We start from the raw sequence: 106280 nt of genomic DNA, 5'->3' as shown, positions 1-106280 counted from the left end.
TATGCGTGTTCTATCCATTTATAATGGGGAGTGCATTGAAGAGTTATTTGACCTCATTCCACCCTCCTTTTTATACAACCGCACTGCACACCACCGCAAGCAATTTCACCCTAAACACCTGGGTGTCTGGTGCACTTCGACCGCCCGTTGAGCACGTCCAAACTGTGGAACCAACTCTCTTCGGCAGTGTTCCCATTAGATTACAACATGGGGTTATTCAAGGCGCGGACCAACAAATTCCTGAAAGGCCGACAACGCATTGGTGGTTCCACTGGTGCTGCAAATGTTCATGGGCGGCGGTAATCACTTAACATCAAGGTGAGCCACCTGCTCGTTTGCTCGCTATGTTTATTTAAAAAAAAACAAGACCTTGTGTCGGTCAACAACTTGACGACTATTTTAGTACGAGAGTCATGATATAAATTAGCAGTAATACGGTTTGAATAATGTGTTCCGATAATCGGCAGTTTGTATTCCGTATGTCGGTGCTGGGCGCGGAGAGACCCGCCGCCCGCCTTCCCGCCCGCCCAGGAAAAACTGTTTATACCCGGGTAAAAATTACGAAACTTAAATCATAATAAATGAAGACTAGTTTATTCCTGCGACTTCGTCCTAGTCTATACAAATTTCAAACCCCTATATTTTAACCCCTTTAGGAGTCGAATTTTCAAAAATCCTTTCTTCGTATAGAAGTCTACTGTGCGTCGATAGTCAGTCAGTCAGCTAACCAGCTTTTTCTTTTACCAGATAATTCATAACCAATTCATTACAATAATTTCTTGTACTTAATATTCTTTTATAATATAATTCCGAAAGAATTTTAATGAAGGTAGCTTGCGTTCCGGAAATTGTTATAGGCTATTTTTTATCCCGGAAAATCAAAGAGTTTCCACGGGATTTTTAAAAAACCTGAATCCACGCAGGCGAAGTCGCGGACATCATCTAGTCTACTAAATATATAAAATGAAAAGGTGACTGACTGACTGACTGATCTATCAACGCACAACTCAAACTACTGGACTGATCGGGCTGAAAGTTGGCATGCAGATAGTTATTATGATGTAGACATCCAGTAAGAAAGGATTTTCTTTGATTTTAGAAAATTCAACCCCTAAGGGGGTAAAATAGGGGTTTGAAATTTGTGTAGTCCACGCGGACAAAGTTGCGGGAACAATCCATAGTTACTAGTACTAGGCCTGCCTGTTCCGTTCAACCGATTTTGACGAAATTTGGTACAGGGATAGTTTGTATCCCGGGGAAGGACATAGGCTACTTTTTATCCCAGAAAATTAGAGAATTCCCACGGGATTTTCAAAAACCTAAATCCACGCGGACGAAGTCACGGGCATCATCTAGTCTAGTATAATTATAAAAAATTTAAGCCCCAAGCGGACCGAGGCTGCCCGGTGGTCACCCGTGGTTCGAAAATAAAAAACCGGCCAAGTGCGAGTCAGGCTCGCGCAATGAGGGTTCCGTACTACAGTCGTATTTTTTCGACATTTTGCACGATAATTCAAAAACTATGACGCATAAAAATAAATAAAAATCTGTTTTAGAATGTACAGGTGAAGACCTTTCATATGATACCCCACTTGATATAGTCACTCACTTCGAAAGTTGAAAATACTAATTATTAGTTCATGACCACAATTTTTTTTTGTGTGATCTAACCTTAAATTCGCGGTTTTCAGATTTTTCCCCATATGTCAGCTATAAGATCTATCTACCTGCCAAATTTCATGATTCTAGGTCAACGGGAAGTACCCTGTAGGTTTCTTGACAGACAGACAGACAAACAGACAACAAAGTGATCCTATAAGGGTTCCGTTTTTCCTTTTGTTGTACGGAACCCTAATAAAAGCGTTTACATAAGCCGTTACAGTCGTAAATCAGCCGTAATGCGGCTGAAACACCCGAGGGCGGTAAGCGACACTTTGTATTCACGCGCCGCGCGGCTTAGCGCTTTCCGAAAATGGCGGGAAACGACGGAAAATGCCGCTTATATGGTGATAAAGGATTATAGGTATTGAGAATATTATGGGACGGTTAATATTGTATGATAATATAAAAATTACTCCTTAAATTAAAATTAAATTTAAATTATTTACTTGTTGATATCTTACGGCGACTTATTCGGCGACTTATTCGGTCGCGTGGATTTCAGTTTTTTAAGTACCGGTGAAACTCTTTGATTTTCCGGAATAAAAGTTTTATTATTATTTTTTTTTTTTTTATAATTATATTTATTTTATTTTAGTTTATTTGACTTCATATTTTTATGGGACTCCACAATGGCACCTCATTGGCACCGACCCCAAAAAATATTATTATGGAACTATATTAACTCTTGTATACATAATATATTCGGTAATAAATTAAATTATTTTTCAATTTTTAGTGTTTGTGTAACGAAGTCGGTTTTTATTTTTTTTGTAAAAATTTTTTATTTCACAATTTTTAATGGCCCCATGGAATTATGCTATGACTGGTTAAAAATCTACTGTTTACTAAGCTATTACACTGATCGCGAGCAATTAACTCTTATCCGTTGAGGAGTTCCAGTATCTATCTTCGAAGATGTTCATCAGATCTTCACCAAATTGAAATGGGACCAACTTTGAAGTATACCCTTTCAAACAAAAAAAGAATTTTCAAAATCGGTCCAGGCGTTTTCGAGTAATCGGGGAACATACATTAAAAAAAAAAATTAAAAAAAAAAAAAAAGATTCCAACGAATTGAGAACCTCCTCCTTTTTTTGAAGTCGGTTAAAAACCGAGACTGTTGTTTGCAATTTGCAGCCCAAATAGACCGTAGTCTGTGCTAGGGCTCACAAAGATAGATATCCTATACCTATATCGAAGTGGATGATGTCTGATATTAAGTATATTGTTATAATACACAGAGAATCATAATAACATCTTAACTAAATTTTAAACTTTAATATCACAAAGGTAATATAAAGGGCATTGATACATCTCTTTCAAGTATTGTTTATTAACATCACTCCTCAGTTCAAATCCAAATCTTGCTGACAGGCCGCGTGTCGGGCGTCGGTCGGGCGCCGGTCGGGCGTCGGTCGGGCGTCGGTCGGGCGTCGTTCGGGCGTCGGTCGGGGCGGGCACAAAGGTGGAATATAAATTGTTTTAGCGCAGGCGATTGCGTCGGACAGACAACACGCAGACAATGTAATATCGGCCGCGTGCCGCAGGCAGGTGATGCGTGCCAGCTACGTGCCACTTGGAGCTGCCTACCTGGAAACGTCTCCATTCTCAAAGAACTCAAAATAAATCAAAGGCTTTCGTCACTAGTACAAACTAGTTGAAGGACAAACCAACAAACCAAACAAATACACTTTCGCACTTATAAATTGGACGCACGAACAAATGAAGCGGGATTAAAATATTATGTAAGTAAGTACCTATATTACTTCTGTAATAATTTCCAAACTTCGTAAGGTTTTTCGCCGTGATTTTTCTCAAACTACTTTAAGTACGATACCAGATAAGTGTGAAACATGAAACCTAGAAATAAAGTGAGACCTGGAGAGTGACATAGGCTACTTTTATCCTGGACAATCAAAGACTTCCCACGGTATTTTTAGAACCCTAAATCGGATCAAGTTGCGAGCATTAGCTAGCAGATAAAATAAATAAAAACCAGCCAAGTGCGAGTCAGGCTCGCACACCGAGGGTTTCGTACTACAGTCGTATTTTTTCGTAATGGAATTGATGCATAAAAATAAATAAAAATCTGTTTAAGAAGGCACAGGTAAAGCCCTTTCATATGATACCCCACCTAATCTAGATTATAATATGCCATATTTTGTACAGTCATTTTATTATTGTATTGTTCTATGCCGATCTGACTTTCCTAAGCGCTTGTAATGAGTCTAAATCGAAATAAATAAATACATACAAACAAACAAACAAATATAGTTATCTTATTTCGAAAAAACAGACAGACAGACAACAAAGTGATCCTATAAGGGTTCCGTTATTCTTTTTGAGGTACGGAACTCTAAAAATTGTTTCAGTTAGTACCAAGTGGAACAACACACAATATAACTCGGCAAAGGTGCATTTAATAGTAACTTGATTGATGTTTATTAGAGGGGGGCATTTAATTTAACCCAACGCACCAACTTTACAATAGCACTGCCGAAATCACCAACTCTCTCTATCGTTAAAGCAATAAGGACTATTTTACTTTACTTTCAAATAACCTACGGGTAAAAGCATGGTTGTATAGTTTAAACTGTATATTACTAATGTCAGTAGATATGTCGGTTCGGATGTTGACGTGAGAATTCCTTATGCAATGAGCCGATATCGATGTAATTGCATCTGCGTTACAAATATATTGCGAATTTCATTAGTTACCTTTGTACCGATTATAAAACACTTTTAGATTCAGGGGGGGAAAATTTCCGAATTCTTTTAAAAAAATATTTCTCTCTTATAGGTACCTTTTTCGAGTTCCTCGTTGAAGGAATGTGGTTCATAAAAGTAAATAATGTCTCAGAAAACATAATAGTACCTAGTGTAGGTATCTATTCAAAGTGCGGTGCGATGCGGTGCAGTGTGTTGCGCTGCGTTGTGGTGCGGTATGGTGCGGTACGCTGCGCTGCGGTGCGGTGTGGTGCGGTACGCTGTGGTTCGGTGCGATGCGATGCGATGCGATGCGATGCGGTGCGGTGCGGTGCGGTGTAGTGTGGTGTGGTGCGGTGCGCTGAAGTGCGGTTCGGTGCGGTGCAGTGCGGTGCATTGTGCTGCGCTGCGCTGCAGTACGCGAAGTGTGAGTCGGACTCGCACATGAAGGGTTCCGTAAGTAACCTAAAAGAAATAACACTTTTATTTATTTTTTAATTTTCACGCTGGTTATTTTGAAATTTTTATTATTCGTTATTATAGTTGTAGTAGAAATACACATTCTGTGAAAATTTCAACTCTTCACCTATTACAACGGTTCACGGGACACAGCCTGCTGACAGACAGACGAATGGTCGGATGGACAGGATAATAGGGTCCCGTTGGCACCGTTCGGATACGGAACCCTAAAAATATCTTCGTTATTATTATTATGTTCACTTCTTGAAATTGACTTTCTGCGAGTGTTATTCTTCGCATCAAACTTCATTATTTCAATTAGGTAGGTACCTCTAGGATCACAAAAACTTCTTAAGTAATTACTGGTGCTGCTTTTCAGTTTTTTTTTTGCCTTGATGATCCTAATCCTAATCCTAATCCTAATATACTTATTATAAATGTGAAAGTGTGGATGTTTGGATGTTTGTTACTCAATCACGCAAAAACGGCAGAACGGATTTGGATGAAATTTGGAATGGAGATAGATTATACCCTGGATTAACACATAGGCTACTTTTTATCCCGGAAAATCAAAGAGCTCCCGCGGGATTTTAAAAAACCTAAATCCACGCGGACGAAGTCGTGGGCATCAGCTAGTAAAAAAATAACTTTAATCTGTACCTACCGTACCATACTAATATAATAATGCGAAACTGTGTCTGTCTGTTTGCTAGCTTTTCACGGCCCATCCGTTCAACCGATTTTAATGAAATTCGGTACAGAGATAGCTTGCATCCCAGGGAAGGACATATAATACTTTTATCCCGGAAAATCAGAGAGTTCCCACGGGATTTTTAAAAACTTAAGTCCACGCGGATGAAATCGCGGGCATTATCTAGTATTAAATAAGTCAAACTAATAGCAAATAACGGTAAGCCCCCCGTGGCAGTAATTGCAACACAAAGACAGACGGACAACTCAATTTGATGTTAGTGCAAACAGTGACGCGCGCTGTGTGGGTGCAGCGACGCCGGGCGACGCCGCCTGCGGATGGGTGGGCGAAGGTACAGTCCGTTCGAAAGGATAGGGTGCGATGTATTCGAATATGCGCTCGTTCGTTTTAAAATTCTTTTTTTTTAAATTTAGATAAAAGTTAGCCGTTGACTGCAATCTCACCTGGTGGTAAGTGATTTACTTTCGACGCGTCGAACCTATTGGTAGTGGTAAATTCTTTTGATTTTTTAGGGTTCCGTACCTCAAAAGGAAAAACGGAACCCTTATAGGATCACTTTGTTGTCTGTCTGTCTGTCTGTCTGTCAAGAAACCTACAGGGTACTTCCCGTTGACCTAGAATCATGAAATTTGGCAGGTAGGTAGATCTTATAGCTGACATTTGGGGAAAAATCTGAAAACCGTGAATTTAGGGTTAGATCACACAAAAAAAATGTGGTCATGAACTAATAATTAGTATTTTCATTTTTCTAAGTGAGTGACCATATCAAGTGGGGTATCATATGAAAGGTCTTCACCTGTATATTCTAAAACAGATTTTTATTTATTTTTATACGTGGTTTTGAATTATCGTGCAAAATGTCGAAAAAATACGACTGTAGTACGGAACCCTCATTGCGCGAGCCTGACTCGCACTTGGCGGGTTTTTTTGACTTACTTGAACAAAAATATATTCTATTCTATTTGATTCTATTTCACGCCACCAATGTGTGACCTATCTACAGCATGGGGTTGAAACGGTATTCAAAACATTACATCAAAAGCAAACAATTACCTAGGTATTCAGTACGCGGCAGAAAGTGATGTACATCGGCTTTTAGAATGACATTTCGGCTTTGTAGAGCGTTGTCTCTGTCACCCATACCTATACAGACAGAGACAATGCTCTACAAATCTGCTATCTCCTTCTAAATTTCGGGTTACATTATTTTCTGCCGCGCACTGTAAGTAGTCTTGATCTTGATTAGATTGATCTTTTGAGAGATGATGGTAAGTGATTGTATTCATCACAAGAACACAAGGGCTCATTTAAATTTGGTTTTACAGCTAAAGTTGCTTATAGAATAGGTACCAAAAAATTTGTCTTTATAAAATGCGAAGCGTGCACCGTTTGTAAGCGTGCGTGGTGTACGCACACGCCTTAGGGCCGGTGCACACCCGCTGTGTTAATGAGCTTGCGAACAGAACAGCAAACAGATATTAGAGGATTACCCGCCACGCGCCGCCGCCCGCCCCTGCCGCCCGCCCTCCGCCGCCCGCCCTCCGCCGCCCGCCGCGACCTAACACGACACACGTGCGCGAGGTGCAGCTATAATAATATAGTGCAATGGGAACATTCTATAATTGATTTTCTTATCCTAGAAGAAAGAAAGAAAGAAAGAAAACTAGTTTATTCATCTTATGCCTAAGGTAGGTACAAACAAACTTAAAATTAATGGTTAGTAGGTAGTAGTTAGTAGATAATAAGAAGTATTTAATAATTAATTTAATCTAAAATTAGTTCTTGCACCCACTTGGCACAAGATGAAATGGCCCCAGCTCAGCATTAATGCTGCAGGTTTTAAGAATAAAACCTGAGCGCTGGTATTCTGCTGGGACCAACAAGAGTGACGTGCACGAGCTTAACAGTTCGCTCACCAACTAGCTAAGGTGAATATCTAGGCAAGAGTGAATAGTCATCTTCTAGGCAAGACCTCATCATTGCTCTGTTTCTCAGGTAGGTACGTCAAGCGCCAGCCTGTCTCACAATAAAAAACCGGCCAAGTACGAGTCAAGCTCGCGCAACGAGGGTTCCGTACTACAGTCGTATTTTTTCGACATTTTGCACGATAATTCAAAAACTATGATAACTACATAAAAATAAATAAAAACCTGTTTTAGAATGCACAGATGAACCCCTTTCAAACGATACCCGAATACGAACCCGATTCGAACCGATCCGATACGAACGGTACGATTGTCTGGTGGGAGGCTTCGGCCGTGGCTAGTTACCACCCTACCGGCAAAGCCGTGCCGCCAAGCGATTTAGCGTTCCGGTACGATGCCGTGTAGAAACCAAAGGGGTATGGGTTTAATAAAAACTGCCATACCCCTTCCAGGTTAGCCCGCTATCATCTTAGACTGCATCATCACTTACCACCAGGTCGGATTGCAGTCAAGGGCTAACTTGTATCTGAATAAAAAAAAAAAACCCCACTTGATATCTTACTTCGAAAATTGAAAATACTAATTTTTAGTTCATGACCACAATTTAATTTTTTTTGTGTCATGTAACCACAAATTCACGGTTTTCAGATTGTTCCTCTAATGTCTGCTATAAGACCTACCTACCTGCCAAATTTCATGATTTTAGGTCTACGGGACCCTGTAGGTTTCTTGACAGACCGACAGACAGACAGACAACAAAGTGATCCTATAAGGGTTCCGTTTTTCCTTTTCAAGTACGGAACCCTAAAAAGCCCACATCATACAGGAACGACTCACATAGGCTTTCACGCAAACGCACAGAACTCCGAAAAGTTAGAGGTGCGTGCCCGGGATCGAACCCCCGACCTCCCATTAGAAGGCGGATGTCCTAACCACTAGGCTATCACGACTTTTTATCTTTTATCAACTTACCGTGATATCAGTAGCCTTATTATAAATGCGTAAGTGTGTTTGTTGGTTGGTTTGTTGGATTGTTGGTTGCTCCTTCAATCACGTCGCAACGGTGCAACGGATTGACGTGATTTTTTGCATGGGTATAGATAAAGACCTGGAGAGTGACACAGGTTACTTTTTATCCCGGTAAATCAAAGAGTTCCCACAGGATTTCTAAAAACCTAATTCCACGCGAACGAAGTCACGGGTATCAGCTAGTTACTTAGTAATTCACTATGCAAGTGCTTGCATCGTGAGGAACCAGCGATCAGTGACAGACGCACAGACGCACAGACACACTGCACAGAGCACTTCGTCAGCAAGCCTCGGTGCGAGCAGGTAAGTAACAAGTACTGTATCGATTGTCCGTAATGAAAGGTCCCGGAGCGCTCACTGCCAGATACGCTGCTTGCAGCTGCCCCAGCGATAATATAAGTACAACTACAGCGCGACAAGGCTATCTTGGCGCGTGGCGAAAATCAGAACTAACGTTGCCGTCAAGTGTCCCCTTTGTTCTTCTTTTTAATCGACTTCAAAAAAAGGAGGAGGTTCTCAATTCGTCGGAATCTTTTTTTTTATTTTTTTATTTTTTTATTTTTTATTTTTTATGTATGTTCCCCGATTACTCGAAGACGCCTGAACCGATTTTGAAAATTCTTTTTTTGTTTGAAAGGGTATACTTCAAAGTTGGTCCCATTTAAATTTGGTGAAGATCTGATGAACATCTTCGAAGATAGATAGATACTGGAACTCCTCAACGGATAAGAGTAAATTGCTCGCGATCAGTGTAATAGCTTAGTAAACAGTAGATTTTTAACCAGGCATAGCATAATTCCATGGGGCCACTAAAAATTGTGAAATAAAAATTTTTTACAAAAAAAATAAAAACCGACTTCGATACAAAAACACTAAAAATTGAAAAATTATTTAATTTATTACCGAATATATTATGTAACCAATATTGCTATTTTCAACTTTCAAAGTAAGATTACTATACCAAGTGGGGTGTCATATGAAAGGGCTTTACTTGTACATTCCAAAACAGATTTTTATTTATTTTTAGGCATAACAGTTTTTGATTTATCGTGCAAAATGTCTGTTTTGGAATGTACAAGTAAAGCCCTTTCATATGAAATGAAATGATTTGAAATCATTTCATTTCATTTCAAATCATTTCATTTCAATTCTAGGCATAACAGTTTTTGATTTATCGTGCAAAATATCGATAAAATACGATTGTAATACGGAACCCTCAGTGCGCGAGTCTGACGGTTTTTTTATAATCACTAAAATCGTAATAGTATAAAAGTCAAAAATTTGGTGAAAAACAAAGTGTAAATGCATCCTCCTTGTCCCTGCGCCTCCAACACAGACCTCCCACGCTCCATTGTCCGTCGCTGCGAGGACTGAAAGATAAAAGATACAGATAAAAGAAAAGAAAAGAAAAGAGTAGTAAGTAACCGGAAGCGGCCGGCGCGCCGCACGGTAGCGCAGCGAGGCCGCAATTAGCGGACACACGCGAGATCGGCTGTGAACTGTACCTCGCGTACAGGCGGCTCCGAATTCGTACTCCCATCTCTACCCATATTACAAAACTAGTGCTTTCCCGTGCTTTCGTGATTCCTTTCGTCAAAGGTTGCCTGGAAGAGATCGCTTTAGCGATAAGGCCGCCTTTGCATGCTACATCTATTAGAATAAGATCCTGTATAGTGTTTTTTCAATGTTTACTTTGTGTTGTGTGCAATAAAGTGTCAATAAATAAAAATAAATAAAACTAGCTTATGCCCACGACTTCGGCCGCATGGACTACACAAATTTCAAACCCCTATTTCATCCCCTTAGGGGTTGAGGTTTCAAAAATCCTTTCTTAGCGGATGCCTACGTCTTAATAGCTATCTGCATGCCAAATTTCAGCTCTATCCGTCCAGTAGTTTGAGCTGAATGACTGACTTACTGACTGAACTATCAACATAGATCAGTCAGTCAGTCATTCAGTCAGTCAGTCAGTCACCTTTTCCTTTTATTTATTTAGATTATATCAATGATAACATAACAGGAGCACCCTGTATGGGTATGAGCCGTGTGCGCACGCTCGGCGGGTGTTTTCACACGTCTGGCGCGGTTGGGAACTTTCCTATGTGTATCACGACAACACCCCCTTTTGTACACGTCGGGAACATACAACGGAAAATTTCGAAATGTAGGACATACAGTTATAGTCCGTACAAAATGACTCCTCACACGCCATTTTAAATCTATGAGTCAACTGCCATGTCAAAAGAACGGTTCGCCTTTAAAATAAGGACTAAATCGTACTTTTGACATGAAAATTGACACACAAAGTTAAAATAGCGGGTAAGGAGTTAAATTTTACGGGTCACCTCTCAGAATGTGAAGGGTTTAACTTTAGGCAATAGTCCACCACGCTGGCCAAATGAGAATTGCACACAATTTTGAGAACATTTTTTTTTATTCATTATAGGCGCACGCTTGACCACGATCACACTTGATGGGAAGTGAAGTGATGATGTGGCCTAAGATCTGACGCATTTTCCTAGAAGGTGCCTATTCAGTCTTGGAAAACATTATGGAAAACTCTGTCATGCAGATTTCCTTACGATATTTTTTTACCGTTAAAGCAAGTGATATTTAATTGCTCAAAACGCACATAACTCCGAGCAGTTAGAGGTGCGTGACCGGGATCGAACCCCCGACCTCTCGAATAAAAAACTACTATAAAAAAACTATAATGCATAAAAATAAATAAAAATCTGTTTTAGAATGTACAGGTAAAGACCTTTCATATGATACCCACTTGGTGTATAAAACTTAAGTACATTACATACCTACTTTAAAAGATATGTCTTACTTTAAAAGTTAACAATACTAATATTGGTTCATGAACACATTTTATGTGACGTACCTAACCACAAATTCACGGTATTCGGATTTATTCCTTTACTTGTGATATAAGACCTACCTATACTTACCTACTTACCAAATTTCATGATTCTAGGGCAACGGGAAGCACCCTATAGGTTTTCTAGACAGATACGACGGACAGACGGACAGACTGACAGACAGACAACAAAGTGTTCTTTTTTCCTTTTGAAGTACGGAGCCCTAAAAAAATTAATAAAATCTTGGAAAGGCTAATGTCCAGCAGTGGACGCATACAGGCTGATGGAATGGAACGGAAAAATAATCTCCCAATAAACGGGTAGTCATACAATCAGATTTCCAAATAATACACGTATTTAAGCTGTTATACGATACGGGTACGTATGGGCTATGGGCAGTGGCGTGCAAGTTATAGAGGCATAAATGCACTGCTTACCCCAGTTGTAATAGCTCAATGCATATTTTACATGACCTGCTAGTAAACAGGTTCCTACCTAACTAGTGCCTACCCTGGCTTCAAACCCTGTGCACGCCACTGGCTATGGGTATGTTCGGCGGGTGCCGACGGAGCACCATAAGTCGCGAGGGTGTGACCCCATGTGACCCCCGCCTCGCAAATCCGCCGCGTGATTTAATATTAATGATGTTTTAACCTTAGTGATTTATACCACGTGGTGCAAGAACACGGCACAAGAGATCGCAGTGTTCATCTAGCAACAAATGTTGGGATATATTCTTAGTTCAATGTGGCTCTACGACTTGAGAAGTTGGTATCTTTAAAATAGAAGCATTAAATGGATGATTCCTTGTATATCTACTAGCCTTGTAGGCTACGCGAATTCGCGCACCATTGGCATAAGAGGCGAAGCAGCTTGGAGCGTACAGATGCCAGGCCGGCACCACGGAGGAGCAGCATCGGGGATCTCAGCTGTGCTAGTGACGTCTAGCGTCCAAGGGAGAGAGTGAGCATAAGGGACAAGGAAGAGACAAAATAATTTGTAAGGGAGTCAAGCCCCGGGAAAACGCCAAGAGCAAGTACCGAACGGGCGCCCTCCCGCGATTTGGCCCATATAACCGAGAGGTTGGTGGGGCCCTGGGAGGTGGAGGGGGCCTTGTAGGCTCTGTATACTTGTTACTTATACCTACCTACATTATTATTACTAATTATTTGCCATAACATAACTAGACAGGTACACAATCATTAAAATCGTCTTGACTAAGCGACTCTCGTGGTCCCACACTATAAATGGCTCGAACAGCCCTCTTCTGCAGCACAAAAATAGAATTTATATCAGCAGCATTACCCCATAATAATATATTTATTGGAGTATGACATAATGCTGTGAAAGTAACTAAAATACACTAATCTCTCCGTTTCTGTCTGTCAACTAGCGAATCTTTTTAACCGCATATGCAGCAGAACTAAGTCTGTTCAACTTCAACGGTGTATTTGTCCAACTAGAAGCCTCCATCAGCTCTCCAGCAACACTCAGCGAAGTCCTCGCTGATCTGAGCAGCCTGCTTGGATGTTAGAGCGAGTGCGGCAGGCTGGAGTGACCCGGCAGGGGTCTAAGTGTGGAAAAGAAAGCCAGGAAGGAAGAAGAAAGAATAAAACACTTTCAATGTGTCTAGTACCCGCTGTCGCTCATGGCGTGGTCCCGGCGGGTCCCGACAGGCCCCAGTTTTGTTTATTGCTAATAAGGCGTCGTAAGCCATCCCGCGATATTGTGTACCTATCTTGCGGGACTGCCGCGCAATTTTATGTGGATACGTTTAATTTTACTAGCTGTTAGCTTGAGCCCCGCTTTTTATCAAACTAGGGATACTAGAAAAATAAAAGCTTGTAATTTTCATTTTATTTCCTTCACCTGATGGAAAGTAATTAATACATACATGGTGTAACGAGAACGCTGGCAAAAACGAAGACAGTTGATAGTACTGATACCACAAAAAACACGAAATAATATATAAAAAATCCTATAGTTTTTTAAAAGTTTACGATATATTGCAAATAAAACATCTGTATGACGCTAGAGATCAACGAACGTTGCGTAAGTAGGCCACTCGGAGTCAATATGTCGTAGGTGGGGCATTGACCCGAGTTTTGCACGCCATATCATGATTGTGGGTTTGAAAAATGCTAAATCACTAAAACTACAAAATGAGGCAAACGGTCATTGGTAGGTACCTATTGGATTGTGCTTAGGTAATAAGTATAACAAATATGTTAAGTTTTTGCTAGCGTTCTGGTAGCAGCCTGTATAACCTAAAATGAGAAGCGCTTGTCTAGGTTCTAGAAGACACGAATGAACATTTCTATAGAGATATTATATTGGAAATTTTGCATTACACAAAGATAGAAACAGCCTAAAATACCTGTCACGATCATAGACTTATATAGGTACCTATTACTTCGTAAGGACAAGGCCATTGAACAAGCAAAATGGCCCGACTCATTGGTCCTAAAATGTTTATTTAGCACCAATGCAACCTCAGTGACGCTGGTAAGACGTGGCGCTGATTTATTTGGTTCCAAAACCGCTTGTTCGCTTGGGCATATCTTGTCATTTATATCGATGATTCACGAACCTATAAGAAAGATAGTAACAGCCTGAAATACCTGTCAAGATGGTCAAAATAGTTCAATCTTAACCACGCCTAGATATTTTGGAAAGCTGCACAAACCAGCACACAGCCTCCGACCACCAAGCCCAACACGTGTCGAAACTAAGTATTTAGTTAAGAAATCCAATGTATTCCACTATTTACACAAGAAATAGCATCTGTTTGTAATTTCAAACAATTCGTGCGCGGAGCTCTTAACACCCGCGTCACGCGGCGAGCGGAGCGGGGCGGAGCGGGGCGGAGCGGAGGTGCGAAGAGGACGCTCAAATAAAAAGCGCAAACACAGAATACAGAACATTGGAACCGGAGCAACGCCTGTGCCTCTAGACTAGCGATGGGCAAGATTGCTAATTTAAATTATTTTCATTTGATGAAATTATTTTTTTCTTCACAGTGATTTCACATGCGATTTTTCACGGAAAGTGATTTTTCAATTTTTGCACACACCATTGTTCTCTACATCAAAACCACGAACATTATGATCAAGATCAATAGCGCCGATATTTCCTAGATTGGTTTTCACGGAAGGTGAAATTTGTTTTTCGTGAAACGTTACGCTAATAAAACTGTAGATGTTTTTCTCTTTCTAACAAGCAGGGATTCTCCTGGGAACTCCTGGATCCTTTGATCAACGGAATCGAAGAGAGAGGCGTATATTGCCAGGCGTTCGCCGACGATGTCGTTCTGGTGTTCTCCGGACACTCAGTCCCAAAAATAGAAGAGCAGGCTGATCGGGTCCTGGACTATGTGTATGAGTGGGGAGTGCAAAACAAATTAAAATTTGCACCGCACAAAACCAGCGCAATGGTCATAACTAAGAAATTAAAATATGACACCCCACGCATACACATGGCGGGTGCAATGATTGGCCTGGAAGAACAAATAAAAATCCTAGGGCTGATCATAGACAGAAAGTTGACATTTAACAGCCATGTTAAATATATTTGCACAAAAGTGCTAAATATTTACAAGCCTCTGTCTAGATCAGCCAAAATAAACTGGGGACTGAGATCGGAGATCATCAGGACGATCTACGTCTCGGTAATAGAGCCCATAGTGCTCTATGCAGCAAGCGTCTGGGCTACAGCCGCGCAGAAGCTGACCATTCAGAAGCACCTCAATGCCGTGCAAAGAGGGTTCGCTCAAAAAATCATAAAATCATATAGAACAGTGTCACTTCCCGCGGCTCTAGCCCTGGCCAGGCTACTTCCTCTAGATCTAAGGGTGCAAGAAGCAGCAAGACTGTATAGAGCAAAGAGAGGAAAACAACAAGATGTGTTAGGAGACAGATTGGTAGAGACAAAGAAGTGTTTTTTGGATGCTCTCCACCCTGCGCAAGAGATAGGCATTAACTACGCTAAACTAGAGGACATATCGGATCCCTCTGTTGGGAAGAGCGACCGGGAAGGGCTGCAAATATTCACGGATGGTAGCAAGATCGGCGGCAAGGTCGGCGCAGCTCTGGTGTACTGGAGAGATGGTATAGAAACCGGAAAAAAGAAATTCCTCTTGGAATCGTACTGCTCAGTATACCAGGCCGAAATGTATGCGCTGTACCGAGCCACCGATGTTGCTATAAAATGTAAAGATAAGCAGATAAACATTTACAGTGACTCAAAATCATCTTTGGAAACTATTCAAAATTTAAAATCTTATCACCCATTGGCATTCGAAATTAGACAAAATTTGAAAAAATTAAAAGATAAACAAAAAATAATCAGACTCTTCTGGATTAGGGCTCACGTCGGGGTCGAGGGCAATGAAAGAGCCGACCAGTTAGCTAAAGAAGCAGCAATAACTAAAAAGACAGCCCCCGACTACGACGCGTGCCCTATATCCTTTGTCAAAAGACATATCAGATACGAAACCGTGAAAATTTGGCAACATAGATATGAAATAACTGAAAAGGCTGCAGTCACCAAGTCGTTCTTCCCAACAGTGGAAGGAGCTAATGCCATCTTGCGCAGGTTAACACTAACACCAGCTCTTGTTCAAGTGTTCAGTGGGCATGGCGGGTTTTCGGAGTACCTGCACAGGTTCAAGTGCAAGGAGGGTCCTGGCTGTGTCTGCGATGAGACTGTCGATGAGTCGATTTTACATCTACTCATCGACTGTCCGCAGCACAGCAGAATACGTGAGGACCTACACCAGCAAATACAAATAGAACTGTGCAGGGGCTCTATCCCCGCCATACTGGAGAGCAATGCAAGCCGGAAAATATTCTTAGAATTTTGCTTGAAAATTGCGAGAATAGTCATTGAAAGGAACAGAACCAGATAATAAAGGTCCAATGTTGTTTTATATTATAAGAATACATAAACTAACATGGACAGAAATTGCATGGTTCTGTTCCTTTCACCTTGCATAAAGTGACACTTCTGTCAACAAATAAAATTAAATAAATAAATTAAATAAGTAACAAATTAGCGTAATTCAAAATTTATAGTCTAAAAAAGTCTCTGACATCTTGTCAGGGGAGCGGTGACACTTGTCATAGCGACAAGTAAAAAAAAAAAAAAAAAAAAAAAAAAAAAAAAAAAAAAAAAAAAAAAAACAAGCAGGGATGTGAGTGTCCTAGCTCGCACGCTCTTTAGGTCGATGAACGTGTGCGCACGAAATTTAAACTGTTAAGTGGGATTGAATGTTATATTTTTCAAACTGTATGATTTTACTTCATGAATATTCATAGGATAATAACCTAAATAGCAATAATTGTTACATATGAAAAGGCATTTCCCGTGATTTTTAGGGTTCCGTACCTCAAAACGAAAAAAGGATCACTTTGTTGTCTTTCTGTCTGTCTATCTGTCCGTCGTGTCTGTCAAGAAACGTATAGGGTACTTTCCGTTGACCTAGAATCATGAAATTCGGCAGGTAGGTAGGTCTTATGGCACACTTTAGGGGAAAAATCCAAAAGCCATGAATTTATGGTTACATCCTAAAAAAAAAAATTAAAATGTGTTCATGAATAAATATTAGTAAGTATTTTCAACTTTCAAAGTAGATTAATATACTTAATTAATAGATGTCTTTACCAATACACTTGGTACCACCGCTAAAATGGGTATTTGAACTGTATCGAAATTTTGGAAAATACTTGTACCTAGCTCTATTTGGCAATGTGGTAGCTGTGTGTAACAAAGAGCAAACATCGTAGAGACGTTAAAACACTGTGTTGTCACGACTATGGTGATAATTGAGCGGCGCTCATTTAGTGCGGACTGCGCTCCTCCGCCCACCAACTATACCTACTTCTCTACAGGTAGGTTATATTATAGGTATCTATCAATTTGGGAAACGAGATGGACAACATTTGCCCCAGGCTGAACTATGCCTATCATGAACTTAATGTCACGACTGCAAAACAACATGCGACTTTTTTTTTCTTAAAACAGAAGATTTTACTAATAATAAATGGGACATATACTTATTATCATTAAATTAAAACTACCTGACTATTCATAAGCACTTTTAAAAAGTTTACATGAATAAAAAAACATTCTATTCTATTCTATTCTATCATCTCTGTAGGTACATTCTGGGGTACGCCTCGATACAATTTTTGTCCATCTCTTTTCAATTGGGTTATTGGTCTACATCAAAAATAAATTATTAAATAGAGGATCTTCCAAAATACTGTAAGCGTTCCGTTTTTCCTTTTAAGGTACGAAACCCTAAAAATTAAAATATCAATTACACAGACTTACCTACATGAATAAGGTAAATGAACTGATGAAAAAAAAAGTTATTTTCAAAATTTTCTTAAATCTACTATAGTAATTTTTCATATAATTTATACGGAAGCTCTAATCTAATAATAAAAAAACGCGAACAAAGCAAATACAATAGAATGGCGGGCGGTGGGCGCCCTCATCTAGCTCTAATGAATTTTCCGTGTTCCGGCAACAGACGCAGACAGAGACAGATGACGCGCTGTCTCCCGGGAGCAAGCCGCAGAGCACGGGATAAGTACCTACCCAACTTTGCTGAACTGCGAACATTACCCACCTACCCTTATCGGAATTTACTTATGTCGCGACAAATGAATAATTAACTGATTAAAAAAGTACATACAGCAAAGTAAAAGCTTGTAATTAGAAAAAAACCGGTCAAGTGTGAATCGGAGTCGCACACGAATTGTTCCGTACCATCGTACAAGAAAAATACTTCACTGTTTTCAGATTTTTAGGGTTCCGTACCTCAAAAGGAAAAACGGAACCCTTAGGATCACTTTGTTGTCTGTCTGTCTGTCAAGAAACCTACAGGGTACTTCCCGTTGACCTAGAATCATGAAATTTGGCAGGTAGGTAGGTTTTTTAATTATCGTGCAAAATGTCGAAAAAATACGACTGTAGTACGGAACCCTCATTGCGCGAGCCTGACTCGCACTTGGCCGGTTTTTCCCTTTACTTGTGCTATTAGAATTTCATGTAGGTACCTACCTACTAGAGAAGTGGGTACCTAGTACCTACCTACCCTACAGATTTTGATCCCCTTGACCGGTCTTGACAGACACGACAGACAGACAGAAAGACAAAAAAGTGATCCTATAAGGGTTCTTTTTTCCCTCTGATGATACGCTAACAGAACCCTAAAAGCACCTGCCATATTTAATTTTATTTTCAAAAAATTCATAGTTACTTAATTTACTTCTTCAAGGTGATAGATTACCGCGATCTATTTAATAAAATGGTTATTTGATTTCTTGGAGTTCTAGAACAGTTTTTATACAAAACTGCCGTTTGAGATCGCCTAATGTTTGTAGCAAATAGCAAATGACTATGGAATATTTAAGGAATAATTACCTCTGTTCTGAAACGAAATCTGAATCACATATCTTCTGAAACGCACTTGCAGAACGTTATTTTTTTTCTTTTAAAATTTCAAAATATTTTACATACCTGCTCGAATCGTCAAAATAAATCTATAGACTATAACACGTACCATTAATTAACTTTTTGTGTCAAATTTCATGACAAAAGTACGAATTTAGTCCTTATTTTACATGGATGAATCCTTATTTTGACATGACAGTTGACCCATAGAGTTAAAATGGCGCAAGAGGAGTCATTTTGTACGGACTATACTCAACTGCATTGCAACTGGTACGAGAGAAAAACATTTTCCAAGAGAAAAATTAGATTACACTCATAACATGCAACGCCATCTAGTTTTACGACCTGACTTCACTAAAACAAGCGCCATCTAGTTAAATGACAATTCACCACGTAGTCACATCTTCAAACCATGCATTGATGTCAGTTCCGAGATATTATAATGTATGACATGGCCCTGTATGTAGTTGAATGAGATAAACCTAGATTTAAACCAAATTTATAGTGTATACCATGTCGCCTCGAACGGTAACGTGATAAACAAATGGTCAATCTCCAGCTTTACAGTTTACACTCCTACCATGCATGGATGGTTGGACAACCTGGCTTCATTAAAATAAGCGCCATCTAGTTTAATAGCAAGGCACCACGTACTCACATGTTTTTCAAACCATGCATTGATGGCAAAAGTTGCTACCATATCGACCATTTAGTTCAGAGGTACTGTATAGATGGCCCTGTAATATTCTTTTTAGATAAAATTCTGCTGTAGATACACAAATTAGGTAAAGTCTCAACTTTAGCTTTATAAAATAACGAAGGTCTGGTTCGCGGTGGCTCTTAGTCTATTATTAATTTTGTGTATAGAATTATTATTATCATCAATGAAAATAGCAAAAGTAATATTTTGAATACTAATATTTTATTAGTGTAACTGCCAACGTCCATACCACGTTGAATACACCGGTTCTCGTTCGATCACCGAAGTTAAGCATCATCGGGCGCGGTTAGTACTTGGATGGGTGACCGCCTGGGAACACCGCGTGATGTTGGCTTTTTATTATAAAGAAGATATTTATTATTTTTTAGTTAGGTTATTTTCAAAATTGAAAAATTGTGGTATATCGTCGGATTTTTTTTTAGTTTGTTTTTTAATGGCAGAGCAATCGTGCTTTTTTTAAATTCCTGACGACTTGTTTTAAAACCTGCAAGCTCCAGTTCCCATGTAATTTGCTGCGAAGAACATTAATAATTACGAAAGTGCTACCATCAGTCATGTCTGCCTTTTCCGGGTATCTTTAAAACAAGAGTGAATATGCACCTTCTAGACAAACGCGTCCCATCTTAGGCCATCACACCATCACTTCCCATCAGGTGTGATCGTGGTTAGCGTGCGCCTATAAATCCATACTAATATTATAAATGTGAAAGTGTGTCTGTCTGTCTGTCTACTAGATTTTCACGGCCCATCCGTTCAACCGATTTTGATGGAATTTGGTACAGAGATAGCTTGCATCCCGGGGAAGGATATAGGCTTCTCTTTATCCCGGAAAATGAAAGAGTTCCCCCGGGATTTTTATAAACCTAAATCCACGCGTATGAAGTCGCGGGCATCAGCTAGTGAATAATAAAATAAAATAAACCCTTGATAATGATAGGTACTACCCGGGCAGTGCCTCCGGCGCACGCACTCCGCCTCGCGTCGCGCCTCGCCCTCGCCCTCGCCCTCGCCCTCGGGCAACGAAAGCTCTCACCAGTCACCGGTGAATGAATGAGTGAATGTACCGCCTTATGTAACCTCTGTTGTACCTACGTGCTACAAGCCTGTACTCTGAGACGGATTGTAATTTACGAGATAAGTGGGTACCATGGTACCGACGCTAATTACTGACGGTTGTAACGCGCATCAAGAACAGTTTTAACCTAACCTAACCAACACAAACACCTAAATAAAACGCCAAATATGACACTTATATTCTTTTTCCATTGCCTATAGCACAACTTTTACACTCAAACCTTTTTACGGTGGCCAACGTCTGACGCTATGTTTTTTTTCTCCCTTCTCCCACCAACATTCCAAAAAGCAAAAAGGTTCTTCAACAGCGCCTTTTCCGACATGTTTCTTTTTTTTAAATAACCCATATTACATCTCTGGATTCTAACATTTTGATCTGCCAGTAATAAATTCTTTATTTCTTCTTTTACTTATAATTAGACTATTCTAGTCATCTTTTTTCTTTTTTTCATTAAAAATTGAGCAAAAGCAATGTAGCTTACAGAGCTTACAGTACCTCAAAAGGAAAAACGGAACTCTTATAGGTGTACTACGAAGTAGTACTTAGAAATTCTTTGTCACTTCGTTGTCTGTCTGTCAAGAAACCTAGGTTGATAGGACTATAGCACACGTCGTAATGGGAAAAATCCGAAAACCGCGAATTTGAGGTTACATCACCAAAAAAATATGTGTTCATGAACAAATAATTAGTATTTTCAGCTTTCAAAGTAAGATTACTATACCAAGTGGGGTATCATATGAAAGGGATTTACCTGTACATTCTAAAACCGGATTTTTATTTATTTTTATGCATAATAGTTTTTAATTTATTGTGCAAAATGACAAAAAAATACGACTGTACTACGGAACCCTCAGTGCGCGAGTCTGACTTGAAAGTACACGCGTACACCTTTAAAATAAGGACTAAAAACAGAAATCGTACTTTTGACGTGATAGTTGACACATAAAGGTAAAATAGCGCATGAGAAATGATTTTGTACGCATCATACGCTAGTTTAAGAATAAAGTTAGTAAGCCAAAAGCCTTCGTTTCCATCAGTCCGCCCTGGAAGCAGCCGCTTACTAACTTACCCAAATCTCTTATCTTAATATTATAAAACAAGCAACACTACAAACTTGGAGCAAAGATATACTTGTTTAATATATTATCTTTGCTTGGAGTAAGTAAGGTAAGCTTTACCTTCAGACGAACAAAAGTGAAAAGCGGCTAACAGCCTCTCAAGTACCAATGAACAAGAGAGTAGCATGAATTGAGTAAGTAGGTATATACTATAGTGACGCAACCACGATTGGTAGGTAGGTAGGTACTTTTAGGTTAACACTTTGCGAATGCGAATTCGTATCGTGCCGTTAACCTAAAAGTGCCAATCAACTCTCTAAACTACTCAAACTCCTATTTTACCCCCTTAGGGGTTGAATTAAAAAAAAAACCTTTCTTAGTGGATGTCGAGTACCTACACATCATAATCTCTATATATAAAAATGAATCGCTAAATGTGTTGATGATCGCAAATCTCGAGAACAGCTGAACCGATTTTGCTTTTTTTTATAATATTCCTTGAAGTACGAGGATGGTTCTTAAGGAGAGAAAATTAAAAAAGAATGGAACTATTAGGCGGTACGAAGTTCGCCGGGTCAGCCAGTAAATATCTTTTTCTTTTTTTTTTTATTCAAATACAAGTTAGCCCTTGACTGCAATCTCACCTGGTGGTAAGTGATGATGCAGTCTAAGATGATAGCGGGCTAACCTGGAAGGGGTATGGCAGTTTTTATTAAACCCATACCCCTTTGGTTTCTACGCGGCATCGTACCGGAACACTAAATCGCTTGGCGGCACGGCTTTGCCGGTAGGGTGGTAACTAGCCACGGCCGAAGCCTCCCACCAGACCAGACCAGAAATTTAGAAATTATAAAATTCCAAACCCCTGCCAGGAATCGAACCCGGGACCTCCCACTATTAAGACCACAGCGCTCACCACTGCGCCAGGGAGGTCGTCAAGATCTGCATGCCTTTCAGCCCGATACGTCGAGTAGTTTGAGATGTGCACTGACAGATCAGTCACGTTGGCTATCAAGTCCATCGTGTGGTTTACTTGCTTAGGCTGTGGAAAAGTCAAACTCATTTACGATTTTGGCAAGTAATAAAATATAGATATTTCCATGTTCAGCGGAGAAAGCGGACGCTTTCACGGGCGGACGGAATTAGGAGGCGACAACTAATACATTATGCTAATCAATGGAATGACAACACTCAGATATCGGTTACGAGTTACGTGTGTTGCGCAAGCGCCCGGCGCGGGGGGGGCGCTGAAGAAAGCTGAGCTGAAGCCGAGCCGGACGCGTGCGTTTACCTACTTCGCGAAGGACGTACCTATATAGGTACTCGCAAAAACAAATGCAATGCAATATATTTCTTTTGGGGTTCCGTACCTAAAAAGGAAGCAAGTTTTGTTTGTCTGTCTTAAGTTATTGTTATCCCGGAAAAACGAAATTCTTTCTAATTTTATAGCTCAAAAATCAAAAGAAATACAACTAAATGATCAAACAAACCGACACTTGTTCACATGGTATTAGTTAACGACCTCACAAAACCGTGGGACGCAAGTCTCACCTCCCGCGGGAAGGAAATGTAAAAAACCAAAAAACCAGGTGAAGTGCGAGTCAGACTCGCTCACGACGGGTTCCGTACGATTGTACAAGATATCGCCATTTATCCTGCATACCTATTATGTGAATTAGGAAATGTTATTTTTTCCTGAACACATTTTTATTTTTTTTATTTTGTAAGGCTGTAACCATAAATTGAAGGTTTTCGGTTTTTCAGGGTTCCGTACCTCAAAAGGAAAAACGGAACCCTTATAGAACCCTACACTTTGTTGTCTGTCTGTCTGTCTGTCGGTCTATCAAGAAACCTACAGGGTACTTCCCGTTGACCTGGTATCATGAAATTTACAAGTAGGTAGGTCTTATAGCAGACATTCGGGGAAAAATTGGAAAACCATGAATTTGTGGTTACATCACACAAAAAAAATTAAATTGTGGTCATGTACTAATAATTAGTATTTTCAATTTTCGAAGTAAGATAAGTATATCAAGTGGGGAATCATATTATGAAAGGTCTTCGCATGTGGATTCTAAAACATATTTTTATTTATTTTTATGCATCATAGTTTTTGAATTATCGTACAAAATGTCGAAAATATACGACTGTAGTACGGAACCCTCATTGCGCGAGCCTGACTCGCACTTGGCCGGTTTTTTATCCTATACTTGTACTATAAGACCTACCTACCTGCCTTTCATGATTCTAAATCAACGGGAAGTTTTCTTGATAGACACGATGGGCAACAAAGTGATCCTATAAGGGTTCCTTTTTCTTTTGAGGTACAGAACCCTAAAAATGATTAAAATAAATATCACAAAAAAAGGGATGAGGGGACCCCACAGAATATTAATAAGTTTAGTCAGTAGCGTCACTGACTGCCAGACACTCAGATTTCATCATTTCAAAAAAAAGTATCTGGCAATGCCGGACGTGATTATTAATACTACTCCGAAGAAAATATAAAACAATTGACTTTATACGTAAGATTTGACGTAAAAAAATTTACACCTTTATTACCTGTTATCTCCCAAAGCCACCATTATCCAGACAAACGTTCAGCCCAGTGTTGGGGACAATACGCAGTGAAACTTTCAGCTTTTATGAAATAACGAAGGTCTGGCACGCGCTGGCTCTCTTTCTAATAGAGTTGATAGTGGTAATAGGTACTAGGTGTTAGTATAGTAGGGACTAAACTTTTCGATTGTTTGTTTTTGTGATGCAATTGGAATGTACTCGTAGCTCGTAAACATGCATGTCCATTGCTCATGAAGTCATGAAGTCATGAAGTCATGTAGGTATATCATCATCATCATCATCAACAGACAAGAGTTCCCACAGGATTTGTAGTAACCGAAACTTACGCGGACGAAATCACGGGCATCACCTAGTGGAGATACATAAATGTATTTTAATTTTTTTTAAAGAATATTAGCCAAGTTTATTATGCTGACTAATATTCCCCATTTCCCCTCCAACTAAGCGTAAAGCTTGAGCTAGGATTAAGTACGACAATAGTGCAACGGGTGAGGTTTGAACCGGCGACCTTTCGGATTGCAGTCCGCTCCTTTAACCGTAGAGCTATCGAGGCTCACCTGTATTATATATCAGTATATACCCTGGATTAACAAATAGGCTACTTTTTATCTCCCAAAATCGAAGAGTTCCCACGGGCTTTCACGGCCTCCTTCTACACGAGCAGCCTGTGGATCGATTACACGCAAAAGCAGTATAATGCCCTGCGTGTACAATATAATGATGCATTCAGGATGCTGATGGGGCTGCCCAGATTCTGCAGCGCGTCAGGTATGTTCGCCGAAGCGCATGTAGACTGTTTTTATACTACTATGCGGGCGCGGTGCACATCCCTGTTGCGTAGAGTCCGCTCCAGCCCCAACGGCCTCCTGAAGGTATTTTCTGACAGGATCGACTGCCAGTACTTGAATCACTGTTGTATGATTCACGTGCTGGCAAATCGATCCTGTCCTAATTTAAATAGTTATAGATTTTTTACTAACAAATAGGTTTAAGTTTCGTGTAATTACTAACACTAATATTAATAATTACTAACAATTAGGTTTAAGTTTCGTGTAATTACTAACACCAATATGATCCTTGTTGGTCGAAATAAAAACATTTTATTTTTTTATTTATTTATTTATTTATAAAAATAGTTAGTGTCGGACATCAGCAAATCTGTTGATGTAAACTAGATGTACTAACGACTAATTAGTAATTACTAACAGACGCGTATTTGTGATAGATCGTCTCGGTGATAGCCGGAGCCAGTAACCACCGCCAGCCTCTCACCGTGCCACCAGCCGCCTGGTGGTCGCTGCCACCAGTCCAAGCACGGCTGCGACGACGCTCGCACGCGGCACCAACACCAAACGGCACTAAACCTGCACCAAACTGACACTAAACAGACATTTCTACATGAAGTGATGAACCATTTTTGTTAAATGGAAAATGTGATTCAGTCATATGCGCTGATTTTTTTGTATTTTCCCGGATTTTTTTGAGTGAAAATTTTTGGAGTGGATCCGTGGTGGTTCAGTGATTCGAAAGGTGAGTTTTTTGTTCTTTTAAAATATAAGTACTTTATACTTAGTTTACTTTCCAAAGTATAAAGGTAACACAAGTAGGTACAACATAACTACCTACATAATATATAAACGTAAATAAAAATTTTTTTTGGTGTTTAATTATTTTAACTTAATTTATTTTCGGACTCAATAGCGTTGTTTTTTATACGACTGCCCAAAAAAGGTGAGTTATGTTTTCATCGTGCATGTATGTGAGTTTGTTTATTATACCATAACTTCTAAATGCCTGAACAGATTTGAATGTGTGGGTTGTCGTTAGAATCCTTACATCATCGCGAGCGACACTGGCTAAGTATACCTACATTTTAAAAAAAACAATACGGCGGTTGTATAGCGCCATTTTCAAATGTATTTTTTTACTTTTTAGTCTGTTGTTTGGTTTTAATTTTTTTTTATACGACTTATTTTCCGAATTTATACACTCTATTGCAACAAATTATAGAAACCGCGTGTTTGCAAGCGGCTTTCTTCTGTTAATTAATTTAATTTACGTCGATTAAAAATGAAGAAATTTTCTAAGTAATATTTCAACTTGATTTATTATCGGAACTTATCAATTTACTTTAATTTTTCCGGTACTTATTTCTTTGCGTACCAATTATGAAGTAGGTATTTTCAGGAATTCCAGTTTTTCCTAAAGGTGTAAAAATGTGTGCTGAATAAAATGTTCATATTAATTTACTACTGTAGCATAGCATAGCGATTACGGCGTCGCGTCGGTCTTCTATTCGGAGGGTCGGGGGTTCGATCTCGGGCACGCACCTCTAACTTTTCGTACATACGTTTTGAAGGAATTAAGTACTTTAATGGTGAAGGAAAACACCGTGAGGAAACCTGAGAGTTTTCCATAATGTTCTTAAAGGTGTGTGAAGTCTGCCAATCTGCACTTGGCCTGCGTGGTGGACTATGACCAAACCCTTTTCATTCTGAGAGGAGACCCGTGCTCAGTAGTGAGATCTGACGATTGTTTGATGATGATGATGCTGAGTTTAGCTACATTTCAAAATAGAAAATCGCGAGAAAGTGTTCGGATCGCGCCGCATCGGTCGGATCGCAGGAAATTATTGCACGCATTAATGTTATGGTAATCCAATGCAGCTATTAAATGTAATGCGCTATAAAGCAAGCGTCGGAAACCGGCGTTCGATGTTGTAAAACATTGCTTTGCGACAACATCGGGAAAGCTTCTTATTGCAACTAATTGTTATTATACTTATCTACACGCATGTACGTTTTTCATAAATTAAACTTAAAAAAAAATTCCGAATCTGTATTAGGACACAAATCGCAATTATCACGCAAATGAAAATGTTACAATAAACTTAAAGCTAGCCTTATCTAATTACTATACAAATCATGCCTGCGTGGAATGGTGCCAAGAATACTGGCTGCATTTCCGCGCAGGCCAGCCAGGCTGATCCGTTGCGCAAAAAATGAACCAGTCCTTCTGTCACCAGATGAGGCTATTAATCTTTAAAAAAAAATCAAAAACAACTTCCCCTCCAAAAAATGGCCTAAAAAGTAAAATTTGTCACATTTAAAAATGGCGCCATGCATCCGCCATAATGATTTTTTTTTTCAAGAAAATATAGCCATTCTCACTCTTGGTGACGTAAGTAATGATTCTAACGATACCTCATATTACATCCAAATCTGTTTAGGAATTTAGACATTATGGCGGAATAAAGAAACTCACATATTTTTCATACATGTTTGTATATTATTATTTAGAGCTGTGTTAAATCTGTCTGTTCATCATAATTTGGTTGGACGCCGAGATAGCATCTCGGATGCGGCTGGCTAGTCACCACTTTCTTACCGGAACCAGTCCAACTACTAAATATCTTAACGCATTCTAGCCGCCCGTTTAAGTAGCCGGTATTTACTACCAACTCTTTCCTGACTTATACAGGGTTATTTTTCAATGCTCAAGCTAATATTAGCTTTTGACCTCATTGAAAAATAATCTTCAACGATTTTGCATTAAACTCGTTTTTACATTGATTCTGATTTAATTCTTTGGCAATAGCATTTGCTAGAATTTTCTACCTGGTCTCTTTGTTGTGTAATTTTTTCTTGATTTTATGATTTTTTTGTATTTTTTTTGTACCAATGGATAGCTAACGAAACGTAGATGTTTTTAAAATAATCTGCAGGATAAGTGCCATAGTAATTTTTACAGAAAATTTGCAAGTTATTCAAAAAATTAAATTTAAAAATCGAAAACTTGTACAGTTTTTGGGCTGTAATTTTAAAATGCTTGAAGATTTTTCTTGTTTTATAACTGTTTATTATTAACAAGGATATGTACTAGCAAGAAATTAAAAAAAATCTGATGAGATACATTGTTTCTTTTTTTTATTAATTTTTAAAGTGGCAAACGCCCCTTTACCAAGAAAAAAATAAAAAAATGAATAACTCGAAAACGATACACTTTCGCATAAGCACTTTAGGGGTCGTTTGATAGCTAATGTCCTGTACTATAACCCCTTAACGAGATCGTGTCCTCTTTTCCTGTAACCCTGTATTTTGAACACTTGATTATACTTACTGCATTTTTCGAGGAAGAAAATCTCTCTCCTTAATCTACGACGCCAGGGCGCAAAGCCGCCAAGTGATTTAGCGTTCCGGTACGATGCCCTGTAGAAACAGATCTGCCCCCCGATTGTGTAAGAAAAACGTATTCATCGTTATCGTAATCGGTAAAAAAAATCTGCCCTTTGATTGGTTGATTCGCTGTTTACATTTTTTCACAGCCAATCAAAGGGCAGAATTTGTTGACGATTACGATAACGATGAATACGTTTTTCTTACACAATTGGGGGCAGGGGTACCTACCGGGGTTTAATAAAACTGTCATACCCCTACCAAGATAACCCACTTCCATCTTATAGGCCGCATCATCACTTATCTTATCACCAGTCAAGGGCTAACTTGTAATGGAACTTAAAAAATGCTTAATGCATCCGTTAGAACAACGTCCGAGCGAGCGTTTCTAAACAAACCAAACCTTCTAAAATCAGTGCTGAAAAGAAATAATGGCCACTCCTAATTAAGTAAAAGTCCCGCAAATTGCTATTTCGCTGGAACCATATCTCATTAACATCGAAATGACGTCACCATCAGCTAGAAACTTGAGTCTAGTGCTGACGTCACTAAAATGGCGGCCACGCGCATTAGCAATTTGCGGGGATTATACCTAACAGTAATACCAAAGATTCGTTACATAAACGATGTTCAGGAAAGCATGTTTTATTACTTACACGGCCTGTAATGATAGTAACATAATTACATAAGTGTTTTACAATATAATATAACAGTTGTCAGATCAGTCAAGCAAGGTGTTAGTGGAGTGTGATGTGATACACTAACTTAATAACTTATCAGTAACTTAATACGATTATTATCAACATAATATGAGATGGAATAAATAACTGGATGGTGTCAAATTGTAATCACAAAAACGGATCGAAGAAGCGTTTTTGTAAAGTTGTGTAGAATTGTAAATACGCACAGTAATTTGATTAAGTATACAGGTATCAACTGACCAATATTTACCCTTTTCTTTTATATCTGTTGTCTGTCTGTCTGTTACCTTGTCAAGGCTCAGCAGTTAAACCGATTTTGATAAAATTTGGTACAGAGTTAGCTTACATCCCGGGGAAGGACATAGGCTACTTTTTATACCGGAAAACCGAAGAGTTCCATGTAGTTTACAAGAGCATCATGTAGTTTAGAATATCTTCTTAGACCGCAATATCTCTCAATATCAAGTGAAGTGAATACTGCATAGTCTACAGTAAAGAAATACATAAAATAGGCATACAATACAATAGTAGGGGTAACACAAGCCAACGACACTTGTTGAAATGTGCGCAAAAAGTGACATAAAGTGTGTACATCACATCGCAGCTCTATTGGAAAGCGCGCCAACAATGCCACTCCGCCAACTATCGCACTATTCTGTAGTGAGGTAAACATGGCTCGTGTAAACACTGGGTTTTGTGGACCTGCGTGACTTTCACTGTGGTTCAAGGGCGAGAGGCCGCCGACACGCGAGCGACACTGCGACTGTCGTGTCTTAACTAAGCCGCAGTTCACGACAGACACAGACACGTTTTAATTTTTTTTGTGATCTAACCACAAATTCACGGTTTTCAGGTTTTTCCAGATCGCTAGCAAAAACTTAGCGTTATTGTTATACTACCTAAACACAATCCAATACCAATAACCATTTGCCTTATTTTGTAGTTTTAGTGATTTAGTATTTTCCAAACCTGCAATGTATCGCGTGCAAAACTCGGGTCAATGCCCCGCCTACGACGCGGCATTGACTCCGAGTGACATACTTACGGAACGTTCGTTGATCTCTATCGTCAGTCAGATGTCTTATTTGCAGTATATCGTAAAATTTTCGAAAATACCTAATACTACTACTACCTACTACTCTAATTTTTTGTGGTATCATAATTATCACTGATCATCAGTACTTCGTCATCACCTGTCTTCGTTTTTTCCAGCGTTCTGGTTACATCCTGTATCTGCTAAAAGACCTACCTATACCTGCCAAATTTCATGATTCTAGGTCAACGAGAAGTACCCTGTAGGTTACTTGACAGACACGACAGACAGACAGACAAACAGACAACGAAGTGAGGTATGGAACCTTAAAAATATGGACGATCTTGAGTTTGTAGGTGGCCTTACTTGGCAACATCTCAATCAAGAATCGAGATGAATCTATTGTACTGCTACTCGGTGAACCTGCCGCTGACGATAAGCTAAACACGTTTGACATCACAATAGAAAGTCAATACGTTTTATAAATTTTTTGTTATATTTTTATTATTATGGATCATGTTACATAACCATAGGTATTATTTTTCAACAGAGGTACCTAATTTGGTCTGCATTTTACTAATAGTGTGCTTTAAAAGACTGTTTTCTTTGACTTGTCAAAGACTGACTGACTTGACTGTTTAATTTGACTAATCAAAACTATGTACACGTTGTTCGGTATATCATAAGTCATAACATATTGCATGCTAATAGGCAGAATTTGGCTGTACCTTTTTGTTTTGTAATATCTGCACTGTTTACCCATATTCGCAATAAAGAAATTTGAATTTGAATTTGAATTTGAATTTCTGTCTGTCTGTCTGTCTGTCCGTCAAGCAACCTACAGGGTACTTCCCGTTGACCTAGACTCATGAAATTTGGCAGGTAGGTAGGTCTTATAGCAGACATAAGGGGAAAAATCTGAAAACCATGAATTTGTGGTTATATCACAGAAAAAATTAAAATGTGGTCATGAACTTAGTATTTTCAATTTTCAAACTAAGATAACTATACCAAATAGGATATTATATTATGAAAGAGCTTTACTTGTGCATTCTAAAACAGATTTTTTATTTATTTTTTTGCATCATAGTTTTTGATTTTGCGAGTCTGTCTCGCACTTGGCCGGGTTTTTTTAATCCATACTATAATATTATAAATGCGAAAGTGTGTCTGTCTGCTAGCTTTTCACGGCTCAACCGTTCAACCGATTCTGACGAAATTTGGTACAGAGGTAGCTTGCAACCCGGAGAAGGACATAGGCTACTTTTCATCCCGGAAAATTGAAGAGTTCCCACAGGATTTGTAAAAACCTAAATCCACGCGGACGAAGTCGCGGGCATTATCTACTCTAGTCTAGTAATTGCATAAATTATGAAGCATTTTTTATGATAATTAAACATACTGTAGATAAAGGTTAAAAAAGTCATTAAAACATTTAAATTATAAAGTAATATTAATAACATTTATATATTTGTCTGTCACGACAATAGCCATGGGCAAATTACTCTTGACCTTTCCCATGGTAACGACGGAGACCATGGGGGGCGACGACCCCGCCGAGATGACTTTCTCGACGAAAGTTGTCATCGAAGCATATTGACACACAGACTTACAAATATCCGGATGTGTATTACGTAATATATTCGCATAATAATATAAACTATAGGTAATATTATAAAGAGGTAAAGTTTTTAAGTGTGTTTGTAGGATGTAATCGCAAGACCTACTGAATCGATTTTGAAAATTGTTTCACCAGTAGAAAGCTATATTCCTGAAAGACATCCATACTAATGTTATAAATGCGAAAGGGTGTCTGTCTGTCAGTCTATCTGCTAGCTTTTCACGGCCCAGCAGTTCAACCGGTTTTGATGAGTTAGCTTGCATCCCGGGGAAGGACTACTTTTTATCCCGGAAAATTAAAGAGTTCCCAAGGGATTTTTAAAATACCTAAATCCACGTGGATGAAGTCGTGGGCACCATCTAGTCTAGTAGGCTATATTTTATTTTCAAAAAAATTAGAGATCCCTACTAAAGCAATCCGTACGAAGCCACCGACCGAATTCCCAAATCTCCATAAAGATTAGCCAACTACGCGGGAGATACTATAGTGCACAAGTGTGCGCGCAAACACAGGTGCACTCTCTATTCCCTCACTCTCATAGCCCGATGGGACGGAAATCTAACACGACCGGAGAGAGGCCGGATGGCTAGTAACGTGTTTCCGAGGCACGGGGGTGACACACCGCCAATTATTTTAACTCCAGGCTGATATTGATAATTTTTTAACAAACAAAACGCAATAGGTACCTAATTATTGTTGGTCCGACACGGGCATCGAACCCAGGACCTTGTCGTCCACAGTCGAACATCTAAGCACTAGACCAACGAGTCAGCATATTTGCATAATGCTTTTAGGAACGTTTGATTGCAAATATTGTGTACTAGATGATGCCCGCGACTTCGTCCGCATGGATTTAGGTTTTTGAAAATCCTGTGGGAACTCTTCAGTTTTCCGGGATAAAAAGTAGCCTATGTCCTTCCCCGGGATGCAAACTATCTCTGTATCAAATTTCGTTAAAATCGGTTGAACGGTTGAGCCGTGAAAAGCTAGCAGACAGACAGATAGACAGACAGACACACTTTCGCATTTATAATATTAGTATGGAAGTACGGATTGTGTAAGTATGTTGATTTTGTAATAATATATGCCTATTTTATGACTATTTTATGTTCAAACATTATCTGACGCTCGGCACGAGTTTCTTTTGATAGAAAGTGTTGATTTAACTTCCTTTGCATAATTATTATATTTCAAATATTTAAAAACCTTTCATTTGAAAATAAGTCAACACGAAAAGCTTTAAATTATTTAAATAGGGACAAAATTAGATTAGGATTTATTTATTTATTTATATGCATATTAATGAAATAGTCTTATTTATTTGTTATTTATTTATTAACTTATCTTCTTTAATTTTACAATTTGGTAATGGATTTTAAAATATATATAACTAGCTTATGCTCGCGACTTCGTCCGCGTGGACTACATGAATTTCAACCCTCTATTTTACTCCCTTAGGTGTTGAATTTTCAAAAATCCCTTCTTAGCGGATGCCTAGATCATATTTGCTATCTGCATGCCAAATTGCAGCCCGATCCGTCCAGTAGTTTGAGCTGTGCGTTGATAGATCAGTCAGTCAGTCACCTTTTCCTTTTATATATTTAGATTTATTACAATACTTTCTCTTTTATATTTAACATGGTGTTTCTATTAATTTTAGATATTTAAAAACTCAAAATATTATTATGATCTCAATTTGAGTTTCTGAGTCTGAGCTTTTAGGTAGGTATTGTTTTTAATAATTTATAAGCATTTTTATTTAGTTATTTTAGTAAAATCAATTTCTTCGTAATTTAATTTTACGTACTCAAATCCAAAAGGTCTCAAGTTCTTTCTAGACCCGTTATTTGTAGAACATTGAAAGAGAAAGGGAACTACTGTTTGAATTGAAACATGCCAAAGGTACTGAAAATTACTCAAACCACGTATAAATAATTCATATTTCTATTTCATTCGTTACTACAGAATGTACACATATATGTAAATGTAATGTGAGTACATATAAACATAAATAAATAGCTATAAATAAATGTATGCTGGGATCGCGTGCGACGCGCGACGCGCTCAGCGGCTTTGTAGCGCAGCGGCCGCGCGTGCTCATTGTCGGACGAGAACACTCCGAAATAAATATACGATCGTGTCCATCGATATAAATGACAAGATATGCCCAAGCGAAAAAAATTTTTCACGGTTTTACTTGGACAGGGTTATGTAACTAACAAAATGGCACCGATGCATTGGTGCTTAGGCACCAATGCAACCTCAGTGACGTCTGAATTTCAAACTGGTCGTTCATTAGTATCTAAGAGGTGGCGCTGATTTATTTGGTATATAAACCGTGAAAAATTTTGTTCGCTTGACCATAATAATTATTATCTTGTCATTTATATCGATGAATGTCTTACTATTGTTATCAATTAAACTCAGGTTGTCATATCAGGAAGACAGCATCAAGACCGGGAGCCGCAGCAGAAACAGCTGAAAACGGCAAGCGGCGCAAGTATGCCTCTCTTATAGAGAGTCACATTTTTGTGCCGTTTGCCGTGGAGACCCTGGGGCCATGGAGTCTTAGTGCTAAAAATTTTTTACGAGACATTTCACCGCGATTAATAGCCTCATCTGGTGACAGAAGGGCTGGCTCATTTTTTGCGCAACGGATCAGCCTGGCTGTCCAGCGCGGAAATGCAGCCAGTATTCTTGGCACCATTCCACGCGGTCATGATTTATATAGTAATTAGATAAGGCTAGCTTTAAGTTTTATTAAACTCTCAAATTACTAAATGAACCCGTATATTCATTCAACTTGTTTGAGTCTAAGCAGAAAAGTGACGCTTCTTGTCCCACGCGGCACAACGGCGCGTGATCGCCCAGCCGCTATTTTTTTCGTGCCGCTGGAGGGCGCTCACGTCTCCGACCGAACCCCCGAAGTAATCAGGCGGTGTTGCCAACACTATTTGTTTCACCGAAGCCGTATGAGAGCAGTGGAGCCGCGCGAATGCCTCGCGCACGTCGGCTTTCCGCCGCCATATCTGGAGCAAAGTATTTCATCGCCTCCGATACATTTCACACTCAAATGTACCACTGCGGAGATTTTCTAACGTTCACTATAAATACGTGAATACAAAAGAAACTGTAGTGGCGTGATAGCCCAGTGGTTAACATGTCCGCCTCCTATTCGGGAGGTCGGGGGTTCGAGTACCAACTTTGACACGCAAAGAGTAGACAACAACCAAATAACTAGTCGGGCTAACGTCGACTAAACACGTGAGTGAAGCCGGGTGTGAGATATGTATAATGGAATGCATTAACACTGTTGCACCAAATTAAATAGTTTTAGTAATGTATGAATATATATAGTTTAGTATAAATATAATATAGTATATACCTAATATGATATAATATAGTATGAATGAGGTCGATGAACTTTGTCAGCCCTAGCACAGACTACGGTCTATTTGGGCTGCAAACTGCCAACACCAGTCTCGGCTTTTTATCTAGTGCTTTGGTCTAAAAGTGTGGTGTAAATTGTTCACTTTTCGTTTTGTCTAAATAAATAAAAATAAAATAAAAAATAAATAAATACAATGAACCAAAAGCTTAATTTGCTGTAATCCGCTGAAACAGGTCGAATCTGTATGATGCAACATGCAGCATGCGAAATGTACCACCCGCCCTCCCACTGCTAACCATGCAGGAAAAGCAGCCACTCGGCAAGCAATACGCACCACCACCACGCAGCACCACACAAATCCCAAAACACACTCGACGCACGTTTCGCCCCGACACCGCAGCATCCTCAGGAGATGTAGACCTTACAATGCACAATTGCAAAGTATAATGGAAATCACTTACGATAGTTTAAACGGTAAAGTAGACAACATTTGTAGTTTCATCATGATCAACCCATCATCGGCTTACTATAGTTCGCGACAGGTTGAGATGGCTATCGGGGTATAAGGCGGGGAGACACCTAGTACACCCGCACGTCACCCGCGCTTGCCCGCACGGGCGTGTGCGGGGAGTTTAGGTAAAACACGATACATTGCATTTCACTAAAAAATGTAAAGATTTGTTTTGTAATAATGCATACTCATATTTATTTAGAAATCTTTATTTTACACACTAAAATAGGTATTTGCAAAAAAAAATACAAAAGAAACTACACAAGAGGGTGCAAAGGCGGCCTTATTGGTAAAGCAATCTCTTTTGGTGATCGGATTTAATGACCAGAGCGCGGGATTGTGCACAAAAGTAAAACTAATTAGTATAGTACATTCTACAAAGATAATAAAATATACATTACACACATACACATTGTATTATATACATGCAGAAATATAATGTTATATAAATATGCACATATATGCATATTTATATAATAATAAACGCGTATGCAAAGTATTAGCTTAAATTTTTGGATGAAATAAGGTAAGCAAATCTTTTTAATTCTATTTCTAAAAAAAAAAATAATTAGAACTGTGCATTTTTTTAATAATTAATCCTTTCGAATTTTGAAAGTTTGGTCTCAAACTATTCAGAATTACACAACAATATTATAATTGAGGAGCTTATAGTGAACAAAACGGTATAATTACACGAATGAAACTATAATTGCAACGTTTTGATTGAAATCACGAACTTTGGACTCAATTTTAGCGCAGTTTTAAGCCGCTTTGCTTGAAAGTGAGTTCAATATTGTATTTAGTGATCGAAATCATGAATTTATGCTCACTTTCAGTATACGTAGTTTTAGGCCGTTTTACAGCTAAACATATTACATAGTTTTAACCTAAATCTAGAAATTTCATTAAGCCAGCGAAGCTTTCACAAAAAAATTATAAATAAGTACTAGTTCCTACTTATCCCGATCGGGTAGATATAATTATATTTAACTTTGGCCCACATACAATAGTCATAGGCAGGTAAGGTTTTGGTTGAAAGTGAATTCAGATTTGTATTTAGTGGGCCAAAAGTATTTTATTTGTGGTTATACCGTTTTCACCTCCTCAATCATTGAAAAGTAGAATGATTGTTGCTTAATACGTTGTAGACTACAGCCCTCGTAAAACGTTATATCTTTTAATTACGAGTGGATGGGAGCTATAGTGTTTAGATTCGGTACTTCTGCATATTGAATAGGCTGTGTAATGGCATCTACAAATACATTCCCATTTAATTTTACAATTTAGATTGTATCATCGACGGTGAAAAGGAAAAGGTGACTGACTGATTGACTGACTGATCTATCAACGCACAGCTCAAACTCCTGGATGGATCTTGCTGAAATTTGACATGCAGATAGCTATTATGACGTATGCATCCGCTAAGAAAGAATTTTTGAAAATTCAACCGCTAAGGGGGTGAAAAAAGGGTTTGAAATTTGTTTAAAGTCGCGAGAATAAGCTAGTTACAAAATATTTTTAAAGTTCTGTACCTCAAAAGGAAAAGAGAATCATTAAAAATCTGAAAACCGTGAATTTGTGGTTACAACACACAAAAAAATTTAAATTGTGGTCATGAAATAATAATTAGTATTTTCAATTTTCAAAGTAAGATAATTATATCAAGTGAGGTATAACATGAAAGGTCTTCACCTGTGCATTCTAAAACAGATTTTTATATATTTTTATGCATCATAGTTTTTGAATTATCGTGCAAAATCTCCATAAAATACGACGAATGTAGTACGGAACCTTCGGTGCGCGAGTCTGACTCACACTTGGGCGGTTTTTTCTCTTTGTTTTACACTTACTTTCGCTGGGAACCGGATTGGTTTTCACCCGGTATTCGGTGATAGCCTTGAGCGATGGCAAGTTACGTAATCTATGATAATGAAATATCTTTTACTGCATCGAATATTCCGGATAAAAATGTAATTTGGAAATCGAAAATGAATATATAATATATATATATATATATATATATATAAATAGGCATCATTATTTTCAAGCGTGCTCCTACTTAGACCTCATCATTGCTTTTCTTAAGAGCATGATTATTGCCAAGCGCAAGTCTATCCTGCAATATAAAAAAACCGGCCAAGTGCGCGTCAGACTCGCGCACCGAGGGTCCTGTACCTGAGGTAGAGATACTCGAGTATTTTTTTCGACATTTTGCACGATAAATCAAAAACTATTATGCATAAAAATAAATAAAAATCTACCCTAAATCGGGAAGTTCCCCATTCTTTCTTCTCATACACACTTCTCAAGAGGTTCAGGGGGTTTTCTTGACAGACACGACGGAAAGATAGATAGACAAACAGACAGACGGACGGACAGCGGAGTCTTAGTAATAGGGTCCCATTTTACCCTTTGGGTACGGAACCCTAAAAATTATGATTAAGTACCTCACGCCGTAATCAATAAAGCGTATAATGTTTCGCCATCTTTAATCGCATCCTCTTGTTCTGCATGTTCTACGAGTAAGTGTAATATGTAACACCGGACGACAATCTAACTAATGATAGGTTGTCCTTCACTGTAAAGCTGTTATTATTAAGTAGTTATAAATGTTACTTGCTTAGCTTCACTTGATGCAGAATTTTACCAGTAGTTACATAACTTGTTACAACTAAAACTATAATATTCATTATGTTTTACTGCAAATGATACAGATTATTTACAGCTATAGATTGATTACTCCTCGCTTAAACGACGCTTCAAATTGTGTCTACGCTACACCTTACCAAGTTACCACAATTCGAAAGAACCTATACCTAAAGATATAAATAATAAAATCATGATTTACGACTATGATAACAATAAATAAGTATAAATTACGCACACAAGGGCAGACCTAAAACTCCATCGTCATCATCATCATGATCAACCCATCGTCGGCTTACTACTGAGCACGGGTCCTCTCTCAGAATGAGAAGGGTTGAGGCCATAGTCCACCACGCTGCGCTGGCCCATTGTGGACCGGTAGATTTCACTCACCTTAAAAAACATTATAGAGAACTCTCAAGTCATCGTCAAAGCAAGTAATATTTAATTGCTTAAAACGCACATAACTCCGAAAAGTCAGAGGTGCATGCACGGGTTCGAACCCCGACCTCCCAAATATAGGAGGCAAACGTTTTAACCACCCGGCTATCACCACTTTTATCATTCATACTAAAACGACATTTTACTCAAAGCTATAAATTGTATTTTTTTCATTTTTTTAAACAGGTGTACATTAGTATTTACATTTATGTTCAAATGGGTTCAAATTACCTAAAATAAATGACCATTATTATTATCATAACATACCTACTAAAAGTTTTGAAATTCAGGTACAGGTAAGGAAGTGAGGGACGAAAATCAGATATATTATTTGACAGGAAACATAATCAAATATGTTATACCAATTATTGTTATTAATTACGGACATCATGAGTCACAACTAATTCCGTGATCCAGTTCCATAACATGTTATACTTACATGCCTTATATGGAGAACATAATAACATAACCTGTACACACATGTACGCATTTACTAACCTAACCTGTTATACACTAATGTATTTTAATAGCGAGATTTGCTTACAACTAAATATAATAGACCTTTGAAGTATGGGACAGATATACTTATTAAATTACATATTTATAGCAAGTGACATATTTATAATGCGGAGGGAAGAAAGCAATGTCACTAGAAGAATGTTAAATATGCATGTGAAAGGGAAAAAAAGGAGAGGCTGACCAAGGAAAAGATGGATGGATTGCGTGAAAGAGGATATGCGTGTAAAAGGGGTGCATAATACGTTGACGGATAACAGAAGTGAGTGGAAGAAAAGTGTTGTGCCAACCCCACGTAGCGTGGGATAAGGTAAGGAAGAAGAAGAAGATTTATAGCAAAAGTCATCTTATTGACTGGGCAGCGAGTATTGATACAGTGAACAATGATAATAGAGCCTCAATAGCTCAACGGTTGAAGTGCGGACTGAATTCCGAAAGGTCAGCAGTTCAAACCCCACCCGTTCTAGTATCTATTTCTACCACAAGCTTTACTTTAGTTGAAGGGAAAATGGGAATATCAGCCATGATTCTTGTTTTCATGCACGTGCTATACCCAATTATTTAGTTGTAGACATCTATATCTATATATAAAAGGAAAAGGTGACTGACTGACTGACTGACTGACTGACTGATTGACTGACTGACTGATCTATGAACGCACAGCTCAAACTACTGGACCGATCGGGCTGAAATTCGGCATGCAGATAGCTATTATGACGTAGGCATCCGCTAAGAAAGGATTTTTGAAAATTCAACTCCTAAGGGGGTGAAATAGGGGTTTGAAATTTTGTAGTTCACGCGGACGAAGTCGCGAGCATAAGCTAGTTTTGTAATAAGTATTAATTTTTCATTGGAGACTGTTTAGGCTTAAGTATTTTATATAATATTTATGTAATTGTAACTGTTTGTTTCCATAAAATACAATTAAATTTAATTAAATGAAACATGGCTTAAAAAACAACTCTACATTATTTGAACATCTATAAAAGGAATCCAAGATCAGATATTATAGTTATTTACGTCTGCAATAGTAATTAAGATACCATTAAAATTTAATGTACTTACTTAGTTAAAGCTTTATGCAAAATAGAGGTAAAAATCAAAATATAAATATTGAACAAAAGACATAGTTACATTGAAATTTCAAGCTTTTGAACATTTGAGATATTCGGCGGAATATTTTTGTATTTTCCATGAATATATTTATTTTTAATGACAATATTATAATAATTACATCCTCTATAATCTATTTATTATTTTTAATTAATATAAAATTGTATAAATACTAGTAATGGTGGAGTCTACGCGTGATTCAGTGTAAAAGACTTCAACGCGCTCCGCTCAAGTTCCGAGTTTATTTCACATTTAGTTTAGTTTGATTAACTGTTTAATTTAGTGAGTTTTTAAGTTTAAAGGTAAAACTTTTTATGACTATTAATTTTAAGATTTGTCATATAAATCACATATTTGTGGTTTTATACTTTTGTAATGTAGCTATGTGCTTGAAACTTTTTATGACAGTACGCTTAGTACGAGATTTTATGTCTCAACAACGTTGATAGTATTCGAGCGTCGAAAACGTTCCGCATTATAGTAGGTACTTAGCCTTGGATAACTGCCTTGTTTTAAAGCTCAAGTTTGTCTACACATCTACAGCCAGCGCTCCAAGCGGAAACGTTGCGAAATTAAAATCAGTGGCATTGAATTTTTGACTTCAATTCAAGGCTCGTTTGGTCCATTTTACTTTAATGTTATTTTGTTTTTGTTCGATTCTCGAATTCTAGCAACGTTTGGTGAGACGTAAAAACTTATACTAAGCGTAGGTACTGTTTTGTTTTAGTGTATATACCTACAATACTATATTATGCTTACTACAAGCGTAGGTTGGTGGTAAGCAAAATGCCTAATCTCAAAATGTACTTAGTCATTACACCTACCTACGTTCCAATTTTATTGTGACCTTCAAGTAGAATTTATTCTATATAAGGCTCTATGCAATTACGTAGGTGCGCCTCTAAAGTTGTTTTTCTTCTACTTGTAGTCATTTTGAACTGGTTTTAGGATATTTTGTGCCATAGAAATAACAACGTCGTCCTGTTACTTTAAATAGCAGTCTTGAGATGCTATTTGGATAAGGGTAAATTTTATTTAAAACCACAAATATCTTCATTACCCGATATAGTTAAAATTTGAATCGGAAAATCCGTTCTAGATTGAATAAATTTGGCTGGAAATATACTAATTTGGTAATATGTATCCGATTTTAGCATCCGAAGATAGAATTCTAGGTTTTTGAACAAACTATGTATGTAAAAATATTTATTTAATAAATAGGATAACAGGTTTGAAACCTGTTATCCTATTTGTGCATTTGCTAGCTCTGAATTTGGTATTCATATTTTACAAGCTGATGCTCGCAACTTCTTCCACGTGGTTTGTAAAAACCCCGTGGGAGCTCTTTGATTTTCCGGGATAAAAAGAAGCCTTCCCCGAGATGTAAGCTAACTATGTACCCTTCAAAATCGGTTAAGCTGCTGGGCCGTGAACAGCTAGCAGACAGACAGACACACTTTGGCATTTATAATATTAGTATGGATGGGCCGTAGGTCCTTGAAAATTTAGATAAAGTGTTAAGTAAAGAAGTGTTAAGTAAAATTAAGATAAAGTGTAAAGTGTTAAGTTAGTAGATTTGACCTTTCATAATTGAGTTTGTGATTCACTCTGCATAAGCCACTCATCACCCTGACCCATGTATTTACTTGTATGCTATTGTACGCCCATTGTTTGATAACTGCCGTGGATTTAGACCATAACCTTCCATTGGAAAGGCACGAGCCCACGTGGGAGCAAGGTGAACCGCCTCTACACTCAATATTCTATACTTTGTAGTCTGTACGTATCTATAACATGTCTAGTAATGAATAAATCACTTGATTTTGTACAACATATAGGTATATTGAGTCCTACATAAATCTTAAATTTAAATCTAAATATATACTCGTATAAAATGAAAAGCTGACTGACTGACATGAGTGACTGATCTGTCAAAGCAAAGCTCAAGCTACTGTAGAGATCAGGCTGAAATTTGGCATGCAGATAGTTATTACGACATAAATATCCGTTAAGAAAGGATTTTTGAAAATTCAACCCCTGAGAGGGTAAAATAGGGGTTTGGAATTTGTGTAGTTCATGCGGACGAAGTCGCGGGCATCAGCTAGTTTAAATAATAATTAATTAACACCGATATAAATAATAATATTATGTTGCATGTAATATTATTCTTGCAAAATAAATGACTTAGCCCATACCCTTGGACCTCGGAAGCTGAAATTTCTCCCAAAAGTCCCGTTTGTAATGTAGACAAGGTAGATAATGCCAGATTTTTCAGTAAAATCTTGCTGCAAGTGTATTTCGTAATTTTTAAAGTGGCATTTTATTTTTATTACCTGGCAATCTTCATCAAAACTAAGTTTTAAAGTACCTAATTTAAATGATGTAATACATACTTAATATAATTATTATTATAATTAGTATCTCTCGTGGAAAGTAGGAACTCGGGAAGTAAGCGGTATAGTTTGCCGCGACGCAATAATTTTGCGATATACTTAATAACATGCGGTGAAAGCCGACACTGGCGATATCCCGAGACCTATTGTAATATAGACTTAATCTAGTTACTAGACTTTACGAAAAACAAACTTCAATGCACTTATCTGATACGAGAACACATTCTGATAAAAAAACCGACCAAGTGCGAGTCAGGCTCGCGCACCGAGGGTTCAGTACTACAGTCGTATTTTTTCGACATTTTGCACGATAATTCAAAAACTATGATGCATAAAAATAAATAAAAATCTGCAACTTCCTGTCCTGTCCTTTCATATGATACCCCACTTGATACAGTTGTCTTACTTTGAAAATTGAAAATACTAATTTTTAGTTCATGCCCTACCTACTCTACAAGATGTACCTATCTGCCAAATTTCATGAGTCTAAGTCAACGGGAAGTACCCTGTAGGTTTCTTGACGTACCGACACACAGACAGACAATCAAAAAAGTGATCCTATAAGGGTTCCGTTTTTACTTTTGAGGTACGGAACCCTAAAAACAGTCCAATCATCATGATCAAGCCATCGCCAGCTCACTACAGAACACGGGTCTCCTCTCACAGTGAGAAGGGTTTTGGCCATATTCTACCACGCTGGCCATGTGCGGATTGGTAGACTTCACACACCTTTGAGAACAATATGGAAAACTCTCAGGCATGCAGGTTTCCTCACGATGTTTTAGCCGTTAAAGCATGTGATATTTAATTACTTAAAACGCACATAACTCGGAAAAGTTAGAGGTGCGTGCCCGGGATCGAACCCCCGAGCTCCGATTAGAAGGCGGACGTCCTAACCACTAGGCTATCACAGCTTATAGTTAGGTATCTCAAATGTATGTTTTGGAGCAAATGAAGGGGATTGAGGCCGCCTCGCGTCACGGATGGCGTGCGTGGAGTCAGTGCATTACTCAACCGGCTCGTATACACGCAACAGGTGTCATGTGTTGGCGCAGTGCACCGACGCCGCCACTTCCTCGCGTAACATTTCAGTGCCCCCTTTCCAATCATTAATCTAATCAAATCAAAATATGTTTTATTCAATTAAACTGTTACAAGTACTTTTGTATCGTCAAATGCATCTACCACTGGTTCGTTCATCTAAATTAGTACTTGGCCGTTTCAAATTTCAAACAACAACCGTGTAAAAGTAAAACGGTACCGTTATAGGATCACTTTGTTGTCTATTTGTCTGTCTGTCTATCAAGAAACCTACAGGGTACTTCCCGTTGGCATAGAATCCTAAGATTCGGCAGATAGGTAGGTCTTATAGCAGACATTAGGGGAAAAATCTGAAAACCGTGAATTTGTGGTTATAGCCACGGGCAAAGCCTCTCACCAAACCAGGCTAGAGTCAATTTAGAAATTATTTAAACTCCTAAATTGCCCCACCCGAGAATCGAACTCGCGACCTCCCACTTCTAAGACCACATCGCTCACCACTGCGCCATGGAGGTCATCAAATCCAATACGTTGAAGATGCCATTTTAATGGTATACAATGAACCAAAAGCTTAATTTGCTATAATCCGCTGAAACAGTTCGAATCTGTATGGTGCAACATGCAGCATGCGAAATGCACCGCCCGCCCTCCCACTGCTAAACATGCAGGAAAAAGCATCCCCAGGCAAGCAATACGCACCACCACCACGCAGCACCACACAAATCCCAAAACACACTAATTGACGCACGTTTCGCCCCGACAACCGACCGAAGCTTTTGGTTCATTGTATATCATAGACTTCCGCAAAGTAACGCCTGCTTCTATACAACAAATAAAACCGGCCAAGTGCGAATCAGACTCGCGCACTGAGGGTTCCGTAGTACAATCGTATTTTATCGACATTTATTGCACGATAAATCAAAAAGTACTTACTAGATCTCGTTCAAACCAATTTTCGGTGGAAGTTTGTAAGGTAATGTACATCATATATTTTTTTTAGTTTTATCATTCTATTATTTTAGAAGTTACAGGGGGGGGGGACGCACATTTTACAAGTTTGGAAGTGTCTCTCGCGCAAACTATTCAGTTTAGAAAAAAATGATATTAGAAACCACAATGTCAATTTTGAAGATCTATTCATAGATACCCTACACGTATGGGTTTGATAAAAAAAAATTTTTGAGTTTCATTTCCAAGTATGGGGAACCCCAAAATTTATGGGTTTTTTATTTTTGTGTAAAAATCTTAATACGGTTCACAGAATACATCTACTTACCAAGTTTCAACAGTATAGCTCTTATAGTCTCGGAAAAAAGTGGCTGTGACATACGGACGGACAGACAGACGGACAGACAGACAGATATGACGAATCTATAAGGGTTCCATTCTTTGCCATTCGGCTACGGAGCCCTAAAAATGGTGGTACGAAATCTGCGTTCTTTTGACGAAATATGCGAAATATGGCATTTCGGAGGCGATAAATAATTTTTGGCAATAAATAATTTGTCGCTTTCTCTACGTTTCGCAACGCGAGCAACCCCGCGGGATGGAGCATGGCGAGCTGCGCAGGCGCGGACACTTTCACCTCTTTCGATCTGCGCCGTAATCTACGAGGTTAATGACCTTACACCACTGACCTCAACGTAAACAGACAGTATACGTGAAACAATCGCTGCATCTCGCGTGCTGCATGTTGCACCATACAGCTTTGATCTGTTTCCAGCAGATTATCAGTACCCTTATTATAAATGCGAAAGTGTGTTTGTTTGTTGGTTTGTCTTTCAATCACGTTGCAACGGTGCAACGGATTGGCGTCATTTTTTGCATGGGTATATATAAAGACCTGGAGAGTGACATGGCTACTTTTTATCCCGGAAAATCAAAGGGTTCCCACGGGGTTTATAAAAAACCAAATTCCACGCGGACGAAGTCGCGGGCATCAGCTTGTACCGAATGAAGCTTCTGGTATCATGGATTTCCGCAAAATGACGCCTGCTTCTTTACAACAATTGATCGAAGTCACCAAATGAAATGGGACAAGCGCGAGGGAAAGAAGAAGATGGCTTTCATTTAACAATAATTAAGTGGTTTCGATATCTTGATTAAGTAATGAATTGCTGCGACTTCGCACATGCTTTAAATTCTCATTTGCGGATAGTTGGCGAACGTGAGTTTACATTACAACGAAGTCGGAGAGTGACTGGTGGCTCAGCGGCGGTTTCTAAAAGAAAACTTATTTAAAACATTTTCTACTAATTATAAGTGTTACTTACTAAGTACGTAGCGAGTATGTTTAAATAAGTGCCATGTAATACTAAATGTGTTTGAACTGAAAGAGAAAATCATCATCATGATCAACCCATCGCCGCCGCGCCGGTGCCCGTGCTGATGCATGATGATCTCCTCTCAGATTGAGAAAGTTTTAGGGCTTTAGGCCAAAGTCCGCTGTGCTGGCCCAGTGCAGAGATTAGCAGATTTCTACACTTCGAGAGTATTATGGAGAACTCTCAGGCATTCAGAATTGTGTGATATTTAATTCCTTAAAATGCACATAGCTCCGAAAAGTTAAATATAATATAGCCTCCCAAATAGGAGACCGATAGGCTGCATCGCTTTTTTTAGCAAGTCGAGCAATTAGCCTTACAGTAACTTTGTGTTATTCTTATCTAAATACCTATATAAAAGGAAAAAGGGACTGACTGACTGACTGACTGACTGATCTATTAACGCACAGCTCAAAGTGGTTAAGCATTTTTTCTTGAATGTCCCAAAACTAACGATCAAAATATAGAAATCGTTATCACTAAAGAATGCAAGCAATAGTTCTACGAAGACGCAATTTAATTTTGTAAGAGCTCACCACAAAGTCCTAGATGTCTCTACATAATATAACATATTTGACCCAGAAAAGCCAGATGTTACAAGTAAATAAACGTGAAACATATTACAATACTGAAACAATGAAACAGTTCTAACCAAAAGCACATAACCATAGTAATTGGTTACAAAATGAAACAATCAACACAACCTTGAATGCGGCACCAATTGTAACAACTCTCACGCACGCCACGTAACAGTTTTCGTAAACCGTAAGCCCAATTAGTTGTTTACGAGTTTACATGATGCTGCACGTTACACGTACGAAAAATCAAAAAAAATCCGGTCAAGTCCGAGTCAGACTCGCACACGAAGAGTTCCGTATCATCGTACAAGAATTTTTTTGACATATTATATTATATTCTTATATAAGTTGTTATAGCGGCAATATAAATACACAATCTGTGAAAATATCAACTCGATTCGACTCGAACGATTTTTAAAAATACAACCCCTAAGGGGTGAAATAGGGATTTGAAATAGGGGTTTGAAATTTGCGTAGTCCACGCGGATATAGTCGCGAGCATAAGTTAGTTATTAATAAAAACAAATCCTATAAAAGTGGAATGGAAAATTGTGCAGTTGCCCAACAGTCGTAGACAACAGATTAGGTTTCAAATCCATTATGACTAAGTTATTGTGAAAGTAACTTCCCCAGGAAACGAGAAATATCTACGGAGAAACACATTTACATATCTAGGAAATCGATTGTCGGCTAAAAATTAAAATCAACATCATTGTTCATAGTATATGTATGTTGCGGTATGTTATATTATGTTTCTGTGCACTTGTCCGTCCGTCTGTCAGAGCCTTATAACTTCTAAATTAGAGGTTGAATTTTTCAAAACCCTTTCTTAGCGGATGTCTACGTCATAATAGGTATCTGCATACCCAGCAGCCAGACGTTAGATTTTTTACACCTTTGTTACGTCCTGTTATCTCCCAAAGGCACCATGATCCTTGTCGCTGTACGTTCCTCCTTGTGTTGGGGACAATACGCAGAGAAACTTTCAGCTTTTATAAAACAACGAAGGTCTAGCACTCGCTGGCTCTCTCTATAACAAGCAGGTACCTAAGTAGTAGTTACATAAGATCTATAAATAAAGTTCAGTACAATGATCTGTCAGTTGCGTAAACCATAAACTGTGACCCGTCGTGTGACGTCGCGTCGTCGAGCTAGGTCATTGCCAGGGTCAGACTTACTTGAGTACCTACTTGACCTTACTTACTCCAAGTTCTGGATTGGACTAGATTTACCATCATCATCATGATCAACCCATCGCCGGCTCACTACTGAGCACGGGTCTCCTCTTAGAATGAGAAGGGTTTGGCCATAGTCCACCACGCTGGCCATGTGCGGATTTGCAGAATTTACACACCTTTGAGAACATTATGGAGAACTCTCAGGTATGCAGATTTCCTCACGATGTTTTCCTTCACCGTTAAAGCAAGTGATATTTTTAATTACCTACTTTAAAACGCACATAACTTCGAAAAGTTAGAAGTTTGTGCTCGGGAATGAACCGGGGACCTCCCGTATAGGAGGCGGACGTCCTAACAGACGGACGGACGGACTAGATTAATCTAGAATTATTTTTAAATGACTTTGCTATTATCTAGTGAATGTTGAATGAGAAAAATAATTTAGGCTCAAAAACTTAGGCCATAGTCCACCACGCCGGTTAATTCCCTATTGGTTTTCCTTTAAATACTAGTAGGTACTTATTTGGATTAAATAAAAAAAACATAAAAAGAGAAAGTTTCCGATACCGGGAATCGAACCCGAGCCTCCTGGGTGAGAGCCAGGTATCCTAGCCACTAGACCATATCGGAGATAACAATCGTTTCGAAATTATGAAATGTTACTTAGTAAACATTTTTTTAATATCCGGTCGGTATAAAGTTTAAATTCTTTAGAAAAACCCTATAATTTAAACAGTAATTAGTCATCATCATCATCATCATCATCATCATGATCAACCAATCACCGGCTCACTACAGAGCACGGGTCTCCTCTCAGAGTGAGAAGGGTTTTGGCCATAGTCTACCACGCTGGCCATGTGCGGATTGGTAGACTTCACACACTTTTGAGAACATTATGGAGAACTCTCAGAGAGTTCTCCAGGTTTCCTCACGATGTTTTAGTAGATGGTATTAGGTAATGAAATTAAATTATATAATACGTACATTAGTGTTATATAATTTAATTTCATGCTTTCTTGTCTCAGTGTAGCCATATTATTATATTCTGTGGTGAAGCCAAAATAATTGAATGACATGCTCAGTGAGTAAGATAACAATCATCTAATTTCGCGAGAATGAACCTTGTATAGCACTTGTAGTTCCGGATTCCGGAAGATCTTTCTGGTTTCTCGCGAATTCTCTTAGGCCGTAAATACCTACCAACCAACCTTTAGAAGTAGATAGCAGATATTTTGTAGAGCACTGTCTCTGTCGTTGAGACCGAAGCAACGTCATATAAGTATGAGTGACAGAGACAACGCTCTACGAAGCCGAAATGTCATACTAAAGGCCGATGTACATTACTTTCTACGGTATGTATCTTCTTTCTATAAAAACTTAATAACTTCATCATGATCAACCCATCGTCTGAGTATGGGTACGAGTCGCCTCTCACTAAGAAAAGGTTTAGGCCATAGTCTGCCACGCTGACCATTGCGGATTGGCAGACTTCACACACTTTTGATATCGGTATGGAGAACTCTCAGGCATGCAGGTTTCCTCACGATGTTTTCCTTCACCAGAAACGCACATAATTCCGAAAAGTTAGAGATGCATGTCCAGGATCGAACGTCGTGAATAGTAGGCCGACACGACATCACCACTAGGCTATCAGGTACCGTTTTTTTTTAAATAAATACTTAGGAAAATAAAATTGGCTATTACACACCCAATTATGGAAAAATAGGATATAATTTAAGGTTTAACAATAAAAGATTAGCGCCCCCGGGTGGGCTCGAACCACCAACCTTTCGGTTAACAGCCGAACGCGCTAGCCAATTGCGCCACGGAGGCGACGACACTTGTGCTGATAAGTGACACCGTCTTATCTTTATATGTATAACTGGTATCATTGATCAATGACAAATTTTAAATAACGGATAGTAACAGATATTTGAATTATTAATAACTTTAACATGATGACATAATAATATTTTAAGAAGGTGAGATGAGATGCTGGGTTTAATTAATTTTGCACGCCATGCTTGACAGAATGTGTGATTACTCAATTTTTAAGACCTCATGTAAATAATATACTTACCATATGTGAGCAAAATAAATAAATGATTATGATTACTTACTAGATGATGCCCGCGACTTCGTCCGCGTGGATTTAGGTTTTCAAAAATCCCGTGGGAACTCTTTGATTTCCCGGGATAAAAAGTAGCCTATGTCCTTCCCCGGGATGCAAGCTATCTCTGTACCAAGTTTCATCAAAATCGGTTGAACGGATAGGCCGTGAAAGGCTAGCAGACAGACAGACAGACAGACACACTTTCGCATTTATAATAATATAGCTGATCCCCGCGGCTTCGCCCGCGTAGATTTAGGTTTTTAAAGATCCCGTATAGCCTATGTCACTCAGGAATAATGTAGCTTTCTACTGGTGAAAGAATTTTTAAAATCGGTTCAGTAGTTCTAAAGATTACCCCCTACAAACAAACTTAACGACATTACCTCTTTATATAATACAACGGGCCGTGCAGCAGAAATCGTAATATTTTAATTTCGCCATAACTTCAAAACCAAACGTCCAATTTTAATCATTCAAAGACCAAATATTATCTCCATAAACTGTTCTTAGTGATGAAATCATTTATTTTGATAAGGATTAATAGCATGAGTAAAATAAACGCGTTTAAATGTAGTCCAAAAAAAATTCAAGATTTTTAAATAAAAAAATGGTTGCTGTGCCTCACTCGACATAGATGGGTATAGTGTGTCGCGGACTTTTTTGTAGATATTTATAAGATCTACAATTAATTAGAACATTTTATGGTTCTATCTTTTATAGTTTAGGCAGCGTACGCAAAATAAGTAACTTTTCTGGTTGATTTTTTACACCTTGTGTCCGAAAAACCCAAATATCTTACGGAACCCTATTTTTTTCCAAAATAAAATATAGCCTATGTTACTCGTGGATAATGTAGCTTTCGAATGGTGAAAGAATTTTTAAAATCGGTCCAGTAGTTTTTGAGCCTATTCAGTACAAACAAACAAACAAAGTTTTCCTCTTTATAATATTAGTGTAGATTAGTATGGATTATGATTTTGATTATCACGCTAATATTGTAGGGGCAAAAGTTTATGTGTATGTTTGTTACTGCTCCACGCAAAAACTGCTGGACGGATTTGGCTAAAATTTGGAGTGAAGATAGATTATACCCTGGATTAGCCCATAGGCTTTTTATCCCATAAAAATCCATGGTTTACGTGAGATTACCCATTACTCATAGTGGTGTTGTAACGTCCCTAAACAGGCTAAAACTAGTTGACTAACTTTAGCATACACTATGAATGGAATGTTAACAAGATTCCGAGCGGAATGACGCCACGCCGCATGGTTGTCTGCTTGTCTGTTACGTCAGCGCATATCTCCGAAACGATCACTTTCTCTTTATCACCATAAGATCGCCCCAACAAGTGGTTAGTGGAATCAAGGTAACACTTTATCAATGTGGGTAGATAGTAGATACCTACCTTTTGGTGTCTTATGGTCTAAAGTTTTTTTTTTTTTTTTTTAAAGAATATTAGCCATGTTAAATGACTAATATTCCCCTTTCCTCTCCAACTAAGCGTCAAGCTTGTGCTAGGAGTAGGTACGACAATAGTGCAACGGGCGGGGTTTGAACCGTCGACCTTTCGGTTTTCAGTCCACTCCTTAACCCGTTGAGCTATTGAGGCTCTAAAGTTGGCATCATTACCATCGCAGATATTATACAAAGTGTTATAATAATGTCCGTAATGTCTCGGCAAACTGAGGATGAGGTTAGGACCGAATGTCCTACCATAGTCGAAAAATACCAAAAAATAATAATTTGGAAATCAGTCCAGAAACCTCGAAAAAATCGGTGAACATCATACATTAAAAAAAAATTGGGCCTCGTAGCGTGATACCACAGTTCACAGGCAGTTAGATGGAAGAGGGCTAACCTGGAAGGGAGGGGGTACCGGTAAATAAAGGTGTAAACTGTACATGTACAAACGTCAAAGTAGGTAGGTATAATGTCTTTTATATTTTCTTCGGAATAGTACTAGAAATGATGATCAATCTCTGCCAGACACTATGATTCAAACTTCATAGTCGCTGATCGTTCCTCCTTGTGTTGAGGACAATACGCAGATACTTAAACTTTCAGCTTTTATAAAATAACGATGGTCTGGCATCCGCTGGCTCTCAAAGCCAATGTCTTAAAATCATATCATTATAATGGGGCCACGTCAACCGAAGGCCAGCGGAGTCGTTAGACAAAGGTCAAGCGTGAACTGTGATCGATTATAAATTAGTTGATCGTGGGAAAGGGTGGAAACACTACCTAATAACATTTACTATAAAGGTCGTGATATTTAATTATTTGGAGCGATAATAATTAATATTTGGGATATTAACAATTTGTAACGGTATAGTAAATGGGCAGGCTTGATGATCTTTCCAAAGATTCAAAGATTCTTTATTTGCAGAAACATTTTACAATGAGATGTTATTACATAAAATTGTCCAGTAGAAATGTTTCGCCTTAAATATTAGGCATGCAAAACAATTAGTTAACCTAGTAAAACAATAACTATAAGTAATTTGACGCACGTTGTCTTTGTCTATGGTAAAATTCAAAATTTAAAAATGTCTAAGTTGAAAAAATCCATCGTTTTCTTATTGAAACCCTAATAATCTAATTCATACTAATCTGTATATATATATAAAAGGTGACTGACTGACTGACTGATCTGTCAACGCAGGGATCGGGCTGAAATTTGGCATGCAGATAGCTATTATGACATAGGCATCCGCTAAGAAAGGATTAATAATTCAAAATTCAACCCCTAAAGGGGTAAAGTGGGATTTGAAATTTGTGTAGTCCACGCGGACGAAGTCGCGAGCATAAGCTAGTATAGGTACTATATTAATATCTGTCCATTGACTTATATAGTCATTTAAATATCGATGTATCTGTCACATTTGTAAAGGCTGAAAAGTCGCGATAGTTTATCAATTTAACTCCGTGATACAGGAATATGCTAAATAATTGAAATTAACGAATACCTAGCGATCGGATCTTTACTAGAGAAATCGGAATAATTAATTACTTACGTTCTACGTCTTTCTGCAATTATGATAATTTTACTAAAATAAACTGTCAAGTTGTAATATTGATCAACAAACCGGTCGAGCTAATCTCAAATTATCATAATATCGAAAATATGTACAAAGACTTTCTTTGCATTAATGCATATGTCACTCAGGAATAATGAAGCTTTCTACCGCCGAAAGAATTTTCAAAATCGGTTCAGTCGTTCCAGAGATCACCGCCTACAAACAAACTTACAAACTTTACCTCTTTATACAGTACGCGCGGCGAGAGTTTGGCTTTGACCGTTATTGCGCAGAAATCAGAAATTGGGTATCAACGGGCAATTAGTGGGGTGCGGGGCGGGTGTGTAGGCGCACGCGGTGCTCTGATTGGCGCTCCACTGCTCCAGTCGTTCCCTGCCTCTGTTTGTACAATCACGTTCACAAGTGAATTGCTATTTTCGTTAATTGTTTATTATATAAGAATCTGAATAGCACTGCTGCTAAGACTTTTTTTTAATGTTAACTTTTGTATTTAATAATTATTTTAAGTTTTCTTTTGTTTGTATGTACCAATTTTACATGTATCTTGGAATAAATAATTTTATTAAAAAACAATTATTTAGAATTTTCATCGCTGTCTCTGTAAACTTTAAAAGGAAATAAACATTTTATATAAGTAAAATAACTATCAATAGTTTTAATAAATGAAGAAGTTTATCTATTTCGTATTATTTTCTAGCATTATTACCACTGTACATGAATTTTGACCCACTCAAATATCCAACCTGGTACATAAAAAAGGAAAAGTATTGTGTGCGTGACAGTACCCATGCGCAGTAATCCCCTCCACCCGAAGGTCAAAGCCAAACTCTCGCCGCGCGATCTGTAATATTAGTATAGAAGTATAGATGTACTTACTTAATATAAATAATCCAGAAATCTTCATGCATCATGACTTTATAGTTATAATTATGTAGATATAATAATATAACACAGAAACACAGAGTCAGAAAGTCCGAAACGAAAGTAAACGTCTATTTTCAAACGACCGCTTTGAGCCGCCCCGAACCAGTTTAAACCGGTTACGACTACTTTAGTAGGACTGTCCGGTCATTCTTCCTGTCATTTCACTTGTTTTTTACTCAAACTTGCCTTACCAAATAGTAAACCCCAACACCTGTGACTGCTACAATACTTATAATCTTTATTTCAATGTCTTAGAAGCCATTTTAGCCTGGCTTTACAGCGGTAAATACCTACCTGGTATGACAAGTATAGCGCTTATGACTTCTTCGGTAGATATCGTAATTTCTCACGTAAGTATACTTATACCGAGAGTTATCAGGATGACTATATACAGGATGTAACCAGAACGCTAGCAAAAACTTAGCGTTATTGTTTTAGGTACTACCTAAACACATTCCAATAGCAATAACCTAATTTTGTAGTTTTAGTGATTAAGTATTTTTCAAACCCGCAATGTATAGCACGCAAAACTCGGGTCAATGCCCCACCTACGACGCGGCATTGACTCCGAGTGGCCTACTTACGCAACGTTCGTTGACCTCTTGCAAAATATCGTAAACTTTTACAAAATTATAGGATTTTTTAAATATTTTTTTGTGGTATCATATCAGTAATCATCAGTACTATCACCTGTCTTTCTACACCCGGTATAAAAGCATAATGTTATGTATGTCGTTACGGTTGTTACCTAGCTATTTACTATGTGGTATCCGGAGAAATTGCTAAGGCGCAGCAAATCAAAGAGTTCCCACGGGATTTTTAAAAACCTAAATCCACGCGTACGAAGTCGCGGGCATCAGCTACTTAGTTTCTGTTTTCTGTTTCCTTTCACACGTAAAGAAAACTCAAGTAAAAAGTTTCCTTTTTCACGCAAAAAGCGCGTGTTTTGTGTGTCGGTGCGTGTTGTTCGACAAACCTAAACACTTAACCTAAACACACACTACTAACTTGTATCTGAATTAAAAAAAAAACTTATAAGTAGAAACGTTAATATCTTTTACTGAAACGGGTAGACTTATCTAACCAAAATCGAATATTATTTAACAGCAATTAATCAAATAATTAGTTTAATTGTACTATAAAGTACTTAATATCCTACATGTTCACTGACTCCAAACGAGTAGAGTTAGGGTACAAACGAATTACCGCGTTGTGTCTTGTGACGCGACTGAAAGCGTAAAACACTCATATTCACATTTTTATATAAACAGTATGTACATACAATACACAGTGTCCAGTGGCTCCTTGCGACTCTTTGATATCGCATTTCACTCTTCGATTTTGTCTACCTAAATGTTCTTTCTTTCAGTCATTTTAGCAGTGAAAACAAAGACGGTGATTGGAGATTTTATTAAAATTGAATACTGTGGCTAATTCCACTGTACACAATCTCTATCTAAATGTACTGTTATCCCTTTCATAAAGTCTCCTGCATTGTACTGTAGCATAGCATTATATTAAGACCTGTCAATTTCGTTTATATATACCAATACCACAAATTATAAAATATTAAAATGCCATTATTTTTCTTTCGTTTTGAGATTTTTGAGGGCCAATGAAATAAGTAGGTAAACCTATTAAGTAAGAATATAAATCCAGAACAAAAAAAAACGCTCCTTTACAACACCACAGCAATGTGTCTGCAGCTTTACACCAAACCCGGTGACCGCGTAGCTATTGCCGCAACGAGCGGGTAACGACCGAGTGCAGGTTCGATTCCGGTCAGTGCACTAATTGCGTTGTTTTTGTTTCAGGTACACGTTATTATGTATTGAGTGTAACACGCAAACGACTGCATTACCATCGGTAATGAAAGGAACACTTGAGGTATTATACTTGAACGATACTTTTAAGGTTCTGAGTTTATTTATTCAGATACAAGTTAGCCCCTTGGCTGCAATCAGACCAGCTGGGTGATTCGCTAACTCAGTGTCTAACAATGAATGATAGCCACAGAGGTTGGTTAGTTCTACATTGCTGCTTCATGGGGTGATATTAAAATATTCTTTCGTAGAAAACCTTCAACGGATTAAAAAACCGGCCAAGTGCGAGTCAGGCTCGCGCAATGAGGGTCCCGTACTACAGTCGTATATTTTCGACATTTTGCAGGATAATTCAAAAACTTATGATACATAAAAATAAATAAAAATCTGTTTTAGAATGCACAGGTGAAGACCTTTCATATGATACCCCACTTGATATAGTTAACTTACTTAGAAAATTGAAAATACAATTATTAGTTCATGACCACAATTTAATTTTTTTTGGTGTGAATTAACCCTAAATTCACGGTTTTCAGATTTTTCCCCAAATGTCAGCTGTAAGATCTACCTACCTGCCAAATTTCATGATTTTAGGTCAACGGGAAGTACCCTGTAGGTTTCTTGACAGACAGACAGACAGACAGACAGACAGACAACAAAGTGATCCTATCAGGGTTCCGTTTTTCCTTTTGAGGTACGGAACCCTAAAAATGAGCACGGTGCCTATCATTAAGTGTTAGACACTGAGTTAGCGAATCTCCCCGCTGGTGGCAAGTGATGATGCAGCCTAAGATGGAGCGCGCTTGTCTAGAAGATGTCTATTCACAATATTCAGATATTATTGTAACCGAGCGAAGTGGGGGGTCAGCTAGTTACTGATATACGAGTGTAATGACAGACAAACAGAAACACAATACTTCCTCAGCACGCATTGTGTACGCGACACCGGCCGGCACTACGAACAGACAAAACACACGGTCACACAATGCTACATTATGTTGATCAACTTTTATTGCGTTTTAGGGTTCCTTACCTCAAAATACAAAACGGAACCCTTATAGGTAGGATCATGTGCACTTCGTTGTCTGTCTGTCTGTCTGTCTGTCTGTCTGTCTGTCTGTCTGTCTGTCAAGAAACCTATACAGTACTTTCCGTTGACTTAAATCACGAAAATTAAAATTAAAATGTGTCCATGAAAAAATAATTAGTATGTTCGACTTTCAAAGTAAGATTACTATACCAAGTATATCATATGAAAGGGATTTACCTGTGCATTCCAAAACAGATTTTGATTTTTAGGGTTCCGTACCTCAAAAGGAAAAACGGAACCCTTATAGGATCACTTTGTTGTCTGTCTGTCAAGAAACCTACAGGGTACTTCCCGTTGACCTAGAATCATGAAATTTGGCAGGAAGGTAGATCTTATAGCTGACATTTGGGGAAAAATCTGAAAACCGTGAATTTAGGGTTAGATCACACAAAAAAAATTAAATTGTGGTCATGAACTAATAATTGTATTTTCAATTTTCTAAGTAAGTTAACTATATCAAGTGGGGTATCATATGAAAGGTCTTCACCTGTGCATTCTAAAACAGATTTTTATTTATTTTTATGTATCATAGTTTTTGATTTATCGTGCAAAATGTTATTGTATGCCTACACTTTCTGATTGTTAATTGCTGTATTTGCAATACAATGATGTAGTGGTGATAATTTATTACGTAAACTTAAAACTAAAGCTACTAGGGTTCCAAACGCGCCCAGGTCTGAGAAGGGCCCACAACAAACTTGCCCATTGCTCCTTCAGCTTCGCAACCCGCTGAGCTATGTCGGTCACTGTGGTTCTCCTACGGATCTATTCATACCTACATAGGTACTTACTAGGTCACAAGCATCAAACAGATGGTCATCTTTCACAACAGTAGGATAATAATGAAACTATTTTGTCCCCCTACTCGCCGCGCCATGCACCGCTGCGCAAGTTGGTCGCCTGCGCGCATTGCGTTGAGCGGAACCCATCACGATACTGACTTGCCATGTAGGTACTTACAACATATACATATGTTGTATACAAGCAGGCGTTACTTTACACAAGTCCGTGATATACAATAGGAACCAAAATACAGTACCCGTAGTATAAGATTTTACGTCTCACCAAACGTTGCTAGAATTCGAGAATCGAAACAAAATAACATCAAAGTAAAATGGACCTAAAGAGCCTTGAATTGAAGTCAAAAATTCAATGCCACTGATTTTAATTCGCAACGTTTCCGCTTGGAGCGCTGGCTGTAGATGTGTAGACAAACTTGAGCTTTAAAACAAGGCGTTTAAGATCCAGTTTACTATAACGCGGAAGTGTTTCGACTCTCGAATTCTAGCAACGTTTGGTGAGACGTAAAATCTTATACTACGGGTACAGGCGTCGAAAGTACAGGGCACAGTTGTCATCTGTACGGTCTGTGCCCAACAAACCTCTGTGATACTAATTTATTGCGAATATTACGAGTTAGTTTTCTGTTTTAAATTTAGTATTGAAGGTGTGTAAATGTAGAAGCCATTGCTGTGCTGTGTGCTCGGCTGTAACAGTTACTACAGTGTAACAGAAACTAGAAACCGATTTGGAGGAATAGGTTTAATAAACTGCCATACCTATTCTAAGATAGTCTGCTTCCATCTTAGACTGATCACCTACCACCAGGAGAGATCGCGTTAAGGATTAACTTGTAACGGATTAAAAATAAAAACCGGTCAAGTGCGAGTCGGATTCGCAGACGGAGAGTTCAGTACCGTAACATCGTACAAGGAGTAACATTTTTTTTTTAATTTACATGGCAGCTATTTTGAAATTTTTAGTATTTGTTGTAATAGCGGCAATAGAAATACACATTCTGTGAAAATTTCAACACTTTACCTATTACGTTTAACAAGATACAGCCCGCTGACAGACGGACGGACGAAACACGGACAGCGGAGTCTTAGTAATAGGGTCCCGTCGGCACCCTTCGGGTACGGAACCCTAAAATGTGTAACCTTACACCTATAACTTGCACCACAAACAAATAGTCAGGAGAGCAAGCAAGCGTGAAAATTCATCTTATCTACAACTCGCTGCTGGCACTAGGTATACCGTTGAGGCGGAAGACTTGTGCGGAAAATTGTCTCCGCCTTGCGGAATGCGGAAGCCGGCTCTCTCCTTGCGCCGTCCCTGTCGGTTATGTAACTACAGTACACGGCAGAAACTAATGTACATCGATCTTTAGATTTGTAGAGGGTTGTCTCTGTCGTTGAGACCGATAAAACGTCATATAGGTATGAGTGACAGAGACTACGCTCTACAAAGTCGAAATGTCATTCTAAAGGCTGTGTAAGGAATTTTATAAGAATTATTACCTCCTATGTCGATGGGCGTAACTTAACCGCCTGTCATACAAGTGGACCTTAGCATAGGTAAAACCTATGCTAACCTCATTACTCATTACCCATGCGAAGCAGGGCGAGCCAGCTATTCAGATGCCAACAACATGCGTGGTTTTGCATTTCCTGCTAATTTTACCAACATTATTTTTGAGTGAATTTAGCGATATGATATGTCAAGCAGTAGGTAGGTCCGTACCTTACCTAGCATAGTGGTCTCAGACTAAGAATCAAGGAGACTTGGCATCGAAATAATAATACCTTGATAGAGCAAGCTAGGTGTATAGAAAAGCTCTGAAGAGTGAAAAGGACAAAAACACAGTTTTTTGTCTTTGTCAGTTTAGCTTTTTTTTTGTTGGGCACGTTGTAGTTTGTGCCCAAAAAACCTCAGTGATAGTTAAATTTAGTATTGAAGCTGTTTAGAAGCCATATATGGTGTAGCTGTGTAAAAGTTGTAGCGAACGCAAATTATGAAACATAACCTTTCACACGTATAAGTATGATTTTTTTTGTTGTTTTGTCCCTTTCGGGTATACGCGTCTGACAAGTCTCTTGATTTTTAGTCTGAGATAGTGGTTAAGATGCGGCATTTTCTGTCATAGAGGTCGGGGTTTTGATGAATGATCTCGACCACGCATCTCTAACTTTTGGAGTTAGATAAATCACGTCATGCATTGCCAGATACTTATGCTATCTATAGAGCGCACTTTGACTTTGCTCAGACTTAAGATTGAGTTAAAACGAGACAGATTTATGTGAGCGATATAGCTCTGTCTCGTTATAACTCTGTCTTAAGTCTAAGCTAAGTCAGAGTGCGCTCTATAGATCTCACCCTTAGTATCGTGACAACCTCAAACTGTAACAATTTATTAAACTTTCAGCTTCTATAAAATAACGAAGATCTGGCGCGCGCTGGCATTTATAGACCATTATACTAAGTCCATGAATTAGATGCGTAGGTATGATAATTGCGGCACAGAAGCTCCCAGCATCCGAGCGCACCGCAAAGCCCGGGATAATAACGGATATTTTCCATACAGCTCCATCCGCCGGGGAAAGTGTTATAATTGCGTTTTCACCTTCGCAGGAAAAGCGCAGATTGCTCTGACTTGATACTTCACTGTGACTCTGTAGGTACAGCCTATGACGCCACTTGAGACGATTGGCTCCGACTTTCTCTTTTATACAATTCATCTGTTGATTGATTGTTATAAGGCCTGCGGAGGATTGTATACGTGAATAAAGTAAAAATCAATATTTCAAAACGCATTTTTATCATACGAAAAGTCCAACTCCGTAACGCTTATGTCATTGTTTCAATTAAAATTATACAAAGTTGTTAAATTATTTATTAACTAGCTTACGCTCGCGACTTCGTTCGCGTGGACTACACAAATTTCAAACCCCTATTTCACACCCTTTAGGAGTTGAATTTTGAAAAATCCTTTCTTAGCGGACGCCTACGTTATAATAACTATCTGCACGCCGAATTTCAGCGTGATCCGTCCAGTAGTTTGAGCTGTGCGTTGATAGATCAGTCAGTCCTTCAGTCAGTCAGTCAGTCAGTCAGTCACCTTTTCCTTTTATTTATATAGAAGATTAAATTGAGCTATTTCAGAAAAGACAAAAAAAGCAACAAAAATAACAAAAAATATTTAATCATTCTATTATCTAATTCGTGTGATTCATATGTTAGGTCATGTCATCTTTCTATTCAATTTAGGTAAGTATATTGCATTATAATTAATTTTCATTAATAGTATTAATTATCTAAATATTAGAACATGTAACATACTATTTAAAACAAAACAGTAGCAAAAATAACAAGAATATAAAGGATGCACCTATTATTTAGTTTGGTGGTATTGGTTTATATTTTGGGTACCTATCTTTGGGTGTAGGCCTCCGCCATCTTGTTCCACTGTGGTCTCGTCCATGTCGGTCCTGCTCCTCCTTTTTTTTTTTTTTTTATAGATATAACGAGCAAACGAGCAGGCGGGTCACCTGATGTTAAGTGATTACCGCCGCCCATGAACATTTGCAGCACCAGAGGAGCCGCCGATGCGTTGCCGGCCTTTTAGGAATTTGTTGGTCCGCCCCTTGAATAACCCCATGTTATAATCTAGTGGGAACACCGCCGATGGGAGTTGGTTCCACAGTTTGCACGTGCGTGGAAAGAAGGATCTGGCGCAGTGCACCAGACACCCAGATGGTGAGGGTGAAATTCCTTACGGTGGCGCGCGGTGCGGTTGTAGAAAAAAGAGGGTGGAATGAGGTCAAAAAGCTCTTCAGAGCACTCCCTCTCCTCGTGTCGATGTCGTGCTGCAGGTCGCCCACGCGGCCGGGTGTGGTCGCGCGGCCACCAGTGTAGTAGGTACTATATCACTCCATCGACGGCGACCTATTATAGAAGTACCTACAAGTATTTACAAGGTGAGGTGAGTGCCTTAGATCAGGATCAAGATCCCAGATAGGTAGCTCGCAAACCATTCCGTATTCAATGTAAATAAGTGAGAGGATGTGTTTCTGTAGGCCGGAACTCGGCAGAGCAAGGTCGTCAAACAATAGTCATTATCCCAACACAATGTAGCCTCCATTGAGCAATGCGTACAGGCTACAGCAACAACGGCACTTATAACTACATCGGTATTTCACAGGACATATTTCGGAGAGTGTGCCGAAGAACTTTTCAACCTGTGGCCCTACCGCGGTTGTTTGACAGCTACAAAGTCACGATCGCAATCACCTCTGATTGGTTGACGCTCGCTCACTATTGGCTACAATGCATTGTCGCAACAAGAATTGTACAAATTCAGCCAATCAAAACAATTGAGATTGTAATAATGATTGACGCAGGTTTCCCGCAATCGAGGTGCAGGTTCACCTTTCTACTATCGTACCGCAAGGCATCGCCAAGGTCTGCACCCGTACGTACTCGAAATTCTACGGATACGTACGAAGCGATTTGCTTCCTCATTTCTGATTCAAACCGCTAAGATTGGAACACTCTTCCCGCATCAATTTTCCCGTCCAATTATAATATGGGTACCTTCAAGTCGAGAGTGAATAGACTAGATAGAGAGATAGATCTGCTAGGCAAGCGTGCTCCATCTCAGGAGTCACTTGCCACCAGGTCTGATTGCAGCCAAGCGCTAGTCTGTAAATTAAAAAAAAAAACACGAAAAGAAGTTAGTATAACGCTCTCTATGTTACGTAATCCCATACAAATGACAGAGACAAAAATCTCAGTGGGCATTAACCATTTTGAGGCACCAAAACTTTGTTTCAGGTATTAATTTTCTAAGCTGTGATAGCCTAGTGGTTAGGATGTCCTTATTGGAGGTCGGGGGTTCGATCTCGGGCACGCACCTCTAACTTTTCGGAGTTATGTGCGTTTAAAGTAATTAAACTGTCACTTGCTTTAACGGTGAAAGAAAACATCGTGAAGAAACCTGCATGCCTGAGAGTTCTCCATAATGTTCTCAAAGGTGTGTGAAGTCTGCCAATCCGCACATGGCCAGCGTGGTAGTAGACTATGGCCAAAACCCTTCTTACTCTGAGAGGAGACCCGTGCTCTGTAGTGAACCGGCGATGAGTTGATCATGATGATGATGATGATGAAGTAATTAAATATTACTTGCTTTAACGGTGAAGGAAAACATCGTAAGGAAACATGCATGTCTGAGAATTCTCCATAATGTTCTCAAAGGTGTGTGAAGTCTACCAATCCGCACAAGGCCAGCGTGGTAGACTATGGCCAAACCCTTCTCAGTTCTCACTTTGAGAGGAGACCCGTGCTCTGCAGTGAGCTGGCGATTGATTGATCATGATGATTAATTTTCCTTTAAAAAATTTAGATACCAGTCAAATGATTTCAGTAGATAGACCACATAGCAAAGTGCGCCCGAGAAAGTAATGTTTTCCCAGCACGTTTCCTTATAGGAAGTTATTCTAAACGGCCCCATTAAGTTGTCACAAATCGCTATTCCAATCAGATAATAAGGGCATTAGTTACGCGAATGTAACACGCCAGAACATTGCCACACCGAGCGTCCGCGCTTATGACGTCTTGGTACTAAGTAGGTACCTAGGTACTTACCTAAGAGCCGTATCCATCTCCTAGTCGGGAGGTCGGGGGTTCAGCCCCGGGCACGCACTTCTAACTTTCGGAGTTACGTGTTTTAAGTAATTAAACATCACTTGCTTTAACGGTAAAGGAAAACATCGTGCAGAAACCAGCATGCCTGAGAGTTATCCATAATGTTCTCAAAAATGTGTGGTCTACCAATCCGCACTTGGCCCGCGTGGTGGACTATGGTCCACAACCATTCTCATTCTGAGAGGAGACCCGTGCTCAGTAGTAGCCCGGCGATGGGTTGATCATGATGAAACACATTAAAACCTATAAGTTAAAGCTCTTTTTGTCTCTTCTATTTCAGATGGCGCTGAAGGTGCTAGTTTTAATGGCTCTCGTGGCTGTTTCCTCAGCAGAGAAAGCACAATCAAGATGGTCTCGTCAAATCAGCTCGTACACGTCAGACATAAGCGACTGGGTTCCTTTATCGGGACCCATCGAGAGAGAGGCACCCCAAATAAGGAGACAAGCAGTAGCAGAACCGAGAATACTATCAGAGCCTTTTCCGGGATTCGTGAAACCGACTGGATTCAATCAAGATGCCTTTCCATCGAGGGCATTTTACAATTCCCCGTCGAACCGCCAGCTGTACCTCCAATCGGTGCCTTCTGCCCCCCAGAACTATATCTCGGAACAAGGATTCAATCAAGGATTGAGATTCGGTTTGACACAACCAAATTTTCCGCTCAGTCAAGGCTTCGTCGCACCGCAGTTCAGTTTTGACAACATACCACAAATAAAGCCGAGACCTCAAATCCATTCGAATCATGTTAAATTTGAAAACGCTCCGCCTAAACCAAATCCGCCTATACAAAACCCAGTGAAGCCTTTTGTAAGTCAAGCGGTTAAGAATAATCACGAAACACCTAAATTCATCGATGGATATCGCGCAGAAAACAATAGTAATATGGTATTTGCAAAGAAACCACAATCTTTACAAAAAATAAAGTTTGAACTCGCCGATAAGACTAAGGAGGTGTTTGGCGCCCCCAAACCGAAAGTGGAAAGGGAAGAGGTGCAATTATTGTATATGCCTTTGGAATCGTTAAATAGAGGCCAATTCAATTTCAGAAGTCCGTTAACATCAGCGCAGCTCGTAAATACGGAGCTTTACAATCAGAGACAGAATCCTCTAATTCAAAATCTAGCAGCCGAACTACAGTCAGCGATAGCTCAACCGATGGATACATTCAATTCCCAAGAGTTCCTAACAAACTTTAATGGTCGATTCCGTGAAGTAGACCACAGTCCAAGATTCTCAACTATAACGACGCCCTTTCCTACGACAACACCGACAACAACAGCGAAACCAAAAAAGTTAAAGCCACATCAACCTCCCTTGGCGATTTTCTCAACTCATGACGCGGAAAGCAATGACCAAGTAAGAGTTGGCGACGTACTGCAATCTTTGAAAAATGTCAACACTGTAGCAGTATTAGATTCAGTTAACCCTTTAAATGCACCAAAAGTGTTTATCGGTCCTTCATCTTTGTCTCCGCCAGAAAATTATGTAAAATTTGAGCTACCATATTTGTCCAACATTGAAAATATAGACAAAAAGTTGAGACAGTTGCCGTTCTTTGTAGCGCCCCTGAGCTATAACACTCCTCAGGGCTTTGCGAAGATTCCTTTCCCATCTCCACACGTTGGATCAGTCGTTATAAACTCGCTAATAAGAGACTCTCCACCGGCAATAAAACCGTCTGTCGGCGATACTTACTCGAATCTCTACTCAAGACAACAGTACAAACAAGAACAAAAACCGGTCACTCAGAAGCCAGTCATAAGTTATTATAGTACTTCCCCTCCGACAGTAAATTCTCCTAGCTACGAACAAAATTACTATTCAATAGAACCACAGGCAGTTAGTACATTACGACCACTGAAACAAACAGAATCAAATCGTCCCATTACTCAATCGACGCCACCACCGCCGTATAGAACCGGTTCCTATTTCTTGAGCGATCTAGGAAATCAATATAACCCGTCGCAATTTGTTAACTTCCCACAAGAAACAAATTACAAAATATCAGAACCTACTAAAGTCCAAAATGTTTTTAAACCTGAAACTACTACAACTCCAAGAACAACAGTTACGACATCATCTAAGGCTTCGACATACCCGAGTCAATTACTGGAAACACACAATCCTTACTCTATTAACCAAGCATTCCATTTTAGTACGCCCTTAGATTACCAAAATTTCTTCGACGAATACAAGGAAGCATATGGAAATTCAGGACCAAAACTAACAATCTCCCCGCCTTCAATTTCAATAAGCTCTACACAGGCACCAGCAAAGCAGGAAGTAGAACCAGAACAGCCTAAAGTAGAACATAAGCCTCAGCAGGTATCACCAAATTATCTACAAAATTATACCCCAGAAATCCATCATGAATCTGAAATCCAGAATTCTAGATATCCAGTATTTAATACTAATGATTACTACACTAAAACTGCACAAAAGTCCCAAAATGATAATACCAACTCTGGCGATCCAGTTGATTCTGATGGTGGAACCAAAACTATAACAACCACTTACCCATCACCACAATATACGGATATACAAACACAATCCAACACATCTGAAAACCATTCGGCAGAAAACGCCCTTCCCGAAACTTCAGCAGATGATAATCAAGTAATAAAATCGTCCTCTGAATATAGCCAGTACGACGCTGCATATAATTCACAAGAAATACTATCGTCTACAAGTAGCACCACTACATCAACTAGGAGGCCACCTATTAGAACACGAGGCCGTCCTCGATATCCAACAGCAAAACCAGACTCTCAGGAATATTCTACGCGTGCCACAATCACAAGAAGGCCCTTAAGAGAAAGGAAACCGCTACCTACAAGATCTAGATTTGAACCGAACCAAATTACCACCGAATCATCTACGAGAAAACTGGTTGATTCTAGCGAACGCACTACCACTCCCACAAGGACGAGGACTAGAGGACGTGTACATTACAAGGTATCCGACTATGATGAAAATTATACAAAAAGAAATAAAGCAAGCAAAAAAGAACATGACTTAGCCTATCAACGAGATGTACTTCATCAAAATTACCCTGTTACATTAATGGAACGAACTAGCACCGTAGATATTGAAGCAATCACTGAACCGAACGTGCTTTCATCTAATGATCAAAAGACTGCTAACGCTGAAGATACAGAAGATGCATATAGTAATGATAAACTCTCAATAACTGCACCTGTTAACTCAGAATTAGAGGACCTACCACAACAGTACACTAACACAATACATTCGGTGACTGATGCACCGTATGCACCCAAAGTACCTAATCAAGATGAAGACTATGTCTATCAACAAAAAAGCAGTGTCACACCACAGGATACCGCACAATCTTACGACGAAGTAAAAGAAGAGCGATATGTTTTGCAGACGTCACCCCAACAGAACCAAAATCAAGACAACGTATTTTTCACTACGCAAGCATCCAGCCCTGAGACTGCAACAAATATTCCTGTCTACTCCAATAATGATGAGCATCAATCCAACAGAGAAGAAGAGATAACAGGTGCACCAGAGCAAGGTACTAAAGTTGGGAGTCAGGAATTAAGTCAAGAACAAGAAGAAAATATTGTAGAAACAACGCCATCTTATAACAGGGTGAGAGTACGTCCAGGAGTTGTAAGACAGTATCACCAGACTTCTTTGAGCGAATCGTTACGGACTGATCGAAGAAAACCTGTTCAGCCCATAACATACCGACCTGCCTTTGATAAGCGGCGAACAACAATGAGAATCGAGGAAATTCAAGCTGATTTAAAAACCAAGCAAGTCCATGTTCGACCGGGATTCCAAGATTATAAACAGCCTGTTTACAAACCAGAACCATCAACAGAATCGTCTGCACCAACTTCTACGACAGAAACTTCAGCGAAACGCGGTCAATTTAGACGTCGGCGACCTAGTTATACAACCACAGAACCAGCAATAACAAGAAGACCCTATGAAGCTAAAAATCGTTTCCGAGGACGACGGCCGACTGAGAAACCTACCGATAAACCTGAACTGCAAACCGACATATCATCGACAACTGTCAAAAATAATTTGCACAGTAGATACAGTCACAGACCACGACTTTCCGAGAGATATAATAAAAAACCAGAAACAGAAGATCAAGTATCCGAAGATCAAGATTCTAATTACTCAATCAACAGACCTAAATATGCGGCACCAGAAACTGACCACTGGTCACCTAAAATTTCAACAGATTCTTTTAAGCCATACAATCCTAACGATATTGCAGATGAGGCCAAAGCTTCTTCAGCGAGCGATAACAAATCCAAAGATGAACTCGATATAATAACAGCAAAAAATGAATACGAAGATATACTTATTTCTGTAACACCGGCATATAACAACCGCAATAATAAAAAAATGCCTGACATACCACCTACACTTGAAGCCTTGGTAGAACAAAGCAAAGTAACAAAGAGCGATTCTACTGATACCATGTCAACTTTCGAAAGCATGTTAGAAGAAGTTATGAAAAGTTTAGAAGAACAAGACGAAAACGAATATACGAGCAACGTAATGAAACACAAGGGCGGTGAAATAGGTGAAATTCCACCAGAAAGAATTATTTCATCAGGAGAAAATTACTCTCTAAAGTCGACGACCCCGCTTCAAGAAGAAGCGACAACCCCAGTACCGGATAATGCAATATCTACCACTGTAACTGAGGTAAGGTCATCATTATTATCACTAAAAATTATACAATTACACGATAAGGTTTAGAAAATCATCTTATATTATTGTAAACTGTTTAACAACATTATTATTTTTTGTCTTTAGGAGGTACCTTTACAGAAGAATCGTCGCCGTGGATTTTGGAAAAAAGTCAAGGTTCGTCCAGTCACTGAAATAATCGATGCAGCAGAATCTCAATACTATCCTCACGTAGTTAATCGTCTAGGCCAATACGTATCTAAGAACTCTTTAGAAAAGTCGGGTAAAGGTAACCCGAAGTTTGCGGTAACAACTTACAAACCGAACTACCAGTTCCTTAAAGATTTCTTTGAGACACACGAAGATGCACTCGATGCAATCACAAATATAGACATTCCTAAAATAACTACTGCTAGCAATATCGAGAGCAATACGGAAGTTTTGAAAGAAACCGTTTCAACCACGAGGACTGAATTAGCTACTACTACAGATAAAATTAGTCCAGGAGAACTGGACTTAGGTACAGGGTCACCGGATCCTACATTTGATGACACCGCTTACTATAGCGATCCAACAGAGCCAACCACTAGGGGTGTATCAGCTGTTGATAGATCTGATGGCTTTAGTTTTATGGATTATTTGTTTGGAGTAACGTCACCTGAGGAGCCAGACACTAAAAATGTTACGACATCTGAAAAAGAAATCAGAACAACGACAGAGCTTCCGAAAGACAATACTGTTCAAGTCGATACAGAGACAACCAAAATCAAAATTACGACTGAAAGTTCATACGTTCCAGAAGAAATGACAGCGGAAACTGTTAACGATAACAACGAAAGCGCTACAGAAACAATAGTAGAGCTTCAGAAGAGTGATAAGGGAAGTGTACTTTCAGATCAATCCATTGTACAACTAGAGAGTTCATCAATATCCAGTTTTATGGACCCAGCGAACGTCGTCAGCACGTCTATGTCCACCGAAGTCTCGCACGAAACTGAAATTTGTTTTAGAGGCAAATGCATTAAAACGAATAAGAATTTGTTATAAGATGAACTAAAATGGTGCTTCAAAGTGTTCAAAATCATTAGTGGTTAAAGTAATGACTGTTTGAAAGGACAATTTCTCAGTGAAGTGACGGTTGTACGGTAAAGCTGATAGCATATTACAGACTACAGTACCATTGAATAAAAGCGGCGCATGCTAATGACGTCATTTTTACCGCAGCCGATATGACGTCATTTTCATATTCAGTAGGTATACTTAAGATTTCCTTAGCTGACTTAAAAGATAATCAAATAGCAGACACTTCTGAGAAAGAGCGTAAGCGATACGAGTTGCTCGGCGTTTTAGACCTTCTGGAATTAGGTTTTTCACTCATATCATGATTTTATTGTCAGTTAGTGGTAACAAGATCCTACGGGCAGCGTACAGTGCGCCTCGCATTTCAGCGAAAAGCCACTTGTTTACCTTTTAAGTCAGTTAAGGAAGAATAGATTATACTTAGGCTCTGTCGTACAGTAGGTACAGTACGCGGCAGAAAGTAATGTACATCGACCTTTAGAAGGAGATAACGGATTTGTAGAGCATTGTCTCTGTCGTTGATACCGACAAAGCGTCATTTATAGGTATGAGTGACAGAGACAACGCTGCTCTACAAAGCCGAAATGTCATTCTAAAGGCCGATGTACATTATTATCTGCCGCGTAATGTCGTAATATGCGATCAGTATAAAGCATAACTTTTTATTTTATATTTATTGTTTTCGTCTTAGAACTATAAAATCGTGTAAATAATGGGTATTTTCAGAGCTTTTCACTTGATTTACTAAATGGTTATGTACAAGACTTAAAAGTTATAGATACATTTTGTATTTTGCAATATGGAAAACTTATCTGTACTAAACAATTTAGTTTTATGTATAGTGTATTTACTTATGCCTTATTTCATGCATTAAGGTTAATTATATGGTCCATACTCACGTCCTTATGTTTACATAGTGTGTACGGTGCTTTAGAGTTAAGGCACACTGTGATCTTATTGACTTCTGTGTGCCTTGATCCTAATTTTTTTTTAACTTCTATAGTGGTTCTTATTCTCTATTGAAGTTACAATATTATGTACCTATCTATGTAATGCAATCGAAAAGAGCTAGAATTAAGATTTAAAGTGTAGGATTTTTTATACTTTTTGTAAAATTATATCGACTGAAAAATATATTTAATCAATATGAAAGTAAGGAAATTCTCCTGTATTCATTATTAAATACTTATTTCTTTATTATATTAATAATCTTCTTTGTATATTTAAGGGCATTTCTTTAAATAAATTTAACTTCTTCTAATATCTGTAATATTGTTAAGGTTTTTTAACAATATTAAATATTGAAGATAAACCGTAAACTGTACCAAGTTGTTTGCAATATTAACAGACTATTATTATAATATTATGTAGTTAGGTAGCGGAAAATAAAATGTTTAATTAAATGACAACATTAAATTCATGAAAGGTAAGTAAGACAATATTGAATGTCAAAGAAAAATAAATTAAAGAGACTCCATAAATATAACAGAATAACAATTTTTAATTTTTTATAAATTTATTCAATAATATATTATATAGAATCAATTTTACTCTTGAATCTCTTGGATGAGTAAACCACTCTATCCACGGAAAGAAGTTAGTATAGCGCTCTCTCTGTTACGTTATCCCATACAAATGATAGAGACAAAAAACTTCGTGGGCGTTAACCATTTTGAGTGGCCAACTAATCACAAACTTGTTTTCAAAAAACGTTAGAAAAATTCGAAAATATAATTTCGTTTGTAATTGGTTGGTGACTCTAAATGGCTAACGGCCACTGAGATTTTACTCTCTGTCATTTGTATGGGATTATCTAACTTCTTTAAATAATAAATAAATCTTTTATTGTTTCACCAAAAAATTACAACCAAGAGTTAGGTTAAGCCACCTATGCCTAAAATAAGTTGTAAACTCGTGTTATAGGCATCAGGGCTCTCCCCTTACAGACTAGAATATTGAAAACAATAAATAATAAGAAAATATTATACAAAACAAACACATTTTTGACATTAAGTTACAGTGAAGTTTAATAATATATACCTACATATATATATACATACTAGATGACTTTCCGCAGATAGAGTATAATAGTTCAGAACTCTTTTCCTACCAAAAACCAGTAATAAAATAAAAGTGAAGTTAAGGCGACTGGGTATATAGATGGATCAAAAGGTTGTATTATTATCTAAATAGCTTCATGCCACCCACCCAAAGTGTTAAGCATATAATATAGTATAATATAGTATAATGTGAAGTGGATATGTGTACCATGTCTGACGTGTAACTTATAATAAAGTGTCAAATTAATAACAACTTCATATTTTTATTTACCTCCAGTTTATTTTTAAATATAATTTATCACAATAAATTGGTGCTAATTGAGTTTTTCTCATAACTTAACAACCACCCCTCTGACACTCTATACAAGTAACTGAATTGGTGACCTATTACTACTACTACCGGTACACCGGCCTGTCTGCAGACAATTCATCTAATGTGGGTAACGATCCAAGCAATTTGAGCAGAACAAGGACAACGCTATAGATAAGCAATATCAGTGCTTCTTGCTCGTGTGCCAAGGTAAGAACCAAGTGACGCCGGTGCAGCTGTGCCAAAAGACAGGCTAATACAATATTCAGTAGGGTGTAACCAGAACGCTGGCAAAAACTAAGACAGATGATAGAACTGATGATTACTGATATGATACCACAAAAAAAAAACACAAAAAAATCCTATAATTTTGTAAAACATTACGATATATTGCAAATAAAACATCTGACTGAAGTTACAAGTGATCGAAAGTTGCGTAAGTAGGCCACTCGGAGTCAATGCCGCGACGTAGGCAGGACATTGACTCGAGTTTTGCACGCTATTACATTGCGGGTCTGAAAAATACTAAATCACTAAACATACAAAATGAGGCAAATGGTTATTGGTTTAGGATTGTGTTTAGGTAGTATGACAACAACGCTAAGTTTTTGCTAGCGTTCTGGTTACACCCTGTATAAATTGTTTCTGTATAATCTAATAGGGTAAAACTACAAGCTACTTATGACAACAACAAGTACCTACCTATCTTTGAAGTTGGCTTCAAAAAAATGTTTTATTTTGATATTTTTCAGGATTAAATACAACTAACTTGAATATCTGATGAGAGAACTAGCTGATGCCCGCGACTTCGTCTGCGTGGTTTTTTTAAAATCCCTTGGGAATTTGATTTTCCGGGATAAAAAGTAGCCTATGTGTCACTCTCCAGGTCTTTATGTCTTTACCCATGCAAAAAATCACGTCAATCCGTTGCACTGTTGCGACGTGATTAAAGGACAAACCAACAAACAAAGACACTTTTACAATAAGGGTACTGATTACATTTTTACAACTATAGTTAGGTATTTAGCTGTACAGTGAACTTAAAATAACAATAGTTACATCAGCTTTTATTAACAACATGCAAGGAATCTGTTTATTCTTATATAATACAGTAAAGAAATAATAGATTACAATCATTATATTCCCAAATGATTAAACAATACTACTACTTCTGTTAAGCGCATTGTTTCATTAATATGAGAAAAAGATGTTCAGTTTGATATGAAATGTTTATGTACCAACTTCCAAGGTGTATAGATATGGCAACTTCATAGCAAAAATACTCACAGAACTATGTCAAGGTCCATATTGTTTAGTTTTGAATTAATTACATAATAGATGATGACTCCACATGGGCCAATTCAATGGATTTGCCATGTGGTTAGATCTCCCAAGGAAAAAAAACCAAGTGCGAGTCAAACTCGTGCACTGAGGGTTCTGTACTACAATCGTATTGTATCGACATTTTGCACGATAAATCAAAAACTATTATGCCTGAAAATAAATAAAAATCTGTTTTAGAATGTACAAGTAAAGCCCTTGTATATGATACCCCACTTGGTGTAGTAATCTTACTTTGAAAGTTGAAAATAGCAATATTTTAATTTATTTTTATTAACACATTTTAATTTTTTCTTGTGATGTTACCATAAATTCAGTTTTCAGATTTTTCCCTCATGTCTGTCAGGCAAAAGTTAACAAAGTTAAAGGAGAAGTTGGCAAAGAACCAAATTAGTCCTCTTTTACCTCAAACCCCTTTTTTACTGTGTTGACATCCCCCTCCTATTCAGGAGGTTGGGGGTTCAGAGTTCAGATCCAGATAAGCACCTCTAACTTTTCAGTACTATGTGCATTTTAATCATTTAAATATCACTTGCTTTAACAGATAAGTACACTTGTATGCCCTAGAGTTCAGCATAATGTCCTCAAATGTGGGTGAAGTCTGCCAATCTGCACTTTGCCAGCGTGATGGACTGAACTATTCTGATTTTTAGCATCATCCATGCTCAGTAGTGAGCCGGTGATGGGTTGATCATGGATGGATGGATAAACCGTCTTCTTCACTTTGATCCCCTGTGAATAAATCATCATTCTAGCACTTGGCAGTCATCATCGTCAACAACCCCACCATTGAGTGCCTCATTCAGTATTGCACTTTTATTCTTCTTCAGTTCACTGTTGATGAAACTTCGCCGCTCCTCTTTCTGTCTCAACAGGGAAGTTTTCTCCGCGCTCTGCCGCTCAGCGAGCCCTTTAGTGAACGTGTAAATAACTGTTGTAAAATCACTTTCAATAAAAGCTAAGTTGATGCTAGGCCCCGTCTCCACCGTACACAAATTCTCCTGTAAAACACTGATAAAGTCCATACTAACATCTTGATTGGTCGGAATAGGTACGTATATGTTCAATTTCTCGTTTTTATTAGGCTTAGCGACAACATACAGCGTGTCGATATCCCTATTGTAACAGTATTCAGTGTCGTACATGAGTTTTTGGTCCACTAAATAAATGTACAGGAAGTAAGCAAGGGATATCTTCTTATCGCATTTGCAGCCAAGGTTTTTCATGTCTTCCTTGATTTTTACTTCAACATCCATTTTAGATTAGAGTTTAATTCAATTGTAATGAATTTTCGTAAAAATGTAACAATTTGTTTTGTAAACAAATTACAAACTTCAACATTGGTCTGTGAACTTCAATGAGTAAACAATAACGCAGGGTCTTAACAGATAGAACTAATGTTGTTTAGTATAAAAAATATCCATTATTTTAGTTTGTGCAATTAGAACTAGATGGCGTTTTATCAAAAAATAAATTACGGTGCGACAAGGCTATCTTGGCGCGTGGCGAAATCGGAACTAACGGTGCCGTCAAGTGTCCCCTTTGTTCTTGTTTGAATATTCTAAGCCTTTGTTCTCCAATAGCGCCCCCTGTCAATGTCAATCAAGTGGCAAGAGAGCCTTGTCGCACTGTAGTCTGGTATTTCTACGACTTCCCATAAAGCAAATTAAGAAGAAGAAGAAGATCTCTACGACTCAAAAAGTTTTATTTACTACTAGGTGCTACTAGCCACAGGACACTATTACTCCTATGCTACTAGCTGAAGCCCGCGACTTCGCGTGGAATTAGGTTTTTAAAAACACTGAGGGAATTCTTTGATTTTCCGGGATTAAAAGTAGCCTATTTCACTCTCTAGGTCTATATCTATACCCATAGACTATATGTATAGTCTATAGTATACCCATGCAAAAAAGCACGTCAATCCGTTGCACGTTGCGACTTGATTGGAGGACAAACCAACAAACAAACACACTTTCGCATTTATAATAAGGGTACTATAGCAACCTTGACATCCATGTTTGTGCCACATTTTTGTTTACGCAGTGTTACTGCATCCGTGATCCATCCATTCAAGTGTACTGCTGGGATATTCACTTATAAATTCATGCTAAATTCAACATAACCTAATACCTATAGAGAATTCAGTACAAAAATCATGTGTAAAGAAAAAAATAAAATTTAGTTTTTTAAATAATAAATTACGGGTTTTGTTTTATTACCTCAACTTTTAGTACTGAAAGTACTTCTCTCAATGTATAAAATAATAAATAATGCGGCCGAACTAAGAATAACACTGAATTTCTGCCATATTGCGACGTGTACCTAAGCGGAATTATAATTTTTGATTCGTATTTTCTTTGAAGTCACTACCTATAAAAATAATATATGAATTAAACCTGCACACGTGTTATAGGTACCTGTTATACGTATAGCTATATAGTTGACCTTAAAAAACTAGTATCCAAGGCCGGAAAAAATTAAAAATAAATTACATACAATAGTTACTGCAATTAGAAACAGATGGCGCCACTACGAAAGATTAGCTGACGTCTCTATACCAGTATATATAATGTACTCTGTGCAATAACGTGAACTTCAACTCTACGTCCATTTGTCAATTTGACATTACATGAATTTTGATTTGACGTCTCCGCCATTTTTAAATAGGGCAAGTTTACTTCGCTTTCACTAGATTTTTGAATTACTAATTTAATGGCATATTTAACCACATGATTATGTTGCAGAATTCATATTATTTTAATGGCTACAAAATAAATTGGTATCAAAAAATATTATAACAAAGTAGCCGCGCTTGGATAGCGACATCTACCTAAAAGTAGTTGAACTATTACCTTTCGAAGTAGATATCTGATAACTCAATAGATGGCAATGTATCATTTAGCAACTAGCGTTCGTTAGCGTCTATAAAGCTGAAGAAAAAATATAATTTTGATAGTAAAATATCAAATAATTCAACCTGAAACTCTTTAGTTAATTTAAAACTCTTCTAAATAATATTTAAATCAATGTTGATGGTTTAATTTAAGTAAGACAAGCTCGCATAATAATTTCAGCACACTAATCACCAGTCAGGATGGCCGAGCGGTCTAAGGCGCCAGACTCAAGGTTCCCTTGCCTACTTGTGTAGGTCTGAGTTGTTCTGGTCCTCTCTGAGGGCGTGGGTTCGAATCCCACTTCTGACATATTCTTTTTATTTATTCATTCATTTTAGTTGTTTGGATTTTGGATATTGCTCTCAGGATTTGACAAAGTTTTTACTCTAGAAAGTTAAAAAATTAAATTATTATTTATTGATCAAACAGAGGTACATTTATACATACTTTACTTACGAGAACTAATACATACTTATACATAATAACAAAACCAATTTGTTAAGTAGGTAGTTAATAAGGAAATATTTTTTCGCGGTCTACAGTTACTAGGTATCTCCTCCGTAGTTGTAATGCGTATCATTAGCTGAAAACGAAAATTGTTCCAAAAATGTGGTTTCCCGTACCGGGAATCGAACCCGAGCCTCCTGGGTGAAAGCCAGGTATCCTAGCCACTAGACCATACGGGAGATGTTAAACTGGACGAAATATTTGCTTATAAAACATTAGGTACTACTTATAAATAATAGATGAAGTACACAATAGTCAATAAACATAATAAATCAATAGTCACATACACAATACACATGCCCGCGACTTTGTCCGCATGGATTTAGGTTTTTAAAAATCCCGTAGGAACTCTTTGATTTTCTGGAGTAAATGTAGCCTGTTTCACTGTGTTGACCTACCCATGCAAAACACGTTGTGACGTGATTGAAGGACAAACCAACAATAAACACTTTATTGGTAGTGGTTATTATTATCTGCTCTTATGTAAATAAAAGAAAAGCTCTGACTCACTGACTGACACATCAACGCCCAGCCTAAAATTTGTTATGAACGTCCGTTATTCTTCAAGTTATATCCATGAAAATAGGTACACCGGCACCGTACCGGACCCGGCTTTCGGGTAAAACTAAAGAAGCATGAGTTTCACAATTTTTGAAAATTATACCTACCCCATCCCGTAATCGATTTTAAAAAATTACAAACGAGGCCCACCCGGGGGCGCGATTTTTTTTTATTATTATAAAAAAATTCGCGCCCCCGGGTGGGCTCGAACCACCAACCTTTCGGTTAACAGCCGAACGCGCTAGCCAATTGCGCCACGGAGGCGACGACAGATCGAGCCAAATTAAGATAAGGTTTTTTTTGACATTTTTATCATTATTATAGACCACTGCTTCGCTATAATCAGAATTCAGACATGCTGACAAGACGTGCCTGTTGCGATGCCTATTCACTCTTCTATGATAGAAGGGCGTTCCATATTCTAGCGTGCAGCAAACCGCTTCGTACGTATCCGTGGAATTTCTCCTATAAGGGTGACCTTAGCAGAGCTTCTCAGCAGGTGGACCTAAAAATGAACATGAGTAAGACGAAAATCAAGTTTGTTTGTTTGTTTGTATTTATTTATTTCGATTTAGACTCATTACAAGCGCTTACGAAAGTCAGATCGGCATAGAACAATACAATAATAAAATGATTGTACAAAATATGGCATATTATAATCTAGATAATACTAGTTAAAGATGGCATAAAATTATTAAGTTACTCAAGCACCTTGTCGTATTTTGTAAAAAAATTACATAAATGCACTAGAAAAAAGAAGTCTAATGCTTATGTCCCGCCCTACCCAGAAATCGTTGGGAGCTCTGCACTCGAAATTGTAGATTATACCTATAGGACACACAATCCAGTTGGGTAGGTCCATAGAGCAGAAACAAAGAGGAGTTGGCCTAAGCAACTGTGCACTGTGATTTTCAACTAGGTCCTGACGTCATCACTGTGGGCGGGGCCTTAGTTAGTATGCTGTCTGCGTTCGTCAGGTTCACATATATTGAGACTCGTATTATCGGTGTGTTTTCGCGTTTTTAAGAACAAAAGGATGAAGTGTTGTGTTTTATCGTGTCAAAGTTATTCAGACAGACGTTCTGAATCTGATGCTATGAATGGTATCACATTTCATTTGTAAGTAATTTTATACGTAATTATTAAAATAGTTCTAGATTATTGACATCTAGTGTGAGGATAGCTGAACTATGTAGTGACATCAATATATCGATGTTAGGTCGCTAAGCGAGTAGTTTTGCTACTAACCCGCAGATGGAAAATTGAGAAGTGGGCGGCGTTCCACAACCCCTCACCCCGCAAAATGTCACTCGATATTTCATAGGGAAATCTTAATACAACATCTCCTCTTTGTTTCTGCTCTATGATCAAATCAGAAATGAGAAGATCCGTAGGAGAACTAGAGTAACCGACATAGCTCAACGGGTTGCGAAGCTGTAGTGGCAATGGGCAGGGCACATTGTTCGGATGAACTGAAGCTGAAGATATTTTTATGCGTAATAGTTTTTGATTAATCGTGCAAAATGTCAAAAAATATGATTGTAGTACGGAACTTTAGTGCGCGAGTCTGATTTGTAATTGGCCGGTTATTTTATTAATTAAAAAACTAAAGGCACGCGGACGAAAGCGTGGACATCTAGTTAAAAAATAAAATGAAAAATTTCCGCAGCCGGTAGGATTCGAACCTACGCTCCCAGAGGGAATCTGATTTCGAGTCAGACGCCTTAACCACTCGGCCACGACTGCTGTATTTCCTGTGGCGAAATAGTGCTACGTATTTTGTCTACATTGGGGTTTATGACAATATAACATACCAGAGTGAACTAGAGTAACTAGCTCGACCTGCGTTACACTGTGACTCGCATGTCATCCACTTATTGCACGTCAGGAACTCTCACACAAGTGCCGACTACAACTGTACCAACTCTACATAATTTAAATTACATCTCAATAGTTGTACCCTCTATTATACGATGCTTGAAGCCTTGAACACGTTGAATATAATAGATAGTCGGACATACATGATTCAGCTGAGCCTGCTATTCATCATGATCAACCCATCGCAATCTCACTACTGAGCACGGGTCTCCTTACAGAATGAGAAGGGTTTGGCCATAGTCCACCACGCTGGCCATGTGCAGGTGGACTGCGTACCACTCAGGTTTCCTCACGATGTTTTCCCAAGTGATATTAATTAATTTCTTAAATCACCTGAATTCACACGTGGCCGTGGTCCAAATTATAATAATAATATGTACTTAGGTATTTTTAGCTTTCTGGAACAATATTTTTACGATTTCATAGCCTATAAAAATGCAGTCCCAGAGACAGACATAAAGAAAAAAACATGCATGTTCCAGGGGACACCCGGGTTCGAACCGGGGAGCATTCGATCTGCAGTCGAATGCTCTACCACTGAGCTGTATCCCCGCCGATGCAAGGGCCAAAATTGAGAACTATAAACATATTCTATCTACCGTCAATTTATCGAATAACATACATACATACTTAGATTAATCAGAGAAAAAAAATCCGTCAAAAATCACAGTGAGCGTTGACCATTTTGAGGCACCAAGTACCAACCAATCACAAACGAAACTATGTTTTCGAATTGAATTTAAAATGTTTTTGAAAACATGTTGGCGATTGGTTGGTGTGACTCAAAAATGGTTACCGCCCGCCGAAATTTTTGTCTCTGTTATTTCCATAGGATTACGTAACAGAGAGAGCACTAAATTAACTTCTTTCCGTGGATAGAGTATACCTAGTAAAATAATTATGTACTTAAAAAACCACAGAAGCAAAAATAGGCCAACATCACGCGGTGTTCCCAGGCGGTCACCCATCCAAGTACTGACCGCGCCCGATGTTGCTTAACTTCGGTGATCGGACGAGAACCGGTGTTTTCAACATGGTATGGACGTTGGCGACAGAATAACGAAATAAATTGACCTTTTGATTACATAACATACTATAATATAACTTGGTTTTTTTCGACATTGTTATGCGATTTGTCTATGTCCTCAACAATCTACATGATATGAGTTTAATTATTATTTAACCCATAGATTTAGCGTAAATCTATGGTTAAGGTAAGCTTTGTAAGGTATGGTTAAGGTAACGGATTTTTAAAAATATTTTTATTTATTCCTGCTGTCACGTCTTATCTAGATGATAATATAACCTGCTAATATTTAAATCATAATTAAATACCTACTGAAACTTATATTTCTCGCAATTAACCGGTTTTTATTTGGTTCCCATATTCATAACTAGCTTTTGCTGCGATTTCGTCCGCGCATCATTGCCATCTCTACTTGTTTGAAAAATCGATAGGTAGACGTTGGGGTCCCAAGGCAACCTTGCACAAGAAAGCGCAGCATTGGAAGACCTCCCACTAGGTGACCTGTCACCTGACCAGACGACATTGAACGAGTCGCAAGTAGCCGCTGGATGGCGGCGGCGCAAGACCGTGGCGTGTGGAAGTCCCTACAAGAGACCTATCTCCAGTAGTGGACGTCTATCGGTTGATAACGATGATAATGATGAAGAATATTTAGGTATATTGCGTAGGTAGGTTAATTGATTTTTAATTATTATTTACTGTTCTCGTAAAAAAATGTCGGCGGATATTATGAATTATAATCGATTAAATAATAATTGTTATAAGTAGGTAATAGGTACAGTGGCCCTGAATTGAATTTATCTTGGGTTACTTTGTATGCTTTGTTGTAATCGCAGTTCGGAGGCCTGCGTCCACGGTACTGGTCAGTGCACAGTGGTCACGGTATGTACCTATGCCTAAGTACATTGCGACAAGGCCATCATGGCGCGTGGCGAAAATCGGAACTAACGTTGCCGCCAAGTGTCTTCTTTGTTCGTGTTTGAATATTCTTTCTAAGCCTTTGTTCTCTAACAGCGCCGCCCTGTTAATGTCATCCATGTGCCAAGAGAGCCTTGTCGCACTGTACCTATTGCAAGTTTGCGCTCAATTCTGATTTTAATTATGCACATATTTGTAAAATCCTTTAAGTAGGTAACGTTTATTTATCTCGAACACTATTAGTTATTTGTTGTGATTTTATTGCGTTTACTTACTTCTTGAGAATTTGATTATTCACTTTATTAGGTTGTTCGTCAATTTTGGACCGACATTAAAAATGCGTCACTCGATTGCCATCTCGACCTGTCGCGGACTTATAGAATAATTCGAGCGTCGCGTCGTCGGGTCGAAACTCGAAACAATCGACACACAAATAATTATTCTATCAACAACGATGGTGATTAATCCTGGAATTCATAATCAAGGAGGACGATTCAAATCTAGAGAACAAATTCAACCTTTATACAATGCATTAAAGTTGTGTATGACACATGTCTGAATCGTCCTCTAAAGAAGCCCCTATCACAGTTTTACGATCCTGAATCTGTGCCTATAAATTCCAATGTTAATCTGTTATGTAGCCGAGAAGCAGAACACTATCAAACGAAACGATACAAACGCTGTCAGTCAGATATTCCTATCTTGTATATTGTATAGTGAATTGTATATTGTAGCTGACACTTCAGTGGTTATAGTAATTATACAGTAAGTAATAAGTACTCCACTAATTTTATCATGTCAATTGTGGCTAATTCCTTTGTACATAATCTCTAAACTAAACTAAAATATCACGTCTAAATCTATTGCTATCCCTTTCATAATGTTGCTTGCGGAAAAGGAAAGCACTAGATTTAGACCTGTTAATTTAGTTTAGTTTAGAGATTGTGTACTAGAGAATCGGCCCCTATAATATTATTCTGTGGTTACACTATACACTATCAAAATCAAACGAAACGATACGAAAGCTGTCAGTCAGATATATTCCCATTTCCCAATGATGACGGATCCACGCCACCCTTATACTTAAATATTGTAATTTGAACTTTTGAATTTGAATTTTGAAGTTTGAACTACTTTTCTAGCTAAGACAAGACTTCAGAATTATTAGCGAGTTATCAGTTAGAAAGTACAATACAATATGTACTAAGTAGGTACTTATATATTGTATTGTACTATTTTTATCCCGACTAATATTATAAAGGCGAAAGTTTGTATGTGTGTGTGTGTGTATGTTTGTTACTCCTTCACGCAAAAACTACTGGACGGATTTAGCTGAAATTCGGAATGAACATAAATTATACCCTGAATTAACACATAGGCTACTTTTTATCCCGGAAAATCAAAGAGTTCCCGCGGGATTTTGAAAAACGTAAATCCACGCGGACGAAGACGACTAGTGCTAGTTTTTATTAGTTATCATAGTTCAGTAATAATATTAGGACCGATCCCGGAGGCATTGCAAGTTGCAATGCCGGGCCGACCCGTGACGGGAGTGGAGCGCGAGCGAGCCCCGAACATCCCGTCGAGACTGAGTCCGGGAACTTTCAGATGTTAAGCTGAAAAGAACAGATACTGTACTATGATCTTATTGATCTTGGCCAAAAGGCCGAGAAGCGATACCGACGCCGCGCCGCGCGCCCGCCTCCTTCCGCGCGAGGCGACCTCCCCAGCGCGACTCCGAAGTACTCATGCTTAACAACTTTTTCACCTAGATTGTCGCCAACGTCCATACCATGTTGAATACACCGGTTCTCGTCCGATCACCGAAGTTAAGCAACATCGGGCGCGGTCAGTACTTGGATGGGTGACCGCCTGACGTGATTGAAGGACAAACCAACAAACCAATAAACCAACAAACTAACAAACCAACAAACAAACACACTTTCGCATTTACAATAAGGGTACTGATAATCAGGGTGTTGATATAATAAGGGTACTGATTAACTTCCAGATGATCTGGCAGCCCCTAAACATCACAGAAGTATGCCCGCCCTACACTCCGATCTCGGCGTGCTCCAACTTCGGGCTGGTGTACCTCAGCCTGCTGGTGCAGCTGTACGGCGGCTCCGCTGACAAGAGGAGGCAGGCGATGTGCGAGATGGAAGGCCAGAAGAGCAGACGACACAAAGAGTATGACTTCATAGTGGTGGGCGCGGGCTCGGCGGGCTGTGTCGTCGCCAACAGACTGACGGAGAACCCCAAGTGGAAGGTAACGACACGGACACTCGACACTAAGGCAGGAGAAACGAGTAGAACTAGAAACTATAAACGAGTTGACGATCAGCGAGAAGCGAGTGTGCAAGTGCGACGAGCGATTACTTGCGCCAGCCGCCATTCGACCGCTCAGTCCTGTGCAAACCTGCGCGCGCCTTACACGTGTAATACAACAACAGCGAGCGAGCATCGCTGAGCGAGTTTATTTTTGAAAGCTCGTCGCTCAGCGACAAAACTAGTATTTAGCGAGTCGTCGCCGACAGTGTGAACAGTGAGAGAGCAACTTTTGATATATGCATCTCTTTCGTTTACACGGAATGTACCTACATTATTGTGCGTTTCTTGAGAGAGAAAATCGCCGATAGTTAGTCGTTTTCTCGCCGGCGGTCGGACTACTGCCTAATGTCAACACTATGCCCTTTTGCTGCGCGTTTGCGGTAGAATGACAGTTACGATGTCACGATCGCAATCACCTCCGCTTGTTTGATGCTTGCTCACTATTGGCTACAAATTACAATGCATTGTTGCAACAAGAGTAGCACAAATTCAGCCAATCACAACAATTGAGATTGTAATTGTGATTGAAGCAGGTTTTACGTATAAACAACTTAACCTCCAATCCGGGTTTATTAGTCTTGGGATGACCCTAGTATGAATCAAACGCAGTTCCAATGTCCACAGTCTTATATTCAGGTACACTTGTAACATCCACTTAGTTTATATCTAGCTTAATTAATCACCTCGTACTTATATCTCGCTTAATTACTTTTATACCGTTCCTCTTTTACTCCCGCGCGCTGTCACACCTCCACTCACGGGTGACAGATCGCAGGTTTTTCTGTGTTGCCCACAGTCGTCCATCCTGCTCCAGATATGTCCCCATATCTGACCACTCGGCCTTCCAACCGAGGGTAATGCCCTCATACCCATAACTCAATAGGAGCAACATAGAATACCTTAACAGTCCTATATTATAATTAATATGATTAGTATAATAATTCCTCTAACAGATCAAAGCTAACATTGTTAGATTTAACAAGTGCACAAAACAAGTGCCAATGAGACCTACAAAATACTGGTATCAATAATCATTATGTACATTGCAATCAACATCTGTAAGTCTAATTCTTATAAATACACAACAAATCACACTGAGATAAGTAAATAGTAAATACTATAAGTCATTCTGATTTAAGCTTGATATTAAGAAAATTCTATAATCTAGTTATTGTTAGTGATATACGTATACAACCAATTCACAATAGTATAATCAAATATTGAAATCAACCCAATTTATGTTAATACTTAATACAAGGAAATTATAGTAAAATCAATAATTTAATTTTTAAATATTATTATGAACTACATATTCTTCAAGTTTGTATTTGTATTTAGTAATACGTGAATAAATATTTGCATGGCAAATGTGGCAATACTAATTATGAGAATTATAAAACATCTTTGGTAAATTGCATTTAAAGCGAATAAAATATAATCAAACTTAAACAAAACAACAACGAGGAAAGAAAAGAAGGATAGTGAATTATCACCAACTTGAATTCTGAGTGCTAAGTACTCTATGATTTTAAACCATGTCACTATCAGTTTTCAATTAAAGTAAGTTTGTTTGCCCTTTCCTTCTTACCACTGTAATGACATGAATTCTAATCCTACATAATGCTCTAATGCAACACAAATACAATATTTTCACTAGTATAAACATTTTAAGAGATATGGTAAGAGTGGTTGGATCCCATTGACCATTACTAACACTTTATACAAAATTAATCACAAAGTTCTACAATATACCAATGAACCTAACTACTTCTGTAGACTTCATAATTTCTTTAAACTTAAAAATAAATTAAAAGAATATCTTATAATCCAATTTTCTCATACAATTGATGAATATTTGATATGAGTTGACCTTGATTATAATGTCTTTGTAGTGTTTCATGAATTATCAATTTGACTATCGTGAATTGACATTTAATTATTCTCAAGTGGTACCTACTGATTGACACCGTTGAAAAAAATAATAATATTACAATATAAGTATGTAACGTAAAACAAATAATAAGAAAACAATATGCCAATCTTTAATTGCATATATGTAGTATTATACTAAGCAATATCGGTAAGTATATGAATAATGATTGTAAAATATTTTTGCAGACCAGAAAGGCAGAGATGTCGGCACAGATATTATGTGACCATATTTTGTACTCTACTTGAATAACAATAAAAGATAATTACCTATCAAATTGAATTATTGAATATTGAACCAATATTCTTGATGTCTACGAAATCAAGATAAATAATATGGTTAAATGTAGTTGTTATTATTAATAAGTACTAAGATCGATACAAACCACAATGTATTCTAAGGAGAACCCAATAATCATATTATTTCAGAAATTTAAAGAAACATGAATCCACTAATTGATAATGATACACAGTACAGATCACTATGAGATGTACAATGTGCACAATGTAATCCTATATTTTCAAATAACTGAGACGACTGCCTCTGACTGTATCTCGATTGTAGTACAACAAATACTATTATTAATATAACAAAATAAGTCACAATGATGTTAGCCAAGGTATTATTGTAATATTATAAACTCGTTACCCGTGGTGCCCCATATCATCCTTGCACTAGGGGTAGATGCATGCATAACTGTGTCTACCATAAGCCCCGTAAGTGCGATAGAGAGCGCAACAGACGGCGTTTTGTTGCCCCATTATTGTCTCGCAAGCAACGAGTCCTTGATGGCACTATAGACTTAATTGATGTAACATACAATAAAATCTGATTTCTGGAAACTTCCATTCTTGTACATTCTTGAGCGCGTAAGGACGAACGATGCCAGAGACCCTCGTCCTCTTATGATAATATGGTTAACTTGAACACGGTGATTGAGGACAGACAGCACCCAACGCTGCACCAACCCAGCGTCATGCTGAGCCGTGAATTGCTGCATCGGTCACCGTTGCTTGTCTCGTGTCAGTGTGTGACAAATGAATGACAAAGATGTAGGAAATTATTTCGTGATACATTGGTGTACTTATACGCTTTGATAACATATCAGCGATCCATACATTAATACCTAGCGAGTGAAGTAAGCAAGCCTTCGTGCGCGAACTGCTTATACAGTCTATTGGAATAGATGTTACTTGAAATAGTATTTAAGAATTTGCTCTTTACTGTGCTGTTTCCACCAAACATCAACGTAATACAATGAGTGACTGCGAAGATGTGCATTAACATGAACCGATATTTAGCATTTACAATCAGCATTTCATTTTAGATCTACTTTAAAGGGTCTATACAACTTCTACTACGTACCGAATTCAGCAAGACATAATTAATATATTATTACTGAATACGTCCATTATAAGAACTTTAATTTGAATTTAAGTAACCCTTGAACATTAGTAAGTATCTGCTAGAACAGGTAAAGTGATTTCCAACCATGATATCTACTTCTGTACCCCTATTCTGTAGATAAATCTATTATTATTAATAAAAAGGATACACCCTTTCCACTTGCCGACCCCGATTTAGTCTGCTTGTTTTCCATCAAATTAACTGGACTCCCTCTTGTCACCATCGCGACCCGATCAGTTGCTGAAGTTCATACTGAAGATCACCGTCCACTCGCATCGGGATTATCGAATCAGGTTTTACCAGACTATTATTGTTCGTCATTTTTCGGACGCTTCGTCAGCCGTTTTCCAATTCGTTTGTTGGTTCTTACTAGGACCAGCTTTTGTCACCGGAATACGATCCATTGTTTACGTCAGTATTGCCACCTTCCATTTGTCATTCTTGATTCCTTATTCTTAGGTTTATATTATAGTCAATGCTGCCCTCCTTTGGCACGATTGCTACAAAATCAAAAATTTCCACTTGCTGTATGTCACAATTGGGACATGAATTAAATTTTCCAATAACAATATGTCTCATTTGGAACATATAAAATAGACAACCTTTGACACAATTGGGACAAGGTATATTACATAAACTATTCTCAGCAATTACCGCTTATCACACCAGGAATAAGTCCATACATAAGTCGGTATTCTTTTCTCCCATTTGCCACTTGGTTCATCATAAAATATTCTCAGGAATCACCGCTTATCACACTAGGAATAAGTCCATACATAAGTCGGTATTCGTTTCCCTTATTTGCTTGTTGGGTTATCATAAAATATTCTCAAGAATCACCGCTTATCTCACCAGGAATAAGTCCATACATAAGTCGGTATTCTTTTCTCTCATTTGCCGGTTGGTTCATCATAAAATATTCTCAGGAATCACCGCTCATCACACCAGGAATAAATCCATACATAAGTCGGTATTCTTTTCAACTATTCTCAGGAATCACCGCTTATCGCACCAGGAATAAGTCCATACATAAGTCGGTATTCGTTTCACTTATTTGCTTGTTAGGTTATCATAAAATACTCTCAAGAATCACCGCTTATCACACCAGGAATAAATCCATACATAAGTCGGTATTCTTTTCAACTATACTCAGGAATCACCGCTTATCGCACCAGGAATAAGTCCATACATAAGTCGGTATTCGTTTCACTTATTTGCTTGTTAGGTTATCATAAAATACTCTCAAGAATCACCGCTTTCAATACAACCTATGGATGCATTGGACCCATCGACCTACGTACTTCTGCTTGTTCCAGACAGTATAAGGTGCTTTCCTCCAACCAATCTCTTGAGTAGTTGCGTTGGAGACAAGTCCTCCAACTCGACACAGGTCTACTCAAGTAGGTACTCCCAAAGTAATAGTGTAGCACCATTGCAGTTTGTATGTATTTCATATTCACTTTGTTATTCGTTCAGGTAGGTTTCTTCATATAATTTCCGATATAAGTACCTAATAAATATGTTGCTATGCGTCTTGTACAGGCACTTTTAACATCTTCCAGGATAGACCCGCATTTTTGGGCATGAATCACATCCAATCTTCTGATATAAACAACTTAACCTCCAATCCGGGTTTATTAGTCTTGGGATGACCCTAGTATGAATCAAACGCAGTTCCAATGTCCACAGTCTTATATTCAGGTACACTTGTAACATCCACTTAGTTTATATCTAGCTTAATTAATCACCTAGTACTTATATCTCGCTTAATTACTTTTATACCGTTCCTCTTTTACTCCCGCGCGCTGTCACACCTCCACTCACGGGTGACAGATCGCAGGTTTTTCTGTGTTGCCCACATACGACATCGACCTACAGGGAAACGAGCCAATAGGGAAGTAATAAACCGCACGTCATTTGTCGCAGATCACGGACGTAGCCGCCGCGTCAGCTATGCAAAGAAAAGAAAAGACAAAACGTTTATTTTTTAAAGCTGTACCACACATTACCAGTTAGAACTGGTTACGTTATGCGTCGTGTTTCGACGAGACCGTAGGAATTGGTGTTGCGCTGGCTCACTTAGCGTCAGCTGCTGGCTTCGCCTGGGTACTACCCATATTATAAATGCGAAAGTGTGTTTGTTTCTTGGCTAGTTATTTTGTCCTTCAATCATGTCGCAACGGAGCAACGGATCGACGTCATTTTTTGCAGACATAGGGTACTTTTTATCCCGGAAAATCAGAGAGTTCCCACGGGATTTTTAAAAACCTAATCCACGCAAACGAAGTCGGGGGCATCAGCTAGTAATTTATAATTATAATTATACCTGTTTTTCTGATTACAAAAAAAACCCCGTTTAAAACCCCGTTTCTGACTGACCTTGTTTTTGAAGGAGACGCCTTCACACCTTCAAATGTCCAGGTGCTGTTACTAGAAGCCGGCCCCGAGGAGCCGGACGTGACGCTGGTGCCGGGCCTGTCCACCGCTGTGCTGGGCTCCAACATCGACTGGCGATACTCCACGGAGCCCAACGGCAAGAGCTGTCTCGCGCACCCGGGGGGACGATGCGCGTGGCCGCGGTATGTTTAGGGCTCAAATGTCCAGGTGCTGTTACTAGAAGCCGGCCCCGAGGAGCCGGACGTGACGCTGGTGCCGGGCCTGTCCACCGCTGTGCTGGGCTCCAACATCGACTGGCGAAACTCCACGGAGCCAAACGGCAAGAGCTGTCTCGCGCACCCGGGGGGACGATGCGCGTGGCCGCGGTATGTTTAGGGCTCAAATGTCCAGGTGCTGTTACTAGAAGCCGGCCCCGAGGAGCCGGACGTGACGCTGGTGCCGGGCCTGTCCACCGCTGTGCTGGGCTCCAACATCGACTGGCGATACTCCACGGAGCCCAACGGCAAGAGCTGTCTCGCGCACCCGGGGGGACGATGCGCGTGGCCGCGGTATGTTTAGGGCTCAAATGTCCAGGTGCTGTTACTAGAAGCCGGCCCCGAGGAGCCGGACGTGACGCTGGTGCCGGGCCTGTCCACCGCTGTGCTGGGCTCCAACATCGACTGGCGATACTCCACGGAGCCCAACGGCAAGAGCTGTCTCGCGCACCCGGGGGGACGATGCGCGTGGCCGCGGTATGTTTAGGGCTCAAATGTCCAGGTGCTGTTACTAGAAGCCGGCCCCGAGGAGCCGGACGTGACGCTGGTGCCGGGCCTGTCCACCGCTGTGCTGGGCTCCAACATCGACTGGCGATACTCCACGGAGCCCAACGGCAAGAGCTGTCTCGCGCACCCGGGGGGACGATGCGCGTGGCCGCGGTATGTTTAGGGCTCAAATGTCCAGGTGCTGTTACTAGAAGCCGGCCCCGAGGAGCCGGACGTGACGCTGGTGCCGGGCCTGTCCACCGCTGTGCTGGGCTCCAACATCGACTGGCGAAACTCCACGGAGCCCAACGGCAAGAGCTGTCTCGCGCACCCGGGGGGACGATGCGCGTGGCCGCGGTATGTTTAGGGCTCAAATGTCCAGGTGCTGTTACTAGAAGCCGGCCCCGAGGAGCCGGACGTGACGCTGGTGCCGGGCCTGTCCACCGCTGTGCTGGGCTCCAACATCGACTGGCGAAACTCCACGGAGCCCAACGGCAAGAGCTGTCTCGCGCACCCGGGGGGACGATGCGCGTGGCCGCGGTATGTTTAGGGCTCAAATGTCCAGGTGCTGTTACTAGAAGCCGGCCCCGAGGAGCCGGACGTGACGCTGGTGCCGGGCCTGTCCACCGCTGTGCTGGGCTCCAACATCGACTGGCGATACTCCACGGAGCCCAACGGCAAGAGCTGTCTCGCGCACCCGGGGGGACGATGCGCGTGGCCGCGGTATGTTTAGGGCTCAAATGTCCAGGTGCTGTTACTAGAAGCCGGCCCCGAGGAGCCGGACGTGACGCTGGTGCCGGGCCTGTCCACCGCTGTGCTGGGCTCCAACATCGACTGGCGATACTCCACGGAGCCAAACGGCAAGAGCTGTCTCGCGCACCCGGGGGGACGATGCGCGTGGCCGCGGTATGTTTAGGGCTCAAATGTCCAGGTGCTGTTACTAGAAGCCGGCCCCGAGGAGCCGGACGTGACGCTGGTGCCGGGCCTGTCCACCGCTGTGCTGGGCTCCAACATCGACTGGCGATACTCCACGGAGCCCAACGGCAAGAGCTGTCTCGCGCACCCGGGGGGACGATGCGCGTGGCCGCGGTATGTTTAGGGCTCAAATGTCCAGGTGCTGTTACTAGAAGCCGGCCCCGAGGAGCCGGACGTGACGCTGGTGCCGGGCCTGTCCACCGCTGTGCTGGGCTCCAACATCGACTGGCGATACTCCACGGAGCCCAACGGCAAGAGCTGTCTCGCGCACCCGGGGGGACGATGCGCGTGGCCGCGGTATGTTTAGGGCTCAAATGTCCAGGTGCTGTTACTAGAAGCCGGCCCCGAGGAGCCGGACGTGACGCTGGTGCCGGGCCTGTCCACCGCTGTGCTGGGCTCCAACATCGACTGGCGATACTCCACGGAGCCCAACGGCAAGAGCTGTCTCGCGCACCCGGGGGGACGATGCGCGTGGCCGCGGTATGCTTAGGGCTCAAATGTCCAGGTGCTGTTACTAGAAGCCGGCCCCGAGGAGCCGGACGTGACGCTGGTGCCGGGCCTGTCCACCGCTGTGCTGGGCTCCAACATCGACTGGCGATACTCCACGGAGCCCAACGGCAAGAGCTGTCTCGCGCACCCGGGGGGACGATGCGCGTGGCCGCGGTGTGCTTAGGTTTCCATCCTGCTTATCATCATAATTTTAATTCTCAATCCATTGCTGGTTCACTACTGCATGAGGGTCTCTTCTCACAATGAAAGGCATTTGTCCACGCTGGCCTTAGTCCATTGAAAGTTAAATTCAGTATTTTTATTCAGGGGGAAAACAATGGGCGGGTCGAGTTCTATCAACTCACTGGCTTACATCAGGGGCAACCGAGCTGACTACGACGAATGGGCCAGCATGGGGAATGAGGGCTGGAGCTATGAAGAGGTGAGTAACTTCTGTGTTCGCGTTTGACACAGAGACAGGTAGACACAAAATTGAAGTTTTTCTATTTAGATCAATACAGAAGATGAAGTATATTGTTGTATCCCCAGGTGCTGCCATTCTTCAGGAAATCTGAGCGGAACTTGAACATAGAAGTCCTCAACAGCAAATACCACGGCGCTAAAGGCGAGCAATACGTGTCGAGGTATCCCTACATCGACAAACCCTCTCTCATGCTAACTGCAGGGTTCAATCAAGGCGGCCTGCCTCTAGTAGATTACAACGGAGCTCATCAACTTGGCACCATGCAAGCACAAGCGGTATCGCTAGATGGTGAGAGAGTGTCTACCAACATTGCTTTCATCCAACCTATCCGAAACAAAAGACCTAACCTCGATATTGAAACTAACTCTGAAGCCACTAAAATATTAATAGACGAGTCTAAACATGCTTACGGAATTGTTTATGTTAAAAACGGTAAAAAGTACACAGCGTACGCCAAAAAAGAGGTAATCCTCAGCGCCGGATCTATTAACTCACCTAAACTGCTAATGTTATCCGGAATAGGGCCGAAGGACCATTTAGAAAGCTTGGGCATTCCTGTGGTACAAGATCTGCCGGTCGGGGAGAATTTGCACGATCACGTCACTTTCAGTGGTATGATACTCGCCCTATCGAACAAAACTGCTACAACAGTCAGCGAAGAAGAGATCCTGCGCGCCGTCGAAGACTACGCGCAAATGAAATTCAAAAGAGGTCCGTTGTCGGGGAACGGCCCAGTAAATTCGGTTTCTTTTCTCAAAACCGACGCAGATCTAATCGCGCCAAATGTACAGTTCCAAGTTAATAGCATTCCCAACTGGAGAGAGTTTATACAAGATCCTGTGACAGCAGAGAATGTAGCGATAATGCCGACATCGTTCTACGACGCGGTGTTGCCGCGACCAATGAATTTGGTGCCGAGAAGTAGAGGCGTACTTCTGTTGAACGAGACTGATCCAAACGGTCATCCGTTGTTGTATGCCAACTACTTTGGTGACGAGAGAGACTTCGTACCTCTGTTGAAGGCGATTCGGTTTTTACTGTCTCTAGAAGATACTGTAGCATTTCGGTCTCACGGGGCGCATTTCGTGCGGGAGCCGTTGCCGTATTGTAAGAACTACGAGTGGGGCACAGACGAGTACTTCATATGCCTGATGCAAGCGTACACTTCGACCACGTACCACCCCGTGGGCACGTGCAGGATGGGCCCGCAGGGGGACAGACGGGCCGTGTTGGACAATCAGCTGCGCGTGCACGGCGTCGACGCACTGCGCGTGATCGACGCGTCTATGATGCCTGTAGTGGTGCGAGGGAACACTAATGCACCGACTATCATGATCGGCGAGAGAGGTGTAGACTTCGTTATACGCTACTGGAGGGGACGAACGCAAAATTATTGTTGAAGAATCAGAACCAAAAATATTGTGGTCGAGGCACAGCGTCTTTTCTGATGACGAATTAAACACGGCTTTTTATACTTGGACTTCCGGTTAGAATTGGCATAGTGGAAACAAAAATTGGAGAAGACCCGAAGGTCTTTTGTGATGACAACCATTTCTCATGCATAACGACTTTTTATCTCCTCTGTGTTATGTTTTCACTATACCAATTTCAACAAATTTAAGTCATCAAAAAAGACTCAACTCCACCCCATGTTGGTAAACTGTTATTCGTAGTTAATATTAGTCCTTGTGATTGAAGTTAGTTATACCTACCGTTATACTTATTATTTTGTTTTAATAAAAAAGTAACAAACTATATCTCTTTCTCTCTCTCTGCACCAAAACACTTCGGGATGGTAAACGTCATCATCTACATCCATACTGTCCAGTGTCCAGTTCTGCGACGCATCAATTAAAAACGCGAACTTATGCAAACCATCAAAATCGTTTGAACTGTTGGGCCTTGAAAAGCTAGCAGACAGACAGACAGACATACACACTTTCGCATTTATAATATTAGTATGGATGAGTGGCGTGAATCCTAAAACTCGTGAATCAAAGAATAGTCGTTTCATAGCCTACCTAGAAAGGTCTAGGTAGGCTACGAAACAACTAGGTAAGGACCTAGCGTCAAATGTATAGTAGGTAACATTGACGCTTGCTAATGACTTCGAAGCCTCGACGTTTTGTTACAAGTTCCCCTGTTGATATTGAGTATTGAGTCAGATCTTCTCATCGTCAATTTCCCAGTGCCTGAAGACGAAAGTCTTCAACCAGTGTGTTCTTGCCGTCCTCACCTATGGTGCTGAAACGTGGACACTGACAAACGGCCTTGTTCACAAATTCAAAGTCGCTCAGCGAGCTATGGAGAGGGCTATCTTAGGAGTTTCCCTGAGGGATAAGATCCGAAATGAGGAAGATCCGCAGGAGAACCAAGGTCACTGACATAGCCCAAACTATTAGCAAGCGATGGCCGTTGGAGCCGGAAAGTCCATGAGTGGAGACCGCGTTTAAGCAAGCGTAATGTGGGACGCCCTCCAGCACGATGGACCGACGATATAAAGAGGCTGGCGGGAAGTGGCTGGATGAGGAAGGCTGAGGACCGGGTGTGGTGGCGCTCTTTAGAGAAGGCCTATGTCCAACAGTAGATGTCCACAGGCTGATGATGATGATGATGATGATGATGATGATGATGATGATGATGATGATGATGATGATGATGATGATGATGATGATGATGATGAAGTAATACATAGTAATTCAATGGTCGTGAACTGTCCTCAAGGGCCGGCCCGGGGCGAATCGCCCCTTCCATCCCTCACTTTCCGCCATGGCGTGGGTGCACACTACATTTCCACCATTGCATAATGGTCCGTAAGTAGGTACCTATAGACCAGTGGCGTGCAACTCATAGAGGCATAAAAGCGCTGCTTACCCAAGAAATAGTTAACTCGGTTGAAATTGCTCAATGCTCATTATTCTTTGACTTGCTCACCTAACTACCGCTTACCCTGGCTTTAAACCCTATGCACGCCACTGCTATAGACTGTCTCGTCCGTCGCGTCGCTGTAAAATGCATGAATCAGCTGAAAAAACATGTTATTCATTCAATATTTCAAGGCCACTTTAAAACACAATTTTATACTGATGACAAGACTATTAAGTACTTAGTAACAAGATATTACGTAGATATAATATTATTATTCTCTGTAGAGTTTAATAAAAAAAAACCGACTTCCAAACTACAAAGTAAAAAATAACTTTTGTTTCTACACGTGTACCTATCTATGTTGAAGTGGGACGAGCTTCAGGCTTTGATTTCTAGTTTATGTTATTATGCTCGCCCGACATCATACATACATACATACACGTGTAGAAACAAAAGTTATTTTTCACTTCGTATGGAAGTCGGTTTTTTAAATATTTTATTTATTTTAAGCTTTTTAGTGTAAGTAGTCTTTGCTTGGTACCCAAAATATCAATTCACCAGCAAAACTTTCCAAATCCACACGGCTTAGGAGTTCAGTACCTTAGAGCATCAGGGTTGAAGATATGGGACTTGGAATTCAATAACAAAGTCTATTTTCGGCATTTACAATGTTATTTCACCAGGAACAGTTCGTGCATCTCTTGGTTTATGAGTGCTGTACCATGCATCATCGGGTTTAAGGAGTTCGGACTTGGAGTGTAATCATGAAGCCGTTGTTTCACCATCAGAAATTCCCGAATCCCCACGGCTGAGGAGTTCAGTACTTTGCAGCATCAGGATTAAGGAGTTGGGATCCTAGTATAATTTTCATGGTGTAGTCTATGCTTGGCATCAAAAATAATATTGCATCATCCGTGGTTCCTGAATCACTATAGTTTAGAAGTGCTGTACCCTGCATCATCAGGGTTGAGGAGTTGGGACTTGGAGTCCAAGCATGAAGTCGTTGTTTGGTACCTACAACATTTATTCACTATGAACACTTACTGAATCTAGATAACTTAGGCGGGCAGTAACCCTGCAGCATCAGGATTGAGGAGTTGTATCTAGAATGTTCATGCGACCATCACGGAAACATCCTCTGTTGATTTAAAAAAAAAATTATACAAATCGGTCTATAAACCTCGAAAAAATCGCTGTACATACATTTAAAAAAAACGGGCCGGATTGAGAACCAACTCCTTTTTTGAAGTCGGAAATACTGAAACGCGACTTTAAACTTTTTTTTTTTTTTTATTCAGATACAAGTTAGCCCTTGACTGCAATCTCACCTGATGGTAAGTGATGATGCAGTCTAAGATGATAGCGGGCTAACCTGGAAGGGTTTGGTTTCTACACGGCATCGTACCGGAACGCTAAATCGCTTCTAGCCACGGCCGAAGCCTACCACCAGACCAGACCAGAAATTTAGAAATTATAAAATTCCAAACCCCTGCCAGGAATCGAACCCGGGACCTCCCACTAATAAGACCACAGCGCTCACGACTGCGCCAGGGAGGTCGTCAATTTCAAATTCAAATTCAAATTCAAATTCAAATTTCTTTATTGCGAATATGGGTAAACAGTGCAGATATTACAAAACAAAAAGGTACAGCCAAATTCTGACTATTAGCATGCAATATGTTATGACTTATGATATACCGAACAACGTGTACATAGTTTTGATTAGTCAAATTAAATACTTAGATACTTTGATTAGTCAAATTAATTACGTCAAACTACTAGTAATGTTTGTCGAATATCGGAATTACAATCGCAAATTATTGTAAGTACCTAGTTGTTAAAGATTTACGTGTGAAATGAAAATCTAGGACCTTTCACGTCACCCGCGCTCGCCCGCACCGGGCTAGCTCGACGGCTGTGCTGTGTGTGTCGATCTGTCGACCCCTTGTCGACCCCTTGTCGACTTGTCCCCTACTATGTCAGCAGTGTTTCCCAAACATTGTTCTGCCATGGCCCGGTCATTTTTACATTGCCTCTTCATGACCCACTTAACACTTTTAAGCACCCAACCCAACCAGACCCAAGCAGCCCCCCGATTGTGTAAGAAAAACATACTTATTCATCGTTATTGTAATCGTCAAAAAATTCTGCCCTTTGATTGGTTGATTCGCTGTTTACATTTTTTCACAGCCAATCAAAGGGCAGAATTTGTTGACGATTACGATAACGATGAATACGTTTTTGTTACACAATTGGGGGGCTGGTTCCATTGGGTAAAATATTACACATTTATTATATTAATATATTACATTTATCGATAGTTGGTAATATTTTTAAAACAATGCGGGAATGTTGTACCCGGGATTTTATTTTGATGGTCCGGTACCAGGTCGCGACCCGGCAAATGGGAAACACTGCTATAGTATGATAGCCGTTATAGTTGGTATTGACCTCTGGACCGACTCTCTCACTATTGGCTGAAATTGACTCGACTTTAGCTCAAAGACTTTACTTCCTTTGACGTTACAAAAGAAAGCTAAATAAATATCATCGATTGCTTTATTAAAACAGATGTGAATTAGATGTGTGCCTTAAGACTAGGCATGTGCACACGACTTCTCCTCGACGCTCCTATTTTTAACCGACTTCAAAAAAAGGAGGAGGTTCTCAATTCGTCGGAATCTTTTTTTATTTTTTTTATTTTTATTTTTTATGTATGTTCTCCGATTACTCGAAGGCGCCTGGACCGATTTTGAAAATTCTTTTTTTGTTTGAAAGGGTATACTTCAAAGTTGGTCCCATTTAAATTTGGTGAAGATCTGATGAACATCTTCGAAGATAGATACTGGAACTCCTCAACGGATAAGAGTAAATTGTTCGCGATCAGTGTAATAGCTTAGTAAACAGAAGATTTTTAACCAGTCATAGCATAATTCCATGGGGCCACTAAAATTGTGAAATAAATTTTTTTTACAAAAAAAATAAAAACCGACTTCGATACACAAACACTAAAAATTGAAAAATAATTTTATTTTTTTACCGAATATAATATTATGTATACAAGAGTTAATATAGTTCGATAATAATATTTTTTGGGGTCGGTGCCAATGAGGTGCTATTGTGGAGTCTCATAAAAATATGAAATCTAGACGATTCGCGCAGCTAAAGCTAATTGGCACCGGCACCAAAAAGTATTATTATGGAACTATATTAACTCTTGTATACATAATATATTCGGTAATAAATAAAATTATTTTTCAATTTTTAGTGTTTGTGTATCGAAGTCGGTTTTTATTTTTTTTGTAAAAAAAATTATTCTACTACAATTTCATCACCATCATCATCAACCGATACACCACTGCTGGATATAGGTCCCTTGTACTGTCGCGGATGTCTGTCCTTCGTTTGATGTCCGTTGTCCGAGGTCGCCATTCCAGCACCTTGGGACCCCAACGTCTATCAGCTTTTCGAATTCTGCATATTGCCACTTCACTTTGAGCTATGTGTGTTACTCTGGTTCTCGTACGGATCTCCTCATTTCTTCTACCTTATCCCGCCATACGAATTATAATCTAAATATATAAAACGAAAAGTTGACTAACTGACTGATCTATCAACGCACAGCTCAAACTACTGGACGGATCGGGCTGAAATTTGGCATGCAGATAGCTATTATGACGTAGGCATCCGCTAAGAAAGGATTTTTGAAAATTCAACCCCTAAAGGGGTGAATAAGGGTATTAAAATTTGTGTAGTCGACGTGAACGAAGTCGCGAGCATAAGCTATATAGAAATATATGAAAGGAAAAGCTGACTGATTGACTGACTGACTGACTGATCTATCAAAGCACAGCTCAAACTACTAGAGGGATCGGGCTGAAATTTGGCATGCAGATAGCTATTATGACGTAGGCATCCACTAAGAAAGGATTTTTGAAAATTTAACTCCTAAGGGGGTAAAATAGGGGTTTGAAATTTATGTAGTCTACGCGGATGAAGTCGCGAGCATATGCTAGTAATTAGATGTGCAGACACGTGAAATTATATTCATGACTATATTTGTACATACTGGATGGATTCAATAAAACTTATTGACATATTAATGTACATAATGCTTTCATATAAAAAGTCGGTGCAAGATAGTTCCTCATATTTCTGGTGAGGCAAGGCGGCGGACCTCCCCTCCCCGCGGAAACGTCATACTGTGCTCTTTATATTTTTATATTTTGATCTAGCTGCAATTTAGAAGATCAGGTTAGTCCGTTGTCATACTATAATTTAGCTGTTTAAGACCTACTGCGCGATTGCGGGTTGAGTCTGTTTAAGTTTGCTTTTTAAGTTGCCATAAGTCTGTTTGAATCCATAAGCCTTATTTCTTGAAGACAGTGTAACTTTTTTGTTACTCGTTTAACTTTTTCTTTTTTAGTATTTGTGTTATTTCATTAGGTTAAAAATTTCTTGTTTTGATAGTATGTACTTCGATTATAATGGGGCTGACATGTACTTATATAAATATAAAAGCCCCTAAATCCATATCCATACTAATATTATAAATGCGAAAGTGTGTCTGTCTGTCTGTCTGCTAGCCTTTCACAGCCCATCCGTTCAACCGACTTTTACGAAACTTGGTACAGCGATAACTTGCATCCCGGGGTAGGACATAGGCTACTTATTATCCCGGAAAATCGAAGAAGAGTTCCCACGGGATTTTTAAAAACCTAAATCCACGCGGACGAAGTCGCGGGCGTCCTCTAGTAAAAAAAAAAGATAATGTTCGGAATGAGGGTAGGGAACGGGGTGTCCAGCTACTAGGCGTCTATATATGTGGTGATCGCAGAAGCCGATGGAAGCAGATAACCCATTCGAGGGCAGTTTGCCAGGACCACGATCTTCAGCAATGAAGGAACGACCGGAGAGAGAGATGTGTGGTCTGTGAATATGCGAGAATAGCCCGGTTTTGGGGTTATCATTTAGTAATTTTTCAGATCGAAATGATTTGGCAGCCCCTCAACCTTACGGAGGTGTGTCCTCCTTGCACGCCGGTGACGGCATGTTCCGACTTCGGGTTCGTGTACCTCAGCCTGATGGTGCAGCTGTTCGGCGGATCCGCGGAGCAGACGAAGCAGGAGATGTGCAAAAGAGAACCCGTAGATGGGCAGGAGTATGACTTCATAGTAGTGGGCGCGGGAGCGGCGGGCTCTATCGTAGCTAACAGACTCACTGAGAACCCCAATTGGAAGGTAACTTAAGGTCCAAGACACGGGTCTGCTCGCGAAATTTAAATTAAATTTGGTTTTTCACAATTGCCGTGTTTTAATTGTTTTTAGGGTTCCGTACCTCAAAAGGAAAAACGGAACCCTTATAGGATCACTTTGTTGTCTGTCTGTCTGTCTGTCAAGAAACCTACAGGGTACTTCCCGTTGACCTAGAATCATGAAATTTGGCAGGTAGGTAGATCTTATAGCTGACATTTGGGGAAAAATCTGAAAACCGTGAATCTAGGGTTAGATCACACAAAAAAAATTAAATTGTGGTCATGAACTAATAATTAGTATTTTCAACTTTCGAAGTGAGTGACTATATCAAGTGGGGTATCATATGAAAGGTCTTCACCTTTACATTCTAAAACAGATTTTTATTTATTTTTATGCATCATAGCTTTTGAATTATCGTGCAAAATGTCGAAAAAATACGACTGTAGTACGGAACCGTCGTTGCGCGAGCCTGACTCGCACTTGGCTGGTTTTTAATAACAATTTGTTTCAATCCGCCTTTCTTTACACAACTCGTGCTATCAGGTCATGCTCCTGGAAGCTGGCGGCGAGGAGCCTGAGGTGACGGGAGTGCCCGGCTTCTTCACCACCCTCGGGGGCTCCAGCCTCGACTGGAAGTACTCCTCGGAACCCAACGGGAACAGCTGCCTCGCATTTCCTGGGGGAAGATGTGGCTGGCCGAGGTAACATATGAGCTTCGATTTTAGTTTCAAGGAAACATACCCGATAGGTGCCTATTACTAAGCCTCCGCTGTACGTCCGTCCGTCCGTCTGTCATGTGTCTCGTGGAGAGTGGTGCATGCTTGTGCGGACTGGGGGAGGAGCACCTCCACCATGTCCGTGATAGGTAGTGTTGAAATTTTTACAGTGTGTATTTGTCAGAGACCAGTAAGATATGACAATTGACGGTATAATAACAAATGCCTACTAAAAATGTCAAAATGACCACCATGTAAATTTAAAAACCGGCCAAGTGCGTGGCGGGCCACGCGCAGTGTAGGGTTCCGTAGTCACAATCCTCGAAAAACAGATGTAACTCCTTAACCTGTGAACCCTACTTAGCCATGATAGTTTTCCTTTAAAATTGATTATAATATATACTACTGCTGTGAATTTTTTCATGTTCCTATATACTACCATTTGGCTGATAGAGGGGCGGGAGGGGGGGGGGGGGGGACACTTGACTCTAATAAAAATTAACACTTTAAAATTCATATTTTACAAACGGATCTAGTAAAATGATGTTCCCAGACCCACAGTATTTTTAAAAGACCTATTCAACGATATCCCACACTATGGGGTAGACGAGAAAAAAAGTTCATCCCCACTTTACACTACCTAAGGGAGCTACCCTAAAAAAAATATTTATCAAAATTTTATTTCACCACTTTGTCGGCGTGATTAATATTTATACCCATGCCAAATAACAGATTTCTAGCACTAATAGTCTTTGATATTAACCGAGGACGGACGGACGGACAGACAGACAGACGGACGGACATGCCGAAACTATGATTCCTTGTTTACTACGGAACCCTAAAAAATTAAAAAGTGCTAGGTATATTTTCTTGTACGGTATTCATAAGCACTTTTAAAAAGTTTACATGAATAAAAAAAACATTCTATTCTATTCTATTCTATTCCACTTGAGATCGTCATTAGCAATAACAATAGGATTACATTCAACATGCCACGTAAACAATAGGTAATAAACCAAACAGTCGTAGATCCCATTCATTTTTAAAGGAGCCGGTTCAACCTCAGTGTTCATACTTTTGAATTCACCCGTCACGACTTAATCCTATTGTTATTGTTAACTAGCTGCCAGTGAACTTCGTACCGCCTAACAGTAGATTATTTTTCAGGATTTTTTATAATTTTTTCTCTCCGCAAGAACCACCCTCGTACTTCAAGGAATATTATGAAAAAAGAATTAGCGAAATCGGTTCAGCTGTACTCGAGATCTGCGATCAGCAACACATTCAGCGATTCATTTTTATATATAGAGATGACGGTCTCAAGTGGAATTATGCCAGTTTATTTTGAGTACACTATATTTTTAATTGGAAAATCGAAGAATTTCCACGCGAATTTAAAAAACCTAAATATTCACGCGGACAAAATCCGGGTGTCATAGGTGATCAGTATATAAGACACTTTTTTTAATTTTAGAGGTAAAGGAATGGGTGGTTCGACCGCCATCAACGCAATGGCGTACGTCCGAGGCAACAAAGTAGATTATGACGAGTGGGCACGTATGGGTAACCCTGGGTGGAGCTATAAAGAGGTAAGTATCAGGACTCTCTACTCAGTCTCCGAATCCCGATAATCTTTTAATGTAAAAATTCAGCAGCTGAAAATATATTCCCCGATTTACTTTGGATTTTATTTAACTTTTTTATTTTCAGGTGCTTCCATATTTCATGAAATCTGAAAGAAATTTGAATAAATACGCGGTCGATAGTGAGTTTCACGGTGTGAAAGGGGAACAGTGTGTGTCTTGGTTCCCTGGCCTAGACGGACCTGCGACCATGTTGACGGAAGCGTCCAACGAGAAAGGAGTACCTATGTGCGACTTTAATGGAGCCACGCAAGAGTGCGCCATGCAGGCACAGACATTTTCAGCTGATGGCCAACGCGTATCTGCCTATTCGGCTTTCATACACAATATCCGCCATACGAGACCAAATTTAGACGTTAAACCCCACTGCGAAGTTACGAAAATACTTATAGATGATACTAAAACTGCTCGAGGAGTAGAATACATCAAAGATGGCAAGAAGTACACCGCGTATGCCAAAAAAGAGGTAATAGCTTGCGCCGGAGTCGTCAACACAGCAAAACTACTGATGTTGTCAGGAATAGGCCCGAGAGAGCATTTGGAAAGCCTAAATATTCCTGTAGTACAAGATCTAGCGGTCGGCGAGAATCTCCAAGATCACGTTTCATTTAACGGCTTGGTAGTCGCGTTATCGAATGAAACTGCCACGACAGTCAGTCAAGATCAAATGTTGAGTGATATGAAGGAGTTCGCTGAAATGAAAATTAAGAAAGGTCCGCTCGCCGGGCTCGGTCCGATTATGTCATGTTCATTTATAAAATCGGAGCCCCACTTGGAAGTACCAGACATACAACTTCAATTTATGGACGTCCCCTGCTGGGAAGAATTCCTGCAAGATCCAATAACATACGAAAGGGTCCCAATTTTGCCCACTTCTTACTATAACGGTGTATTACCGAGAATTATGAATGTAGTGCCAAAAAGTAGAGGGAAAATGTTGTTAAATAAAGATGATCCAAACGGGTATCCAGAAATACATGCCAATTACCTCGGCGACGAGAGGGATATAGCACCACTCATGAAAAGCATACCGTTTGTGTTAGGTTTAGAAGAGACAGAAGCCTTTAGATCACGTGGAGCATATTTCGTTCGCGAAAAAATGCCACATTGTACAGAACACGACTGGGGCACAGATGAGTACTTCCTTTGCTTGATTAGACATTACACTTCGACTACTCATCACCAGTGTGGAGGATGCAAGATGGGCCCGAAATCGGATAAGAAGGCAGTAGTAGACAGCGAGCTGCGAGTGTACGGGGTGAAGCGGCTGAGAGTGATCGACGCCTCGATAATGCCTGTTGTCATACGCGGGAACACGGCAGCCCCGACTATGATGATCGCAGAAAAAGGCATAGATTCCGTTATAAAATATTGGCAAAATATTACTAAAGATTACTGTTTCTAATTTTATTTAATTGTACTTTATGAGTTTGAAGTTTTAAAATAATTGATGTTCGAAGAATTGTTACATTTTTTTATTGTTTTGTTAGTTCAAATAAATGTTGTTAGTGCTATACTTGTTGATTTCGAAATAAAGTACCTTCAGGAATAGATTTTTATTTACATTTACAAATCTATCTAAAATATTACACATATTATTACTCCTACTTATTTGTATAAGTAACTAAATAACTGGGCGATTTCTGTACAGTTATAGTTTTAACTAGCTGATGCCCACGGCTTCGCCCGCGTGGATTTAGGTTTTTAAAAATCCCGTGGGAACTCTTTGATTTTCCGGGATAAAAAGTAGCCATGTCCTTCCCCGGGTATTTATCTGTACTGTACCCATGCAAAAAATCACCTCAATCCGTTGCACCGTTGCGACGTGATTGAAGGACAAACCAACAAACAAGCACTCTTTCGCATTTATAATAAGGGTACTGATTCTGTGGTCAACCGTTTTGCGTGTGACTTTACGTGCTGTAGGGTCTCCTCAGAGATATGATATATCATAGGTTACCAAAGAAGCACAGAAAGAAGAGCAGTCAAAAATACTCTAGAAAAACGCTCAAAAACCAGTTAGACGAAAATGGGTTATAGCTTATCACGAAAACAATTATTATTGAGTTAACAACTTTAGGTAACTAATTTAGGTAAATATAACCGATAAAAAGCATTAGGGGTAATAAAAGAAAAATATTAAAAAACTGACTTCCAAAACCACTACAAAGTAAAAAATAACTTTTGTTTCACTACACGCTACAAGCTACACGCTTTGATTTCTAGTTTCTTTTATGCTCGCCCGACTTTATACATACATTCCTAGACGACGACGTGTAGAAACTAGAAACAATTAGTGGTTTTGGAAGTCGGTTTTTTAATTTTTTTTTTATTTTAAGCTTTTTAGTGTAAGTAGTCATTGCTTGATACCTAAAATATCAATTCACCATCAGAAATTCCCGAATCCTCACGGCTTAGGAGTTCATTACCTTGCAGCATCAGCATTGAGGAGTTGGGATCCGAAGTTCAATGGGGTAGTCTATGCTTTGGCACGAAAAATAAAATTGCATCATCCGCAGTTCCTGAATCACTATAGTTTAGGAGTGCTGTACCCTACATCATCAGGGTTGAAGAGCTGTGACTTGTAGTTTAAGCATAAAGTCGTTGCTTGGTACCTACAAGATTAATTCACTATGAACATTTTATGAATCTTGATAACTTAGGCGGCCAGTATTAACTCTGCAAAATTAGGATTGAGGGGTTGGATCCGGCGAGCGGGGAAGAGGGGCCGGTCCGAAGAAGACCGGCCCCTCTTCCCCGCGTACGATCCCATCTAACATCGTCACCCGCAAGTCTTCTAATAAAGGGAACTCCACTCCAAGGACACTCCCACTGTATCTCATGAACCGTAATAGGTAGAAAGTTAAAAAATTTACAGTGTGTGTATTTCTATTGCCGCTATAACAACGGATAATAAAAAAACAAGTTTTACCTATTTGTTATAATATTTCTGGCTATATTACATTACGCTACGGAACCCTTGGTGGGCGGCTTTAACTCGTAGTTTTTTAACATTCTTGTTTAAATGATAACAAAACACACGCGCAAAATTATATATATTGTATAGTAGTATTTAGAACGTTTTATTTAATTTATTATTAGATAAAATAACAACGTTTTAAATTGTGAGTATATTTTCACACGTTTTATTCTTTAGTAATTAGGGTAGGGTAAAATTAGAGGAAACGTAAAATTGTCCGTGTGGGGTAAAGTTGCCCGTAATAAATAGTGGCCTTGACTCATTCTTAGAATATTAGATACTACTGCAGCAGGCCTAGCATGGGCCGGAAAATTTTCTCCCCGAGGAAAGGATAAAAATTTTATCCCCTCCGATAGTTATTTCCACTCTCCGAGCATGGGCACAGGGTTGGATATAACCATCCCCGGTGATAAGGCGGGGAAAGACTAGTCCTCGGTTAATGTCAAAGTGTTATTATTTTTTATCTGTGCTTTTGATTTTGCTCGTTTTCGTTACTCGTAACTCGTCTGTGGCTGCTTTTTATGTTAAAAGAGCTAGAAGCCGGAGCCGTAAAATAGTTTAAAAAACATTCACAGAAGATTATGCACGTAAGTATTGTTATTGTTTGTGTTTACCTAACCTAACTCCACTTTTGAATTATCCAAATTAAAAAATAATCGAATAGTTGAAATTCCTAGCTATCACAGTAAGTATCACAAAGACAATTTGTGTTAGTCAGTACACAAAATTGAAGTGATAATATATTGATATTGTTAGCGACAAAGAAATGCATAAATTGTTGTTTTATTTGCAGACATGGAAATATGTACTTGAAGAAGGGCACTGGCCACTGACTGACAAGTATGATGAGGCAGCTCGGGATGTAGGACGACCGGGAAATGTCTCAATAGTGCCGTCGGTCACATATATGAGCACATAAGTGTTCAATATTAATTATCACTGTTGGGCATAAATGCTCAACAGGAATTGGACCTGAAGACTCCATAATGGGCCAGCCAGAGAGATGCGTGTATTAATTTAGTTCTATTAAATGTGTGTCTTGTATAACGAACTCAAAATAACTTTAGGTACCTACCTATTGGAATAGGTAAGTTAGGTACACATCTTATCAACATAAAAATATATTTTCATTATTGTTTGAGATGATGATAAAACTAACAGTTCAGCACACTGCACTGAGAAGAGTTCAATATCACTTAAAATTGGTTAAGCTGGTATGGTTTGAGCTATTAAACTAACCTAATTTCTTTATAAGCATGTCAAGCCAATGTTTTTTATCTTATGGCAGGAAATCTTTGAAGCGTCGGTGGTGGACTATGGTGAGACTGTCGTTTAACCCACTTTGTACACAGTGGGTACTTTATAGAACCAATAGCCCGAGTGGTTTTCCTATAAATGCCAATAAATAAATAAAAAGTAAGT

At 39.4% G+C, this 106280-nt stretch overlaps 5 protein-coding genes and 10 non-coding genes across 16 annotated transcripts; 6 read left to right on the top strand and 9 right to left on the bottom strand.

Annotated features, from left to right (window-relative positions):
• The first annotated feature begins 4606 nt into the window (after positions 1–4606).
• On the top strand, positions 4607–25630 carry LOC138402613 (uncharacterized). The gene is made up of 4 exons (XM_069499938.1): positions 4607–4795; positions 14581–16188; positions 20477–20581; positions 25478–25630. The coding sequence occupies exons 1-4, from the start codon at positions 4607–4609 to the stop codon at positions 25628–25630; spliced, it is 2055 nt and encodes a 684-aa protein (XP_069356039.1).
• LOC117984133 (5S ribosomal RNA) lies at positions 19755–19873 on the top strand. The gene has a single exon (XR_004673774.1). It is a non-coding gene; the product is annotated as a 5S ribosomal RNA (ribosomal RNA).
• On the top strand, positions 25587–71460 carry LOC117983715 (mucin-2). 2 transcript variants are annotated; one of them, XM_034970326.2, is made up of 3 exons: positions 25587–25782; positions 63667–68082; positions 68194–71460. In XM_034970326.2, exons 2-3 carry the CDS (start codon positions 63667–63669, stop codon positions 69112–69114), a joined length of 5337 nt encoding a protein of 1778 aa, XP_034826217.1. In that variant the 5' UTR covers positions 25587–25782; the 3' UTR covers positions 69115–71460. The 2 variants fall into 2 exon arrangements, with proteins under 2 accessions (XP_034826217.1, XP_069356042.1); XM_069499941.1 differs by lacking the exon at positions 25587–25782 and adding an exon at positions 55810–55877.
• On the bottom strand, positions 48473–48544 carry TRNAE-CUC (transfer RNA glutamic acid (anticodon CUC)). Its single transcript has one exon. It is a non-coding gene; the product is annotated as a tRNA-Glu (tRNA).
• Positions 49674–49747, bottom strand: TRNAN-GUU (transfer RNA asparagine (anticodon GUU)). Its single transcript has one exon. It is a non-coding gene; the product is annotated as a tRNA-Asn (tRNA).
• A 7-nt stretch (positions 71461–71467) lies between the features above and the next one.
• Positions 71468–74226, bottom strand: LOC117983523 (uncharacterized). Its single transcript, XM_069500018.1, has one exon. The coding sequence runs from the start codon at positions 74112–74114 to the stop codon at positions 73605–73607; it is 510 nt and encodes a 169-aa protein (XP_069356119.1). The 5' UTR covers positions 74115–74226; the 3' UTR covers positions 71468–73604.
• Positions 74227–75946: 1720 nt separating this feature from the next.
• On the top strand, positions 75947–76061 carry TRNAL-CAA (transfer RNA leucine (anticodon CAA)). The gene is made up of 2 exons: positions 75947–75984; positions 76017–76061. It is a non-coding gene; the product is annotated as a tRNA-Leu (tRNA).
• Positions 76062–76366: 305 nt separating this feature from the next.
• TRNAE-UUC (transfer RNA glutamic acid (anticodon UUC)) lies at positions 76367–76438 on the bottom strand. Its single transcript has one exon. It is a non-coding gene; the product is annotated as a tRNA-Glu (tRNA).
• Positions 76439–77010: 572 nt separating this feature from the next.
• On the bottom strand, positions 77011–77084 carry TRNAN-GUU (transfer RNA asparagine (anticodon GUU)). Its single transcript has one exon. It is a non-coding gene; the product is annotated as a tRNA-Asn (tRNA).
• A 590-nt stretch (positions 77085–77674) lies between these two features.
• On the top strand, positions 77675–92897 carry LOC117984099 (glucose dehydrogenase [FAD, quinone]-like). Its single transcript, XM_034970749.2, has 5 exons — positions 77675–77939; positions 82655–82912; positions 88733–88890; positions 91240–91354; positions 91462–92897. Exons 2-5 carry the CDS (start codon positions 82655–82657, stop codon positions 92794–92796), a joined length of 1866 nt encoding a protein of 621 aa, XP_034826640.1. The 5' UTR covers positions 77675–77939; the 3' UTR covers positions 92797–92897.
• On the bottom strand, positions 78485–78566 carry TRNAS-CGA (transfer RNA serine (anticodon CGA)). Its single transcript has one exon. It is a non-coding gene; the product is annotated as a tRNA-Ser (tRNA).
• Positions 79179–79250, bottom strand: TRNAC-GCA (transfer RNA cysteine (anticodon GCA)). Its single transcript has one exon. It is a non-coding gene; the product is annotated as a tRNA-Cys (tRNA).
• On the bottom strand, positions 79630–79748 carry LOC117984131 (5S ribosomal RNA). Its single transcript, XR_004673772.1, has one exon. It is a non-coding gene; the product is annotated as a 5S ribosomal RNA (ribosomal RNA).
• LOC117984138 (U2 spliceosomal RNA) lies at positions 82135–82321 on the bottom strand. Its single transcript, XR_004673779.1, has one exon. It is a non-coding gene; the product is annotated as a U2 spliceosomal RNA (small nuclear RNA).
• Positions 92898–99255: 6358 nt separating the features above from the next.
• Positions 99256–103287, top strand: LOC117984098 (glucose dehydrogenase [FAD, quinone]-like). Its single transcript, XM_034970748.2, has 4 exons — positions 99256–99504; positions 100063–100220; positions 101710–101824; positions 101946–103287. The coding sequence occupies exons 1-4, from the start codon at positions 99256–99258 to the stop codon at positions 103281–103283; spliced, it is 1860 nt and encodes a 619-aa protein (XP_034826639.2). The 3' UTR covers positions 103284–103287.
• The last annotated feature ends 2993 nt before the right edge of the window (positions 103288–106280 follow it).

This window comes from Maniola hyperantus, chromosome 7 (genome assembly GCF_902806685.2).
Source record: "Maniola hyperantus chromosome 7, iAphHyp1.2, whole genome shotgun sequence".
Taxonomy (NCBI): domain Eukaryota; kingdom Metazoa; phylum Arthropoda; class Insecta; order Lepidoptera; family Nymphalidae; genus Maniola; species Maniola hyperantus.
Note: the sequence above shows the minus strand (reverse complement) of the source record. Positions and strands in the feature narration are given on the sequence as shown.

Coding starts and splice junctions, on each gene's coding strand:
- LOC138402613 (XM_069499938.1), top strand. CDS start 4,607: ATGGTGCGGTACGCTGCGCTGCGGTGCGGTGTGGTGCGGTACGCTGTG. Junction 4,796..14,580: donor TGCGCTGCAGTACGCGAAGT/GTGAGTCGGACT, acceptor TCTAACAAGCAG/GGATTCTCCTGGGAACTCCT. Junction 20,582..25,477: donor AAAGCTCTCACCAGTCACCG/GTGAATGAATGA, acceptor TATTTGTGATAG/ATCGTCTCGGTGATAGCCGG.
- LOC117983715 (XM_069499941.1), top strand. Junction 68,083..68,193: donor TATCTACCACTGTAACTGAG/GTAAGGTCATCA, acceptor TTTTGTCTTTAG/GAGGTACCTTTACAGAAGAA.
- LOC117983523 (XM_069500018.1), bottom strand. CDS start 74,114: ATGGATGTTGAAGTAAAAATCAAGGAAGACATGAAAAACCTTGGCTGC.
- LOC117984099 (XM_034970749.2), top strand. CDS start 82,655: ATGATCTGGCAGCCCCTAAACATCACAGAAGTATGCCCGCCCTACACT. Junction 88,891..91,239: donor GGACGATGCGCGTGGCCGCG/GTATGTTTAGGG, acceptor ATTTTTATTCAG/GGGGAAAACAATGGGCGGGT. Junction 91,355..91,461: donor AGGGCTGGAGCTATGAAGAG/GTGAGTAACTTC, acceptor TTGTATCCCCAG/GTGCTGCCATTCTTCAGGAA.
- LOC117984098 (XM_034970748.2), top strand. CDS start 99,256: ATGATTTGGCAGCCCCTCAACCTTACGGAGGTGTGTCCTCCTTGCACG. Junction 99,505..100,062: donor CTGAGAACCCCAATTGGAAG/GTAACTTAAGGT, acceptor TCGTGCTATCAG/GTCATGCTCCTGGAAGCTGG. Junction 100,221..101,709: donor GGAAGATGTGGCTGGCCGAG/GTAACATATGAG, acceptor TTTTAATTTTAG/AGGTAAAGGAATGGGTGGTT.